Genomic DNA, 119166 nt, shown 5'->3' on the forward strand with positions numbered 1-119166 from the left:
AAATAGAACATTAAAAGGTACATTAAAAAAACGAATGTGAAATTATAAGGTTAGGAAAATGAACAAAACAGAAATGTGCACCCTTGACGGTATGCAAATAAGGAACTGATGACGTCTAACACTCACTATGTCTCTGCATCATTTGCAATATTTTTTTCCTAACTTGAATGTGAAATATATAGTGTGACGCTTCCCTAGCCATGTGCAATTGTGATTGTTGTTTAACCTTTTCCGATTCAATTTAGGAGTTTCCCTAAAGCAAAATCTGGAATTGGAATATAACTTTACAAATAAACTTTTTGTTCGGGTGAACATGAACAGTGTCACAAACAGCAGTATACTTTTGATAAGAGTCAGGAAATAACAAAAACTGTCAGAAGTGTTACATAGGTTTGGGCTTTTAAACTGACTTGCAGAATGTTGTGGTAGGGAAATAAGCTTAGACTGAAAAATAGACAATTCTTATATGTTTATTGTAGAATAATTTGAGTACAAAAATATACAATACAGACAATTAATGTCCTTAAATTACATCGTATAAAGTCCACTCTCAAATATAAATGTACATGGAAATACTTTAAAAATCATTATTAATTTAAAACATATATACAAACAAGAACGTGTTTGTGAATATGCTAGATACAACTGTATATACTTTATCAATTTACATAACACGATAGGATTATTTCATATCATTTTATTTATAAGATTTTGCAACATTTTTTCATAAACAAATTCTGACATGAAAATACATATCTAAAATTTGACATCAAGATAATGATCAAATAATTTTGTTTATAAATCATCAAACGTATCATACATAAATAAACGATTTAAGTTGTATTTTCTGTTTTACAATAAGTAAGATGGCTGCAAGGGTAGTTACAACAGCAAAGCACGAATTTAAGTGTAACAGCCCTCATGATTTAAATATTACTGTACCACATGAGAATCAAACTGAGGAAAGCATATTATAAATATAGTTATTATATCAAAACGGTACAAGATAATAAATCTGTTTATTTACGGAAAATCGAGTCAAACACCAAACTCTGTTTTTATCTCAATTATTTCATTATCAAATCTACGGGGGCTGTACATTCAAAATTGGCAAACCCATAACGGTTGGGGTTTGGATATCTTCAGCCCTGATTCAGAATCGTTTCCCAGTCTACGAATCAAATTACAAATCAATGCATGATTGTGCATTATCGTAATATGAACTTCAACAATTATATACTATTCACTTCATTTGAGAAAGGGATGTGATAACTTAATGGATCCATAATGGAGAATCCAACCCGAAGTGAAAGTTGTTTTTAGATAAATAAGGAAAATCAGATATTAAGTAGATAGATAAAAGTTTAACGATATCGGACAGACAATGAGACAGGTACGAATGTTAAAAAAATGGTAATAACAATCATGGCATGTATGGGGACTTCAAATTGGTGTCATTGGTGATTTCATAATGATTTGAGGTAAGGACGGCTCTTCCATTTACTTCAATATATAGGTTGGTTAAAATGTTAGTTTTTCTATAGTTTTACTTCTTAATTTTTTTTTAATCAAGAAGACATAAAACAATATGCTGCCAGTGTTATTATGATCACTACCCCAGGGTAGGAGAAAACCACAAAACCCTGATAATTAAGTAGGGGAAGGCGGGGTAAGTTGTGACACTTTTTGCATTTTGCATGTTAGAATTGATATGACTAGTAATATTGTAGAAATAAGTACCTTGCCTTTAAATTTGATTCTTTGGAAATCTTTTTCACCTATAGATAACTTTCTACCCCCACACTAAAAGTCATCATGACCTTGGAAAAAACCGATGTCAAATGGCTCAACTGGCCCCATCTGTGGGGTAAGTTGTGCCACCGTCTGGGGTAAGTTGAGCCACAAAAACTATATACAATATGTATGCAGGAAGAACCAGGATGTCAATTGTTCATTTAAAGTCTTTTCACTTGCTAATTCTCTATAAATACTATACATTTTCTAAAAGTAAAAGAACTTTAATGTGAATTTGCTCCTTTCTGCCTTCATATCAATGGCTTTTTACATTTTTAATATTTTTTTTTATTATACATCACCATAAGAATTACCATGGCTCAACTTGCCCCATGTTGATTTGGCTTAAATTACCCCAGTCCAAACTTATTGCGTTATTTTCACATCCACACATTTCTCATGCATTCATCATGTAAAAGACTATGACAAAAATGAGAATCCATACCTGGACTAACAATATTGTTCTTATTTCTATATAAAAATATATATATTTAAAGACGTGTGTGGGTAAAAAGCACTTATCTATTTTACACCCTTTTTTACTTTTTTGGCTGAAATTTGTATGTTTCCCTCTAAAAATGCACTTTTTGTTTCAAAGTTGGAAACAAAGTGGTGGGGTTAAGGGTTATGCTATGGGTCATCAATACATGGCACCACCATAATGTCTGACTCATTCATTATTGGCCTAGGGTGGTGGCTCAACTTCCCCCTATGTTCAACTTACCCCGCCTTCCCCTACATGACCTATGGAGAAAGTTGTCCCTACCGCTAGCATGACTAGTCATAATTCACTTACCCAGTTGCCAATTTGGAATTTATTAGTCTTAGGATTCTCAATTTTAAAACTGCCCAAACTTCCTGAATGCTTGTTCGATTTTTTTTTCAAGCTTTCACAATTCTGTTTTAATTATTCCCCCCCCCCCTCTCACACACAATATTTATGGCCAATGTTGAATTCCCCTTTAAATAATTAAATATTGATTAGGAATTAGATTAAAGGAATGAGAGGATTTTTACAACCAAATTGGGGTTTCCTTCGTAGAGAAAAACCCATACACTATGCAGTACAATGAATAAAGTAATTTCATTTCATTCGATACTTCTTACTTGGTGTATTAAGGAGGGGTTGAAGACATGGGGAAAAGTAATGATGTGCATAATTATATTAGGACGTACATTAAACACAAACAAAAGCCCACCATTTTGTAAAGTGTAAAAAAGTTTCTATAATAATGTAAGCAATAATGTGCAAGACTGAATTGTAGAAATCCTTATCAGCTCGCATAATTTGAGCTAATGTTTACATTTTTTGCTACTACCATATCACACTAAGAAATAGGGGTTCAAATTTGAACCCTAAGGGTTGATACAATAACAGCACCCAAAAGGTTGTTAATTAGTGCAGTTTTTCGCTCATTTGTACACTTTAAGGGTGCAATTTTTTTTTACAATTGATTGCATTGACACAATCAATCTTAAAATCAAGCTCACGATCAATCGTTATGCTTTGTGTTACGGAGCACTGGAGTACGTTTCTGCGACCTAGAGAGATACTGTATATATATATATATATATATATATATATATATATATATATATACATATATATGTATAATGTAGTACTGTAAATGTGTATCATCACCATTAGGGCTAAAATGAGATTGTAGATGTTGAATGGTTGGTTCATTTTAATCATGTAACCTCATTTTCTCAATGTGACGGAAGTAGTACCTGTTCGGTATCATCCGGGTCACTGCCCAATGTCTTGCTCCTTCGATCGATATTGACATCCGACATGTAATTCGATGGTTTGATTTCAAAACTGGAAGGAAATAAGTTAAGAGTTATGGCAAAGAAAAGCTAGAAATTTCAGGCCCGTATTGAGACAGTGGGGTTTTGGGGTTTTTTGAAACCGATAGGCAGACGTTTTCAAAAACGCAGATAATTTTTTTTCCAAGCCAATGACAAAACAGCCTTTGTCGAAAAACGGCGAATTAAAAAAAAGCAGTAGTGTCGTCCTGGAATCTGGACAAACGTCATACATCTTCGGACCATCTGCTATCCCGTTCCACCAACTTTGTGAATTGGCTTGCATTTTAAAAGCAATTGGTGCGTTGTGGAAAGTGTCTGCGTCGTATTTGCGAAAATTCGCTACAGTGTCAACTGATACCCCGTTCCTCATTGGGACCAAGTGAAATGGAAACACAGACAGAAAGATAACGGGAAGGGGGCATTGGCGGCGGAGCAGAGGATTATCTTTTGTGTTTGGGGTGCGTCCCCCAAACACAAAAGATAATCCTCTGCTCCGCCGCCAATGGAAGGGGATATAGAGAAAGAGTGTACTATAATGGAAATGTAGAAATATTGGTAACTAATATCTCTAATTAATTTGGGAATGTAAGGGGAGAAAGTGAGAAAGTGTGAGAGAGGGAGAGAGAGAGAGAGAAAGAGGTGGTTTCACACACACTGGCAACTCTCCCCAACACTTTTAGATGATCAGGGGCGGGACTAATGTATTCAATGGGGAGGGGAGGGGGGCGAACTAACGGAGACAAGTTAACGGGGCAACGTGATCAAAAACTTGCGTTTGGCACCCTTCTTTTGTCCCTGATATTCTTTGGTACTATTTGAAAATAATTATTTTATAAAAAAAAAACTTTTATCCATTATCAAGAGTATGAATAGGTTTGGGTGTGCGATGTGGGTGTGAGGGTTTGTTGAGGTGAATATGATCGGTAGGTGGAAGGTAAGTGAGTGATGGTTGTGATAGGGAAGGAGCTTGGAGTGTGTGTATGTGTGAGGGATGATTATGATCAGTGGTGTAACTACGGGGGGGCATGGGGGGCACGTGCCCTCCCCCAAATCGGCTGGCCAAAAAAAAACGGGAGAAAAAGAGGAAGAAACGTAGTGGGAAAGAAGAAATTATTGTAAAGTATAATGTTATATTATATTATGTTCTGTTATATTACATTTTTTTCATAAATCATTTGTGAAACATATTTGCTCAGGGCTTATTTGTATATTATGCTTGTACTCGCATTGTCCGTTTAACGAGATATATACTCAGTGGCGTACCGTGGGCACGGCATTGGGGGGCGCCATCAAAAATTTTGGGTCACCTAGCCAGGTGTACGGACTAAAAGAGACATTTTAAGGACATGCAGTGCCATTAAACGGATATATATCTCACTGATTAATAATGCGAGCGTAAAGCGCGAGCTGAAAATTTTTGATATTCAGACCTAAGAAGCGACATTATAAGCATGATACGTACCTTTCTAGCTAAACAAACAATTCGAGTGCGAAGCGCGAGCTGAAATTCGTCTATATATTGACCCCAAACAGGGACATTTTAAGGACTATATTTTAGAAATCAATCAAGAATATACATATCTCACCATATTCATCTAATGCGAGTGCCAAACGCTTGCTGATTTTGTTAGAATTATATCTAAACACAGGAAGGACTTGTTGTCATTGTAATCATGATTAACATAAGCATCTCACTAATCAAATATTGCGAGCGCGAAGCGCGAGCTGAAAATATAGAAAATTCAGACCTGAATTGGGCATTCTAAGGTTTGTTTGTAAGAATTCACCAAGACCATACGTATTTTACTAACCAAATGATGCGAGCTTGAAGCGCGAGCTAAAAATTTGTGATATTCAGATAAAAAAAGGGACATTTATGGACTGATTTTAGGAATTCATGAAGAGCAAACATATCTCACCAATCCTTTAATGCAAACGTAAGAACGGACAGGATATGTTTTATACATTATTAAGACCTTCAAATGGGGCGATCACTTTAAGTAGTCATGTAAAGAAGTATATGTCACTAAATAAAACAATAATAGCTCGAAGTGCATGGAAACATATTTGGTGCATATTGACTTGATTTGACAACGTCGCGTCTCTCAAATATACTTGAAAACTATAGTATTCCGAAAAAAAATATTTGATCTATTATATCTAGTCAAACAGACAATGGTAGCTCAAAGATTTATGAAGACATTAGGCCTGAGCAAGTTTCGTAAATTAATGACTAAAAAAGTTTATTTATGTAATATACAGTAATATAACATATTATTAATCTAAAATTGATAATCTCTTCCTTCCCACTACGTTTCTCTTCCTTTCTCCCTCTTTTTCTCCTTTTCCCCGTTTTTTTGGCCAGCCGATGGGGGGGGGGGGGAGGGCACGTGCCCCCATGCCCCCGTAGTTACGCCACTGTATATACTAGTAATCATTTTGCACTAAAACGTCCTGTTTTCAAGACAATATGCACCAAATACATGTATCTTTCATCGCACTTTGAGTTATTATTGTTTTATGTAGTGACATTATGACTGCTTAAAGTGATTGCCCCATTTTAAGGTCTGCATATAAAAAAGTCTTGACCGTGCTTACGTTCGAATTAGTGGATTGATGAGGTATGTCTGCCCTTCATGAATTCCTAAAATCAGTCCTTAAAAATGAATGTCTCTTTCTAATCTAAATATCAAAAATTTTCAGCTCGCGCTTCGCGCTCGCATCCTTTTGGTTAGTGAAATACGTATGGTCTTCGTAAATTCCTACAAACAAGCCTTAATTTAGGTATAAATTTCCTTAATTTTCAGCTCGCACTTCGCACTCGCAATATTTGATTACTGAGATGCGTATTTATATCATGATTACAGTGAATATAAAAAGTGTTTCACGTTTTCTAAAAAAAATCAGCAAGCGCTTGGCACTCAAGTTAGATGAGTATGGTGAGATATGTATTTTCTTATTTGATTCCTAAAAATATTCCTTGGACTGTCTCTGTTTGGGGTCAATAATAACTAATACGCATTTTTTAAATTGTTTATTATGTCCGTTGTTAGGTCTGAATATCAATAATTTCCAGCTCGCGCTTCGTGCTCGCATCATTTGATCAGTAAGATACATTACACATCCGTTTAATGGCACAGTCCTTAATATGTCTCTATAATTGCACGCTCACTGAGTGACTCAAAAATTTTGCTGTCCCCCCCCCCCACGGTACGCCATTGATTATGATAAAGAGCTGGCTAGGAGAGTATGTTTGCGTATGAGAGGGATGATTGCGATGGGGAGAGGGCGAGGAAATGTATGTGTAAAGGTGAGCGATAATTGTGATAGGGCTAGGGGGTGCGTGTGTATTGTGAGGGATGATTGTTATTGGGGCCGGAGTAGCGGAAGATGTGGTTCCATCAGCGGATACGATATCCGCCGGCAGATATCGTTCTTTACTCGGATCCATATATGCCGGGTTGACGCGGTTTGATTTCCTTAATTCCTGATTATTTGTTTTCCTATTAAAATAGATAAATAGAGATGGTAGGTCCTATATAATTTTGAAGGAAATTGGTACAGTGTGTATGCAAATCGAGAAACGATAGCAAGAATGGTATCTGCTTAAGAGGAATTGGTTATGAATCCGCCGGACCTCGAGCACGATCCGCCGGCAGATAGTGTTCCTAGAACCGTATCTGCCGCTACACCGGCTTCGGGGTACACAGGGTGTATGTGCGTGAGTGAGGGATGATTGCGATATGGATAGGACTAGGAAATGTGCGTATGTGTAAGGGTGACCGATGAGTGTGTTAAGGACAGGGCTATAGGAGATTATGTGAGTGTATGTATAATTAAGTGTGAGGGATGATTGTGATATACAAGGCTCGGATACAAGGGGGCCTGAAGGGTGTGTGTGTGTGGGAGAGGGGGGGGGGGGCTGATCGTGATAGGAAGGGGTTTAGAAGGTGTGTGGGAGATAATTATGATAGGGAAGGTGAATGGAGAGGGGCTTGTCGGGGGGGGATTGTGATACGGAAGGAGGATTCCTACATACCTGCTTAGACGAGGTCCTGGAGCACGATTTTTGCACTTCAGAGAACCCGGATTAACGTCTACTGACGTACCACTCCTCACTAACCTCTTCTCTACTGATTTTGCATCACTCGTCCTATCTACACCATCCCTGCCGAGAAACGTGACAAAGTCGGAAAAAATGTTTTCAGAAAATAAATTAACAAACATGTTGTAGAAATGTTTCTTTTGCTAGCAAAGTCTAAATTACACGCAATTAAGTCATTGCCAATTTGAAGAATGGTGTTGATTTTGAAAAACTTACTTCGTCGGGGTGTAGTCAAAGTCTGACCACAGTGTCTCAACTTTCTCTCCTCCGACATCACAGGGGAGTGAGTCTAAAATGCCTTCGGTGCTTTCATTCAACTTGTCGACACTGGACGCAATGCCCGAGTCTTTCTCCTCCTGTGTCTGTAACCGACTGGCCAGTTCCGCTTGCCTGTCGCTTGTCGTTGCATTGCTCGACCTCCGCCCTCGCAAGGCAACTGGGATCTCCGACACAGGCAGGGATCGATTGCGCTTTATTGGGCCGACTGGGTATTCGTAATCCGCCAAATCACTGTCGTAATCCACACTGTACTGTCTGTCGTTGACGGAAATTGAACGTTTACTCTCAAGATGCGCGGGAGATGAGCCTTCTGTCGCGGTTGTCGTGGTAGTTAGTTTGGCGGTATCGCTTGACGATGTCGCCGTGTTTCCATCCTCAATGGAACTGACTTCAGTAACACCCGAACTTCTCTTCGAGTCATTTGATCCGTCCTGAGTTAAAGGTTTATAATTAAAAAAAGTATATTGCTTATATTACACAAGTCAATGCCCTGTCATGCAAATGAAGCTCCACTTCATGAAAAGAGAGTAGACAGAGATGGTATGGTCATGTGGCTAGGATAGGAGAGACCCATTGGCACCAAACAATACTGAATTTCACAGTTGTTGGGAGATATCAATATGAAATACTTCGCAAACCATGGCAGACCATCAACATGATCAAAGGAGACCAAAAGTGTCCAAATAACCTCATTAGTGATAATGATAGGGTGGTCTGGAACAGAGCTATCAAGGAAACGAATTATCTGACACCACATAGTGGAAAGAAGAAGTTTCAACGTTAATGATGATTTGGCCAAAATTATATACCTTTATAATTTCAAGATGATTTAATTGTAACTCTTAGTACCAAACGGTACCCATTTAAGTCACCTGGGTAAGTCAGTATATAGTTATACAAGGAATTCTGTGAGGTTCTTAAAACAAACTTTGTTGTTCTTGATGGTGAGAAGAGCCCTACAACCAATGAGGTTTACAGGTTCTTCAAACCTTCAAGAACCTCATAAGTTTTATAAAAAAAACTGTAAAATGGTTCGTTATAGAACGTTGTAAACTAAGGAATGTTCTGAACCCGGGACAAAGCAAGTTTCTAATCCCCGCTTTTTTTTCTCCAAGAGTGTAGGATGTTTCCTTGAATGATCGGGAGACACGGATCAATTAACGCGATCTCCCAATATTGGAAAAAGCCCAAATTTTTTTTGATTGCTTCGAATGTTCATCTCTTTATCTAATTAAAGGCGACGAGGTTCAAGAAATAAATAATCATATTATTACGACATAATAAAATTACGCACCATGCTTCCAGAAGATATCAACGATGGCGAACGATCTTGGAGGAGCAACTGAAAAAAAAAGGATTAATAATCATTAATACTAAATAGCTACCACTTCGTTAGAAAAAATCCTCAAAGATGCTTTGCATGCTGTCTTCTAAGCCTTTTAGGAATTTATTGATTTTTATCAACTTCATTACGATATTGTATTTCAAATGTTAACCTGAATCAATCATGCAACACCTACATTACGAAGGCATGGCACTAAAACCATTTGTTATTTTTATCTTTTACCATTAAGTGAAATTAAAAACGGATGAAAAGTAACCACTAATACCATTCTGGTTGTCGATAAAGTTTACTTAAGTTCAATTTCTTTCATACATGTTTTGCTTTTCTTGGAAAGCCCCTCGGTTCTATTTCATTTACTTTTTATGTAGCCAAAATCAATGGAGTTCACCACAGTCCCTGTTTATCCTTTCTCCTTTCTAACATTTTTAAAATGTAATACAATTTAACTGTGTATTGTTGCTTTGGTTGTATTTTGCTGAACAGAAATGAATAAAATGTAAATGTGAATCGAAATCTCTTTACCTCATCAACCTTTCATGAAAAATAGAAATCATGAAAGAGTCGTAGGATGTCTGTTTTCTTACCCTTTTTTCTCTTTTAAGTCGCTGAACATAACTTTTGAGATCAAAAATTTTGCGTGTCTGATTGAGGTACGATTGCCTCTCGTTGTTCAGTTTCTTGACAAGATCATCACGTTCCAGCATGGACAAAGCTGTTTCTTCGAATGCCCTATTTCGCTCCGTAATTGCCTGTGGGTTCAATGTCAAAGATACCATAGTTACCCCAGAGCATCGAACTGTCAAATCTTCGATGTTGTTCCTATACAATTGGGGAACACTCTGGATAGTTCTGTAATGCAGATACCGATATGTGACACCAAATTCCATGAGTTATTGACGTTGTAAGTCCCAAATAGTTTGATTGAGTAATAGTGTGCCGAAGATATCGAATGATGATCATAACTGCACTAAGACATAGGCTATGTACAGTATCTGGTAATTGACATTAGTCCGAACTATTCCAGTAAGTATACATCTTTAGTTCGGAATAGTGAAAATTGCCAGATAGCATAACCCATGTCACAATGAAGTTCATAATCCCATATCATTCAACCAACGGACAGTTAAAAATGTCTTACCTCTAGACCAAGATCTAAAGACAACGCGATAATGAACAACAAAAGAGAACTACCACAATCCTAGTAAAAGTTGCAACAAAAATCATTTCTAGGGAAGTGATCGTTATTTGGTAGATTTGAGCGAGAACCCTAGGGATGAGGTTGCTGTTCCATCAAGTTGTTCGTAAAGTCATGCATAGCTTTACGAACGATTTGCGCTTGTCGTTAGGGGCTAAGTCAGCTAGCTACATAGCGATATATATATATATACGGAGCGTTGCAAGAAACTTGAAATTTTCGCCCCTAGATCAATTATAAGTCTTGAAATTAATTTGCGATTGATTGCTCATTTGCTTCTTGAAAAAAGCAGAGTAATCTGATTTCCTACAGTTAAAATAAGTGATCTATCAATTGTAAATTTGCAACAGAATATTTCCAATTGATTTCAAATATTTTCTTGCAACATCCCCTTAGATCTAGATAGAAATGGTCTCTGGTAGTTCTCAACTTACTAACAACTTTATGAGACACCCATCTTGTAATCTGACCAAATAGAGCTATACTGACTTCATAGTTTATGTTTACTAGTGACCAGTCTGAGTGACTTGTGTCATCTTGATTAAGTTAATAGTTTATGCTCATTCGTGATCACTTTGAACTGATTTGCGAAAGCTTGACTGACTGAATAGTTTATACATACTCGTGACCGCTCTGAGCTGACTTGAGTTAATTCTTCTTGCGCCATCTCAAGTCGATCCATGACCATATCGCGCTCCTCAGTCAGGAGGGTTGTTATGGTGTCCAACTCTTCATTCTCTGCCTGGAGCTGGAAATATATACAATCAAGGTATCCTACAGTTTACTTTACTAACGTTATGTTTAGTAAGATATCTGTTATGCCCTCGTCAACTCGAATCTGCACCTGGTTGACGTGTCCCAAATCATGCAAACCGCACGAAATTACTGTAAGAGCGACAAAATTCATAGTAAATGTTCTGGCAATCGGTTTAGTTTACCAGATATAGAGGGACAATTAGTGTGATCAGATACTTTGAAATATAAAAAACGAGCTTTTTTATTATAATGAATCATTTTACCCGACTGGGCCACGATTGGTATTCGGTGTGCATGTATCTGTACTTATTGTTCATTTAGTTGGTAAGCTATTTGAACAGCCGACTAAAGAAATGATCACAAGTTTGAGGTCGGGGAAACTAAACCTTGTCCCAGCTTCATGATATGAATAGTAAGTAACGCTGGAAAACTATAATAATCGCTGTGTAGATGTCTGCTCTCAATTGTGACCATGCAGTGACCACTCATAAATATAAAATACCATTTGTCTCACAAAATTACCGTTTGTCTTACAAAATATTCCTTCTGTTGTCATAACAATCAACAGATGAAATTCCTCCTCTTGTAATTTCTGAAACTAGGTGAAGTATTCAGTGATTTCATCAGTGATTAAGCGATGAAATTCGTAAGAGTAAGAAAATAAGTTACACCTTTTTTTCAGGGTTTTTTTCCCAACGCTCCATGAAATCTTGGTGAACAGACGACCCACTGCCATAATCCCTGTGCCTGTAAGCTAATTATGATAGGTTCGATGTTATGGTCCAGGTTCGTGACTTAAAGTTCAGATGGTGGACTGGACCTTTGGACAATCAGCACCACACTCTTAGTAAAGGAACCCTTTTGTCCCGTATTAGGAACCCTCGAGAAAAGGGTTTCCCAAAAAGGTAATTCACGTGCTCACGAATTCTAAATGGTTTGATGAAGGTCTTAAAACGGTTCCAAACTGGCTGTTTATGGTAATTTAGAACTCATTAGGGAACCTTTGAAAGTTCTGAAAACAGGATAAGCATAGAACTAAGAACCCCTTTTCATTTGGACGGAGCCATTAGGTAGTCGCCTTGTGAAACAAATTTTCTGGTTAATTATGGGTAGATTGCGGGTACTTCCAAAATGATTGAAAGTGCACCATGGGTATTCCGTACCTTATTTTTGGCCTCCTGGACCTCGTATAGTTGTTTGCGGACCTTGACTAGCTCATTGACGGCCTCTTCGCACTTCGTCACGGCCTCCTGTTTATCGGCCATTATTATTTCTAGTTTTGTCTGATCATGTAAGTCGTTCTCAATGGGCGGTACGTAAGAATCCTGGATACAAGAGAAGAAAATGCTAGTTTGGCTAATATAAGCAATGAAAAAAAATAGCATCATAGTAAAAAATGTTAAAGCACCTGGTGTCGTAACTTCAATGCATTTGCATCGAATTAGTACAGAGGGGTACAGATAAGTCAAATAGATGAAGTGAATAATCTTAATGTGATTAAATAGGATACATTTGTCATAAGCCCCAATAATCAAAATGAAATAATTTGGTAATTTGAGGCATCAATTTGAAACAACAAAAAAAGGTTAAGACCTACAGCCATAGCACTGATAAAAAATCAAGTTCATCCGATGGTTAGGTCATTACTAATGAGACATTGTAGTAATTATGCGCAGCACGCGTGTGCATGGTCTGTGTGTTTGCAGGTGAGGTTGTATGAGAGTTTTGAGAGGGAGGGTGTTTGTGTGCGTGCGTGTGTGTGAGTGATTGCGTATGTAACTATTGGTTGAAGTCCTGTAAGATTTGGGTCGATTGGAAGGATTTTGGACCAAGATACATATCGCATTTATAAATATTTATCATGATTTCATCTATCAATCATGACGATTCTATGACGGATTAATATAAACGAATTCCATGGCAAGTATCTGTTAGACATGTACCTCAATATAAAACCTTTACCTCTATCTTTTTACGACCGAGGCCAAGTTCCTGGAGATGTTCGACAAGCGCCCTCAATGTGTCGCCATCTTTCAGTCTGTCTGTCGATCTCTCCTGCTCCAACCTTGTGGACTTCTTGCGTTGAAGACGCAGCTTGGTGTTGGCCTCCCGAACTTTGTTCTCCAGTGCATTATTTTCCAGATTCACCTAACCCCAAATAAATAGATAAATTGAATATATATAGAAAGATAAATGAATAGATAGATAATAAACTAATGAATAATAATAACAGTTATAATAATAATAAGAAAATTAATAGTTATAATAATGATAATACTACTAATAATAAGAAAAATAATATTTATAATAATGATAATAATAATCAGCATTAAAATGAAAGTATTTTCTCATATAAAATAATGCAACATATCCTGGCTTTAGCAGAGCAGCTGTTACTCCCAGTGTGTTTCAACTTGAGGAATAAATTCCTGTGTCAGAGAGCAGCACATGATAGCAATATCTTGCTAAAGAAAATTACGTCATGGCTGGTATTCGAAATCACGACCCTCTCTTTAAAAGTCTGGAGACTTATCCACTGGGCCACAACGCTCCACGTATCCCTTAATAAAGTAGCTCCCTATTAGTCAATCTCGCACCCTTAGCTTATGACGAGTTTACACTCTTTGATGAGGGCATTTTTCACATGTATCCAACTACTTTTTGGTAGCCCCTATCATAAGAAATGTATACTTCACTCGAAAACTGAAATGTCTAGTCATTTTGAAAGGATTGAGTAGTGATAACCTTTTCCAAAATAATGTTCAAGTGCATTTTGAATTATTTGATTCACCTTAATGCAAGGTTGGATATAACACCTGGAAAAGGTTGTCACTCCGATAACCTTTCAATTGTTGATTTAAAATTTTCGTTTTTTAGATTGTCGGCATTCTTTGGTTGTCACTATCCATTATCATGATAATCAAAGTTGGAGAAAATGGGAGCAAGTTTGGTCAAAATTCCGAAAGTATAGTTATTTGTTGATTGAAAGACAACCACCTTATTTCACTGTAAGATTTACCCAGTTTATAGCTCCTACAATCAACTCAACTACTCCTTCAAGTACCCAGACTAAGACGCATGGCGAAAGATCCTTCTCCTACAGTGCCCCAACCCTTTGGAATTCCCTCCCCAGTACTCTCCGATCACAAAATAATCCTGGACTTTTCAAATCACAACTTAAAACATTTCTTTTTAATGAAGCATTCAACTAGGCCTTTCCAAATACTTATGCCATACATGTATGTAACTGATTAATGTTGATGTTGCCAATTGTTATTCTAAGTAATTCCTTATATTGTTTTTTTTTTGTAAAGTGCATTGAGAGTCCTGTCAGGTCTGAAATGCGCTATATAAGAAATACATTATTATTATATTATTATTACTTCCGATGTCACTACTCTGTTATCGTCTCGCTTGAATATCCGAAGCGAGATATATTCGCCGTTTTTCAGACAGTGGCGGCAGTTGCACTTACATAGCCAACATTTTAAACTGTGTTTTTTTTTCTTCAAACTACAGAGCAACTCTAAAATCATAAGATCATACATCATGAAAATCAGGATCAAGTAGCACTTTTTTGGCCTGAAAATCCGAGGAATGTTCAACCCTTGTTTGTTTTTGCCAGGACGTCATTCTCGTACTTTTTGTACCCGCAAGTTGCTTTTGATAAATCAAGCCATTGGTCATGATAAAAGTGCAGGTAATTAAAAAAAGGAGACACTGACATCGAATTCTTAGTGGACTGAATGACTTGCAACACTTTATTTGTAAAATAAAAAGAGAAATAATAATTGTATAGCACATCTTTTGGTGGCCCACTTATGATTCTAATACTAATATCTAAATGGAAGTATTTTTTTATCAAAAGCAAATTAAAAGTCTATCGTAAAACACAAGATGAAAGCAAACAATATTATCAGCTTTATTGCAGCTAGTGCAAAATCAGGTCGTTTGAGAATCGTGCGTCGATTATTATGCACGGTAGGGTGCCGAGGGATTAACGGCAAAACATTCACCTTTCTGAGCTTGTCATTGGCTGCCATCAACTGCGTCTGTGTTTCGTAAGCTTTGGCTTGAAGATCACAAATCTGAAGTCGCTTCCATTGAATGTCCTCCTCTAACTACATAAAATAGAGCATTGGTAAATTAGATGATGATTATCATATCAACAAAAGCGGTGATAGCATGGAGGGGGCAATTGTGATGACTTTGTGTTATAATAGGTAGTAATCTTCAACTTTTAAAAGTTCACTTTAAGCGAAACCTGCATGCGTATCACAATAACATCCTCCTATCTAAGATTCCGAGTGTCTTGCTAGAATGCATACGATTCCAATTTTTAAAGACTTTGGCATGACTCGACCAGAGATGGAACCTTAATCTTCGGAGCTGAACAAAACAAGCAAAACAAACTCACGGCAAAATTCGCGACACCATGAATTTCGATCTTAATAATTCGCGACGAAATTGGCAACGAAATTCACGATGTCGTGAATTTCGTCGTCAAATTCGTGAAGAAATTCATGACGGAATAGGAGACATCGTGAATTTCGTCGCATTTATTCGTGATTTGGTCTATTTGCGATGTCCCTTCAGGGCCACCATAAGAACGTCCTTAATTCTCAGAACCGAGAGGTCGGAAGTTCAAGCCCTGCTCAATACCGGTCGCGTCAGACCGAAAAGTTACTGCTTCCCTATTTGGCGTTCGACGATATATGGGATAGAGCAATGTCGATCTGGCGCTGCACAGTGGCTGCCAGGCTCACAATCGATTGGGCAAAATGAATTTTCGGAGGATTTCTATTTCGGAGAATAAAATACGGATTTTTTCACTTAATTTCACTGGAATATCTTACTTTGTGTCTGTCCCGTGTTTCTGACTGCAGGACGTCGAGTTTCTTCTTCATGGTTTCATTCTCATGCTTCAGCTTTAGTTTCTCCTCGCGGACCTTGTCGACGGACTTGGCCAGCTTCTCCAACTCCTTCTTCCGGGAAATATTCTGTTGCTTCTCTTTCTTGTAGGCATCCATCAGATCTAGTGAGATCTTATCCTCATGGCCTGGGAGAAAGGAAGGGAGATGAAGCAGTCAGACACATTGTGTACAATGCACTCTGTTAGTCCCTATCAATGTTAATTGCAGTCCAGATTGGACAGTGATTTATGGAAGCCCCCTGCTTGCCTACTAGCATTCATGCTTTCTTAGGTTAAGACCCCCCCCCCCCCTCAAAGTGTCAGATTATGTTGGTAATGCGATCACAACATTTTTACTTTGCTAAACTGTCTAGAAATGAACAACTAGTGATGTTCCTTATTCGATCATTATTGTAGAAGAGGGTTTACAACTGCTGTTACCTTTTCAAGTCTCAAAGGATTTGGAGATTCAATGGTCATATATATTGGAAGAATACAAAAAGCTGGACCTTGTCTTCCTGGTTGTCGAGGAGACTCGATGAAGATGGCATGCTTTTATTGCAAAAACGGTCAACAACCCCTGATTCCTACACTGATCGAAAAAACTATTCTTTCTTTTCTTCTTTTTTTTTTGGGGGGGGAACAAATCCCTGATTTGGGCCCAGCGAATTCTTCCTGGGCCCAAAAAGCATGAAAGTTGCTATTATGATAACATACTACCCAGGTGGGTAAACATCATGAAATAATGACATTAATCATGATGATATGATAATTATGATAATAATAATGATCATGATAATGATGGTAATAATATTGATAATAATAACAATAATTATAAAAGTAAAAATTATAACAATAATTATAATAATAATGATAAAAGTAATAATTATACCAATAATTGTAACGATAATAATATAGATTAATTTCTAATAATAAACTACTTGGATAATAATGACTTTCACAGGAGTCTTATCATAATCAACCTTTTTATTGGCCTACAATCGAATGTGGTGTATGGTCATTGACAAAAATGATTTTATGCCATAGACTGAAATAGAGTACCGAAGTGTTACGTCAGTTGCCATGTTGTCATGGCGGGCTGGTTCTAAACAGAGTCGTAGCTGACGATCGTCTGTACACATTTGTATGACTTTGGCTCGTCTGAGAAATAGGTTGCCAGCGATTAAATTCCGATAGCAGTCATTTTCTCCTAGGAGAAAGACATGCACGCCTTCATTCGGCAGGCTCATTTGTTTAGAAATAGGCCGCCATGACACCATGGCAACTGACGTCATCGTTTCTATAAGGAAGGAAACATCTCACATTCGCACGAGCAGGTTTTGCTGAGTCCGATTGTCCATGCTTTCGGTTCCGGTTCATTGCCGGTGATGCTCTTATATACTTCCGGGTGATCAGCTTCCAGGCATTCTAGGAGAAGTTTGTAGGCATCGGGACCTCGTAACCGCACAATATCCAGAAACTGACCTGGTGGAATATCAAAATTGAAAGTACAATCAGGAGGTTAATTGGTTGTTAAAAGGCTTCTCGGAAGAGTTTGTTGTATGTTCAACATAGGCCTATTAACAGTAAAAGCCGATTTTCAACTATGATGATTAAGGTCATCTGCACATCTGCGATGGATAGAGACATACAAACGCCACCGAAGGTATATAAAGAATTTGCATGTCGGATCAAATAAAAGTAGGGGTCAATTTATTAATGTAAAAACAATTATAATAATAATATAAAACAGTAAAACAAAATTAAATCCTATATTAGTGATTAGAAGACATAACAAAAGAAAAACCTGTAAATATCAGAAAAGCCTTATCAAGTACTACCATGGCCATACACAACGGAGGAGTGAGGGGACAGTCCCCCCCCCCCCAACCAACCTAGAAAATGCATAAGCACCCATTAAAAGCTCCCTCGCTTTCGGGTTTGCTCATTTTTTATTCGTCTTGTTTCAAATGCACTGGGAACTATATTTAACAGGGGGTGCTGGTTTAAATTCGACAAGCAAAAAAAGGTTTCACTAAAATGAAGGTCATTTTGGTCACCAGATTTTAACACAAAAAAATAGAAAGATTTCGCTACAAGTCGGAGGTGAGTTTGGTTACATCTCTGCTATTTAGCATACCGACCAGAATTCCAAGTGGCTTCCCATGGCCATGCTTGTCCCCTTAGGAAAAAAAATGCTTTCTACGGTCATGAACTAGGATAACAGTGGAAGCAGTGTAGTCAGGGGCGGACCCAAAGGGAGGCACAAATTCCCGAGGAAAATTTGACAAGCAAAAAATAAAAGAAAGGTCCTCACTTTCTAAAGGGAGGAGGGGCATACTGATGTTTTAATGGCATATTTACATTGCAAATTTTAATTGTGAGTCTCAACCCCCCCCCCCCCCGATCCACCAGTGAATATAGTAGAACTAGCAGCATTGCAGTAGCTTTATATATAGTAGTTGAAGTTGTCAAAGTTGTCAAGTAATAGTATCACGTTTCAAAGTCTTTATAAGTAGAAATAATAGTTAGTAATTGTGAATTGTAACGAAATCTTAATTCTTCATTTCGTTTGAGATCTGAAAGATCTTTCTCCATTTACCTATTATGTCAAATCAAAAGTGAGTCTACGTGTGAGTGAGGTGTGTGAGGGTGGGTGGTGGAGGATTGTGTACTTAATTGACTTCTAAAACTTGTAATTTCTCTTCCTCTCCTTTCTCTTTATTTCTTCTTTACCTTATCCTTTCCTTCTATCCCATATTTCCTGATCATTCTCACGGCTACTTGTTTATTTTGTGTGTATACTCAATACAATAAATTGGTCGTTACTTTATAGAAAATTTTTATGCACGCTTTAAATATGATAACAATTTCTTGTTTTAGGTGAGATGGGGGGGGTCTTATTTATCTGGAAAATCTTGTCTTTGTGTGTGTGTGTCTGTGTGCTCAGTTTATCAGTTCTACTATCATATGTAATTATTGAGAGTAACATATATCTACAAATAGAGAGACCTTATTTTAATACTAGCCTTACCTTTTCTGGTCACCTCGGGTTTTCTTTTTTATTTCCTTTTTTGCAAGGCCAAATATAATGCACGTGCAATGAAATTGGAAAAAATAGAAGTACAAATAAAAAGACATCTTTTGATGTGCTAACATCCAGTTGTTTCAATGATTTTTGTTTCAATTGTAATAATGATATCGATTATGGGAGATATACGATGCCATCTGGACGGAAGAGGGGTGGGGTGCAAGGTTGTCCCATAAAGAGGAAGTTGACTGAACGAAATTGGAAAGAAAGAAACTATCAACAGCATTGTACTGCTGAAGACATGAAGCAGTCAGGTGAGGCCACAGAAACAATATTTTTTTTGCCTTTTTTTGTAAAAGAGAGCCGAGCCGTGAGCAAAGTGGCAATGAGCAACAAAGAAAGCATTCTGTTGCTTTGTACACTCTAAAAACATATTGGGTAAAACTGCTGCATGAAGGTAATATATGTGTCCAACCAACATTGGGCATTTCTTTTGGGTAGTTTTATTAATCCAGTGTGATGAAAATTTCGCTCATTCTACATGTTCTAAAAGTAATTGCTGCTTATTCTTAAACCTTACTAGACAATATGCTTCTCGCATTGGGTAAAATACTGCCCCCAATTGATTGGACACATAATTATCCTCGTGACGGCGAATTCTGCCCAATTTTTTGCAGTGTGGTGGATTTAAAAAACTGCTAATATATTTGACGGTAGTTTCGGAGATAAGACCATGACTCATTTTAAATACTATTCTGAAAACAAATCGTCTCGAATTTGAACATGCTACGTGACATATCACAACAAGAACCCCTCCGTCATTTCTTTGCACAAGGTTTTTTTTCTCTTTTAAATTTTTCTTGTTCCTCCGTCCTCCTCCTCCTCCTCCTCCTCCTCTTCTTCTTCCTCTCCATTCTTCTTCTACTTCTTCTTCTAATCATCCCGGTGCCCGGTGTTAATAAGTCCTATATGCAACTCTGTTTTTTCCTTTACCTGTTTTATTTGAGATTAGGTTAATAGTGTATATTTTTGGTTGTTTAATTTTTTTCAATTGTAGTATATTGTAAGAACGGGGAGTATTATCAGTAGTGATATATATATATAGTAATAGTAGCAGAAGCAGCGGCTGAAGAAGTGTTCGCGATTATAGGACCAATATTGTCATCAATGCTATCATCATCATCACCATTACCATCGAAATCATCATCATCATCAAAATCCACAACAAACATTCGTCTTTTTTACATTTTATATCATTTTGATAGCAATCTGGTCTAATGTGAAAGTTCTAAACATGTTGCATGTAATAATTGTACAGATGGCAGATAAAGAAGTTCAAAATACTACTACAAGCCCTTTGTACTTTCCATCGTGTTTACACTGCAACACAATTAAAGACCCATTTATGTCTAAACTCAAGTATAATTCCACCGGAGCGAAAACGTTTATGCCTATATAAACACATTACTGTTTGGCATTGTAAGGGTGTTGTTTAAACATAGATAGCTGTCGTATATGAGCGCGAATGACTATTTTCCACAATATAGTTACCGAGGTCAAAAGTTTGATTATTCGTGAATCCGAATTTGACGTCATGATGAAAAGGACTCTTTTGACGTCATGATGAAAAGGACTCAACAGAAAGAATAAACACTTATCAAGGTCGTAAAAGTGTTTTCCATGTTGGTTAAGAAGGCATGTAATGACGTGATAGTTCAGATTTCTGACGTCACTATAAGCCCTTCGTGTGAAACCAACATCTAGATACAGTTTCTGATCAGAATATCTATTAATGCAATAATAATGTTAGCGAGACATAGCGTTGTGGCCCAGTGGATAAGTCTTCTGACTTTGAAACAGAGGGTCGTGGGTTCGAATCCTGGCCATGGCGTAATTTCCTTCAGCAAGAAATTTATCCACGTTGTGCTGCACTCGACCCAGGTGAGGTGAATGGGTACCCGGCAGGATTAATTTCTTGAATGCATGAGCGCTGACAGGCAGCTCGAGCTAAAGCCGGGGTAATAATAATAATAACAACGCGCCTCGGAATAGAATATTTCTAGATAGATGGCGCTATATAAATGCCTATTATTATTTATTATTATTAGACATATTCATGAGCAGGCCTATATAATTTTCTTCTTGTTTGGTTAGGATCAACTACGATTTTTTTCCCGTTTGCCTAGACCATTTGCATAATTTATATGAAATCGGATGAAATGTCAATCGGAAGAAAATGCGTAATTGGGGGGCGGTGACTTTAATGAAGTTGGTCATTCGATTGATGCGTGGAATTAAGGGCAGAGCAATTGTCGCCGGATCAAATGACATGGCACCATCTGTGAAGCTCATAAGCGATGCCACGGGAAGTGTGTACGTGTGTATGTGTGAGTGTGTGTGTGGGGGGAGGGGGTCTGTGATTTCTGTTTATTAGTATGTGTAGTTGATAACGACATTTAACGAGTTTTAAAAAAAGGATGGTAGATGTTGACTTTAAAAAGTGGAGGTCTGCGACGCGTCCATGAATGATTGTGTAAACTTTCTGATCGTCTTATCCGCCCCCCCCCTTGCTTTTCAACTTACAGTAGCACCCTAGATAAAGATACAGACGTATTCCTGTTCTCTCTACAAATGTTTATCTTTTACGCATGTGTGCATTTCCGAATCTCGTTTTCGGAACGCATATAGAGTATAGAATATTGTTAACAATAAAGTAAATAAAACCCAATGATAATGGGTTGATACAGGCGTTAGGGACTTTCCCGTCGTTTCACCTTGCTTTGAAATGGCACAGTTGCATCTGCAAATCAGGAAGCTCATGAACTTCATTTTCGATCGATGTGACTGTAAAAATAACATCTAAGCTTTTCTTTAAAATGGGGAACGTTGACCGATTGTTAATGCCTACTTTCTATTCGCAAAATAAAATAAAGTGCAACACGGCAGACCGTCATGACATAACAATTAGACATTGGACCGGGAATTGTTTGTTCCGTGGTTCGACTCATTCGAATTCTGAGTATGATTTTAAAGCGCAAGTTTATTCGTGGAGTGAACTCGCGGAAACAGGATCCAAATGATATCGAGAGTATGCGTAACAATATCCTCACTTTTATCAAGCTACCAATGTGAGATGAATTATCTTCATTTTAACTGAATAACGCATGTCTCACTTTTGTGCAATATATATATATATACATGTATATATATATATATATATGTATATATATATATATATATAATATATATATATATATATATATATATATATATATATATATATATATATATATATATATATATATATATATATATATATATACATATATATATATATATATATATATATATATATAAATGTGTAAAGTTATACATGTACAACAGCTTTTGGCAACTCCTCTAATTATTTAAATATTGTAAAGAAATGGATGAAGAGAACCATTGTTCTCTTCATCCATACCTTGATTTAAGCTACGCCTATACCATTGTTCTCTTCATCTATTTCTTTCACACAATATTTAAATAAAAGAGTTGCCAAAGCTGGTGTACATGTATAACTTCACACACATATACATGCATAAAATGTGTGAAATTATACATGTACAACAGCTTTGGCAACTTTTATTTCAAATATTGTGAAAGAAATGGATAAAGATACCTACCATTGTTCTCTTCACCCCTTTCTTTCAATATATGTAATAATAATAAGCAACATTTATATAGCGCTTAATACTAGAGAGGATGCTATAAATACAGCTAGAATAACCTATTGCCCTTTTTACACAGGATTTTCTTAACCCCGGACTATCGCTAACCCCGTACTATCCTTAACCCCGTACTATTTTTTTTCCTTTTCACACATGCCAAATGGTTATTGCTAACCCCGGATAAGGAATGCTTGCTTTTTACACACGAAACTCGCTAACCCCGGACTAGTGGTTTTTGTCGATCATTCGTAGTACAAGTGCTTCACTCGCAATTTCCTTAACCCCGTACTATTTAAGCTTAGCCCACTTTCGTTTTACACATGCGATCTTAACCCGTACTATTACTCTTAGCACCGTAATTGGTGGGATAACCCTGCTTTTTTGCAGGGCCAAATAATCCCGTACTATAGGTGGGGTTAGCCCACTTTGCAAAAACGCTGTGTAAAACGAAAGTGGGCTAAGCTTAACCCCGTACTATAGGTGGGGCTAAATTGCCATTTAGCCCCACCAATAGTACGGGGTTAAGGAAATTTTAGCCTGTCTAAAAAGGGTATATGAGACGTAGCCGGGGTTCATTTCATCATGGACCTAGTGGTAGGTCCATGATTTCATCAAGATTAATCACAAGCTTTCGGCCATATTAGGGCCTTCTTCAGGTATCTGAAGTGCACGAGAAACAAGTGGCCTAATTTGCGGGATAGGCCTATGTATACACATAAGAAGGTTACTACAACTTAATTAAGGCTAATATAAGCCGTTGAAGTCAATCAGGATTTGGCAGCCACCTATGAAAATCTATAAACAGACGTTTGAAAGAATATTGTGTACTGTGTATCATCATATATATGTGTAGGCAGATTCTACACTGCAAAAACCTCGGTGTTGATTTAACATCAGCCCGGAATCTATTTGTCCAAACCAGAGAAGTATTGAAATAACACCAGTTTGGAATCAAACCGATGCTGTTTTAATACTAATTGGTGTTTTATAAACACCCATCTGGCGTTAGACTAATACCAAAAACCGGTGTTGTTTAACACTTCTCTGGTGTGGACATAATATGATTCCGGGCTGGTGTTAAATCAACACCGAAGTTTTTGCAGTGTGTGTGAACAGTTATGGAAACATGTTATACAAAAATATGTTTATTTTTAAGGATATTGGTTTTAAATGTGTACAGTTAAATCAAAATTCACATAATTAAAGGAGAATGAAACCATTGGAACAAGATAGCCTGTGTGAAAACAGAAAAATCAAAGAAACAGATCAACAAAAGTTTGAGAAAACTCGGACAAATAATGAGAAAGTTATGAGCATTTGAATATTGCGATCACTATTGCTATGGAGATAGCAAATTGGCAATGCGACAAAGATGTGTGATGTCACTGATGAACAACTCTCCCCATTACTTTAGTATACAGTGCATCCCAGAAAAAAACGAAACCGAGAATTATCGATGATTTATCATTACATAATTATAAATAAAATAGACAAATGACCTACCAATGGAAAGCTTAGAATCTCCTCTCTCATCTGGTATTACTTAGATTATTCGTCATTAACGCATGAGTGAGTAAAAACAATTCGAAGAAAGGATACCAAAAACTTATTTGGCGGGGGTATTTGAATGTCAAAAAGAAATCACATGACTAAAAAGTTCAATATCTGCTCTTTTCTTTGATACCTTAATCACAGAAAATGGTCAAGAAATTAAAAAGTTATGATCCCTCGAAACAATGCTTGTATTTCCATAATTCCATTAAATAAACGTGTTTTCACCGGTTTCCCACAAAAGCTATCGCACGGTAACAAAAGACTTAATGCATGGCTGATCGTCAACAAAACGGAGTGTCGAGTGAGTTTGAACGCTAGCCTGTAAAACCTCTTCATTTTATGAAATTATTGAAATTCAAGCCTTATTTCAAATAACCAGAACTTTCTTATCTCTTGACCATTTTCTGTAATTGAGGTAACAAATTAAAGAGCAGATATTGAAATTTTTAAAAATAAGGTTTTCTGTTTAAAACCCAGATACGGCCCGCCAAGTGACATTTTGGTATCCCCTTTTCAAATTGTTTTTGCTCACTCATGCGTGAATGATAAATGATTTTAGTACTTGCAGATGAAAGAGGAGATTCTAAGCTTTCCATTGGTAGGTCATTTGTCTATTTCATTTATGACTAAGTTATGATAAATCATCGCTAAATCTCGGTTTCGTTTTTTCTGGGACGCACTGTATATTTCACCTGAATTGCCTCTTTTATCACATCTATCCATAGATCATGTGTTCTTTCTACATGAGGGCATGTAATACATATTTTTTAAGAATACATAATGGATAAAGAGTTTGTATCATCGTAAGAAAAAGCAAAAAGAGACATTTTGAGGGTATTTTATAGTCCACCAAAGGGAAAGTTGTTCATCAGTGACATCACACATCCTTGTCGCATTGCCAATGGCAGGATCTCCATAGCATTAGTGATTGCAATATTCAAATGCTCATAACTTTCTCATTATTTGTCCGATTTTTCTCAAATTTTCTTTATTCTTATTCTTTGATTTTTCTGTTTCTACACAAGCCTATTTGTTCCAAAGGTTTCATTCCCTTTAAGCACAAGTTGTAAGCACGTAGGAATTCTCGCGATCACCCACACCTATTAAACATTCTCGCGCATCCTTTCTCATACTTATTCATGCACAAGCGCTTAAGATACGTATCAAACTTGAAGCTATAGATGTACTTTGTAGAGCTAAGTATAATGCAAAGTATGTGCACAACGTGTAACAGTAATATATTGGGGTGTGGTAAATTGTGTGTGTGTTTATATATATATATATACTATACCATTTATGATTATTTTATTCCTTATGCCGAAGCAGACTATTTCTATATATATATATATATATATATATATATATATATATATATATATATATAATTTTAGAGTGAGTGCTTGACTGTTCAGTTGTTTGTATATACATGTAAGTGTGTATAGATGAATGTAAATTAATTTGGGCGGTGGTCGTGTGCAATGACCCTAGAAGTGGGGCATAGAGTAAAGTGGGTAGGAGGGAAGGGGTGAAAGTGCGTAAGAGGGACCGGGGATCTATTGTTTGGAATTAATTCTATTTGGTTGCAAAGTTTTGAGTTAGGATATCCAGAAGGATTTTCGGTGGAGTATGATGTCATGATTGACCTCAACGTCTTAAATTAGCCTTACTTAACATGTAGTAACCTTCTGTGTATACATATTCCGCAAATGTGTTTGTACATTATGGCCACTTGTTTCTCTTGCATTTCAGATACCTGAAGAAGGCCCAATTATGGGCCGAAATTGTCATTACTATCATCACAACCGTCGATATCGTCACATCATTTTCTTGTTGTTTCGTGAAGTAATGGAAATAATATAATTAAAAGGAAAAAAATGGGGACGGGCATGGCCACCCCCCCCCCCCATCCGTTAGCATGTGACACAGGAAAATGTTTCTTTCGGAACATGAGCTTGAAAAAATAAGATAAAAAAGAGGGGGAAAGAAAAAAAAGGAGCGGAAAAAACATGGAAAAGATATCAAGACGAAAAAAATACATAAATCAAACTCGACTTTTGGTCATCTGGCTACGCCCCTATTAAAAAAGCAATGCATGTTAAATAAAATTATCACTGTTAGGAATAGAATGTAATTAATTAATCTTTATATAAATTGTTGTCAAAAATCGAAACTATTCGATCACTTCTAATATGTCACTTTTATTTCTATTACTTTCAAAACTTCTATATATATCGAGTCTTAATTTTCAAGCCTGGCCTTCAAAATAATAATAACACAGTCACAAGTCCAGTTGCATACCCCCTCCCACACACACATACACTCTCTCACACATATGTATACTATGTATATGTAATACATAAAAGCCTTCTGTATAGTTGATATCTTATAATTGTGCCAGATCTTCAAAAGATTGATAGAAAATGTTTTTCCTTAAGACCGTGTGAACCATCGTTTGAAATGTAAAACTATACGAGGAAGGAACTACAAACTTCAAATGCCATTTACCAGATTTATCTCGCGGAAGTAAAATATTGTGAATTCATATTGTCGACTTCCCGAGGAAATTCTATGATTGAAACCTGGACAACCAGAAAATGGCACTATTATAAAGATAAATATCACATCATTGACATTATCCTGAATACATCATAATTAGCTCCTCAAACTAACGTTTATTCTAATGCTCATAATTCAAATTTTTCTGGAGAACCAACGATAATTTATCCTCCAAAAGTCGATGCTCTCTTAAGTATAAACACAATTCACCAAATAGGTTTGGATGAGTCTATAGTGCATCAATCCGTTTATTCCCAATCCGTCTAATAACCAGTTGGTCCAATTGCCATTTAGTCCATATACCATTTGGTCTCATTAAACTTAAGTGTTAATTGTGCAAAATGAAGGAAAGGAAATGGGTATTAGACGATCTGGTTATTAGACGAAATTATTATTGGACCAAATGGCTATTCGACCAAATGGTTGTTAGACGAAATGTTGATGGACGGAATGGCATTAGACTAAATGAAGGTAGACCATGTGGTGAGTGTACGAGTTGGCAGTGGACGAATTGGCAATTTACCCATCAGTCTTGTACTTTGTCAAAGGTCAGACCCGCGTCTTTTTGAGCGGAAATCCCGCAAGCGACATTTCATTCTTAAATCGTTGTTATAGAAAATACAGCTTTGTTCATTGTTTGGTTTTTAAAATATTTTCTTATGCACTATTTATATTCTTCGTAATTTTGTATAAAATTAAAAAGTTGCCGAAACAACAAATGAATTGAAAAGAAAATATGACAAATCCTCATTTTTCACCAGAAACAAAACCATTAGGAACGCGGGAAAGTCATTATAAAAAAGACGCACTATTTGCATGGCGAAATTCCATGCTAAAGGACTTGGGACAAAACGTTTGTTGCAATAAGAAAAAGAATGTGATCGAGGTGATAGAGTGAAGATAAAGGAGGAGCGAATTTATTATATTACACTGTGGCAACTAACCTGCTTTCTTGTCTCGGGTGGGATTCTTTGTCTCATTATTTATGATCTGTGTGTCGCTCTCGTCTAGGAGTCTCTCACTCCTGAACTTATCAAAGTAACGATCCGGTCGAAGAACCCGGGTCAACTCATATCGATGTTCCTCCAAATCGTCTTCCCATTTCGGATCCATGAGGGCTTTTATTTTGTCTTGTTTTGATCTGGGGGGAAACACAAAATCGAAATTGTACATGATTAACAAAACAAAAACATGCAGAATGAAACAACAAATAAGTGAAAATAGGAAATAAATTCCACCAACAAAAGTTAAAATCGACCACACGAAACGATCCCTCAAAGGCTCAAAATGGTGACATTATTCGCTACCAATATGTAGGCGACGCAGTCCAATGTCGAAAAGATGGCATTGTCCGCCACCATGAAGGCAGAGCACTCATTTGTCGAAAAAAACGACGCCTTCGCCACTATGTAGGCGAAACAGTCCAATGTCGGATAGACGACGTTGTCTGCCACCATATAGTTGACACAGCCCAATTTGGAAAGATGACGTTGTCTGTATTTAACGCACTCGTCGAAAAGACGATCGCTAATTATGTGGGCACAGCAATCACATCGTCCGTCACCTGTGTGCACAGGTCATTCGGAAAGCGATGACTATACACTGCAGTTCAGACAGAAACGTCAGTAGTGCCCTACAGACATGACAGACGTCTGTCGTGTCGTCCATCAGCACGTATGAGATGCAGTTCCTATTCAGCTGAATAACGCCGCCCTAAGGCGCAGATATCAAAATATAAGGGGAATCTCGCAACCACTACACAGACGTTTTCTCGAATGTAGAGAATCTCTTGTCAAAAGCCCTTCATAACAAAGCAGCCTTTGTCGAAAATTGGTGAATAATAACAGCAGTGTCGTCTTGGAATCTGAACAAAAAAAATCTTCAGCTCCGATATGCTGTCCCGGTTTACAATTTTTCCACAAATCTAAGCAGTTCATTGTGTTTTGGCGAGCATTCTCAATAGGTAGTGGTTATGGAATCTCGCTTTTTCATTTTGGGGGAATCTGGTTTACGAAACTTTCCATCCAACATGGGGTATAGGCAGACACAGGATATGCAACAAGTTTATGAGTCATGCAATGGCCACCGATATCCTGGGTTCGGAAGAAGTCTGGTGCGGTACCGGAAAAGGAAAGTAGCAATTGGCATGGGTGGAATGAAATTGTGATCGAACTGATTACGGACATCAATGTTGCCAATGGCTTCCTTCCTCATATTAGGTCGTGAATTATTTCTTTATTGTGGTCTGCTTTAGTACGTTCACCTGTAGTGGATACAAGGTCAGGTTTAGTATTGGAGGATATATGAAGTCTGGTGGTATTCACTTTTCCCTTTTTTCTTTTTTGGATACGACGAAATTCACATGAAAATATGCAGTAAAAAAAAATCATGCTGAAACTTCATCTATCTAAAATCCTTGTCTGTCATTGTAAGGATACATGCAAAATAAGCTTTAGACAAAGCGTGAGTTTAGTGCAAAGAGATCTTATAGGGTACCGACGTATGACGTCAGATGCAATGATATCATGGCTGGTTCTAAACGGAATCGCATCTGACGATTATCTATGTACATTTGTATGACTTTGGCTCGTATGAAAAATAGGTTGCAAGTGATCAAATTAATTTAATAAATGATAATAAATTACATTTTTATAGCGCATAATACACAATGTCTCTATGCGCTTCACATATACAAGAATTAAACATCTCAACTTATACAATGTGGGCATTGAAAAAAAATAATCAATTGTTAAACAGGTATGTTTTAAGTGCAGTCCTAAAGGTTTGGATAGTGGGTGCAGTCCGGATGACAAGCGGGAGAGAGTACCAGAGGGTTGAAGCATTGACGGTGATGGAGCTTGGCCGTAGTACTGTGTCTTAAAACGAGGAACCTGAAGGAGATGCTTATTCTGTGACCTGAGAGCGCGGGAAGGAGTATAGGCATTGATGAGTTCGGAAAGATATGAAGGGCTTGAACCAGAAAGAGACTTGCTCCTATGATAAACTTTCATTTGGCGAGTTGATTTGTTTAGAACCAGGCTGCCATGACACCATGAAAACTGACACTGACGTCATCGCTTAGGTACTTTGTATTGTAGAATTTCATGAATATAATAATAATTATATCTAGAGGCCTGGTGAACCTGGTGCTTTTTTCTATTTACTTTTTTTCACTTCGAACGTAGCTTCTAACTCATTTCAATTAGCCAGTTGGAAGTTCCACTCTGCGCATGATCAGAGGAAGTTTATTGGTACTAAAGTGACATGGTGGTTTAAATTTAATGAGATAAGTACCAACTTTGATGTCTTAATGATTCATATTTTGTTTTGAATTGTGTTGTTCATTTACATCCACAAGAACCAACAATGCATCCAATTGTTGATTATTTTATTGCTGATTTATTTACCTTGTTCACTCTAAAAGAATAAAAGGTTTACCCAATATTGGTGAAAAAATGGGAACATGTTGATTGTGTAAAAAGTGTTGCGTTGAATAGCCCAATATGCGGTTTAAAAAATACCCAGCAAATATGCATGTTCCCTTTCTACCAAATATTTGCTAACATTTTACTCAGTGTTTTAGAGTGCTGATTTTTTTTCTTTACAATAAGGAAAAATCAGAACGGAGAGCAATCACTCATTCAAAAGATAGATGATTATAGAAGATTATATAGTAGTGTCAATTACTGTTGCAGTTGCGAAAAAGATTTATTCCACAACTTTAACTTTAAAATAAGCTTTAAGTTACTGAGAAGGAGCAAAGAGTCAGAAGTGAAAAAAGGCGGACTTTACACGAACTGGTTGTATAATTATTGCAGCCGAAACGAACCAGTTCGTCAGGAAAGAAAGTCGGTTCGGCTACACGTGGTGTCAGAAGTGGGATTGTTGGTGTAGAAGTTAAGAAATGGATGTTCGAGGACAAAGAGGGTGTGCGGTCTCGAAGGCTGAGGTGATGGAGAAGTTGGAGAGCAGTATGGCGGAGATTGATCAGATGATGGCGGAGATACGGACCAGGATGGGGTTGAAGCCATGGGGGAATGATGATGCTTGCGGTAGGCATGGGCCGAGAGTTCAGTTCCGATCTTCACCAATTGACAACTTCAGAACAGCACGGATACCGAAACCAATCGGACTGGAAAATGAATTTTTCAGGACTGGGCTACAAGATACCCGACATAGACGAGCACCCGAGGTGAGAACCGAACCAGGAAATATACTGCTAAAAATCATCACGAAGTTAGATCAAAGGAACCAAATACTGTACAAGAGTAATTCGACGGCCGCACTCCGGTTGAAGACTATCTGGACCATTTTCGGGCGTGCATTCTGGTGAATCGCTGCGGAGAATCTGACGCCAGTCTGGCAGCCAGCCTGAGAGGTTCTGCGGTGAAACTGTTGACACAGAAAACAGGAAGGCGATTCATTTACTATGAACTAGTGAACAGAATGAGGAAACGATATGGTCGAGGTGGTAAGGCAGAGGACTATCTTGCCGAGTTGCGACAGCGACATAGGGGACAGAGGGAGACACTTCAGGAATTGAAACAAAGCATCAGAGATATGATGGCTCTCGCCTATCCTGAATTGGATGAAGTCGGACAAGAGCGGTTAGCGAGTGGGCACTTTCTAGATTCGATTGTAGATTGCAAAATGTTGTTGAAAGCGTTCTATTACCTGTCAACATATTCTTTCTTGGAATGTGTGGGCCAGTGGCGTACCACAGGGGGGGGGGGCAAATTCGTCCACCAAAATTTGACAAGCCAAAAAAAGGGGGGGGGGGTCTTCAACCGAAAGGAAGGGGCCACTTTTGGCTCGTCAGGGATCAGTTTTGACTCATGGGGGGGCAGAGATACGTCATTTGCATGGGTTGTGACTCATCAGGTCACCCCCCCCCCCTAGGTACGCTAGTGGCGTGGGCCGGTATGGATGAAGGGGCGTCTACGTGCTTTTATACTTCTCTTTGTTTGTTAGTAGGTCTACCCTTCGAGCTCATCAGCTTTGTCGCATTTTGTTGACTTAACATGTTCAAATCTGGTTTCATATTTACTTTGTCATGTTCAAGTGGTTGCTCGTTTGTTTGATCCTACATGGAATGGATACGCATGGTTAAATACTGGAAATATAACCGCAGTTTATGAGTGTTACGTTTGGAAAATGCAAGAATTCATCATTATTGATTTAATTTGTATATATATAAAAAACCCTAAAATGAGGTGTGTAGTTTGAAACATAAAAGGTATTAAGAGAGAAATAAATAGAGATATAAAGAATGATATAAAAGAAAGAAAGATAGAAAGAATGATAGAGAGAAAGAGAGGAGGGGAGAATGTGCCATTGATGGTTGAGTGATCAATCCAGATGCCTGGTGTTCAATAGAGTGCTAGTTTTATTGTGTGTAATGCCTTTTGCCTAGCAATGAAAAGGAAAGTGGTATGGCATTAACAATTGTTAATGAACCTTACACATGTTTTGCATGACTCTTTTATATTAGCCTATGTATGTAGATAGCCGTTGCTGCTGTATTAGGAGAGTAGTGAGAAGACACACCCTATGAATCTGTCTTGGTGTGCAGAGGTGCGCATTACCAGTTCTAGCCCAGAGATGGCTGGATTATTTTTCTGGTGATAATTTTTTTGAAAGCCAGAAGATGGCACTTTTCGTTGAAAGGTCTTCTTGACACTTTTAATTTCCAAGTTTGTCCCCTACACGACCATCGGTGAGTGATTATTGTGATATTGTTATTACTAAGAAATGTGACTTTGTAAAGTGATGTATTCTGTAAAAGTTTAATTGTGCATTGAAAATGGTGGAAGCCCGATAAAATAATAAGATAAATCAAAATTCTATCAAACAAAGGAGATTTTCTACAGAAAGATTATTTTCATCTAGTTTGAGTGCTGTAAAAGAAATGACTTTTAATTGTCGTTTACTTCGAAGAGAACACATAGTATATTTTTTTGTGCCTTTAATTGTTTTGTACTTTAGATGGCACATTACTCAGAGCTTGGGATTTTGAAAACGCCATTGTGTCCTTCTTCCAAATGTCCATGAAGATTGGTCAAGCAACATTCGAACATTCGAACCAAAGTACATGGCGTCGTAGAGTGGACACTGTCACTAGTTGAACTTTCATCACATCATGGTGAGCTGTATCGATTCAAATTAAACTGATGAACAATGACTCTATTTGCGAGATTAACTACTTCACACTTTTGAAATTGAGAACGAAGCCAGTGATAAGTTTTGTCAACAAGTTATATGTCCCAAATGCTATTATATTGGCAAGAGGTATTACATGGCCAGTGAAACCATTACAACTTGTGTTTAGTCGGATTGTACAGTGTAGTTTGGGAGTTTATTGACTCTCTGCATGGAACCTGTGGGTATTTCTGATTCACATCCATAGTTGAATTAAGAGGATTGTGAGTTTAGAGAGGATGGTCAGTGAGATATGTGGACAGTACAGGTCCACTACTCATATTTTCTGACAGATCAATAATTCTAAGAGAATTGTCACTTAGAAATTGGAGTGAGGACTTACAAATAGTCATGGTAGTGAGGACTTACAAATAGTAACTCAAGTGTTCAACATAATCTGAGAGGATTGTTTATGCCGAATTATCATTTAGAACTTGGAATGTAGTCACGGTAGTGAGGAATTACAATTAGTACTCATGTGTTCAATTTTATCTCGGGATTGTTAATACCTTGAATCCCACACTTATACTGATAGTTGTAAAAGTATTTGGAATTAACTATGATTAAATTTGACTTGTGGAGCTCGTAAATGGCATGTGTCTCATATCCTTATTTTGTATTATGCGTACCATGTGACAATGAGCATTAACTCATCCAGTGTTGAGAAATGGATGTCATAAAGATCAAGAAAGAATGGAAAAGGTGAGAAAGAAATAATGAGAGAATGGTGGGGGGGGGGTCGGCGAGGCATTCGGGGGAGAAAAGAGAGGAGTTATGATATATTCCTTTTATCATACAAACAAACATGTTTAGTGAGCCTTACTTATTATACTGCATGTTTGATGAGCGATATATTCGTCCAAAGTATTTTATTAAGAAGACGGAACTAAAGTTATCATATTTAAAGTTTCGTTTAATTTCACAGAATTTCCTAGAACTGTATCTGCTTGGCACCGTATCCGCCGCTACAACGGCAGCCTCCTATTCACGAATCAAAACGGAATAACCTGAATAATAGAAGATAGAAAACCCGAACATTACTTTGTTATCAGGGTGTTTTACTACAGTATTTTTACTTCTAGTACAGCTTTCTTTCAACATGCTCAAGGAAAGCCGAAATTTGTCACCTTCAGTCCTTTGAAATGTCCGAATAATACCCTGGTTCCTTCTTCCCTTGTTACCGGTATTGTTGCTATCGCAACTCCGTGTCTAATGATTCTCATTTGTTTTAAATTGGAAGTTCACCCTGAAAAAACAGTTTATTGTAAAACAAGTAGTAAAATAATAATAATTAAAACAAAATATTTTGCCAAAGGTTTGAGAAAAATCCGAAGAATAGAAAAGCTATTAGAATTTTAATTATTTGATTTGTGACGTCATATTATGCGATCAGCTTTCCTACATTTCGTATGGGGGTGTTAATAACTTGTCATTTTCTCAGAAAATTGAAAATTATTTTGCTGTACTTTCAGTATATCAATAGACAAATTATTTCACACTCGTTCCCACCGGGCAAAGAAAACAAAATATAAGTCATTACGTACCCCCCCAAAAAAAATATTTTATGCGTTTTATATTACATGACGTCACAAATCTGAAACCTAAAATTACATTTTCTTAATCTTAAACTTTCTTAATCTTTAATTGACTTTCCTCAAACCTCCGATGTTTTTTTTACTATTTTTTGTTGTTGCTATTTTTCTACGAACTTTTCTTCAGGGTGACCTTCCTCTTTGTTAATACAAAGACCAGTACTAGACTGCAAGGTAGATATTTCATTCTGTACTTTTTCATTTTCTTTTATTAGAAACCTCTGTTTTGTGTTAAAATGGAAGATATTAATTATCTGTAAAATTTATCAATGCATCTGTTATGCAGATGGGAATTAGAAGTTGAGCATTTCATTTTCGGGGGAGTTAAGGTTTCTTGGTAATAAGTTCAGTGACTTAAACTTAAACATCGTACACGGCGGAAAGTTCATCCGTTCTGAAAGTTTTGGGCAGCTCAAAACTTTTTGCGCGAATGAAATCACAGTGGACGGATGCTCGATGGATAGAGCGTATGAAGCACGTAGGTAATGAGTACACAACGGATGTATAGCGTTTTCCAACGGATGGCAAGAATTTCTTTTCCGTTTTACATCCTCTTTGCATCCGTAAGTGCAATGGGACCGGCCTTTAATGGGCATGAATCAGGGGAAAAAACTTTCGCATTCTTAACCGTTTGTAATGTTTTGCGTGCATGAGGTTATTCTGAACTTTGTTCGTTCTTGCTGCCTCCAGACATTTTGTATTAAATCTTCCTTTTCATCATAGGGTGATAATCAAACAATGATTAAGCGAATTACTCCAGACAATATGTCATATCTCAACTCGAAACAAACAACATTAACGAGAACCTTTGAAATCCAAACATCACAATATTTTCATGTTTTATGTTGACTTTTTCTCATTAATCGGTACTTATCAAGAAACAATAGCGTTGGAATATAATTATCAACATGCATGGTTAAGTATGCTTACTTACTATGAGGACATGATAGCGATTAAATCTAATGACTTTTGGAGTTTCGGTGCAGTGTTCTGACGTTTATTTCCTTATATTTCTTATATTCCTTCTATCAGCAGAAGTAAATGAATCCTTATCGCCACATTATCTTTGTCAGCTTTTTTAGGTGGGTTAGTGTGTAACTGCATGTGTAAAATTCAAACAATATGGTCTGTACATTATGTTAATGGCAATGATTGAAAAACCCCGAACCAAAAGTTACATGACTATATGCCTGTTTGGGTTCCACGTAGTGAGCTAAAACTAAAGATGGGACCAACTGGGCGAATTTCCTAAAAAGATGCGAGCGAACGATCCGAGTGAGAGTGAGCTAAACCTTTGACCTTTTTGGTATAAAATTATAATTTTGTTATAGATTTTGATATAATTGATAATGATATAACATAGAAACTCATTTTCTTTTACCTTTCTTTCATTTTATCTCTGTTTCTTCCTTTTTTTCTGAGGGGGAAGGAGCATAAAATTTGGGGGTCTATGATCCCCAAGCCCCTATCTACACGCCATTGTCCATTCGACATGGTATACACTTGTACAAAGTTGATACAGGCTGGAGTTATATAAATATTATCATGAACGTCAAGAATTGGTATTGCATAACTACGAATGCGCAGGAATACAAATCCATGTTGGTAAATAAATACACATCGTTGCAGAAAAAAGTTTCTACTTTGGTACCTCTACCATCCGCCGGTAATGCCATCCTCGATTTTGATTGGGTTTTTAGTATCGTTACCATGGTAGTTACCACTGATTGACAAAGACACCATATTAGTCAGTTTTAGTCAACATGGCCACGCACAAACATGCCAACATTACAAGTCTATAATCAGGGACAAAGGGTATACAAAACATAAAGGAACATTGCTAACATTCTACACAACCTCACAGATAACTTTAACCAAACATGGACACAGAGTCAATGTGAGTGAATTTTTTTTCTTTCCTCAAAATAGGGACGGTTGTCTAGTAGGCCTATGCACACACCATATTTTACAGTGTCCAATCATTTCACGTGAGCACCAACATAGAAACATAATGCATATTGATTCATAGGAGTGGAACTCCAGTTTCCCTGCATTACGTGATTCAATAAAGCAATTACTAAAAGGTTTCAGTGTAAATTATTAAGTTCATTTGACACTAAACGGCAATTTGCCTTGATCTCGAGACATGAAACACGACCGTGCAAAATGATCAGCGATACTTGATTGCCTAATGTCCAAGTTTCATAAACTAGAGTCATAAACGTTCAAAATTCTGAAGACATTTCTAAAAAGAAAATACCCCCAAATATGTCAAAGTTCATAGACCCTAAATTACCTTTTACCTTTATCATGTGACCTAAGCCTCCTGCAAGAAGATCTGTGATAATTGATCCCTCTTATGTCCAAATTTTATGCACTAGATTCATATACTTTTTAAGTTATGATGACATTTCAACAAGTGGAGCGCCTCTGGCACTCTCGCCTGCATTACGCGAGTTAATATAGCAGCAGTGCCAATTTTGAAAATGACTACAACACAATTATTAAAAAAAAACACCATTCATGTAAAGATATAACTCTAGGCTAATTGACCTTAAATGACTTATAGCCTTGATCCTTGTGTCCACATTTCATTGACAATATCATTAAACTTTAAAGTTATGATGGCAATTCAACAATTACCCCCAGCATGGCCAAAGTTCATTGACCTTAAATGACCTTTGAACTTAATCATGTAACCTGAAAATCGGGCGGGATGTTCAGTAATACTTGATTACCCTTATGTCAAAGTTTCATTAACTAGGTCCATGTACTTTCTTGGTTATGATGTCATTTCAAAAAGTTAAAGGTCAAGTCCACCTCAGAAAAATGTTGATTTGAATCAATTGAGAAAAAAAACAGACAAGCACAATGCTGAAAATTTCATCAAAATCGGATGTAAAATAAGAAAGTTATGACATTTCAAAGTTTCGCTTATTTTTAACAAAATAGTTATATGAACGAGCCAGTTACATCCAAATGAGAGTCGATGATGCCAATCACTCACTATTTCTTTTGTTTTTTATTGTTTTCATAATGAAATATTTCAATTTTCACGAATTCGATGATAAGGACCTCCTTGCCTGAAGCACAAAATGTTAAAATAATGTAATTCCACGTGTTCAGGGAGGAATGAAACTTCATTTCACATGACAATGACGAGAAAATCAAAATATTTCATATTTCATATAATAAAATACAAAAGAAATAGTGAGTGATATCATCAGTTCCTCATTTGCATACCTGACCGAGATGTGGATATAACTGTTTTGCGAAATGAAGCGAAACTTTAAAATGCCATAACTTTCTTATTTTACATCCGATTTTGATGAAATTTTCAGTGTTATGCTTGTTGAATTTGTCTCTTTTTCATTGAAATCAATGTTAGAGAAGCCGCAGTCGTAAAGCAACGCGTATAGTGTCGCTCTGCTATGCAGGCAAGATAATTAAAACTTTGTTAATTATGCCTTGAAATTTGTTTTTCATTGCCATTCTCATCTAACTAGTGATAGGATAGGGCTAGCCTTTCGCTCCAGTAAATTGTCTTCCCATACTTTTTTTAGGGATTCACTTCAGAAGTTCGGGATGACTCGATTCTCGACTGGGATAAATGCCGCGTCAGCAGATATTGACAGCAAGCTAGGATTAATATCTAAATTAAACTTATCAAAATAAAACCAAAGAACTTCCCACAAGACAAGGTGGAAATATTCTAGATACAGTGGTAACTAACAATTCAATTTTTCAATTCAATTTCAATTTTATTTATTTCACTTCCATCAAACAAAAACATATTGTATACACATATAAACATAAGTATTTGTATCCGTTACACTAACGAGAGTAATCACAATATTTTTTCATTGAGATATCCAAATGAAGAGGAGTCCATTTGCGGTCGAAAACGACTGGTTCACATCGTGCTAGTAAATGTAATAAGTACCACCATTGTATCAGTATCATCATTATCTAAAACGATACTGATATTCCCACAAAGGTTTTGAATTACTGTAGTTTTAGTTGACTCCGTGGAAGTTAATTGACAGAGGGGCAGTTTACCCTAACGATAAGTTGTTTTAAAAACAGAAAAATTGGAGAAAACACTTGTGAAATTTGCATAAGATTACATTTGATGGGAGGGGGTGGGAAACGACTTGAATGTGACTTCATATCAGTTAAAAACTCAATTGAATCGGGGTTATTTCACAGTTAGATGGCCTAGACTAGATCTCCCCTCTCTACACTCTTAAACCAGCGCACCCCCTTTAATTACATGGCCTAGATCTCCCCTCTCTACACTCTTAAACCAGCACCCCCCCCCCTCTTTTCTTACATGGCCTATATCTCACCTCTGTACTCTCTTTACCCCCCCCCCCCTTCTTATATGGTCTTGATCTCCCCTCTGAACAGTCTCTTTAACCAGCGCCCTCTCTTTAATTAATGATATTAGTTAATTCAATTAGCGAAATCATATTTGATAGGAGAGGGTGGGGATGGGAGACGACTTGAATGTGATTTCATATCAGTTAAACTCACAAAAGAATCAAGGTTATTTTTTAAGTTACATGGCCTAGATCTCCCCTTGGTACACTCTTTCACAATTTTTTCCCCTCCCCATTTTTAAAATTTTTCTTCACACTTTTTGTATTATCATGGGAGGGGGAAACCGCCCCTAATTCCTTTTTTTTATTCCGTTTGGACCTTTGTTATGCCAATAGAACTGGTCAATTATGTTTGGTCTGAATTGCCAAGGCATTTTTTTTACCAACGTAAATTGTAATAAAGGAATTAACCTCGTTTAGTATCTAATCAGTTATTCTATTCTTTCATAGCGTAAGATATACCCCACTGTCTTTCGTAAACAAATTGACCCTGTGTAAATCATATACTGGGATCACAGTATTGAGCAGCCAACGTTTACCTTCATCACAAGTGCAGACATGCATGAATCAGTTATATAGCTTTCAAAGAATGACGGTGACCCACTAAACCACCACACACCATTAATACAATTACAGCATTTGCAAACATACTTTAGTTTATCCATTATGATGTCAAACAAAATGATTTTTTTCTAGACTTACCTGTTTTGTTCAACCTTCTTGAAGCCTGGACAGATGCGAGGAAGTAATTCAAGTAAAGGCTATTAACACAGCACACGCAACACCGATCTATTAAACTGACTCAACTTATAACTGATCAGAATGTCAATATTGCTGCCATATCAATAGAATTTAATACCGGATGCAGTGCTGCATGGAGAACTGAACTTCGGACTCGGTTACAATGAATTCCTTTTGTCAAAATGGAAAAAATGCGACTGTCTTCCTCATAGACCAATGTCACACTGTCTGTTTTCATACCGTCCGCGCATACCGTCCATATGGATGAGAGGATTACTATACATGTAGAAGGGGCTAGTACAATAAATTCTATTAATGCAAAGAGGTAATATTGGTACCTTTTCTCTTAAATTCCTTAGTTTGAAATATCTTGCGATCAGGGAAAAATACAAAGTTGGATTTAAATGTTCAATCCGATGGATTTAGAATTCAGTCTTATTTGATTGAAACCTATCCAACTTTTTTATTCCTGACCACAATCTATTAGATTAACTTTCAGTCTACTGAATTTAGAGAGTATTTACACTTGCAGTCTAAGAGTGAGACAAGGGGTAAGTCCCTTTGGAACGAATTGTATACCTCTGAAAATTGAATCTTAGCTCATTTTTTGGAGCGAATTGTGCGTCTTCTTCGGAATTAAGAGCTCAAATTCACTAACCGCCCTTTCATACTGTTAAAAAATCGTAATGATGATTCCCGTGAAAAATAAAGCTAATGACGAATTTTAGCACGTGTGAATTAATTAAACTAAAACATGATCACAGTCATGAATTCAAATTCTACTCATGGGGTGAATTCCAGAAACATTCCATTCAAATCACAGCTTTCGAGTGAGCGTGTGAAAGGTCCGATGATTCTAAAGACGATTTGCAATCGTGATTACAATGATGATTCAAGAATCAAATGTGAAAAGGTCCTATACCCACGCAAATCTCACTCTGAAAGGACCGGTAGCTAGTTTAGAGATGCCTGAGGAGGGACCGGGGTCCCATTTCATGAAGAACTGTTAATACAATTAATGATCAACTTCTATAACAAATTCACTATCAGCCACTTAAGTCGAATGATTTAAGTAGCTAACAAGTTTTATGAAATGGGCCCGCAATGAACTCTTTGATTTTGAGTTTCATTGCTAACAAACCAATTTGCCATTCTGAGGCGATATGAGCATTTGCTCGAAATAATCACCCCCCCCCCCGCCCCTCCTCTTCTGCTTATTAGTGCTTATGGCCAACTCTTGGAACTTGCTGCTCTTCGTGGGGCAGTTTATAAACACTTGCGTTCGCGTCGCGTTCATAATCACTCGCGTTTTGGATAAGCCCTTCGTGGTGGTGATTTTTTTCCCTGATTGCTAAGAAAGCATTCATGCTTGTAAGCAAGCGACAAGAGGACCGACGGCCTAACGTCGTCTCCGAAGGACCTGGTAATGAGGAATAAATAATGCCTTACCAAAGGGCACTGGCACACCAAGTTGGAATCGAACCCCGAATCGAACCCGGATCACCGGAGTCCGAAATTCCCGCTCTATATACCGACTGAGCTATCGAGCCTCTTTGGTAAAATCAACCTTTCAACTCAACCAGATGTAGCAGCTAGTTCGCTAAGCTACACACTGTTTAGAGAGTATAAGGAATATACTTCAGTTAAAATCAGCGAAACTGTTATTTTTTAACATTAGCTCATTGCCCAAAATAAACATAACAATGTCCTTGATCTGGATAATGTGCCGAGCTGACTTTTAAGTTCACGAGCCTTGCGTAGACTCCCCACCCATATCGTATTTGGTGATACACTCCCCCTTCCTTTGAAAACTGTTCTGAAGTCTACTAGATAATGAATGTAATACATTGGAACTAAAATATTTTAGCTGAATTTGGAACTTTATTCATGGCAGAGATGAGGCCTGAGCAGCTCTAGCAGCAGCGGTCTTATTATTTAACAAAAAGAACTAAAATGGCACCTAATCTGAACTGAATTAGATTACTCATCAAAAAAATTATTCTTAATTCTTCCTGATTGTTGATCAAATAGACAGTAGTGTTGGTTATTTTTAAGTGAATATACTAGGTGAATAGTTTGTATTTAGTGTAAATACATTCGTGTTACAGAGTTTATTTCTATATATAAATTTATATAATTTTGCTGATTATTTTGCTCGGTTTTAGACATATATTACCAGGTGCTAATTGGGTACCAGTAGGAAATAACCGTAATTGTGGTTGGATTAGCAGGTGTGCGCCTAACAGGCTGCTATGAATAATTGTGAAGCGCTTTGAACAGTCGTAAATTGATAACGCGCTATATATAAATCCCAATTATTTATCATTCATTATATAAAATCTGTTTATTTAATGCAGGTGTATTTTTCAAATGAAATTATTTATTTAGAATTATACAACTCATTAGTCCAAATCGGATCACATGATATTCAACGAATTGCACTATAGCATCCGAAATGCACCATCCTGCACCAAGACGTGGAGGAGGTTGTATAAAACAAACAACTACACGCATTCTTGTGCATAGAGGACCTAAATAATGAACTCGCCAAAAGGATATACTGCACTCGGTCCTGCGGACCTCGGTGCGGTATATCCAATGGCTCTTCTCGCACATCGTTCATTATTTGGCCCTGCATGCATGCGCTCATATACGTGGAGAATTTGTATAATGTACTTAAGCGATTTATGGAATATGTATATATGAATAAATAAACAAATACATAACTATCAAATAAATAGATAAATCAATAAATGAGGCGACCTAATAAGGTCATACAATAAACAAATCTAACATTGGCTACAAGTAGATGAAAAACACCGGACACGGGGTGTGGATAGAGGGACAAGGGCCGGTCGCAAAAAAAAAAAACGTGGTACGCATTTTTTTTTTACCTATGCTTTAAAAAAATAGGGGTGAGGAAGGGGATGAAGATGATGATGAAGGAGAAGAAGAGGAAGAGGAAAAAAACAAAAGAGAGTAAAAAAGACGAAGAAATAAACATTTTGTTTCTCTCCAGAGATGGCAACTGAAACAAACAATTGCGTTTCATTTTTCCTTTTGGATAATTCAAATTCACAACAAATAAACGATAACGGCGTTGTTGCGACATTTATACGCTTTCTTTTCCCATGATCAAAGAAGAACCCAATTATTTTCCCATATACATGTCAAATGCTTATAATAATAATAATAAATTAGTACTTATATAGCGCTTAATTAATTAAAATTGCTCTATGCGCTTTATATAAATTGCTCTCCAATATTTCAAAATGCTCTGTTAATGAGTTAGAGATCAAGAATGATAACATACACAATGTTATAGTCATAATATTGGTAAAATCAAACTTCATCATAATAATATATTTCGTGACAAGCAGAATAAGAAGCGGTACCACATAGAACAATTAAAATCTTAGATTGTATCATGAAACATTTATTATACATAACACAGATGGTACGATAACATACATACCAAATTTCATACTATTATTATTTTCTCACTTTTTTGTATCATAATTATGACATAATATGAAATGAGGTAATGATAAGTATCAATAACGATGTGTAGAATATTAATAGTAAGAACATATTGTGGCTAATTTCGAAATAATCATTTTAAAGGGGAATTTACCCCGACAGTTCATTTTGAAAATTGCAGAAAAAATGAAGGAAAAAAACACATTGGTAGAGAATGTTCTGAATTCATGATTTTTTTCTGACGCCATTATGCTACCATAATCACTAAATGAGTGAATACTAAACTTTTAATATATTTCAACGTTCTTTTTCTGAATCAACTTTGATAAAAATGTACACTATTATCCTTGACTCTTCTCATTCCGTCATTTCAAGTGAAGTGTTGACCCTTAGGTCTTGGTATCGGTCATTTTGTTTACATTAGCAACAGCAATACACCACTTTATGGTCCTGAAATGTTACTTACTCACTAGGGGTTGAAATTCTGATCTAGGGAACTACTAGGGGGTCCATCACAAAGATTTAAGTATGACTTAAAGTCGCACTTAAATGCCTGGTAGGTGTTTCATAAAGCTGTTCGTAAGTTAAGAGCGACTCTAAGAACGACTGGTGATCCTTTCCTGTGGTAAATGGTATATTCATTGGAGATGGTTTAGCGCGTAAGAAAGGATCACCAGTCGTTCTTAAAGTCGCTCTTAACTTACGAACATCTTTATGAAACGGTTGCGTTCGGTAAGGCATGACCGCATTGACCAATAAGATTACGCGATGTAAACCATGTACACGTCGGCATTTAAGCATGTTAAGTGCGACTCTAAGTCATACTTAAATCTTTATGAAACACCCCCTGGATCATTTTGTGTAACCTCAGAATAGGTTTTGGAGGTAGGAAAGGAAACACAAATCCAAATTGTGCTTCTATAACACCGAAACCAACGCCAAAAGAGGACTTGAAAATGAATATCCATTCTGTTAATTCAAACCTCTATGAATAAGGTTGGACTTAACCATTACCGTACTTGTTTGAGAGAGTACAAGCTATAATCTGCATTTCGATGGCGGTTATCATAAATTTCTATGTACATAGACATACATAGACATAATTTCATGAAAAAGCATTGCCCGTCATTGGAATTAGGTTTATCCAGACAATTATTCACGAACATTCTCCATCCTTGCGGAGTATTCGAAACTCCGAGAGGGGGAGTGCTGCATCAACACTTTTGCCCGACACGGTAACTTTCCTTCATTTATTGAACAGGTGGTTAACAACAAATATATATTCATATACAATATTCTCTTGTTGTATATGTACACGTACAGAAAATGGTGATTGCTTTTCTTGATTTGTTTTCAAATATAAGGCAAATATACAATATTGTGTCAATAACAATCTCATTATAGGTTTTGAAATAGACGGTTAAGATTTCACTCTTCCAGTTGCCTCTGTGACGGTTAAGATTTCACTCTTCCAGTTGCCTCTGTACTGTTTCCAGAAGAAGAAATAATAGTCCGGAATAATTGAGTAGTCTATCATTAATTTAGCCCAAGAAAGACAAAAAATGGTATTTATTTGAAAAATGTCTCCTATTCGTCCCTACTGTCTTGCGAGATATTATAAACGCCAAGATTCGCATAAAAAATTGAACCTTTCAAAAAAAAAAATGCAATCCTACGATGTCCACTACTGACCTGATATGATACAAGATGACAAAGATTTGCAATTATCTCACTTGTCCAGACTCCAGAGTCTAGGGCCAAACTGTTGTTTTGATTCACAGATTTTCGACAAAGACAGCTTTGTCATGAATACATTTTCTATGTTTTTGAATTCGTCATGCATCGTAGGGGAAAAACTCCATAATTAGTATAAGTATTAGTATGATTGCACCTATTTTCGGATCCTTAAAGAGGCTTCAGTTGCAAACGATCGGAATTTAATTTATTTCTATTATTAATATATATCTATCTATATATATATATATATATATATATATATATATATATATATATATATATATATATATATATATATATATATTACATTGCGTTATTTTATTGTTATATTTGTTTAACATTATCATCATGATATCCTTTCTTAATGTTATCAATCGTATAGCCGTTTCAAAAAATGAGGTACTCAATGGCGGTAATTTATGCCATTCGAGCATCCTTCATTCCACTGGAGAGTGAATAAAGTAATTCAAAACCATAACAACAACTCATGCAAAAATATTCATTAAATTCGCCAAGCGTATAGTTGTCAATTTATATAGTATCCTATCAATCGACAAGTAGCTTTACAGCATCGCATGGAGAATATAGGCTCGGGTTCTTTTTATATTTTGGAAGACTAGCATTAATCGCATTACAGGGGGCATGCCATTTTCGTTTATCTATAGGCTGATATAACTCCAATGTGAAAATGCAAGAAGTAGAATCCTCAATTGATGAAGCAGTTTCAGAAGTGTTTTGCACAGCGCCCCCATATCTGCGCCGATCCGAGTCGATGGTGGTTTGACTAACGTGCACTACAGCGCTGAGCGTTCTTCGTCGTAAGGTGCACCATCAGCCTCTGGAGGGGGTGGTGGCGGCGTCTCTTCTGGGGGTGGTGGTACACTACTAGTATCAGCTGGTGGTGGGTGGGGGAAGGCATTGTCCGTATTCTCCTTTGGCGGAGGGGTGACGTCGGCAGCGACGATGATGGTCTGGTATCCGGCGTTATCTCCTTCCTTGTCGTCCAGTGCACCTTCGTTCGATTCGACAACGGCAGCGTCAAAAGCAGCCACGGCGGCGGCTGCCTCTTCGGCCAGACCCTCGTCATTAGTGAATCCCTTGTTGACGACGCCTCCGTCGTCATTGACGTTGCTGTTGACATCCCCATTTGCTTTCTCTTGGGCAACGTGTCCGGTCTCGGCTATGATAGCAGCCTTGTTAGCTTGGGTTCCATGGCTACCTTTTGAGTTTGGGATACTGTTAGTCTTGTGGTTGTCAGTGATCCGTGTGTAATGGCTCTCAGTTTCCTCTACATCTTCGATTTTGTGGTACCCAGGCTTTGTTTCCTCTGTGAAAAATAACAAGATACATTTTCCAATTCCATTTGTTACAATTCTAGTATTACTTAGATTGAATGCAATATTTAACTATACCTTTAACTACAATCTAACTAGATTCATGGCATCCAATTGCAGTCTCGCCTGCATTACGCGATTCAATATAGCAGCAGTGCTGTCTTTGAAAACGATTATAGAATAATCATTCACAAAATACACCATTCATATCATGATGAAAAAATACTATGTTCACTGAACCTAAATGACATTTGACCTTGATCATATGACCAAAGACTTATGCAAGACGATCAGTTATACTTGATTACCCTCACATCCACATTTCATGAACTAGATCCATAAACTTTCAATGTTATGATGGCAATTCAACAAATACCTCAAACACGGCCAAAGTTCAATGACCTTGGTCATCTGACCTGAAACTCAGACGGAATGTTCAGTAACACTTGACTACTCTTATGTCCAAGTTTCATGAATCAGATCCATGAAATTTCAAAGTTATCATGGAAATTAACAAATACCTTTAACATAGCTAAAGTTCATTGACCTGAAACTCAGAAAGATTATTAAATAGTACTTGATTACACTTTCATGAACCAAGCCTATATACTTTTAAGTAATGATGACATTTCAAAAACTTAAACTTCGGTTAAGATTTTTTTTATTGACTCCCCCAACATGGTCTAAGTTCATTGACCATAAATGGCCTTTGACCTTGCTAATGTGACATCAAACTTTTGCAGGATGTTAAGTAAAACCATTATGACAAAGTTTCATGAACTAAGTTTTCTAAGCTATGATGACTTTTCTAAAATTTAATCTTCATTTAAGATTTGATGTTGACGACGCGGCCGCCGCCGTCGGCGCCTATAGTCTCGCGCCTATGCAGGCAATACAAAAAAAAATGGAATGAAGTTATCCTTAAATCCTTTTATCTCTACAAACTCATAAACAAGTACTTTTTAGTACGGTCGTACGCTATTGGTCGGCGGTTTCTGTCTGAATTTACAAATGGTTCTGGAACGATGCTATCATTAATCCTGCTTTTGAATTTTGATTACTATCATTTTTTTTTAAATGCACATCCGACCCGAACTCGATATCTGACAGGTAAATAATTAATATATTGATTTATATAGCGCAAAAAATTACGTGCACAATTACTATACACTTAGAGTCTTCTGCGCTGTAAGGGATTCGGAAATACTTTTAAAAAATTTTAAAATAGGTAGGAAAAGATGTTGGGGGAAAAATGGTCTTTAGTCTTAGTTTGAACATTTTCCCTGATGGAAAAGATCTAAATAAACATGGCAAACCATTCCATAATTTGGGAGCTGCGTAGGCAAATACACACAACCTCCCGAAGTAATCTTTTTTTCGCAAGTGGGGAGTGAACTGGAAGCCAGTGCAGATCAGGCGTGTATCCAGCATCACATCCTACAAAGCATTTCATGGGCCCAATCGTCTGGGGACAATAGTGACTCAACTATGCTTGTACATGGGCCCATACATTTCTTTGTCATAGTTGATACTGGATACGCTGGTGCAGATGTTAACAGGGTTGATCCTGTAAAATCTAGATAGAACTTACCCGCGGCTGCTTGGAGCTCTTCCACTCGGGCAGCGTTCATGGCGTCACGCTTGTTGACTGTGTAGAGTGATGCCGATATCACCATCACAAGAAGGGCGCCCAAAATACAGGCTGCTGCCATTCCAAACTTGTACCCGGACAGTTCGCTTTCAAGGGAGTTGATGACGGCAATGTTAGGGTCCGCTGTGGGTTCGCGTGCTATGAAGAAAAAAAAAAATAATGAAATGGATAGGTGTAATTTTTTTTATAATTCATCAAGATGGAAACGTTAGGTCACCTAAAATTGTGGGTTCATTTTATTTATGTTCTCATGAATGATAATGCACATTCATGAAACAGCCATGTTGGTGTAATCGGCAATCGTGTTTTAAAATTTATGGATGACATTTCCTTAGACCCATTGGATATGGGTTCGTTTTTTAATTGGTTGTAAATTTGTGGAGGAGTTTTTTAAACGCTAAGAGTCGGAAATAAAACCGAAGGATCTGTCTTTCATTTCGAAGAATCCTGTTGGTATTCCTCCGGAACATAATTGCGCTCACTCCATTTTCAGTGACAAATCAACAAATCCTGCAAATCAAGTGTGTAGAATGCAAATTGTAAGTGTAATACTGATAAACTAATCCAAGTGAAATAATTGTAGGGCCCTGGGAACGATTTTTGACTGGGGGTACTGATGTGAGTTTGACAAGCAAAAAAACCCCAAAAGGTTTCACTACAAATTGAAGGTCCAGAAAATTTTGAAAAGGAAAAAAAGGTTTCTCTACAAAATGTAGGACATTTTTGTTACATTTACCCATTTTTTCACACTTTCCACAATTCAAGGGGGCGCTTCCTAAGCACCAAGGAAAATACTTTCTAGGGCCATGAATAATTGCGGACAACATCGTCCTTAAACCTACCTTCTCTAACTAGCCAGTCCTACGAAAATGTACTACTTACCGATATCAAAATCGAAAATGGCTTTAAATCCTGTGAGCGTCACGGACCCGTCCGAAGAGAACTTGATAAACATGTCCTGGCCTGTAGACTGGAATTTCGTCGTCGGGACCTTACTTCCGCAGTAGTAGCCTACGAGAGGTGCATTCTCGTCTGGCCCATCGTAGAGTGCCACGTAGTCGTATATACAAGAAGGATGGGCTTCCACGTTCATCTCATCAAAGCTAAAGTACACCACCTCACCTTCTGGTGCCTAAAATAGGGGCACGTTTCATAAAACTTGTTAAGATAGCATATTTGCATAATTGTTAAAAGCTACTGAAATCCTTCACTCTGATTGGCTGAGAGTTAAATTTGTTATAGAGAGTGTACATTTATTATGATAACAAGTCCTTATGAACAATGGGACCCATACAGGCCGGATTCTCTGATATCAGGAATTCATCAAACGGTAACGCTTTCTAGTTTGATATTTGTTTCCGTTGTACGTATAAGAAGACCGGATTTGGTTACTTATATATAAATAATAGGCAGAGTTGAAATTAAATGCATTTGAGGTGTTCAAAAGGGATTGCAAGGGTTTATATTTCAGATTTATTTTATCTTGAATTTTTATAAGTTAAGGGTGGTGATCATTTCCTTTACATAACAATTCATTAATAACATGGATGTTAGATAATTCATATCTAAAGTCAGGATACATTCTGGAGCTTTTGGAATTCCTTTCGATAACTTTGTCATGCACCCATGCTTGTAGATATATCTACTTACCATGAGATGTGTTGTGCAGGATACACTGTTAGGATATTCCTCGGGGTACATTGGTGACGTCACTACACCCGGTGCAACTGTATAAACTTTGTCGCAATCATAGACTGAAACAGAGTGAGATCGATAGAAAAGCATTTGTGAAGACATCTTACAGAACCGAGCAATTTTACTTATTTTACTCAATGACGGTTTTTTACTCTCTAACTCTCCTCGTTTTTTGTACCAATTTAATGTGATATTACATTGAGAAGTAAATATAACTTAAGAATATTATATGAGTTTGTTTAACCTCTGGTTGTCCCCCCCCCCCCCGCTCTCCTTTAGTCTTTTGTCTATTATTAGCCATCTTATTTTCACTTCATAGCTTTACGTGTAGAATCCCAAACGTTTCTTTTATCTAAACAAAATCGGAGATTTATTTTGAAAGTGTTTGCTGTATTCTGATCTAGTTTCAGTTCGTTATATGGCCCAAAATAGAACCATATCTGCCCTATGTACTTTGACCAGCACTTTTTATAACAATTTACCCCCCCCCCCCCCCCACCACCTTCCGCACCCTTCCCTTTCGCAGTACAGACGCAAACACTCCCTCCAGAACTCTACTTACATGCTTCGTACTCAAGGAGAAATCCGAAAGCAGCCGAGTCTGACGTCATCATCTCGACGATTGCATCGGTGCCCTTGATCATGAATTCGGCTCCCATTGTATTTTCATTGAGACAGAAGGATGTTTTCTCGACGCCACTGCCGCCAGCGATGGACAAAAGTGCGAAATTGCTATCAACGTCCTTGCAAGTTGCGTTGCCTTGTACGTGAAGGATAGTGAACTTTATCGTGTCAGTGCCGGTAAAAGGCACGGAGATGGTCCACGTGTATCTTTGACTGCAAAGAGAAGAAATGACGTTTTGTACAATGTAGTTGTTATGAAAGTGACTGTTCTTTGATTGGGAGTTTTGGGATATCTTAATTTTGATTAGCTTTACAAGTACCTTTTGAATAAATCATGCTCTCACTCGTGGATTATGTGAAGGGGGGGGGGTGTAAAAGAAGCTCTCGAAATACAAAATGTACACCATCTGAAGGTGATGATGATGCCATACATCTTGATTTTAAGAGCTACTGGTAACGATTAAAAGGCAAGGAGGCAGACGAATGATTCAAGCCTACACTGACACCGACAATGGCATCAATTTTTTTTCATCATGGAGTATATATTATCTATTTAAGGTCGCCTATCCCGGGCTGCACATTAAATTACGACATAACTTTACCCGCCATACTTGTGCATGGCTTGCAATGGATGAACAACTTAGATGCAGTTTAAGTTCCAGTTCAGCCTTATTTATTTCAAAGCAAAACATCACAATCTAAAATTAATTTACAGTGTACAAAATTAGTACATAAATACATATCAATAAGATTTAAAGCATAGACGAAAGGATTTGGGACCTCTTTGTCTGGTAATTGCTCATGAATCTTGGACAATTTACTTTAATACGGACAGGTGACATATTCATTCTAAAATAAATACTTCACTTTCTAAAGGTAATGTACCAAAGTGAAATTCGGAGCCATGAATATATATTCTCAATGCGAAATGGCCTAGTTCCACACCTGTGAACCTATCAGTCGAGTGAATGTATGACAAGAACACACCTCAACTAGTAAGAATTCATAGGGCCTATGAGTGGGTTTGTAATGACCTGCTTCTGAGGACATTTTCTTACATTTTACCCATCAACCGTGGGCGTACACTGTCCCTAAAACCATGCCAACCGTTTCATATCGTAAATGCATGATTTGTATAAAAAGGCTTCCGTTCGACAAATTTAACTTAAGTTGTATGGATAGGGGATAGGGATCGTCCCCGGTTAGTGAACTTTCCTCACGTTATGTCCGAAAATGATCCCGGTGACTGAATTAAATTCAAACTTATGATTAATGTGAGCGCAAACGCACGTCCCCATTTTGGCAATAAATGATAAGGAAGTCCCCGACGCAAGGCAGTGTGTGTGAGGGTGTGTGTGGATAGAGTATGGGGTGCGTGTGTGTGTCAGTTCGCCCACAATTCATCAAATCTTGTCGGCAGGTTCCACCAATTCTGCTGAAAAGAAAACAATGTGTTCATATAGTGGTCTACGTGAAAAAAAAAACATTATTCACACTGTTAAAATGCTTAAATTCAGCACTGTGAAGATGTTTTCACACTGTGGACACCTCCACAGTGTGACTGTTCACAGCGTGTTTACAATCACGGTCGACTATGTGAATCACACTGTTGAAATGTATTTAACAGCATGAAGGTGATATCGTATTGTGTTCCACACTGTGAACACACAGTGGCATACACTATGGGACACTGAGTTCTTTCTCACTACTGCCCCAAGCCTACATTACAGATTTGTCACCAATGTTCAAAGGGGCTAAAAGTGAGACATGGTCATCCAAATTATTGCAGCGCGAAAGAGTCGTGATTTTGTGTAACACAACATCATGATACAAACCTGATAAAAAAATTAGGGCTTGTTCTTGTTTGATTAATGTTGGCTACGTTACAGAGGTGTGCGCTTAGCTGGCGACTCTCTGTTGCTCTGTCTTTGCATTAAGATTAATTGTGTTATTTGTTTATGTTACCTTATCTTTTGTATATATATGAGTCTTTGTATGTCATAGAAGCTGCTAGACAAGTTTTGAGTGATTTCGATATATTGTATTGTCAGTGATTGACTTTGATTTATATTTAGCATATACCTATGCTGTACATGTTATGTGAGTTTGTACATGCTGCCATACTGTGTTTCTTTCAATGTACTTGACTATCTTAATAATACCATCAAATTATACACACCCTCTCGTAATCTTCGTTCAATTACTGACACATGCAGACTTTTCATTCCCTTGTCAAAACTCTCCTCTGCCGAAAAACGGTTTGCTGTAGCAGCTGCCAAGACTTGGAATGCTATCCCTCTTTCAATAAGAAATGTTTCCAGTGTTCTTGGCTTCAAATCATCCCTTATGACATACCTTTTTCCTCAATTAATATTTTCCTTTCTATCTTGAATATTGTCGTAATCATGGCAAATATTAAATTGTTTCCTACTTTTGTACGCGCTATGGTACTTTTTGTTTTTAGCGCATCTAAATACCCATTATTATTAACAAAATAAGAACTAGCGGTACAGCATACAAGCTTTTGAAACTGCACTTATCATTGGTCAAGAGAAATCCGCAATTAAGTTTCTTTTTAGCGTTTACTATGCGTAAAACTTTATTAAATGAAACAAGGTTATGATGTACACTCACTTGCCAGGCGCAGGAGAAGTGTCGAAATAAGATGGTGATCCAATGACACCCGCCGCCTGGTTAAACTCAGAGTCAGGTTCTGAAATATCAAAATAATAATTCGTAAAATCAATTCAACTGATAAACTAATTAGAAAAGAAATCGTTGTGTATTACATAATTATGTAATCACATGGAGAGTTGGCCCAGTGGATTAGTCTTTTGACTTTGAAACCCAGCCATGTCGTAATTTCCTTCAGCAAAAAAAAATCATCCATATTGTGCTGCACTCAACCCAGGTGAGATGAATGGGTACCTGACAGGAACGTATTTCTTGACACGCCACCGCACTGTAAAAGGCTGCGGGGCTAAAGCCAGGGTAATAATATCCAAGTTCTTTGGAAGCGCATATTGACGTTATGACATAATGTGATATGCGCTAAACAAGAATTGCGTTATTATTATTATTGGCAATAAAAACGAAAGGGCCTGAGGAAAGAGAGAGGGAAAGACTCGGGAATTCACCTATCATTGTAAAATTCGCTGTTGTAATTCGTGATACATCGTGATTATCACCATAAGCATGATAAGGGGAGATTGGCCAACCATGCTAAATTTGGGTAAACTAATGACAAAGTATGCTATGTCGGGTAAATACAGAAAAGGTTTATTCGTTATTTTGGGATCGACCTGACCAAGCTTCTCACTATCCTGTTTGTAGTCAGTGTATCGCATACGTATCGTTAGTAGCATCAGACTTGTAAAAACAAAAACAGCCCCCGTCTAGATCGTAGGCTCGGCAAGACTTGATGAGACATCTTTTCTTCAGAATCTGTGTACTTACCTTGGGACTGGAAAACAAAGTGATTGAATGTTCTGTTGACATCGTTCGGTTCTGCGATGGTGACGAAGCCGTCCATGGCAAACTCGCATTTATAAGACCCACCCTCTTCCACACTGACGTCAAAGGCCCCGCATCCGATGCCAATGCATGTGTTGGCGCAGTGTTCCTTCGTTGTCTGGTTGAGGTCTGTTCGGCTAATATTTGATGGGTCGATGCGCTCGTAGTAGAAGACATCGAACATCTTTAGGAGTCCATCTGCAATAGATCAATTAAATGGGGATCGTGCATTTTTCAAGTCGTGCTATGTTACCATGATTTGATGTGTTGTGAACAGGAAAATAAGACGCATGTTTCTATTCTTAAGTTATATTTATCTAAAAGAACAATATATCATTTTTGTTAAATGAATTCGAAAGTAAAGATTAGCATGATAAACGAAAAACATTATAAAAATATCAATGATAATAATTATTCATAACAATAATGATAATAACATGAGAATCAAGGGCGGAAATCTCTCCCCAATGGTAGGGGGGACAGGGGCAAAAAACTTGACAAGCTAGAAGAAAAAAAAAGGTTATCACCCCAAATGTCAGGTCATTTTGACTCAAATAAACGTGACAAGCAAAAAGAAAAGATTATCACCAAAAAAAATAAGGTCATCTCGTCCAAAATACATGTTTATTTCGATTTGAATGATTTCTTTCCATCGTTAAATATCAAAAATAATAGAGGGACATTTTATATTGTGTCCCCCCCCCACTACTATTTTGGGTAGGGGGACGCGTCCCCCTGTCCCCCTGTGATTTCCGCCCATGAGAGTAATAACGATAAAGATAACAGTGATCATATCAAAGATTATCAAGCACTTCAAACATAGTTATGTTATGATGTCATCATCATCATTAATTAGTTATCATTACCTCATGTAGGTCCTACCATTACTGCTGTCTTTTTTCACTATTACCTTTACTGTTAAAATTATCATTAGGCACTATCTATAACTGTCGTTATTATTATCACTATCTTTCTTAATAAATCTAACGAGAAGTGAAGGAAATAGAGATACCCTTACCACAAAATTCTTCATCAGTATCATGATAACATTGTCCTCGTCCAGAACACCGATAAACATCAGGTATACACTCTCCTCCTCGACATAAAAACTCCTCCTCTTCACACGTACCATCCTCTGTAACAATTGAATAGATATATTTCGTAGGCCTATGCACTTTTGGGACTATATATTTTTTTCTTAGCCAAAGAAAGATTTAGTTCTTCCTCCTTCTTTCACTATGTTAATGGAAGAAGGAAACATAATTTAAATACTTTATTTATATTCATTATTTTATATTATTGTATTATTGATTTGTATATTTTATATGTAAATGGATGAAATGTCAAGCAAAAAAATATATGTTTAATTGTATTGAATTGAATAGTTAATTTTGGCCGCTATAACTCAACCATTTTTGGTTTATAGTAGACGTACTCTTGCGCTTCGTACAATAGTGTATTCATTTCTAGATTTTGTTATTTCTCCTCTGTTATGAAATTGTCACATGGTAATATACTTCATTATGTCATACTACTATTATTTCTTCACAAATTTTACAAATTTGTACATTTTTTTTCTCAGCCATAGAAAGATTAGATCATTTTGCTACAACTCAAGCATATATGCTAACAGTACGTTGGCATCTTCATTTCTTCATTACTTTACCTTATGCTTGTATTATGTCAAAATTTGGTGATCATTCCTCTGTTATAAAATTGTCACATATTATGTGGACTTTTTTCAGAGCGTATTATGATTACCTCGATGTATTTTAATTTTATTTTGAATACACAATAAATGCAGAAACTCCTTCAAAAATATATTTTTCCATAATTGAGAGAATAGAAGCAACCAGCTGACGGAGTATACGTTCAAACAAAGACAATCACATTTTGTGTAAGCCCTTATCATACTTACTAGTAGTCGGTTTTCCATCATTGAATATGGGACTGATCCAATCTTCAAATTCGGTTACCCGGGTATACACGCCCGGATAATCCGGCTGAGCACATCCGAATCCCCAACTCACAATACCAATCAAATAGTATTGGTCTGATGTTCCATTCTTGTAGGCTACCATTGGTCCTCCACTGTCACCCTGAATGGCGGGAAAGAGAGGAAATTGATACCTCTGATTCAAATAAAAGAGTTCATCTTCATTTTGTCATCAAGACCGCGTTTGTGAACATGAACATGGGAATATATATATATATATATATATATTCATTATTTTTAAACAAGTTCATACCTTGTTACCAATAATGCATATAGCATTTCCATTTATTTGAAAGCAGGATAAAAGAGCATTGTACAGTGCGTATCAAAAAAAAGTTTACACTTTGAAAAAGCACTGGGAATTAAAAAATACACAACATGTGGGTAAGTTTTACATATATATTCTTGGGTTTGGGTCTAATCTATCGAATGAAAGTAAAAGTTTTGACAGAATGTTACACTTGAGTGAGCACTGCCGATTTTTGTAAAGCTCGCAGAAATCTGTTTGCGCAGAAATGCTCGTTTTCACTCAGTGTCAAGGGGAAAGGGCGAAATCAAGCTTGCCCTGCGAAACAATTCTCATTCATTTCCCTTGCACTTTTAGTCAATTGAAATAAAACGGATACATTCAAGCATTTTGTAACAATTTTGCCACCCAAATTTAAATTTCAACACTTAGTAAGCACAACCTTTATCCTTTTGTGCCAGCTGGATCGGAGGACATAACTGTATCTGAACAAAAGTTTATATCAGACATCTCCAGCATTTTTATCATTTAAGTTTGTATCATTTAAAGTGGGTTCATATTTCATTTTTCATTTATTACTTGTTTCTCCACACTTTTCCCAAGCTTGACAATGATTAACAAATTGAAAATCAAGACTAAGCCAGTTCATGTAAATCACAGCTCAGTGTAAAGTAAATATCGTAACGATGGCCTCGGATTTTGGGAGAGTGGGGTGGGGCACTCTTCTAAGTATTTTGGGCAAAGAAACAAGTTTAAAAAGGTAAGAGATATCTTCGAATCAATTTTACTAGCTAAATTAACGTGTTCTTCATGATTAAGGTCTACTTATATTCGCATAACTATTTCAAAGTTCTGTGCAAATCATTTTCACTAACTTTTTAAAAGAAAGTGATGCTCACTCAAGCGGAAATATTTTTCGACAGTTATATCGTCATTTGCTAAAATGGATCTGTACCAATGTTAAAATGCGGAAAAATCTTCAGGATTTTACAAATGTATAATTTTACAGGATTTTTTCTAAGTGTAAACTTTTTTTTGATACGCACTGTAGATTAAATGCCTTGCTCGCGGGCATAGCTGCCGCGGCCGGGGATCGAACCCCGGACTTTTTCATGTATAGCCAGGCGCCTTAGACCACTCGGCCACGGCACCTCCACTTACATAGTCTGATTTTTTTTGTATTGAGTAGTTTTTATTGACAACTTCAATTCATATACAAAATAAAATATATATAACAAATAGAACTTTGAAACATAATATTTTCATGAATGTTACAATAAAACACAATGTTAGACATATTCCAATACATAATTATAAATAACATTGATGATAATTATATGCATCAAGAAGAAACTTCTACAGACAATTCCAACATATTGATTTTTTTTCCAGTGTCAAATAAAAAACATAAGAGAAATTTTCCAAATACAAAAGTGAATAAATAAATCATTAATAAAACCTAAACGAATTGAAGCCATCAGCATATTTATTTTTGACCCATCACCTCGGCCTCTTCACCCAAATAAATTCAAATACAAACTCAGCCCTTTACATTACCCCCTGAATCGTTGTATCAATCGATAATTAAATTAACGGAAAAGACATTAATTTCGAATGGAACTTGGTTACGTCAACTTTCAACTCTTCTAGAAATGTGTTTTTTTTTCTTCAAGTAATAACAAAACTAGAACCATGCCTAAATTACGACGAGAAAACGTGAAATCGAAAGAGATTGCACGAAAAGGCATAAGAGGTAAATAATTTGTAAGAGAGTCTATGAAAATGAAATCGATTACGAAAACGGAAATAGTGAAAATACAGCTTTTTATTTTAAAAATGAAGCGAATTCACTAAACTAATGATTCGAATATCTAAATTCTAGTTTTTGAAGAAAGAAAATATTCACATGCATGATGAACTAGAGGGTCGATTAGTTTTTTTTAAGAAGCGACATCGCCAGTAAGTGCCCCATGTCCCAGAGTAATAGACTAATAAATATTTTCTAAAAGAGAAATTTAGATTGTCTGTATACTAATTGTTTGGAGTTTAAAGAGCATTTCTGAAACCATATCATACTTATAGGTTAAAGCTGCAGGAAATATAAATTCATCTACAATTAGGATATGCAGAAGAATGATAAGTCCATTTTAGAGTATTTCAATAAATATGTAATTACGAACGACTATGCAACAAGTCAAAGAAAACCAAAATAGATTTAAAATGCTTCCAAATCAAAAGTTCCAGGTCTCCATTATAATTTTATCATGATTATGAACAAATAAAATGTAAATCTGAATTTTAACCAGAGTCTGAATTAATATTTCAAGCCTCATGAGCTTGATGTATTTTGCAGTGAATAAACATTTATGTATCATACAGCCATTAAAATACAATTTACATGATATATATAGAGAATTTTCATTTAGATATATTGATACTTTGGGCTAGTATTTATGCACTCCATAATCCCGTCGTTGGGAAATTTACGAAAATAACTCTAAATGAACTTTGTGTTAATTTGGTTTGAAGTAATATTATTTTGGCTATATAATCTGGAAGTGTTGGTCTAAAGCTGAGTTTGATAGTTTTGTTGCATTTTTTTTTCTTTTCAGAAAAAGAGAAGAAATATTTTCGGTACTTTACTAAAATGTGTCGTACACATGCCATCATAATATATATTACTTCTCTTACCAATTCATCCCAGTACAAAGCAAATATGATACCCTCGTCATGTACAATTTTTCCAATCCTCATAAATATACTATAAATCTATAATTTTCCCCTTCTTAAATAAATCATTGGAAATAAGCATGGCCAGAGTATTATTTTATTTCAAAGTGATGCAAAGGTACATAGTGATAGAACATCCACGTGGTTGCGACACTTGAAAAACTAAATGGACTAATCTGCTGATGTAGGAAAGAAAATTGTCGCTATGATACAAACCGTGAACGAGTCATTCTCCTTTGGTGACAACTAATAGACATGATCATAAAAGATTAGGTAAAAACCACAGATAAGAATCAAACTAAATTACATTTCATTTATAAAACGAATTATAAGGAGCATTTTTTTAAATATTATATTAGATTAACATTTTTCTTTTATTTCACAATAGGTTATCATTCATAACCTCCATAATCATCAAGTCAACATTGTTGATTGCGTATGTTACATTACCAAAAAACAGTAAATTTCTCACTGTACTTTTTTTTCAAGTGAGCTCTGCCAATTTTATAAGTGTCTAGGTGACTCTCTATCACTCCTTGAAGAAAGAATCAGAAAAACATAAATCTTGCAGATGTTGATAGTATAGGACCAGTGGTAAAGCCAATGCTTATGTATTAGAGTAGTCAAATATTATGTGAACGTGTGGGTGTGGGGTGTGGGAGGGGGAGTACATACTTATGAGCGAAAATACAGAGGCAAGGTGCGTACGCCCTACAATCTAGCTCTGTAATTCAACTGTGATTTTTTTCTTTAAGGTCGTCTTAATCTATTGACAACCTTGTTTGTATATATTTCTTTTCTCAATGGTGGTCTCACAATGTCACGTTAAACCAACAACAACAACAAAATCAGAAGAAAAAAGAACAATCGAATACCTGGCAAGAATCTATTCCTCCCTCTGCTACTCCGGCGCATATCATGTTGTCGGTGATGTCTCCTGAATACGAGACGTTGCACTCGTGTTGGTCGTAGATGGGGACGGTTACTTCATATAACTCGGTCGGGCTTGGACCTGGTAAGAAAATAAAATAATTCGCCCAGTGTAATGCAATAAAATTTGGAAGGATTTTTAAAAGAATAATGTTAGTTTCATGTGTATATTAACACGTATAAGATGAAGATGTTGGACTGCAAGTAGAAAAGCCTTAGTCCAAGGAATAATCATTGGTAATTCATAGGATACATGAGAGAATAAGAGACAGACATTTGTTGAAAATTTAGATTATAACAGTTCCTGTTAGAATAAAAAGACCACTGAATATCACATGACCTTTGCGCCACCAAGGTTTTGAATAAGAAATCGAAATCGGAAGGGTTTGGAAGGCGTGCGACGACCGATGATACCGTCTCAATTATCTCATTTCCTTTTATTTCAAATCCCAACTATTACAATAAATCGTTTCAAGTCATTTTATTTCTTACATCTGATATATATAAACAAAAACATCTTTGGAAACTTTAAGCACATTCACAACATAGGTCTACAAGATATCCCTGCGAAAGTCCGGTAGTCTATTGTGGCGGAAGCTGCTAAATGCTGAATGTTTTGAGTGCAGCCTCGTATGAAAACAAATTATTTTATAAGTGTAGACCACATGAGACTAGAGGGGTGGTTAATTACCTCCTTGTTGCAGAGCACCCCATCCCGTCACGACAGAATCTTGACCGGCCATGAACCTCGACTCATCACTCTTCTTTGGCAAACACACCGTGTTCACCTCGTAATCGGCCCAGATGTTGAAAGTTTTCGCCATCTTGAAAAGAGCGATGTCACTGTCATAAGTTGAGGGGTTGTAGTCAGGATGGACGTAGACTTCCATAGCCTGTCGCATCTGGGTTGCCTGTGTGCTGTTGACGAGACTCTTAGAACCCACCCGGAACTCGAAGATCTCAGGCTCGAAGATGATATCCCTAATAGTGATACGATGAAATTGAGATGTTAGGCCGCTAATCGATGATATTCCTTATATGAGATTTGAGAACCACTTTATTGATTTTCTTTGGAATCTGCAAACAGTCTCGGACACTGTTTTTTTTTCAGTGCACACCTAGTTACCAAGAATGCATATAGTATTTCCATTTATTTGAATGCACTTTATAAAAAATAGTAATGTCGATGGCATGCTTTGCTCACGGGCATAATTTGCCTTGGACGGGGATCGAACCCTGCACTTTCTAATGTCTAGTCAGGGGCCCGGACCACACAGCCACGGTACCTCCACTATTGCAAATGTTCACTGTAATGGTACACTGCACATCTATACATTTGGTAGTATCGCTGAACACTGTAAAAAATGATGTGCTAATTTAGCACTTGCAGTGCTTGTATAGTGACTGCACTACGAGTGCTGATTTTCTAATTCAAATTTAAACTAGAAAATCAGCAAACGTACAGTGCAGTCACTATACAAGCACTGTAAGTGCTAAATTAGCACATCATTTTTTACAGTGCTCAGCGATACTACCAAATGTATAGATGTGGGTGTACCATTATTACATGAATGTAGATGGTGTTGTAAAGGAGCCAAACTGAAGTGTTTGTTTCTTCACTCCCAAATTTAGATGGATAAGAAGTTTTCGCAACCACTACGCAGACGCTCCCTTGAACGTTAGGAATCCTTGACGAAAATCGTTAAATCAAAGCAGCAGTGTCGCCCGTGATTCCGTTTCTGGTAACTCCTCGCAGGACAACATTTTGCTGATAAACGCCAAGCTGGTATATAAGCAATTACCTCGGAAACAATTTACGTCTACAGGTTAATCAGTCAGAGTGGCTGACCTTATAAACGACAGATTTTACTCTTGTGCCTTTTTATCAGAGTGGAGACAATGGCAAAGTGGGGATTCGAACTCACAACCTTCCGATTATGAGCCTAATGCTGTAACCACTGGATTAACGACCCATATGCTATTTTCCGTCAGCCAAGAATCTTACGACGATCAGCAGTCCTGGTTCACCAACTTTCGACAAATACCTCTCAACGTGTTACTGTGATTGGACGGGCACTTTTGAATAGATTCAATATGTTGTGGAATCCGGCCCCATTGCAATTGCTAGCTTAGGATACTGGTCAAGATCACATTCCGTTTTTCATGATCTCAATATATCAACATATAGATTTATCACTTGAAGTTATGAAACATTCTAGCAATATAAATATTTTGTTTAATTACAATTTGTACTGCACTAGTCTTCTATTTCAGAGGATTTTCTTCAAACAAATCGAGACGTATTTAGTAAAACTGTACATATCAATCCTCGTTCAGTTTTTCTGATTATTGCATAGTAAATATAGCACAATATCACGAGTAAATGTTGAGAGCAAACAACATTATTGCTTTCTGAATGAAATGCTGCTGATATTTAAATTTCCATGTTGCCTAATTTGTATAATATTTCATTTTATATATTTAGGCTATTTATATCACTGATTTTTTTTCAAGAAGTAGATGAACATACGCCCCCAATCATGACTGGACCTTTGATCTTGTCAAACATTAATCGTCGGCGGTCATCCGAACCATCGCACCGGGACCATCGTATCACACGGTGCAAACCAATTTCAGAGAAAAATCGACTTCAAAGTAATTTTCACACTTAGTTCACTAGCCTTACAATAATATTCATTGCTATAAAAATACATGGTTGGAAAGACCAAAACAATTGCTTGACATTGGTATCTTTATGTTTTCACAAAACTAAGAATCCGAGTTAAAAAATCGCAAAAGAGCTATACATGCTTGTAATTTCGGTTTGAGCGGTTTAGATTTTCCCTGTACAAAAACGTCATAAGAAATACAACCCTGACCGTGATTTCAGTGCGTCGTCAAAACGTCGCTTTTCACGTGCAAAGTCAATGCAGTTCCCAGTGCCGATACGACGGTTTGGCTGACTGCGCGCATTGAAATTGCGGTCAGTCAAAACGTCGTATCGCTCTGTTACAGTACACGTTTCCAAAGGGATTTGCACATTTAATCAAAAAAAAAATTATGGCATCGACGTGAAAATCCTCTCATATCTCAGAAAATAAAATAAAATAAATTGCTGCGTAGGATTTAGTTATGAATAGAGTAGGACTTGTACTTTCATTTATGAAAAAAATTTCAAAATCGATTTTTCTTGACCAAATTGACTGATAAATATCAATCATTGATTTGAGGATAGACAAAATGTTGGGCAACATGAAAATACCGTCCACTGTGTTGAGTAGTATATGTTGGTAAAAAATATGTATATATATATATTCTGGGCAATTATTATCCAATTGAGCAAATTTAAATTTATTACCAAATTAATCATTTTTATTAACCAATTTGGGCATGTTCTAACCAATAGTTGTGTATGTGGACAGTACGATGCCCAGGGTTGGTAAAAATTTGGGCATGTTTTGCCCTGTTTTAAGAGTGTAAATATAAAATAAAGCCCCATTGTAACCCCAACCCTTCACTGTTAGAAAATCTATCCTTAAAATAAAAGACGTTCCTGCAGCAGTCTCGAGAACACCTGTAATCTTACCAGATTGCGTAACCTTACATTATATTATGTAAAATTACAGGAAATTGGTATTTGGTGAATGGAGTCTTACAAATTTCCTTAAATAAAACACCCTTTTCCCCTTTTTTTAAACAGACCTGTTCTGTTGAATCGCAGAAAATTTCCTGTTTTATGAATTTACAGTGTGATTCTGTTATTGCTTTCTGCAAAATCTTCTTTTTTATGTTAAATCAGGTTTTTTTTAACAGTGTATAGATAACACGAAAGGAAGCCCGGAGCAATTGTCGCCGGAGCAAATGTCGTGTTACCGACAAAATTACGAATGACTTACACGCAGTGAGCTGCAGTTATGATCCATTCTGGGTGGATGACCGAAGCACCGCAGATTCGGCGACCACCTCGGTAGAAAGCCGCTTGCCATGGATATTCAAATTCATCGGCCATCTGCCCCCCGACGATCATAGTACTCGACCCCTCATACTGTCGACCGCATGTATCACTGTCCACTAGGAATTAACATCGGATTAATTAGTGATTTAAAGTATTAGAATAGTTCAAATTTAAACTAGAAATTATTGTTCTCTTCATCCATTTCTTTCACATAACATTTAAATAAAAGAGTCTCTGTCGAGAATCGAACCCGGGCCCCCAGCTTTGCACGTCGGTGCCTTAACCACTAGACCACAGAGACGGGTTAGTGGCTAGGGCGACCCTGATCCAATTGACCGTCAGATAGACCCGTCTCTGTAGTCTAGTGGTTAAGGCACCGGCGTTCAAAGCTAGGGGCCCGGGTTCGATTCCCGGCAGAGACATTCTTTCGGCATCACCAATTTTTCCAAAGGGTAGATAGCTCTGGGGAACTTTGATTTAAGCTACGCCTACCATTGTTCTCTTCATCCATTTCTTTACACAATATTTGAAATAAAAGAGTTGCCAAAGCTGTTGTACATGTATAGCTTCACACACATTTGTATACTTTCTCCAATACGTGTACTGTATCAAGGCACTAGCTTTGTATCAAAGAAATAGCTTTGATCCAGCTGAGGCATGGCGGCTTGTCATTGTTCAAATCCCAACTTCACCCAATAAAGGAAATTATAATTGGTATGGTGTCGAAAATCTGTCTATCTGACGGTCAATTGGATCAGGGTCGCCCTAGCCACTAACCCGTCTCTGTGGTCTAGTGGTTAAAGCACCGGCGTTCAAAGCTGGGGGCCCGGGTTCGATTCCCGGCAGAGACATTTTTTCGGCATCACTAATTTTTCCAAAGGGTAGATAGCTCTGGGGAACCTTGATTTAAGCTACGCCTACTATTGTTTTCTTCTTCCATTTCTTCACACAATATTTAAAATAAAAGAGTTGCCAAAGCTGTTGTTCATGTATAGCTTCACACACATTTGTATACTTTCTCCCATACGTGTACTGTATTAAAGCATTAGCTTAGTATCAAAGCAATAGCTTTGATCCAGCTGAGGCATGGCGGCTTGTCATTGTCCAAATCCCAACTTCACCCAATAAAGGAAATTACAATTGGTATGGTGTCAAAAATCTGTCTATCTGACGGTCAATTGGATCAGGGTCGCCCAAGCCACTAACCCGTCTCTGTGGTCTAGTGGTTAAAGCACCGGCGTTCAAAGCTGGGGCCCAGGTTCGATTCCCGGCAGAGACATTTTTTCGGCATCACCAATTTTTCCAAAGGGTATATAGCTCTGGGGAACCTTAGTTTAAGCTACGCCTACCATTGTTCTCTTCATCCATTTCTTTACACAATATTTAAAACAAAAGAGTTGCCAAAGCTGTTGTTCATGTATAGCTTCACACACAATATATATATATATATATATTTATATATATATATTAATATGTATATATATATATATTTTTATATGTATGCATGTATTAATCTATTTATTTACCTTGCCAGTTTTGTGCTAGAATTGGAGCTACCAAGGCTACCACCATCAAATGACGTATCCTAATAATCATATTGGTTCTGAAAATAAAAAATATATCAAAATAATTTAAACAATGCAGAAATTAACAGCACTAAATATGTTCCTAATCTTACACATCACACACGAAAATACATTGAATGGATTTTAGGAGATTTTAGATACAGAAGAAAATGTAACTATGAGTTATTAAATGCTTTAAAGAGACCTAAAGTCATGCATGGACTCAAATCAGGCAGCCTTTATTGGAAAAGTTGAAGCATATCTTGTATTCTGAAATGTTCAAATCCAACGATTTCAATACAGTTTTCTTCTTATCAGCAATTGTTTCAAGGCAATAACATGGATGTAAACTAGTAAACCAGTTATACATAAAATACCAGACCAGATATTTTTACTACGGTGTTGACTTTACAGTGGGTGTTATTTTAACACCTTCATACTTTAACACTCTTTGGCGTTATGTTCAAACTAAATGAACTATGTAGGGTGTACTTTTAACATCACAGTGCGTGGTTCTCTATAGGGACACCAGTCGGTGTTGGTTTTAACACCCACATCCACACTGGTAATTTGTACAAATATGTAACACTTTGGGCAGTCATTTGTTGAATTGCATAATTGCACAGTTGAGATCGGTCAGATTAGCCTAAGCTCATATCCTGATATTTATTTTTTTTCATATCTCACAATAATAAGAAAACCCAACACTAGTTTTTTATTTATTCATTTTACTGAGAGAGAAAGTAAAATCACACCAGGATTAAAAGATTTGACCAAGATGAAAACCCCTCCCCCAAAATGTATATATATATATATACAGTGCGTATCAAAAAAAGTTTACACTTTGAAAAAGCCCTGTGAATTATAAAATATTCAACATGTGGGTATTTTTCGCATATTATCTTGGGTTTGGGTCTCATCTATCCAACGAAAGTAAAAGTTTTGACAGAATGTTACACTTGAGTGAGCACTATCCATTTTTGTAAAGCTCGCAGAAATGCTCGTTTTCACGCTGTGTCAAAGGGAAAGGGCGAAATCAAACTTTCCCTGGGAAACATTTCTCATACATTTCCCTTGCAATTTTTAGTCAATTGAATAAAAACGAATACAATCAAACATTTTGTAACAATTTTTCCACCCAAATTGAAATTTCAACACTTAGTAAGCACAACCTTTATCATTTTAATGCCAGCTGGATCTGAAGACAACTGAATCTGAACAAAAGTTTATATCAGACATCTCCAGCATTTTTTTACTAAGGTTTTATCATTTAAAGTGGGTTTACATTTCATTTTTCATTCAATACTTGTTTCTCCATACTTTTCCCAAGCTTGACAATCTTATGATTAACAAAATGAAAATCAAGCCTAAGCCATTCCATGTAAATCACAGCTCAGTGTAAGCAAATATCGTCACAATGGCCTTGGTGTGTGGGGGAGTGGGGTGGGGCGCAATGCACTCTTCAAAGTGTTATGGGCAAGGAAACAAGTTAAAACGGTAAAAGATATCTTCTAATCAAATTTACTAGCTAAATTCCATGTGTTCTTTATGATTAAGGTCTACTTTTATTCGCATAACTATTTCAAAGTTCTGCGCAAATCATTTTTCACTAACTTTTCAAAAGTAAGTGGTGCTCACTGAAGCGGAAATATTTTTTCGACAGTTATATCGTCATTTGCTTAAATGGATCTGTGCCAATGTTAAAATGTGGAAAAATCTTCAGGATATTACAAATGTATAATTTTACAGGACTTTTTTAAGTGTAAACTTTTTTTTGATACTCATATATATATACAGATAAATGATGAAATGATAAAATACGAAATGATATAAATTCAGATAAATGATGAAATGAAAAAAAATAGAAATAAAGAAAAATAACAATATCAAACAAGAAGAAATAATAATAATTTCTCACAAGTCATGATACTGACTCTGTATTTGCATCTCTATTTACACATGATCTTTACGTCACCACTGAAATGTTCTATCTAAAGCAAATAAGTCAAGTGAACAAATATTCGTCAAGTAGAAAAGTTTGCATTTTATACGAAGTGACCTTTGTACATTATTTGATTAGCTTTGATAATGGTAGTTAAATCTTTAAAGAGCTTCCATTATATATATTTTTCATTATATACCAATGATATATCTGTCAGATTGACAAATTAAAGTAAGTTTATTATACCGATTTAGATTCATTTTATGAAAGAATAAGATAAAAAAAATAGATATTGACAATGGATATTGTGTTAAAAAACAATGCTCTCTACAAAATCCACCCTCTTTTTCCTCCCTTCCTCCCCTTCCCCTTACTATGATATTCTTTATATTTCTTTCTTCTCCTATTATTTCACTTTTTCGGAATATATCCCTTTCCTGCTCAAATATTCCTTTATGTAATAAAACCTCTTAAAGGAATTAAATCTGCCTGTCCCTAAAAGTTTTCTCTGAACTTAAATATCTTTAACGTAATAGAACGTATAATTTCACCCTGGTTTCGGTCTGTTTTATTGATGAATAAAATGTAAAATAAAGAGAATACAACATTACGACTTATCAAATGAACTTTTGGAAAAATTATATAGTCTTAGGAGATTTCAAACTCAATAGTTGATTCCACTACCTTAACAACTTTCAAAACGTTTAGAAAAATTGCAAGTCATGCAGTAAATATATTCACTGTTGAGTCTAAATACGAAATGACAAGAATGAAAAAAAATCATGAAGAAAAAAAATGCTTCCTTGCAAATATGAAATCGAATTAAAATTATATATATTTTACTCAAGGAGGAAAACAATACGCCCACCAAGTACAGAGATAAGCTACTACGTCATGATCAATCAAACCCTATATTACACTCAAAATTCCAAGCATTTAAAATAAATCTAAATCGGCCGTGGATAGTGACCACCCGAATGTTGGATTTATTTTAAATCTTTAGGATTATATTTCCATATCTCAAAAGATTTAAATTCAAATATTTTAGATTTATATTTAAATCTGCAAGGTTTAAAACTGAATCTTATATTCGGCTGGTCACTATTCACAGCCGATCTAGATTCATTTTAAATCCTTGGAATTTAGAGTGTACAGCTAAGTATACAAAATTTAAAATGACGACTGTACATGGATTACCTTTAATTACTTTGCTATGTGTATCCGAACCAAGAGAGTGCGAAAATTAATAAATATATCATAAGAATATTTTATACATATTTGAAATATATCATATATGCATACATGATATTATAAATATATCGGAAAATTATATTATATACTAAAATCACTTCATATGGATTGCTCTTCATCTTCAAAACTTCGTGTCCAAATCCAGATTTTTGCTCAATAATGATATTTATTACAGTTTTTTTATTCTTTGATTGTTCATATATGAATAGAGAGGGGGACATTTTTTTCGGCATCACTAATTTTTTCAAAGGGTAGATAGCTCTGGGGAACTTTGATTTAAGCTACGCCTACCATTATTCTCTTCATCCATTTCTTTCACAAAATATTTAAATATGTATAACTTCACATATTTATATACAGACTGTATCCATTTTCACAGTTACACAAACCTCTTAGAATAGTGTTGTAATGATGTGATGTGCAGTCTTAATCTTGGGATTTCTGTTATATTGGCTAGATATGACGGGGAAATTACATTATTGCATTGCTATACCAGTAAGAAGGTTGACTCTTCAGTTTTAGAAGATTGGAAAAACAAAAAAATCCCGGTCTATACCACTGATATTACTAGGCCTATATTTTTATACTTACTAAATCCCATTATATTATTCAGATCTTTTATTTTGCACAACACGTATATACAGTGCGTCCCAGAAAAAACGAAACCGAGATTTAGCGATGATTTATCATTACTTAATCATTAATGAAATAGACAAATGACTCAGACCTACCAATGTAAAGTTTGGAATTTCCTCTTTCATGTGATTTTACTTAGATTATTCCTCTTTCACGCATGAGTGAGCAAAAACAATTTGAAGAAAGGATACCAGAAACCAATTTGGCGAGGGGTATCTGAATTTCAAAAAGAACACCACATGCCTAAAAGTTCAATATCTGCTTTTTCATTTGATACCTGAATCACAAAAAATGGTCAAGAAGTAAAAAAAATTGTGCTCCCTCAAAACAATGCTTGTAGTTCCATAATTTAATCAAATAAACGTGTTTTCACCGATTTTCCACAAAAGCTATCGCACGGTTGACAAAAGACTTAATGCATGGTTGATCGTCAACAAAACGGAGTGTCGAGTGAGTTTGATGGCTAGCCTGTAAAACCTCTTCATTTTATGAAATTATTGAAATTCAAGTCTTATTTGAAATAGCCAGAACTTTGTTATTTTTCGATCATTTTCTGTAATTGAGGTATCAAATTAAAGAGCAGATATTGAACTTTTTAGAAATGTGGCTTTCTTTTTGAAACCCAGATACAGACCGCCAAGTGACTTTTTGGTATCCCCTTTTCAAATTGTTTTTGCTCACTCATGCGTGAATGAAAAACGATCTAAGTAATATCAGATGAAAGAAGAGATTCTAAGCTTTACATTGGTAGGTCATTTGTCTATTTCATTAATGATTAAGTTATGATAAATCATCGCTAGATCTCGGTTTCGTTTTTTCTGGGACGCACTGTACATAATATCGTATATATTTGAGCATGTCCCTATGCACTTAGAACAAAACAGACTTAAGTACAAATTAAGAAATGAAAAGAGTAAAGTAAGTGATGTCATGACAGCTTAAGCAAATACTATTTTGACAAGTTTATCTATGTTCATGTTGCCTACACTAAAAACACTGAGTCAATTTTTACCAAACATTGGGTTGAAAGGGAACATGCATGTTTGCTGGGCAAATTTCAACCCAACATTGCGTAAAATTTACAAAATATTTGGTATCTTTTTACCCATGCTTCCACCACCCAGTATTGGGTCAATTCTTATTTTAGAGTGTATATATTTCGGACAAGGAAGTGCAATGCACAGTATGGAATGAGCGTGTAAAAAGCGCCCACCAAATGTTTTTTGGAAACAGTCATGAGAATAGGAACAGCAATCAACCTCCATTTCACCAAATTCCAATCTCTATGATGTATTTTTCATCACCTCCTCATCCCCTCCTAAACATCTCAGCCCTTCTAGCACTCGCTTGAACTTGCTCGTCTCTTGTGACTTATCTTCCAGAATATTCCTTTTCTTGGTTTTCGATACACACGTGTACATGATGTACATAATATATAATTTTGTTTGAGAATACAGTTTTTAACGAGTGCAGTGGGTATTGTCTAACGAATAGTGAAGTTGTGTTATCCATGCGATGTCAAAGGTTACATAGTGACCCAGCCCCGGTTGTTGGTAAAACCTACCATTATACTAAGATTCCAGAACACAATTCCTTCCCTTCTCTGTCTCTTCTACAGTCTAATTTCATACCATTCTATCTTGATCTAATCTTAAACATATCTTCGAATCGTTTAACTTATAGCCTAAGAGCATTTTACCTAATTAAGATGTTAAATCATCAATCGAAAGGTTGGAGGAGCTAGTGACTCCTGTTTCAAGTTGTTATGTCAAACTTCGCAATAAACTGAATCCAACAATTTATGTGTTGGGTCGAACATGTGGTACATGTAAATTCAACGTCTAGAAAAGATTGTCGACCCTTTAACCTATCAATAGTGTTGATATAACAATTCAGTTTTTATAGTGAGCTCCTTTCAAAGATAATGCATACACAGATAAATGTATTAAACATGAATCGTACAATCTGAGGACACACACACACAGGACGATTAGGGGCGACCGGCTATAACACTGTAAAAAGGATAGGCGCCCGGGCCCGTGATTATAAATTTTAAAGAGGACTTTAATTGCAGTGGACAGACGTATATAAGTTTATATACAGAATACTATTGACTCTATACCATTACAAACTCCAAAAACAAAAGTAGTGCACATCCACTGTAGTAGGCATTTTGAATGCGGTTCATATATGTATTCTTTTTAGATGGACAATTGATAGAGAGCGAAAAATATAGTCAGTCTGTCCCTATGTCAGGCCTAATATAAATTATGGTGTGTACATAATATATTCAGCTAAGATCTGAGAAGGATCTTAAGTTGATTATTTCAATGGTTTTAGAGCGGAAACATGCCTAGGGCATATCATGGGAGTACTACATGTATACAAAATTGGTATGAAAATCTAAACCCAGTTTTTAGATTACATGTATACACGATCAACTGCTTTAAGTATGTACCGTTTCACAAATGATACATGCACTTGAACCTGAATACATTCTGCACTACACGCGGTGAAATTACAAAGACTTGAAAGAGCATCACACGGACAATTATGAAGCTTGAAGCAAAAAAAAAACATATCCTCGTCATGGCCAGTATCAACATTACTAAATGATTGAACTTCCATTAACAACAATATACAATCGCGATATCATGCATATCAATCGCCTCAATCAAATATTTCGAAGGAATATTGGAGAACTTACCTGTTGTAGCTGTCTGTCGCGCGAATAATCTTTATCTCAATGACGGCCTCCCTCGCTGTAACATTACACCGATTGTGATATTTCCCAGGCGGCTGGGGCAGGGGTAGACTTTACCCCCGTTACCGTCAGTTACCGTTTCTAGACTACCCCAAAGGTAAATAAAACGGTTAATAATTGATTGAGAACGGCGATAAAACTATTATCGACGGGTTAAAATCTTTCATTGCAGGCGTGCAAAGGCAATTTACAAACAATGGAATTAATCTAGTATTAAAACAATGAACCGTGGATATGAGACACTTAAGTTCGCACCAGGAATGGTGTGTAAATGCACGAGGAATATCGCATTTTTCTTGGACAAAATGTTTAAATATTTTGGCATAAATAATCAGATTTATCAAATATATATATATATTACTTTTATATCCATCCCGATCTCCATGATCTCCTTCCTCTGTTTTCATTAGCCATCAGCATACAGTTTATATGGTATGGTGCCCATTTCCGTTTTTTTTATGTTAACTCACCTAAAATTTGAACTTTCAAATCTTAAGTAAACATCATTGCCACGATGTTATATTTATACATTATATCATACATGTAGGCCTACTATAACAGCGTGTGTTCAAGAGCGTGTCTCAATATTTGTTTCTCTTGGACAAACTATATTCAAAGATTTTACAACTGATAAGGATTGATGTATTTTCAATCATTGTTATTTTCTGATATTATTAATAACGAGACATTATAACGATTACTATTACCATATTTAATAGGTTTTTTTTGCCAGTATCTTTATTTAGGATGGTTCGTCAAGTAATGCATTATTTACCAATTTCTTCTTCTCTCTTGCATACGCCTTGCAGATGAATCGTAATTTTCTCAATTTCAGTCACACTCCCTTTTACCAGTTTGAGTAGCACAATCTTCAAAGGGGAAGTTCGCCCCGAATTACGTAAAAAATATATAAAAATATCGTTTAAATTTTTACGAAAATCCGCCCAAAGGATGTAGTTCTTTTCTCAAGTATATAATCATCAGCATTATCATTTCATATTCACTATACAAATATTTTTATTCATCATGCTCTATTTACAAATTGAATTGATTGAATTTACATCAGGTCGTTACGAAATATGGGGGAACTGCTCCAATATGACGTCACAAATTAAAAAATTTACAAATTTACCGGGCAACTTTATAACGGGACTTATTCTTTGTTGGGTTTTTATCAAGTTTAACCAATATTTTCTCTAATTTTCTGCTTTCAAGTTTGAAAATAGCCTTATCATTAGGGTAAATTTCCCCTTCAGTTGAGTAAAAACAGACAGGATATCGATCAGAATGTTTAAATAACGGAATAATCAGCACAGACGTTATAAAACAGAGCCATTGGGACTAGAAAAAAGAATGATTGTTGAAGCTAGTATAAACCCAAGTTCAGTCCCTCACAAATCTTCATTGTATAGTTATTCGTGATGACATTATGATGGTGAAAAAAACCTTAATACTATATGACATTCAGGGGTTATCATGGTAACTCTATGTTATTAGTTATCCTGTTTACTCAATATCATTTTATAGTAAATTAAGAGGCTTTTATAGGAGGAAATTATAATTTGTTAACAAATTTTCGGCATTACTCCTATTTGTTTAAGATCAGTATGCTCAATCTGTAATGAAAATCATAAGATCATAAGTCAGAAAAAAATGGAACCAGTGTGATTCGAACCTGCTATCTACTCCATCTACTGCTTTCCTGGCAGCGACTCAACCACCAGGCTATTCTGGTTCACGGCTAAAGCCAGGCTGACACTTGCACGACTTTTGGCCACGATTTTGTCGTCGCAAGTCGTGCCATTTTGGGGCACGAACTGGGAGGCTCCCGCACTGTTTACGACTTGTTCACGCATAGTTCACGACAAGTTCACGAAGTTCACGAATAGTTCACGAATGCGTGCCCGTCAGTGTACACACTGACACGAACTGGCACGACGAGTTCACGCATAGTTTACGCACTTCCCGCATTGGCACGACGAGTTTGTGCAATTCGGACGGTGTCGTGCTGAACTATTCGTGAACTCGACGTGAGCTGTTCGTGAACTATTCGTGACAATCGTGGCATGGCGTGCACTGGCACGCATCCTCCCGCATTGTCCCGACGAGTTCACGAACAGTTTGCGCATAGTTCACGACCCGGTCGCTAAATTTTGTCGTGACCAAAATTTTGAACATTTCAAAATTCTCGTCCCGACATGGCACGCATTCACGACGTGTCACGACGTGTTTACGCACACTTCACGCCAGGTCACGACTAGTTTGCGCACTGGCACGTCTTGAGTCGTGCCAATGCGTGACACAAAATCGTGGAAGTGTCAGGCTGGCTTAAGCCACGATGAACTGGAATTCAAATACCCTCGATACTCTTCTTTCTGACTCATTAATGTTCAAATGCAGTCCACCTTGGATAATAGATAGTAAATTAAGAGGCTTTTATCGGAGGAAATTATAATTTGTTAACAAATTTTCGGCATTACTCCTATTTTTCCAAGATCAGTATGCTCGATCTGTAATGAAAATCATAAGATCAGTAAGCTCGATCTGTAGATGTCAGGTTCAAATCCCACTGGTTCCAATTTTTTCTGACTTATGATCTTATGATTTTCATTACAGATCGAAGCAGACTATTTGTATAGATATATATACATATATATATCGATATAAATAGTCTGCTTCGGCATAATGCAATAGAATAATTACAAATGGTTTAGTATATTCCCGGCGTAGTAACAGTGAAATTACGTGGACGGAGCTGAAAGAGGGGGGCTGACCATGCAAAAATCACAATCACTTGATATTATTCTACGTTTTTGTACACGGTCTTGGAAAAGTGTTCACTAACTTCTATGGGAGTTCAATGGTTATTTTTTCTTAAGTGCCAAAAATAGAGATAATTTTTTCATTGTTTATGGAACGAGTTCATGATCCAACAGCACGGTCTTATCATAAGTTTTATCAATAACAAGGCGTATTAGCCAGCTGTAGTATTCACATGATAACTAATGGTAATTATTTACATTACTGATTTAAACTTACACGCCCATGTAATGATACACACTGTGTAGTGTCATGTAAAATGTGTTGCAAAAATAATTTAAAATCCTCGCCCTCTTTTTTTTCTCGTTCTTAATTGTAACACATTTGTGATATTACATAACTTAATTGATTATTCGTTTGTAGTTATTATTGTTGATTTTGTAATTTTTCCTATTTACCTATCTATCTCATTTTCTATCTATCCATTTACCGATGCGTATAATCATCATACGATACAAGAAAATCCTTGAAAGTTGAAGCTTGACCACTACACACAGGGCCGTCGCCAGGGGGGTGCGGAGGGTGCGAACGCACCCCCCTTCGGAACCAAAAAAAAAAAAAAAATCCGGAGGGGGGGGGTAGGGATACTTGAGGGCTCTTTTGAAAAAGATCTGGCCGGCGGGCTATATAACTGCATGAAATTGAGTTAATACGTTGTTTTTTGTGTTTTTGTGGTTTTTTTTCATAAAAAGCACCCCCCCCCCCTAGAAAAAAGCTGGTGACGGCCCTGACACATACATTAGGAAATGTGTGTATATTGACCTAAGATTCTGCAGGCAATGACCTTTTGTTTTCGCAATTCGGGAAGGCCGGGATGATAGGTAAATTCTTTGTATTTTACTCGGTTTCTACATGTGTACTGACTTTGCATGCAGAGACGACACAAGCACGCAAGATATACCTTTGTATTTTCCTTGGTCTCACATCCGGGTCTTCGATGCGTATGAAGAGATAATGATCCGCGCACAAGGCAACGCTGGATCTGGGCGCTTGAAGTACATCATAATGTAAAGTGCAGAGCCTAGACCCATCATATTAACATGACATAGTAGAACTCTATTCTTAAAAGAAATATCACCATTATCATGATTTTTTGCCCTAGATATCTGATTTGGATAATAATAATAAGAATATCGACTGGCTCTTCTTTCGAGGAACATCAAATATATTGCGCTTTAAATTAAGACCCATATGCCCTCGTCTAAAGACTCGGGCCAATGTGATTCTTTTGCTGGTAATATATCTGATATTTTCCTCAAGGCCAGTTGATATTAAATAATTCTTGACCAGCTTGAACATGTTGAGCTTTCTATAAAATAATGCGGCGCTTTGAAAGACACATTTTGTTCATCATTATCATAATTATCCGTATTATAACTACTATTATTATCATAATCTATATCATCATCATCCTCATTATTATCATGATTGTTGTTACGGTTATTCCAGTGTTATTTTTTTATCATCGTTATTATTAACAATACTTTTCTTGGTGCTGTTGGTATTGTTCCTCTTGTTTTGTTGTTTTTATTACCTTAATGATTATTGTTGTTATTGTTCTTATCATTTTTGTATAGAGATAATCATGCATTGCATCACGATTACAGTATATTTTAAAAATTAAAATCTGATTGGTAAACGCATCTATGAAAAACGAAAATGTCTTGAGCCTTAAAAAAACCCCACAGAATCCCCCCCCACTAAAAAAAGTTCCCTTTTTTCGTTTATTGCAAATGTTTGTTTTTTTGATGGGGTTTTAAATGTGCTTTATTTTCTGAAAAATAACAATTCTCTATAATGTTTTTTCATGCTTAGTATCAAGCTAAACTAAAATCAAGTATAGCACTGATGAATATATATACATTTTTTTGGGGGGGTCGGGGGCTGGGGTTGCAATTTCGATTATTTTTTTCAGTTATCCTAATTTCTCTCTGAACACTGAATAAACAGATTAATAACATTTTCGCGCTAATCATTCCTATACAAATAGTGAATATTGTTAAGTAAATGATTACTGCTGCCTGGTTATTTCACAAGAAAATATAAGCATGTATTAAAGAAGTGCTGTAGTTGTTGATATTCCCTTCTTGTACTTCAAGGAACATTAAAAAATGTTACAAAAGAAGACAGACACAATTTATTCCGTTATGATATTGATGACGAAAACTGTTTGGCTTGATATTGATATTCTGTATCAATAAAACAAAACTTCCTTCTCACCTTATATCTAAATCAGCCAAGGCAAGGAGATAAGAAAACAATGTGTTTCGTAATTAGTAGCGGAATATTCCATAACACGAGTGTTACGGTTCATAAGGTCATAATTTCATGTTCACCTTTGGACCTGTACCACGCAGCCACTTATAAATGATTGTCTTGCTACAAGAAAGCAGTAAGTCCATTCTAATAACATAAGGGTGGTTTTATTATGATTATTTAAGCTGAAGGATGGCCTGTGGTGAAGTTCATTTAAATCGCAATGTCGTTTTCAAGTCGAGCTTTTTAGGCCTGTAAATATATAGGTATTTTGATTCCACCATTCTGCAAACCAACAGGATAAAATGCACTGTACATAAAATGTTAAACTTTGGGGTAGAAATTATGCTTTAAATTATGATAAAGAAATCGTAACGTTGAAGGAAAAATACTGTGGAGTGTCTACCACAATCGGTTGGACTGAAAATCGTTTTCTCTCAATGTTTGAGCTAATGATGACCGTGAATGGAATGAAAGAAAGGCGGCACAACATTATTTATTTATTTATTTATTTATTAGTACATACTTAATGAGGTACAAAAGATCAGTGTAAATTTCACCAATTACATTATGAAATCATAAAGAACAACATTAAATCATCAAATCATAAATGAAAATAAAGTCAAAATCTAAATCAAAGATAACAATACTTAGTAACATAAATAAACAAATATTGTTACTTAAATGATAATATGAATCAAACTAAAATATTATGAATTATTAAAAGGGAGCAGTAACTAATTTAAAAACTACTAATTGTATAATTTATTCGCTGATAAAAACAATGAACAATGAAATAATTCTGGCACAATAGAAAATCGAGTGAAAAAATGGCTATCAGTTATAAATGTATGTCTAACTATAAGATATCAAAGGGTTAAGATCATTACAAATAAAAGCAATGTAACATCAATGTTAAAGAGGATTAGGGGAGTTTTATATTACAACAAATGAAATATAAGTAAGGGTTATTATGGACAAATTCATTGGATTACTAACACTATATTATGAATTCAGAAATTCCACTTGAATACACTTCTCGTTGCATTGGACGTGAAACTGTACCCTCCGTTTCAATCAGTAAGTCCAGATGATCATATTTATTTCTATTTCTTATTTGTCTTTCTTCCTGGATGAATAAAAATATACATCAGTTTATCGTCCAAGTGTATACATTTATTATATTTAATTGTTTGTCGATTTCGTACAAGGACTTTGAACGACTTATGTCAATGTATGACTGATAGAATACTGTGTAAGCTCACAGAGTCTGACTGAAGTTCGTTCCAATCAGTATGATCATAATAAACCAAATTTATTTATTAACTGCATTTTATTTAAGGACTAATAGGGCAGTGAATGATCTTACGCCCATTTACTAGTCAAATACGTAATTAAGCGTACTGATAGTTCAATTAGTACCATGTAAATGGTTTGTTAGCCGTAATATCTATACGCAAACAAACGCGACACGAGAAATAATGATTTTCAAGTGTCTTATTAAATGTTTTGGTTCAAAAGGGTATGCCATTTATTTTTTTAACATGATTAAGCGTAGATAACTCTATTGTTATAGAAATGTGACATTTCTTCCCAGGTTCAAACTCGAGTATTTTATTTATTGTATTCCTAACTATATAAATAGAACGATGGTTTTTAATATTAAAATAAAATAATAAAATGAGTTGTAAACATAGCATAACAAGAAATGTATAGTGGAAGCGCCGTGGTGTAGCGGTTCTGACTCTCGTATTGTAATCAGAGGGTCGTGTGTTCGAATCCCACCATGGCCTAGCGCCCTTTGGCAAGGCGTCAATCCACACATTGCCAATCTCACCCAGGTGCTAATTGGTTACCGGTAGGAAACAACCGTCAATTGTGGTTGCTTTAGCAAGTTTGCTCCGAATAGGCTGCTTGAAATGCTATGAATTCAGTGTCCGGGAAATGATAATTGTGAAGCGCTTTGAACAGTCGTAGATTGATAAAGCGCTATTTAAATGGCAATTATTAATATTATTAAATAACTGTTAAGCAGTTTCGTAAATCTTAGTACATTTGGGGTAATAAAGATAACATTATGGAAGTAATAATCATGCCCGATTGTAATAAAACGCAAGCCTAACTAATCCGACAAATGAATCGATGAGGATCCGCTATTCAAAATCAACGAGCAGTGTCGTCATTCACGATTTAAAACTCACTAGACATACCAGATTTGCTACCATCATCTCCCATTATGAATAGCGAATATTTTGTCCCATTACAGTATGAATATATTGCTATTGTGATCCTCATTCCATATGATTAGTGGTACTTATGATCAATGAACCTCCAGTACTGACCTTTTTTCATTTTTTTTAATAACGATCTATTTTTTATAATGAATATTGGTCCTTCTGATAACAGACCCTCGTTTACATTATGAATAGCGACACCCATCGCATATGATAAAATAACGGACCCTATTAATAATGGTCGTTAGAAGTTAATGAATAGTGATCCCATTTCCTTTTTTATGACCAGCAGACCTCCAGGTGTATAACCTCAATTTTACATAATTATATTCAGGTTCAGGTTTTGTTTTATTTTCTACTATCTAAATGAAGAGGAGTTGATGTGGTCCACCACAACTCCTCTCAGTGTGAGATGAGGGACCACTCCTGATGGAATGAGATTTCAATCTTTCAAGAGTGATTTTTTACCTTTTTGTAGTGAAAGTGGAAAAATGCACACTCACTAAAAAAGGGTAAAAATCACTCTTGAAAGATTGAAATCTCATTCCATCAGGATTGACAACTTATTTCACTCCGTCAGGAGTGTGATGATGGACCAGATTATCTCCTTTGCATTCATAAAGTACACTACCCTATACTGTATACTTAAAATCAAATCACTGGACAAAAGTCAGATATGTCTTTACGATACAAGCATTTGATTTCATTTTTAATCAAAACAAAAATATCTTGAATAAAGATAGAAAGCCTGGGAACGCAGATGGGTGCTGTATTGGGGAAAAATGACAAGTCAAAAAAGGGTTTTTATTCAAATATGAAGGTGATTCAGTCAGGTAAAAAATGAATAGCACAAAAACAAGTTTTCGCTCCAAAATGAAGGTGATTTTGGATTAAATTCTACATTTGAGAATACAAACCTGATTTGCAAGGGGTGCTCCCTATATAGAATACGCAGCTGGGGCGCTTCAGCACCCCGTGCACCCCACTTTCCAGGGGTGCATTATTTCAACCATCATCTTTCCCTTCTCACTGTGAAATATATAATCTTCAAGGTTCATTGTAAATACACATAGTAATAGCAAAATTTCCATTTATACCCTAGTTAGTCCACAAAATATGTTGGCCTGTTTCGATTTCATAAATTCGTTCTTAGAATTGTTAATGAAATTATAACATTATCTTTATATCTCTATCTACATTATTACAACATTATTTCTCGAAACTATGAGGCAGACAAGGATAACCCTTTGGTTTATAGGAAAAACAAGCAGGCTATGTTTAAAAAAGTTTCAATGTGTTATTGAAAGCAAATGCTGTGCTCAGTATGCATTTAGGCCTTTTTGCCTTGTCGCCATAGACATAGTCCTAGACCAACACTAGTGCCTACGAAAATAGCGAGCAGGATTGATAATACTGAAATGACCGCTGTGATTGAAGACGACAATTCCTCTCCATCTCCTTCATCTTCTTCGTAACAAATGCATGGTATATCTGAAATTGAACGTAAAATAAGAATAATGAATAAAAAACATTTTGTTTATTCATGCAAAAGAAACAAGGACATAGATGCATTAGAATGCAAATGAGATCAAGGTGATCAAGGGGGTAGGCTTAAAAGCTACAAGGGTTTATTCCGTAGACATTAGGAGAATCGAAGGGGGGATAAACTTCTTAAAAACACTAAAGAAATGTCTATAGAGTTTGATATTAAATTAACATAAAATTAAAAATAGTAGTAGTAATAGTAGAAGTAGCAGTAAGAGTAGCAGTAGAATTAGTAGTAGTAGTAGTAGTAGTAGTAGTAGTAGGAGCAGCAGCAGCAGCAGTATAATAGTAGTAGTAGTAGTAGTAGTAGTAGTAGTAGTAATAGTAATAGTAGTAGTAGTAGTTGTAATAGTAGGGGTATTATTCTTGTTATTATTATCAATTAGTATTAGTGGTAATACTGCTTATAAAACTGTATATAAGACGAGCATTATTTAAGTTATTGACGGTTTTGTTGAACTATAATTATGATAAAGGTATTACCATTAATGTTTCAACACTATCGCCAAAATTATTTCCTCACTGTCATCACCAATATCATATTTTATCATTAAAATCTTAAACATTTTATAATTTATGTAATATGATTATTGGATGATTGCAGTTTGTATCGAAACACACAGAACTTATTATCCAGAAATTTCTGAAATTCTGTTGGATGGCAGCTCCTTACTTTATTTCTTTTATTTCTTCGTTTCTTTCTATGTTTTTGTCACGTTTCTGTGTTGTGTTGTTTTAGTCGATGTAAGTTGATTTATAAAATGTTGTCACGTGTATTATTATTAAGTAGTTATATCAAAAGTAATGTATAAAAAAGGGAACTTTATCTACAAGCATTCTGCTTCTAAGGTTTCCTCCACTTTTCCGTTTTATGTACTTAAACATGTATTAATATGTATTGATTAAGAATGCTTGTTATTTATACTTATATAGTCTACGTGTCTAATGGTTGCTCAGCTTAGTTATGTAAGTTAAGTTATCAAAGTTTTGTAACATAATGGATTTGTGGAAATAAAACCTAAATGAAAAAAATGAAATAATTCTTCAAAATGTCATGTCATGTCATCTCACGTTTGTTCATTTTTATGTGTTATGTTGCGATGTTGTAAATAAATCCTCTAACTGGAGGCCAAAAAAATATGTATATATTTCATAATCACTATCATCATCATTAGCCCACACATCCACACACACCTCACACCCACACAAACACACACACACCCACACATACCCACATGTTCAGTTCCCCAAGAATGGAATGAACCTTTATCGCTTATAGTATCTCCATGTCGGTATTTCCATGGTCAGATATTTCAAGGATTTAAAAAATAAACCCAGATCGGTTATGAAAAGTGAACAACCGCGAACTTTGGAGTTAGACTTAAACCTTGTAGACATCAATTAAAAACTAATAGAGTTGAATCCAAATCTTTTTTTAGATTTAGAGGTTAATCCTTAGTACTGTATATAAATCAAATTTTCGGCTTATCGCTATTCACATTCACGGCCGATTTAAGGAAATATTTGAGATCCTTCGAATTGAGAGAAAATAAACTTACATGATTCTTGAGTTGTGGCGTTTAAGAACGATTGAATCCAGTCAGCATAACGTGTAACCCTGGTGTAGACTCCAGGTGGACTTGGAGTGCCACCCCCAATGCCCCAACTCACAACACCTATCTGATAATATTGTTCGGTATTATTTAAAGGATACGACACCATTGGACCTCCACTGTCGCCCTGAAACAAAAATGAAAAATAATCATGATTCGATATTTTAATAAGCTGCATACAAATCAGCAACCAAATCCATAATGACGGGTGTTTTGTTTCATTTTCGTTCTGACTTCCAGCAAAATGCCGATTTTTGTCTTATATCCAATCGGGCTGGTTCGACTCTCCCAATAAATGAACTTGTTGAATACAGAAAGCAAATAATCCTGAAAATATATGGATCAAAAATCCCGTAGACATAACCAGATAAACAATAAGTTTTAGGGGAAAATAGGATGAATTTTCATCAAGCAAAATGATTAACCAAATTGGATATAGCTCCACTGCCATTTGGTTACAAAGCAATGCACACACCATACTCTAATATTTTGGCAACTAAGAAAAAAATTCACACAGAATGATCAGCCTAGTCTATGCCATACACTGTCCTCTAAGCAAAGATGGGATTTAATGACTTTCTTGAACTGGTCAACTGAGGAGACCGTCGAGCGATAATTAAGCCTAAATGGTCGCTAAAAAATAAATAGTAAATCGACATACCAAATTAAAGATATTTTAAATCTATTTTGGAGTAACTCAACAAACTAAATAAGTTTCCACGTGCATACGATGACTTCTAATCGAAAGATACTAATATCCGCAAAAACTCAGCAGGAATGTCATTGATCGTCTGTTGATCCGCATTGAGGGCGCTTTCGAACTTCAACATGTTTCAGAAAAACGTAGGGTAATTTTCAGTATTCCGATAATAGCATGACATCATTAGATGTTTTTGTGTGAGTGAAAAGCAACCTCTCGATTGTTTGAGAATATGGGGAGCTTTTCATGAAAAGCACTTGTCAGACGAATAATCCGACAAGTCACAGTTACCATAGTAGCATTGGTTCTCAGCCAATCAGATTCAAGGAAAGAATTCAGTTCTGACAACCTGTCGGACAAACAGTTAATGAAACAAACCCCTGACAAACTGTTGTTTTAAGCCAAATAGAGTATAAACCAAATAATGAACAGGATATAACGTGACTTACGTTGGACGCATCGACACCGCCCTCTTTCAGTCCTGCGCATATCATATTGTCAGTGACTATTCCACCACGGGCATCGAGGAGAACTTCACACTCAGATTGATTGAAGATGGGAACGGTCATCTCTTGTAACTCGTCAGGATATAAACCTTTTGAAAAAAAAAATAATAAAACGAAAACTAGGGTTACTAATTAGATGGTAATATGAGTGGCTAAATCATTAACTAGTTTAACTAACTGAATACTAAAAGCTAATTGCAATACAGATCATAACTTTTTTGTCCTGGGCAGGATGATAGCACACGGGTATGTACCGTATAGTGGTAACGGGCGTGTCGCTTTAACCCTTTTCACGGTTACACTTCTTACTTCCAAAGGTTCTTTACTCCAAAGGTTCGTAATTCTGAAACACGCAAATTGCCTATACCTCGATGTTCGTTAATCCGAAAAAGTAAAAGGGTTCGTTAATCCGAACATTTGTGGCGTTATTCCGAAGGGTCGTTAATCCAAAAACGAAATAAAGTTCGTTGTTTCGAAGGTTCGTTAGTCCGAAAACGAAATAAGGTTAGTTAATCATTTAGTTTTCGGACTAACGAACCTTCAAAATTACGAACCTTCGGAAATACGAACCTTCGGAATAACGAACCTACGGAATAACGAAGCTTCGGAATTACGAATGTATGCGCTTTTCACAAACCCTGATTTCATATCCCTAAAGGGTTTTGAATAACACCGTTCGTTAACAAATTGCCCAAAACCGAAACAAAAGTGCAATCCTGTATTTCCACGTTATCACCTTCATTTCGTTTCATGGTGCCCCATCCAGTAACGAATGCATCCTGTCCAACAACAAACTGATCATCCATATCACTGGTTGGTAGACAAACTGTATTGACTTGGTAATCTTCGTTGAGCGTGAATGGTTCTTTCATTTTAAAAAGAGCAATATCGTTGTCACAGTAATACTCATTCCAGTAGGCCTCGAAGTCGAATTCGGGATGGACGATGATTTTCGAGACCGGAAGTTGCTGCGTGAAGTCGGTATCTTGAGTAATGCTGGTTGATCCTGCTCTGAATTCGTAGGCCTCCGATGGGTTACAGAGGTAGCACCTATCACTGCAAAAGGAACCATGAGAAAGTTAAGAATGTCATTGAGTGGTAAAAGAGAAGAGTACAAATATTTCCATCATTCCATTCTACTACAAAGATGATCCCCAAGCTGCACTAGTCGGGAGGTCTAATGATTTTGTGTCATTGATTTGAAATATTCTTGGCACTTGAATGTGAAGCGTTTGTTGTTATAAAGGATAAAATCAGAAGGACGATAGTCGTCCATTATAACATGGATAGGGCTAGAAAGGTGACTGGTTGCTCTATAATTGATAAACTCAAAGTCTCTAGAGGGAACTCTTTTGGATGCCCTAAGTACAACCATATTGTTATGCAATAATGAGACCACGCCATCGCGATCTGCATTATCCAATGAAGATAGAACCCCATTTGACAACTGCGTACTATATTGTGCATAACTACCATTACTAGACCTTAATAGCGTTTCATGAAAGGACTTGTCAGACATATCCGACAAGTCTTTGATACCATGGTAACAGTGCAAGCCAATTAGACTGGAGGAAAGATGTAAGATCTGACAACTTGATGAATCCATGGACTTATTGAAGTCCATGATAAAACGTTCCCCTTATCTGCCTCAAATTATGCGATAGAGAACAGTTTCGTGTTGGTTAAAATCCTCAATGGTGCAGTGTAGACTGATTCGGTACCGACTCCCGACCGGTCTGTCGTAAAGGTTTGATAAAAATGGTCGAATTTGAATCGGTTTTGTGACTTTTGTCGACGTTACCGCGGAAATAGCTAGCAAGAATGATGGAAATTTCAGTAAGAATACTTACACGCAATGTGCCGCTGTCATGACCCACCATGGGTCAATAAGGGAAGCACCACAATAGACGAAATTACCATTCTTGAACAAAGCTAGTTGCCATGGCCACGCGTATTCCTCAGCCGGTTCACCCCCAATGATCATGGTATTCATTCCTCCGTAAGTCTTCCCACATTCAGTGGGATTAGCTTAGACAGAAAGAAATAAATGTCAGTTTCAGAAAATCAATAGTTATTTTGGTAATTATTTCCTTCGACCGTTTGCCGATCAACTGAGCAGGAGTCCCACAAGGATCCCTCTTCACACCATTGCTTCTCATATTGCAATCACTTTTTACATCATCCAAGGTCGCTGATATTTTTCTCTTTTTGTCCATTTCTCGATATAATGTTTTAGTGCTTATGGTAGCTCCATACTTTTAATCATAATTGGAACTAATTAAAATCAAACAAGCTTTCTCCCAAACTTAATGAAGCATGAAAGGCGAAGCTAACGTACATGTCTATTTTTCTACATTTATATTTGAATGCTGTCATACTTCTATCCATAGTCATTCAGATCAAGACTTATCCACCAACATGACAGAAAATTAAAGAAATAAGCCATAAATTATATAGGAAATACACTCTGGTATATGAATTGCCATTCTTAGTAAGTTTCATTGTCAGCAAAGTAATTTTTGGACTTTTCAATAACTTTGACTCACCTTGCCAATCAGCAGCCATCGATGTTGCCAGCAGCACAGATACGGCTAATAGAGAAAATAGCCAAGTCATTCTGTCCAAATTATCTATTTTTTTCGAATGAAGAATGAACAACCTATCACCAAAGTCGCAGTAGGTTCGGTAACTCAAAGAGTGAGATCACTTAAAAGGAGGGAACGCGTTTTTGTCCCTTCTTATTACGAAATTGGAAAATTTCAACTGTTTTTTTTACATTACATAATGACCATACTTCTATTAAATAATGGACAGGGTATCTTTATTGGATGATTGCATTAGATAGTCTAGCTGCAATTAGGATATTTGCTTTACCTTGAAGTTTGTACATGCTGATGATATAACCGCATGGGGGTCTCTGAATTGTACCCAGGGTGTTCTTTAGGGCAGGGGTGGAGGTATGCCATCATTTTGGATTGCTGTATGTTTATCAGCTACATATTATGTCTAAACTAATGGAATTTTTCAGAAAGGTCATCGCAACATGCGCGCCACTTTTCGAACTGGAATATGACAAGAGAAATATTTATCTTGACCATGTTGATTACATGTTGGTTGTCATTATTTTTCTAGCAATCTGCTTATAATGATGAGCCTTCATCCAAAATGTAGATCCTCATATTTGATATGTAATGAAACTGTATTATCGGTGAATGTTGTGAATGCTGAAAAAAAACAATAAATAAAAACAAAATAATAATTTGGAAAAAAAGTTAAATATGACTATTATACAATAAAAATGTATTTTAGGTCACAAAATATTCTTGCATTGCTTTAGAAGAGTCGCTGGTAATGATAAAAAAGGTGCTTAGAACCTCCAGTTATCATCTTACGTTACTAACAAATTTAGCTCCCGCTTCGCGCTCGCATTACTTATTTGGTGAAATATCATCTTCACGAGTCACTGTCTTAAACAGGTCCCATTTCACGTCATAAGGGTAAACATTAAAAAAGGGTCAGGATTTGGTCTTGATTTTGTGAAACAGGCAACAAATCCGTGTCCGCCCCCCCAAAAAAAATATATATATTTTGCCCTAAGTTTGCCCCTTCCCCCTAATTTAAAAATCCTGGTGTCACCACTGCACACGATATTATAAAGTATGAACGCAAAATGATTGCCACGGAAAACATCTCGTTACGGTAATCATAGCCTCGTGGGTTCCTAGTCTGAGTAATCTTTGTCGAAAGAAGGTCGGAGGTCCAGACGGTCACTACATCCACCTTTCCTCTGACAAAAATAGCCTATGTCTTGGTTGTGATAAGATAAATGTCATTGGAATTTTGATTCATTGATAATAATAAAAAAAATTACTCCGACCTAGGAACCCATGTCTAAACGAGGCCAAAAAGGATTTATTTAATCAAATTAAAAACAAAGTAAGTGTTACAACATAAAGTACTCACAATTGTGAAATGTAATATAATAAGTCGAATCTTATTCAACGTTGAAAACTATTTTGATTAGAGTAATTTCATTTTCCCATTTGTTCTTAAAGGGCAAGTTCACCCTGACGATAAGTTTGTTGTAAAAATTGTAAAAAAAAGATTGGTGAAGATTTGAGGAAAATCCATCAAGTTATCATATAGGTCCGTATTCTGAAGTCCAGTTTAACTTAGACCATGGTCTAACTCTGCGCTAAAATTATGGGAAGCCAAAAAGCGTCAAAATTTTTATTAAGTTATATGTTTCTTATGTTTACTCTGCTCTTTCGTGATTCATCGATGTTGAGAGAATCATCTATTTATTCTTCCTACACAACTATGAATGATTTGAGAGTCATTAATGATCGAAATATGATATCTCTGCTGTTATTGGTTTATGTAACAATTGGCTATCCATACTTAAACCACAACTTTAAACCTGATTTTAAGTTAAACCTGACTTCAGAATACGGGCCACAGAGTTTTACCATTTCGATTTTTGATGTCACATACGAGCAGCTGCCCCATTATTTAATAATAATAATAATAATCCGCTTTTATATAGCGCTTAATCCATCGGAACGACGTTTCTAAGCGCTTTACAGATATATTATTACCCCGGTCATCGGATTCAATCAGTCATTCCCGCACACAATGTGTGCACATCCTCCACTCCCTGGGGAGTATTCCAGTCAGTCGCCTGTGAGGCGCGCACAATACTGGACAAGCTACAATGACTTTCACATCCTACCGGGTACCCATTTAGCACCTGGGTCGAGAGTGGCAAAGTGTGGATTAACGCCTTGCCAAAGGACGCCAGACCGAGGTGGGATTCGAACACACGACCCTCTGTTTACAAGGCGAGAGTCAGAACCACTACACCACGGCTCCTCCACATAACATAACATAACATAACATTTAACATAAAATGCATACACTTCATTTTTTATGGTTCGTGATGACTATTTCTTTTCCTTTTCTTTTCTTTCGACAGGCGGGTGTGAAGTGATGTACATACTGAAGTTACAGAAAAAAGGTTTCTATGTGTTTTTAAAATGAAATTGACGATTTTGTGAAGTAAATAAAATGAAACTGATTTTTTTCTATGAGGGAAAGCTGATCGCATATTAACTTTATAAAAATAAAATTTTTAATGAATTTTCCTCGAAACTTTTCTAAAAGTAGTTTTTTCTGTTTGCTATTTTTACAATAAACTTTTTGTCAAGGTGAACTTCCCCTTTAATGGCATTGTCGAGTGTATCAGGCTCATCATCGGGGAAAATGATTGTTTCTATATCATTTCATCTAGCTGGATGGGTTTCTTTGAAGACTTTAATTTCTTTGAAGTTACCACGGATTGAGAGTCAATATCTCGACAAAAAATCAACCTGAAGAAATACAAATAACCCTGTCTGAAATTGCGATTGGTGGCAGCATAGATGACGCAGTTGATACTACTGTTAGTGTGGGCCAGTAGAGCGGAGAATATGTACATATTTCTGTGTGCCACTGTGTGGCGATCAATGATCACAGTTAAAGCATACGGTGCACACATTGAGACGAAGACGACGATGATGATGAGAACCGATCTAACGAGCTTCATGTCGTTTGAATGTCTGAGAGATAATCCATCTTTTTCAGCGACCTGGGATGTAGAATATAAAATGACAATTATAGCAGCAACAACAATTATAATTATGATAATAATAATAACAATTATAGGCATCTATACATGTATATAAATAAACTATTCCTAAATGCATTTTCCCCCTAGTTTTAGCTCGAGCTGCCTTCCAGCGCTAAGTGTATTTCAAGGAATTTTTTCTGTTGGGTACCCATTCACCTCGCATGGGTTGAGTGCAGCACAATGTGGGAGGAGAACACGCCATTGCTGGGACTCGAACTCGTGTCCCTCTGATTGAGAGAAGAGAGTCGTAACCACTAGACCAAGACGCCCCAAAGTCCGGGGGTGCATAAACTTGGTCCTTACAGCAGAAGCCTAAAAGCCCATAATCATTTTTTTTTCACTTCTCAGAAAATAGGATGTAAAGATGCACCTTTAATAGCCCTCCCCTTAAAAAAATTGCAAAATGTTAACTTTAATGGTTCTCTCCTGGATTTGCGCATTACAAATCCCATATATTATTATTATCATTCTGAACAATAAAGTTGTTCACGTTTAAGTCCGCGATCGAAAAGGCAGGGCGTGATTAAAGATTTTCCAGCTCAAATCGATGCCCCTCTGTTAAAGGATTTTTTCTCGAAGCGATCCATTAGAGTGATACTTCCCTGTACATGCTATACGTCATATGCTGCGGGTACCCCCCCCCCCCTTCCCTGACGCCAGACAATTATTCTATCTTGCTTGCTCGAGGGCATGTTGGAGGCATGATTTCCTTTTGCTACGTTTTATCTTTTAGTTAATTATCAATGGATCATATATAACGGTATATATAATCAACTTGTTTTTCTCATTCTTGTTGCATAACTAGAGGATTACATCTTTCATAAGATGGAATGATTCATCTAAAAACAATTCTAAACAGGCTTTTCACATTAAAAATGATTTAGTTTAAGCACAATCCTCTCTCTTATAGTAATGGAAGCAGTACATGAAAAAATATCGCATTAAATTCCCTTTCATTAACAACGTCAATCACTGATGTGCAGAAAGTAAAACGTGTTTGTCATTATTATTTTTTTTTTATATCGTGATCCTGAATCTTACTGATTGCCTTTGAAAGTGCCGCTAAATGTGATGGGAAGTAGGGAGAGTTTTCGCACATTTTCCCCGAGAGTATTCTAGAACGCCGCAAATGTATTGAAAATGCAAGTCAAATTACAATAAAGTCTTTGTCGATGGCCGTTTCGTCCAACGTATAGTGGAGATGACGAAGAATCGCGAGATTGTTGTTTTGATTCGCCGGCCATGGGAAAGCTCCCTATTACTTCTGTTCACGTTAAAAGGGTACTCCAGTCTAAAAATAATTATGTCTGAATAAAAAGAGTATAAGATTCACCAAGCAAAATGTAGGAATATCGTCAAAATCTGATAACAAAAATCGAAGTTATTCAATTTTAAACTTTAGCAATATATTGTGCAAGCAGTTATATGCACATCGTCATGAATGTTCATTAGGTGGGCTGATGATGTCACATCCCCACTTTTCTTTTTCTTATGTTGTTCCAGGAAATTGTTTCATTTTTTCATACATGTGTGAATGATATGTCTCCATTATAGTCAAATAAGTTGCCGCAATTAATATCTAATGCACTAAACCAGTTGTCAATCCAATTGTTTTTAGTACTTGGAGGATAAGATTTGAATAAACTGAATTTCATATAATAAAATACAAAAGAACACGTGGAGATATGACATCATCCCATTGCTCATTGAATAAGGACATGTCTAGAACTGTTTCACCGGAATAATGCAAATATTTAAAATGCCATAACTTTGTTTTTACAACCCACACCACAGGAAAGGTTTGATACCATAGGGGTAGTATGGACCCTCTGGATCACTGCTAGGTAGGTAGTAGTCTCAAATTGTGGTATCACTTTTTTTTAACTACCGTTTAATTTAAAGAGCATTGTAAAATAGTAAAAAATAAAAAGAATAAATATTTTTAAGGGAAAGGTGAAACGTAAGTTGCTATATCTCCGCTTGAATATGTCAAAAATACGTCATTCATGTATCAAAATGCTGCTGGGTGACAAGCTCTAACGTGCAGCAACATTTTTAGATATGTTCTAACTAGCCTGCGGGCTATTATTTACAATTAAAACATTCATTTAAAAGTGATATTGAGATATCGAACCTTCAAAATTGGAATACACTGATGGCCAGTGACCATTTCCATCTCAATTAGACATGAAAAATTTGAGATTAATTAGATTGATTGTTGTGTTTAAATATGTGGTGATCTATAAAACTTTACTTGGATTAAATATGCGTTATTCATAAAAAAGGAAGCTTTTTAAACATTTTCAGATATGTTCTAACTAGCCTGCGGGCTATTATTTACAATCTTGTAGTGCCGTTACCGTGTGATCCAACGCTGCTTAAATTAATTAGAATTCTGATTCGAACCAAATTCATTACAACTGGCGTAGGACCCCGCCCTCAAAAATAAACATGATGGAGCCAGACATGTGGTTTGGAAAATGTCTGAGGAACGGTGCGCGGCGACCAAAGCGATAGTGCAAAAAAATACGTTTTTAATACACCAATCTGTTTTTTCTTTTTTGGGGGGGACAGATTATGACATATTATTATCCAGAAAATATATTTTCTCCTTTTCCTTTCGTTTTCTTTCTTCTAACTTCATTTTTTTTATCGTGAAATTTGTTTATGGGACAACAACCCCAAGCGTCCCATTTTTAAAGGAGTATTCATTATTGAAAATCATAAAATGCAAATATTTCAAGGTCGTTGTTTCCCCTCATGGTCTTTGTTTATATCAACCCCCCCCCTCCCAAGAAGTATGATGATCTCCGCCACCTAAATAACAAGTATCAAAATGATGCTGGATGATAGACCCAGTTATACACGACAAACATTTCATGGTGAAAATCTCTATCTCGTGATAATTTTCAAAAGAAATTTACATTAAAATATCTGATGATCAAGTTCAATCCTCAGATGAATCTTACTATACTCAGTATCCCCATTCATTTGAAATGAATAAAGTAATTGAAGGAATGTCGCAGGGTTTTTTTTTTGTTTTATCTAAGTTCATTTCAATTCAATTAAACATATATTTTATTCCAATTGACATTTAATCAATCTTCATGTATAATATACGAAGCAATAATATCATTAATATAGCAGAGAAAACAATGAATGTAAAATACAGTATGTAAATTGTACATGGAAGGGTGCGTAAAACCCAGAAAGCAGGTGCCTTTGTCGGAAATCGGGATACCTTTAAAACCATGAGTTTACAACAATTAAAAAAGAAAGGGCTGTTCACACAGAGCAGAGTTGGGTGTACGAGTTTGTGCGAGTTGTGGCGAGTCGATTTTTGGGGGCTACTCGCGGTAACTCTTCATTCAACTCTTGATAACTCTCCGTTACTCGTAGCAACTCGGCACAGCTCTTTACAACTCTTGGCAGCTCGACGCAACTCGAGTGATGTCGCAGTAAGCTCGTGCAATTTTTAAAACTTTCAAAATTCTGTCAAGCTCTCGAAAACTCCTGAAAGACTCGATCAAACTCGGAACAACTCGAAGTAGACTCGCTAAACTCGTGAGAAACTCTTTGTAAACTCTTGGCAACTCGTGAAAAATCGAAGAAATTTGCATAAATTACCATACATTTCCATACACGAGTTCCGCGATTCTAATACGACCAGCTGCGAGTTCTGCACGAGGTTGCCGAGTCACTTGGGAGATAACCACGAGGTTTGCAAGAGTATAGCGAGTTATGAAGAGTGTGGATAATTTTGGTTTCTATCAAGTGGTCCCTGAACATCTTATGTGGGGTCAAATGTCATTTAGGGTCAACGAACTTTGATAATGTTGGGTATATTTGTAGAATTTTCATCATAACTTTAAAAGTTTATGAATCTAATTCATGAAGCGTGGACACAAGATCAACAATGTATCCCTCAATTTACTGTGCCCGTTTCAAGTCACATGACCAAGATCAAATGTCATTTAAGGTCAAAGAACTAATGTATTAATTAAGTGCAAATGGCAGGCACTTACTTATTTGCCGTCCTGTATTGGTCCTTCAATTCCTCCGGAGAACTGTCGTAGAATGACCTGCACGTCCGGCACTTGAACTCCAACTGATTGACCTTGACACTGACTCTTAATTGGTCATTGGGGTACATATTTGGGGGGTATTGTGGGCACGCCGTGCGTAATGTTCATTCATGCACGGAGGTGAGTGAAGGGCTATTAATCGTCTATATGGCCGGTTAAACCCAGGCGACATTGTTTAACGACCCTTTATGCAACAGAACTGTGCCAGTGTTGGGGTGATTTCTTTAATAGGCATCATAACTTAGAAAGATTATGGATCTAGTTCATGAAACATCTAGACTTAAGAGTATTCAAGTATGAATGACTGTTTTGCACACGTCTTAGGTCACATGATCGTGGTCATTTTGGGTCAATGAATATAGTATTTTTATCATGATTCTTTTTTGTGAATATTTATTCAATAATTAGAGTGCTTTCAAAGTCAACACTGTTGCTATATCGAATCGCCTAATGCAGGCAAGACTGCTAGAGGCGTATATGTTGTTGTTTTTTTAGCTGAAGAAAGTTTGAAATTATTTCCAAACTTATTCAAATGGCTGTACTTCCTCATAATTGATTTATCGTTTGAATATTGCTCTTATCAAAATCTTTCCCATAGTGCTTTATAACAATAAAAAATTGAAAGGAAAATTATTTATATAAATATGCGTATTGTTTGAAAGGAATCCATATATTATTCGAGAAGGAATTTCCATGATTTTTTAACAGAGTGTATCATTTGTTATGTCATATATATGATGAATGATGTATTTTTGATATTCAAAATGGCCGCAAAAAAATAAAATAAAATAAAAACGCCCGAACAGGGGATAACAACAAAAAATCACAAGAGTTATCACTAAAATGCATATTATTAAGTTAAATAAGTGGAATACTGACTAAAGTATAATTGTTAACAAAATATACTGTTTAATATGCCATGTACGTGATAAATGGCCGCCACAGGTCCTATGTGTATTATGTACAATGCGAATGAAGAAACTATTCTTTACAAGAGTATGAACCATAAAATATGTGTAATTGTGATCTACGAGTAAAATTTTGTATGAAAACACGTCATGCATGAGATAAGTGCTGAACTGGGAAATTCAAAACGGCCACTTTAGGCCCTAACAGAATTATCTACGATGTAACTTGGGACAGATAATTTTGTAAAAAATTTTGATTTTCAAAATGGCCGCTACAAACCCTAACTGAATTATGTAACATGCTGTAGGGAAACTTATTTTCACAAGAATAAGCGGAACCATGATATGCATATAACTGTGATGTATAAGTAAAATATCATCTTAAACACGATTTATAACTAAATACATCGCATATGGGCAAAGGGCGACCATTTTAAAATTTGAACTATAGCATTTATCACCTAGAGGATATATTTCATTAGAAATCATGTTTTCAGACAATATTTACTCATATGCAACACCATTTACTCAAGAAAAGGCAATATTGGAATTGTTTGTCCCCATTCAATACCGTTAGGGCCTGTGGCGGCCATTTGACTTTCAAAATACAGTACTTTCATTTCATTTATTTGTCCGCTAAAACGGATAATTGTATAACTTGACAATTCTTGCAACAAACACAAAATTCACATAATAACATAACAATGAACATACCAGAATAACATGAACATGAACATAATCATCGTGATTGTACTGAGTTATAAAATACATGTAATGTATACATGAATTAAAATAGATGACTTTGCTGGCATAGCTATTGAGCATTTATTTATTTATTCAGCTATCTATCACCAACCTAGCAGAAGAAGGGCAATCTTGTGATTTTCATGGGTAATTTGCATATTTTTGTGGCCATATTGGATTTTGCCAATTTGCAGAAAATGCTCAAGGTTACACGAGTGGCATCATTCAGATTCCTAATCAGCACCCTCAAATTGATAAGAAACCATAAAAAAATATTGTATGTATGAAAAGGGGTTATGCCTCTTCTAGCATGGACTAGGAGGTCCATCTGGTCATCCATCTTGAAAAAAGGGCAGAATGCACGAAAATTCATACCTATCAAAGGCTGAATTACTCGTATATGAAGATCTTGGAAGACTCTCAGTAAACTCTGCCAAACTCGAGAAAAGATCGCAAATAAGTACACATTTGTCGTCGTATAGTTCCAAGAAGATTAATGTGGCTTGCTTCACAGCAGAAACAGCTGTTTGTCTGAATGGGGGCTCCAAAATGGCAGATTTTTCCATAAATAGGCAAAATACGGAAAGGGGTGTGTAACTTCGGCGGCCCCTCTGTGTGGTAGAGGCTTCGATGTCCTAGCACTTCTGTATATGTAACTGATAGAGAAAAACCTACTATTTTGTCCCCAAGTGATTTCATGACAATACAAGCGGCTTTACTACATAGCAGAAATGTTCTTTTTTGCCTAAATATATAGGGCCACAAAATGGCAGATTTTTACATAAATAGACAAAATACTGAAAATGGCTGGGTGACTTTGGCAGCCCCCCTGAGCGAGAAGGTTGCCAGCACCTCTCTGTTTACAATAGATAGATAAAAGGTTACTCCTTTGTAATAAAGTGGTTTCAAATGAATAAAAGAGGGTTTACCTCATAGTAGAAATTCTATCTGCCTAAATAGGGCCTCCAAATGTCAAATTTTCCAGGAAATAGAAAAACTGCGAAAAAAGGATGGGGTGTCTTTAGCAGCCCCCCCCCTTCGGGAAATGAACCCTATTAAAGAATATACAATTTAAAGAAATAAGAATAAAAAAATCAGTTTGAAGAAAGCAAATGGGCAATTCCACAGGTTGGTGCAAATCATGTAACGTGAGTAACCGACACATTTCAAAGATTTGCCAGGAGCACAATAGAATTTCCCAAGTTTTGTTTTTATACAAAGGATAGTCAGACTGTGTACTTTGTTGTGATAAGGAGATGTTTAGTTCCTATCAATAATAATGGAGTTACAGCTCCAAGTATGAGTCAAGGTGTCTCCAAATGTAACGTGAGTAACCGTGGAATAGCCCATATGTAATATGGTTGGGATCAGATTATCTCCCGAGTCAACAAGAAATGCTAATTGATTTATGCAGCGTTGGAACTCGAACTAACGGCACTACAAGATTGTGAAAAGTAGCCAATATATGGTAAATGTTTAAACATATTGCGAAAATTCTCATTTTGTTAAGAATAAAGCATATTTAGTGCCACTACAGTAATTATACAGCGCCTCATTTTTAACACCAAAAAATCACTTTGTCGTATCAAATTATTTCATATCTACTTGAGATGGAAGTGGATATTGGCCATGAGTGTATTCCTATTTTGAAGGTTCGATATCTAAATTTCATTTTTAAATGTTACTGTAACGTTAGAGCTGTCACCCAGCAACATTTTGATACATGAATGAAGCATTTATTTCATATACCAGCGGAGATATAGCAACTTACATTTCACCTTACCCTTAAAGTTTCTTGATTTTTCCATTTTTTTTTTTGCTATTTTACATCGCTCTTTAAATTCGACTGTAGAAAAGAAGTGATACCACATTTTGAGACTACTACCTACCTAGCAGTAATCTAGAGGGTCCATACTACAACCCTATGGTGTCAATCCTTTTCTGTGGTGTGGGTCGTACGAACTCCTTAAATATGACCCCTATGACATTTTGCTCCCGGACTATATCTGTTCGATTCATATCCTATTTTCAGCATGGAGTAACCCTTTAAAATTTTGAAGAAATCTTACCCTCTTAAGCCTGGACGAGGATTTCCAGGCGTGATAGTAGATGCGGACATAGCTGTATATAATAACACATAGAGGAATCCCAAACGCCATGCCCGAGAAGTAGATTGTGTATGAGTAGTCGATGGCCATATCTGCAGTGCAAACCATGGTTTTCCAATCGAAACGATGCCCACCCCAGTTGACAATGTTTGGTAGATCAATGAGGAAAGATATGGTCCATATCGCTACGAGCATCAGAGAAACGGTCTTACGATTGTAATTATTGCTATGCTTGGCCCAGTGACATATTATCACGTAACGGTTCACACCAATAGCAGCAATACTCCACATAGAGCACGCACAGCTAAATGAAAAAAAAACACAAAATGTAGATCGTATTAGCATGAGTAGGGTGAAAACTGGATTGAACATGATTATAGAAAACGACAATTTGTTAAAAGAAATTTTGACGTCTTCAACGGAGCCTTGGAAAAGATTTTTGTTATAGGGGAGGAAGGCCCTGATGTAAATGACAAGCAAAAAAAGTGGGATCACTCTAAAAAGGGGATCATTTTTTTGTCCAGAGAAATTTGAAAAGCATTGAAAAAAAGTTTCACTTGCAAATGTAGATTATTTTGGTTACATTTCTTCATTTTGCCACACCTACTAGAATTCTAGGGGGTGCTGCCTATGAAAAAAACACACACGCAGCACCCGCCGGAAATCACTTGGTACATTTATTTTCATCTAGTTTTGGCACTTCTTGTGGTTCCATCTCAAGCATGTCAAGTATATTATCTATGCAATTTGATTACAGGCGGAGCTAAGCAAGTAAAAAAATAGTCAAGAATTTGTATGCACCCCTAATGTCTCCGGTAACCAGTGGATTGTAATAATATACACAAAAGCCCCCAAATTAATAATTATATATGGGAGCGTGTGTCCCCACTTACACTTGCTATTCAAAATGTGTTATTTTACCGTCTCAGTCAGTTTGGCAGCAATTGGAAGCATGTGTGTGTGTGGGAGTTTAGGATGGCTGGGAAGGTGGGTGTGTATGTAGGTGTTGTTAAGTTAACACTGATTGACTTTGACTTGAACATGAAGAACACTAGGAGGATTAAAAGTTTTTTTTACGTATTTGAATAAATAAATATTTATTAATATATATACAGCGCGTATCGAAAAAAAGTTTACACTTTGAAAAAGCCCTGGGTATAAAAAAAATATACAACATGTGCGTAATTTTTTCACACATAATCTTGGTTTGCGTCTCATCTATCCCAAGAGTGTAAAATTCTTGACAGAATGTTACACTTGTTTGAGCATTGTCCATATTTGTAAAGCTCGCAGAAATCTGTTTGCGAAGAAATGCTCGTTTTTACGCTGTGTCAAGGGGAAAGGGCGAAATCAAACTTACCCTGCGAAACATTTCTCATACATTTCCCTTGCACTTTTAGTCAATTGAAATAAAACGGATACATTCAAGCATTTTGTAACAATTTTGCCACCCGAATTGAAATTTCAACACTTAAACACAATCTTTACCCTTTCGTGCCAGCTGGATCTGAGGACATCACTGAATCTGAACAAAATTTTATAGAAGACATCTCCAGTATTTTTTTCACTTTTTTATCATTTAACGTGGGTTTACATGTTAATTTTCATTTATTACTTGTTTCTGCACACTTTTCCCAAGCTTGACAATGATTAACAAAATGAAAATCAATCCTAAGCCATTTAATGTAAATCACAGCTCAGTGTAAAGCAAATATCGTCACGATGGCCTCGGTGTGTGGGGGAGAGGGGTGGGTGCAATGAAGTGTTCGAAGTGTTTTGGGCAAAGAAACAAGTTAAAAAAGGTAAAAATATCTTCAAATCTATTTAACTATCTAAATTCCACGTGTTCTTCATGATTAAGGTCTACTTTTATTCTCATAACTATTTCAAAATTCTGCGCAAATCATTTTTCACAATTTTTTCAAAAGTTAGTGGTGCTCATTCAAGCGGAAATATTTTTCGACAGTTATATCGTCATTTGCTTAAATGGATCCGTACCAATGTTAAAATGTAAAAAAATCTTCAGGATATTACAAATGTATAATCTTACAGGATTTTTTACTTTTTTATACGCACTGTATATCAGATAGCCAAGCGCGATCAATTTAAAACGCGTCACGCGATATAATCGAAATAGGTGCATTTTCCAAGCCGGTCCACCTTCGATCAAAATATTGGTTTCACAGGCCTAATTCATTCCCCATAGACTCATGTGTTAAATTGGCACTTTAAAAAATTCATAAAAAATAAGGATGAAATTCGGGGGTCGAATGTTTACTACCAGTGGATAGGATATATATCTGGCAGTCCATATCTGACCAGAAAAGGGTCCCTCGACCGGCTCATTTTAAAAATAAATTGGCGTGTTTGAAGACACCTTCGGGGGAGCAGATTCATCACCTCAAATAGCAAAATAGCCCTAATCCTTCCGCCAGTCAAAATATAGTCCAAAATTGGTGATATTTCTTCCCAATTTGGGAAAAGGAAGTTCAGTAATTACCAAAAATAGAATCAGTGCTAGATGGACAATCATATGCATACACTTTAACAATCAGCCATATAAAAAAACCAATGGTTTGGCTCGAATGAATATTTATGGCCTGCCACTAGTGATTAGGCCCGTGAAACGTATTGACCAGCAGCCTGTCCATGAATATATTTTTCTACGTGTATGGCTCCCTATTGTAGATAAGATGTTACCAATTACACGGAAATAACATATGTCGGACTGCAACCGATCAACACTCGACCGAACCGCGAAATTTAAGTAAGTCCGACGACGACGAGTTAGGTTTGACGTTAGTTCTAATGTTAAGCCTTCTTCACTTACTAATGGTGCCTAGATTTGTGTAGACAGGAATAACCGCCATTTCTGAAATTCTGGGGAATTATTACTGTCTCTGGATTAGTATTGGTGAGTGGCGCCAACGTAACGTTAATTTTTAGCAGACAGAGCCTGAGGCTTACCTTAGTTTTACAACTTTTTTTATTTAGATCTACTATGGCCTAGTTACTAGGTCCTGTTACAACGGGTATGATGTGTTTTAGATCATGTACAGGTCCCCTTTGTTAAATACAGATAATATAAAATCATTGAATGTAGTTTTTTCCTGAATCAAGTTTTTGTACTTATGAGCTTGCTTCATTTCCCTTTTCCCCTTTATTTTCTAAATTATTTCTAACCAACAATAACAATATCATTCAATGAATTTCTATCCATTGTGTTGAAAGAAAATTTATATTTATGTGTCATTTGGGATTATGAATGTGTGCAAGATTTTTTTTCTTCAAAACTTTATTTGATCCCATTACGTTTTCACTATTATTTTATCGTTGTTATTGTTTAGCATCTCGAAATGTTGTTTGTATGGTTTGTACATGTTTATAATAAGAAATGAAAATAAATTTAGATTAATTAAACTGATAGATAAAGAAATATAGGACCTTACTTAATTTTAGTCCTTAATGATAAGGCATTAATAGTTTTAGGGTTAAAAGTCCTTCAGTAGTGACTTGATAAAAGCTGTCACACATGGTTAGGACACCCATCTGATCACTTTTGGTTTTTAACATACTGTAACAATTCCATGGGCTGATCCATGGGACAAGCCCCCCCCCCCCCCTCGACAACGCAAAAAAGAGAATAAGGGAAGAAAACTGGAAAATTGGGGAAAGGAGAGGAGACAAAAAAAATAAGAAAAGTAAGAGGAGGTAGACGAGTAAATAGAATAAGGTGGAGGAGATAACTAAAAAAAATCTTTCACTATATGAAATTTTCACTCGCGCTTCGCACTCGCATCGCCTTTCCGATGAGATACTTATCTTGCTCAACAGGATGAAATGGGTCTTAAAATATAAAGTTAAAAAAAAGTTGAATTCAATATAGATGACATTATTATTTCAGCTTGGACATCGAGCTTTCATCATTTTGTTTGATTTACAAATTTATTTCTAAAAAATTGTTCTGTAAAATGTCTGCTTTTATGGTCTGAATATCAATTTTTCAGCTCGCGCTGCTCGCTTGCATTAATAGAGAACATTTTCTTTTCGTGTATTCCTTAATTTTAGCAAAACATCAATTTTTAGGTCTGAATGTCAAAACTCATCAGCTGTCATTTTGATTAGTGAGATATGTGTACTTCTTTATGAATTCCTTTTATTGGTTTATTTTGAGGAAATGAAATAATCCCGACCCTCCCATTAAAGATCTAACAGTTGAATTCTATTCAAACTTTTTTTGAGCATTTAGCTTTTAATAATTACGTGCCCATAGGCGGATTCAGGGGGCCGCCCCTCCCCCCCCCCCCCCCTATTGGCGGAGCAAAAAAATTAAAAGGGTAAAGAAAGAAAAAAAAAGAGGGGGAACGAAAGGAGGAAAAAAGAAGAGGAAAAAATAAGAGGTAGACGAGTAAATAAAATACGGTAAGGGGAAGTCTTTGAAAATGATTTGTAAAAAATTTTCATTTCAATATATTAAATTTTCGCTCGCGCTTCGCGCTCGCATTGCCTGTTCGATGAGATACACATCACTTTTTTTAAGTGCTGTAAAATGTCCGTTTTATGTTGTGAATATCATGCGCTCGTATCATTTGATTTGCCAAGTAGGCCTATATATTGTTTTTGTTTATTCCATAAGATTCTTTATACATTAATTATGAAACTAGTTAAAATCCCATTTTTATGACAGTTTATCAAAAAATTTCGTCTCACGATTTGCGCTCGCATTATTTTTTTGTACAAATATATCAACTCATGAGTCCTATTCATGATTACACAAGTGCTTAAATATCCAGTTTTCAAGTCTCAATGTCAACAAATTTCACTCACTCATTAGGCTTGGTACATTAATAAATATGACAATAAAATTTTCATGAATTGTCCCTTTTTCAGAAAGGAATATCGACAAGTTTCATATTGCGCTTAGGAAGAGGAATAGGAAGAAAGTCATCATTTTCATATGATAACAAAATATCCTTACGCCTATAAGAATGTCCAGGTCCTAGGTCAATATAATAATAAGAATATCAGCTTTTCAAACGTGCTAAAATTATCCAGTTTCAGATCAAAATATCAAAAATGTTCTGCTCGCGCTTTGCGATCGCATCATAAATGTAGGAAGATATTAAATTACCCATCCTTTTCATAATTTACAAAACATGAATAGGGTGTCTAATTTTTAGGTCTGAAATCTCATTTTTTCCGCTTGCATAAATTGTTCGCTTATTTACCTATACCGTTAATGATTAAAATATGCATCGTCTTAATGGCTCACTGCAAAAAGTCCTTAACATGTCCATTTTTTATCAAGCCAGAACCCATATTAAAACTTTCTGCTTGCACTTCGCGCTTGCAGTAATTATCTAGTTACATACGCATCTTGCTCAGGTTTACAAACATTGCCCAGAATGTTCAATATTCAGGACAAAATACATGAAACTCCCAAAATGTTTAGCACGCGCTTCGCGCTCGCACTTTCTAAATAGGGCATATGAGATTATTACACTTTTACGTTGTTTTATGAGAATAAAGCTAAGAAATGACTGATAGGACATGGGCGTTTTGCCCCCCCCCCATTTTTCACGACCAAGAAAAAAAGAGAAAAGGAAAGGGGAAAAAAGACATATAGGCATATTTTTTCCAAGTGTTATGTACAAATTTATCACAAACTTAAGATTTTGTAATAAAAATGACATATTTTTTGGCTCATTACGCAACTGGGACAACCCCTTCAAAGAAACAAACAAAAATCAACTTTGGCCGATTGGAAAACATATAGATGAGAAAAAAAATCGGTTACCCCCCCCCCTCCCTCCCCCCCCATTGGCTGGATCTACCCCTTAGGGTAAAAAAGGATTTCATTTCACAAACCTTGTCATGCAGATAGCTCCGATGGTTTCACACAACCACTCTCTGTCCACGTAGAAATCACCCTTTGTGACGATACCAATGATGGAGAAAGTATTGACGAGGAGGGATACCACCATATCAGCCACGGCCAAATTCACTATAAAAGCGTTTTCTTTACATACAATTGGAAAGAAAATAGAAAAATGGTAAGGGCCGTATCGTGAAGAAAAACTACCCATACCATTTTTTAAATAGTTGGGGATGAGAAAAATGACACCAACGTAAGGTTGTCTTGTTACCTTTCAAAATAGTCTGGCGTCGTCCCTGATATAATATAAAATAACATATACTTCCACCATCAAAGACAACGAAAAGCTTTGGTCATAAAATTGAAGGGAGGAAAAACAAGGTTATTTAAAAGGATTGGGGAAATGTTGGGTCATGATATACCTGTAAGTAAGACGCTGTTCGTGTGTATTTCTCTATTTTTTCATCAACATTTCTTTTCAGATATGTTGTCAGAACTGACAATTTTCCTAGAATTTGATTGGCTGAGGAGTTCCGTTTCTATGGTAACTGTCCTATAACACATCCGACAGGGCCTTTCATGAAACGCTCCCCTTAATACGGGCAGATAAGTTTCGCAAGTGGCGACCTGTATATACATCAATATTTAAAAAAAATTAAACAGTTGTTTAAAGAGTTTAAACAGTTGTTTAAAAAGTTTAAACAATACACTGTAAAAAAAATATTGGGTAAATTTTTAACCAGCATGAGGGTAATTATGTGTCCAACCAATTTTGGACAGTATTTTACCCAATGCGGGAAGCACATTGTCGAGTAAGGTTGAAAATAAGCAGGAATTACTTTAGAATTGCCCAATAAATGCCCAATAATGGTTGGAAACAATAATTACCCTCATTGAGCATTTTCACCCATTTTTTTAGAGTGAAGTTGTTAGAGTGATGGGCTTAAAGAACGCGCTTAAAATTTAAACAACGTTTTTAAGTGTTGCATTTGCTCCGGCGACAATTGCTCCTCTGCACTGTTAAAAAAACCCTGATTTTACAGAAAATAAAAGAAGATTTTGCAGAAAGCAATACCAGAATCATTCTTTAAATTCATGAAACAGGAATTTTTCTGCAATTTAACAGAACAGGTCTGTTAGAAAAAGGGGAAAAGAGTGTTTTATTCAAGGAAATTTGTAAGATTACACACACCAAATACCAATTTCCTGTAAGATTACGCAATCTGGTGTTCTCGAGACTCTGCTGCAGGAACTTCTTTTAGTTTAAGGATAAATTTTCTAACAGTGTGTGAATTCCACTCACTAATGGAATCGCCAACTTTAACCCTGGATTTAACACTATACCCTATCCTTTCTGTATCATCCAGTTAGCAAAATACCAAGATTGGCACTTCATGTTAACTAAACCTAATCCGAAACCCAAAAGGAAACCCTATCGCAACCCTAACACCATATCTTAGATGAAATAAAACCCGAAGCAATTGTCGCAGGAGCAAGTGTGTCACCTTAAAAAAATATATTCTTTAGTAATAACTGAGACATGCAGACGAGGGTCTGTTACGGCACATTTTGGTAAATTGCACTTTTTTACGGCACATGCATTTTGGTAAAATAAATTATTTACAAATATGTGCCGATAGTGCATCTATGTCTAACAGGATTTTTTGTTAATTATAATGATGTGCCTGCATTGGACATTATGCACATTTTGGTAACAACTGGAAACAGATTTGACGGTAATAATGGAGTAAAGACAAAGTCAGGGGTAGTATATGTCGGGGTGTGAGTGTGTGTGTGGGTGGATGGCTGATTTACATCAACGTACAATGTCATTTAGTCCAACGACAATATCGTCTAATGCCATTTCAGTCCAATATCATTTCATTCTATAGTCATTTTGTCCGATGGCCAGTTAGTCCACGAGCCACTTCATCTAGAAGCCACTTTGTCTAAGAGCCATTTCGTCCAATGACCATTTCGTGTAAGAGCCACTTCATGCAAAGCCATTTCGTCTAAGAACAATTTCATCCAATAGTCACTTCCTATATATGAGTCATTTTTTCTAAATGCCACTTCTTTTAATAAATACTTCTTTCAATAGCCATTTCGTCCAAAAGCCACTTCATCTAACTCCATTACCAGTTGGTCCAATACCCACTTGGCCAAATTGACAGTTCGTCTAATACCCACTTGGTCCAATTCCCACTTGGTTACTGTGGGCAGGCGCGGACACAGGGAGTGAAATAGACCACAATATAGCACGAACAACTATTTTTTAGACACAAATAGCGATTTATTAGCCTGATTTTTTATAACCATCTCTGCGACGTATTCAGCTTGTGCTCGGTTTTCTCAAATTTAAGCACTATTGGTGAGGCAATTTATTCTCCTCGTATTAAATTGTGGGAAATTCGTCCATCAAGTAATGTGAAACCAAACCCCATGCCTTTGCTAACTTGACACTCTGAGACACTTTGAGTTATGTCTGCATACCCGAGGCTTAACTCTTGTATTTGTAAGAACAACAACCAAACAAATATGTATATCTTTGATTTCTCCCCATTCTTTTTTCGTTTCATTTGTTTTTAGTCAAAGTTATCCGATGAATTAAATCATTTTTCTCATTTTCATTTCTTTTACTAGGGGGTGTGTTTTATGAGTCTGATACTGTTTTAACTAAAACCGAACGAAATTGTGAAGATTATTGTTCATTGTTTTGGGTGTTTTAAGTTTTTGGTCTCAGGGTTTTTTTTTAGCATTTGTTTATTGCTCTCTCCCTTTCTTTCAATTTCTCTTTTTTGCGCAAGGCATCAGATATTTTGGACATTGAATTATTAGGATCTATGCATTTTTAATCCATGAAATTTTTACCTTTATTGATCTTGATTAGTTTTTTTTTGTTATTTATGAAAACGAATGAATTTTGAGATCTGAAGAGAAAATTATAGACATCGTTTATCTGAGATTGGAAAAGTCAATAGTTTTCACAAAAGGGAAGAATGTGTGCATGTGTGTGGGTGCGTAAAAGGCAAAAGCCGGGGGCGTTCAACATCTGTTATTACCACGTGATTGCGTAGACTTATACAAATTAGACAAAATGGGCATTTGGCCCGATGGACATTGGACCAATTGTCAGTTAGATCGAGTGGGTATTGGACCAACTGTCAATTAGACCAAATGGGTGTTTGGACTGACTTGGACCAAATGATATTAGACCACATGACTATTGAACCAAGTGACTTTTGGCCAAATTGGCTATTGGACAAAATTTTAATGATGAATTGGTATTTAGATTAAGTAGATCTTACACGAAATGGCTATTTGACAAAACGGCTCTTAGACAAAGTGGCTTCTGGACGAAGTGGCTCTTAGACTAACTGGCAATACTACATAATTTTTATTGAGTGACATTTAAATCCAAATAACTCTTAGACGAAGTGGCTAATCGACGAAATTGCTCTAAGACGAAGTGGCTTTTGATCGAAGTGACTCTTAAATGAAGTGGCTATTGGACGAAATGGCTCTTCGACGAAGTTGCTTTTTGGGTAAAGTGACTCTTAGACTAACTGGCTATTGGGCTAAATGATATTGGATAACACAGCATTAGATGACATGTTCTTGGAAAGTCATTGGACATAGTAGGTATGTATAAAGATCTCAGACCAAATAGAGATTTGACAAAACTAATGATAAAACCAAATGGGTTTATCCGATGTAGTTTTAGAGAAAAAATCAACTGAAATGCCCTCCTTCAGTTACAGCGTATTTTGTAATGAGTACAGACAACTGGGTGAATAATTCCAAAATTTACCACCAAAGTGTGTCGTCAATGTCCTGCACATTTTGGTAAATTTACCAAAATGTGCCCTTATATAGTTACGGCACATTTTGGTAAATGGTACATTCTGGTAATTTGCCAAATATGTAATTTACCTGTATGTGCCGTAACAAGGTCTCTATAAGAATGTGATTATACATGTAGGCCTTTGCAGAGGCATCGATCCTGGGGGAGGGGCCCATCAATGAAAATATTGGGGGGGGGCAAACATATCGTTTTACCCCCCCCCCCCCCAATTATTCCGGATATGCAAAGATAAAATGATTATAACGTTACACAGAAATCAGCGAGCAAGATTGAGATACACAACTCGTTCTTTATTTAAAATCGTGCTCAAAAAATCTTCTTTTCAGATTGAAATGTGAAGAATTTCAGCACGCGCTTCGCGCTCGCATTATTTCTTTAGCAAAAATCATACTTTCATGATTAAATAGGCGAATAGAATGTTCGGTGTTAAAGGGCAAGTCCACCTCCAACAAGACGTTGGTTTGAATGAAAAGAGAAAAATCCAACAAGTATAACACTGAAAATTTCGAAAAGATCGGATGTAAAATAAGAAAGTTATGACAGTTATGACAGTTATGACATTTAAGTTTCGCTTAATTTCACAAAACAGTTATATTCACATATATATATGTGTGTATGTGTGTGAGGGTGTGCCTATGTGCGTGTGTGGATGAGTTTGTTTGTTTTGTGTGATTGAGCGCCTTTGGAACGTCGATTCATGATTTTGCCCTCCCCCCCCCCCCCTTCCATCTGAAAAAATGGATGGACGCCCCTAGGCCATGTAGTCCTCTGTTCTCACCTATTTTACGCAAGTCTCGATGCAACAAGACTGCCGACACAACGAGAATGTTACCAAGGCAGCCCGTAATCATAATGGAGATCGTCCACGCCAAAGTAACCTTGTAAATAATTTCATCATGCTCCGTATCGTCCGATGTTTCATTACTAGTTTGCCAACTAGATATGTCAACTTCGTAGTCGACATCATCTGAAGGTTGCCGTGGGAACGATGAGGAAAGTGTCCATGCTTGTCCCGGGCTCAAGGCTCGTCCGTGGGCTGAGGCATTATCCATAACCTGTGGTGAAGTAAATATATACAACCAGTGGCGTAACTACGGGGGGGGGGGGCAAATAAAAAACGGGGAAAAGGAAAAAAAGAGGGAGGAAGAAAAGAAGTAAATATTGTTCATTATAATGTTATATTATAGTTATGTTATATTAAATTTAAAAAATCATTACTTTATGAAACATAATTTGCTCAGGGCCTATGTCTTCATTGTTCCTGGTGCTCGCATTGTCTGTTTAACGCGATATATAATCTTGTTGAGATTGTATTTCCTTTTCTATGATTTTGGGGATGTGAATAACGACTGAGATTGGTCGGTAATTAGATTTTTCATCGTTTGAACCCTTACCTTTGAAAACTGGTGTCGTACGTGCAATTTTCCAGTCAGCAGGTACAATTCCCGTATCTAAACTAGTGTTAAAGATGTCACATAAGGATTGGGCAATAAAAGGGGCAACTAATTTGAATAATTTTCTATCAAAGTTACTATTTGAGTCCAAATTGTCCAATTGCCGTAGAATCTTTGAACAGTCGATTGGTTGAAAATTGAATTCATAGATACATGGTGGATGATTCCACGTTAATTTTTCTTTGCAAAATTATTTAGAGATACTACTACCAGTATCAATAAAAATCATTCATTTCATTACATTCAATATTACAATTAGGGTCCACAGATTTCGACACCCCATGGATCTTATTCAGTTCTGACCATAACTTTTTAGTTATGTTTATGTTTCTTGTGTACATCATGGAAATGTTCTTGTTTCCGCTTCCGGATAAGACAAGTAAGATAGTTTTTTGTCTTCTTATATTTTTCATAATATTCAGTGCGTATTTCATATTCATCAGAAGTCACTGACTTTCTTTTGAGAAAATCTCTAGTGAAGATGAGTTTTATAATGTCAGGGGTCATCCAAGGCCATATTCTTTTACTCTTGCTGTTTTGATAGGTGCGTGTTCATTACATATTGTCAGATAAGATTCCTTCCAGGTGTTCCATGTTTCTTCAACTGGACCGTTATTGACTCCTTTGAATATTTCAGCATTTTCCACAGAAACAATGAACCTATTTACATCGAATGATTTATAGTCATGAAAACGACGACATTTGTTTTGTTTCTTTTCGGTGGAGAAATTAATGCATGTATATCATATAATGGTCGCTCATAGAAATTTCTGCCGCATCACATATAACATGTTTCAAGTCAATTTACACAAAATATATTTCCTCGCACTTCGAATTATTATTGTTTTATGTAGTTACATATCCTTCTTTTTCATGACTACGTAGAGTGGTTGCCCCATTAGGGTCTTAATATAAAACATTTCCTTCCGTGCTTACGTTTGCAATAGTGGATTGCTGAGATATGTCTGCTCTTCATGAATTCCAAAAATCAATACTTAGAGTGTCACTTTTTCTGATCCGAATAACAAAAAATTTCAGCTTGTGCTTCGCGCTCGCATCATTTCGTTTTTGCGAAATACGCATGATCTTCGTGAATTCTTACAAACAATCCTTAGAATTCCCATCTTCAGGTCTTAATTTTCCAAATTTTCAGCTCGCGCTTCGCGCTCACAATATTTGATTAGTGAGATGCGTATGATAATCATGATTACGATGACTACAGAAAGGGCTTCATGTGTTTAGATGTAATTCTAATAAAATCAGCATGCACTTGACACTCGATTGTATGACTATGGTGAGATATGTGTACAAAAAAATAGTCCTTAAAATATCCCTGTTTGGAGTCAATATATACAAATATTTCAGCGCGCATTTCGCGCTCGCATTGTTTAGCGAGACGTATCATGACTACTAATATTTGCTTATAATGCCCCTTTTTAGGTCTGAATATAAACAAATTTCAGCTCGCGCTCCGCGCTAGCATTATATGATCAGTGAGATACATATCCGTTTAATGGCACTGTCTTTGAAATGTCTCTATCAGGTCATTGTACCTGGCAACTAAGCGCGCAAAGCGCGCTCACTAAGTGACTCAAAAATTTTGCTGGTGCCCCCCCCCCATTGCCGTGACCCACGGTACGCCACTGTAAACAACTAAACTCAAATTCATTTTCATCTTTTTTACTCTCCTAAATTCCCACTTCAAATTCCTAATATTAAACAAAAAATAATATATCTAATCGGGCGTGGATATGGCACAGAAAACCATTCTGCGTTCGGTACACCGAAAATTTTTTTTAAGAAAATGTATTTGTCACATATGAGCGCTCGATAGACTTCAGGAGCCGCGGAACCTAGGGGTGCACGAAAAGCGCGGTTTTAGGGGGTGGGGGCTTTGAAGATTCAAGCCTCCCCCCCCCCCCCTTAAAAATGCCACTACAAAAAATAATAATATGTAGGCCCTTTACAACGTATAAATACAGTATTCTATTCATGTCGTCAAGTGTTCGAAAATTCAAGCTTTTACAATTCAAATGCAAAAATTTCTCGCTCGGTCGCTACACGCTGTCGAAAGGGCATTTAAATGCAGTAATCTTCTCTTACATTACGAATATAGCAAGTCATTGATTCCCTACAATACTTTGCAATGTTTTTTATTATAAATCTCCATACTCACTCACTAAGAGCATAATAGTACTGATATTTTTGTCAAAAGAACACTGAATTTTTGTAATTCTTTAGGATATGTCTTTTTTTCTTCTGGTTATAATAGCTCTGTCGCTATGCATGTATTCTCACTGACCAAGGCTGAAGGTATATAATAGTTTAGGATCAGAAGCACCAATCCATGTTTCAGATAGAGAGAGAGTGAAACAAATTATAATACAGAATTTTGAGTGTCAAGCACGTCGAAAAATTGACATTATTCTATGGTTGATAGTATTCCTATGTCAAGTTAAATCGTTTAATAATGCTTTCCGATGCTTTTGGAACATTATTATTGTATTGCATACTACAAATTCTTCAGGTATATCTGTTTGCCCCGGCTTATGCCGAAAGGGTGGGTGCTGTCGCGTTAGGGGGTGTTGACACTAACGCGAAGATTCGTCCAAAGCCCCCCCCCCCCCCCCGATTTGGCCGAAAGGGTATGTTGGGAGCGTTAGGGCGCGTCAGTGTCGACAACGCCCCCAAATGGCACAACCGGGGGGGGGCTTTTCCCGAACCTTCGCGTTCAGTACACTCAGCGGCTAATTGTGAAGGCGTGCGGCCTAGTACAGTACGGCCGGACGGCTAGCCAGGGCGGCAGGGCGACGGCACGATCCGCTCATCGCTGCAGAAGCATATCTGAACAGTGGCGACAGAAATGATCCGAGTTTAAAGAAGCTTAACTTACCTAGAATCAAAATGAATCGTTGAAATGTCTTAAGAATATCTTCAAGCAAGTACCTGCATCACTCTTTCTTGAAAAATGCATGATTCTGCGGAAAAAGAACTCAATTTCGTCGTATCACCGTTTCGACATTATCGTCACCAGAGACAATGTAGCGCGGCGTGCGTTCGGGCATTGCGCAATACCAGGGGATATACATAGAGAAGAAAAGACCACGACATGGCTGCAATGCACGAATAGCTCAATTGGTGGAGAGCGGCGCCTCGAAACCGGTAGTTGCAGGTTCAAACCCTCTCACTTCGATCAATGATTTTGTTTCTTATTTTTATCTATTATTATAATTCATTAATATTGTCATTATTTTATATTATGTTGATGATGAAGATTATGATGATGATAATCATCTGTGATATTTTATTATTATGATGATCATTATTATCATCGTTCTTATCTTTATTATTATTATCATTATTATTATCACTATCATTATTATCACTATTATTATTATTTTTATTAATATTATTATCATTATTATTCTTATCATTATTGTTATTATTATCATCATCATTAAGTATTATTTTCATCATTATTATTATAATTATCATTATTATTTTTTATCATTATAATTATGATCCATAGGAGTAGTAGCATGCCATTATTTGGATTAATTATTATAATTATTGTAATTAAAATAATTTCTTCGTTTTTTTTCTTTTCTTCTTCTTCTTCTTCCTCTTCTTATTCCTCCTCTTCTTATTATCATTGTTATTATCATTATTATTATTATTATTATTATTATTATCATTAAGCATTTTTTATCATTATTATTATCATTATAATTATTATTAGTTTCATTTTCATTTTAATGATCCATAGGAGAAGGAGCATGATATTATTTAGATTATTATTATTATTATTGTAATTAAAATAATTCCTTCGTTTTTTATTTTCTTCTTCTTCTTCCTCCTCCTCTTCTTCTTCCTCGAACTTCTTCATCTTTTTCTTCTTCTTTTTCTCCTTCTTCTTCTTCTTCTCCTCCTCTTCTTATTCCTCCTATTATTATTCTTATTCTTCCGCTTCTACTTTTTCCTCCTCCTCCTCTTCTTCTTCTTCTGCTTCTTCTTCCTCTGCATCCCTCTTCCTCTCCTTCATATTATTATTATTAGTAGTAGTAATATCATTTTTATTATTATCATTATTATTATTGTTATTATCATTATCATTATTGTAATTATTATCGTTATTATCATTATCATTAAGTATTATTTTCATCAATTTTATTGTAATTATCATTATCATTATTATTTTTTCATTATTATAATTATGATCCATAGGAGTAGTAGCATGCCATTATTTGGATTAATTGATATTATTATTGTAATTAAAATAATTCCTTCGGTTTTTCTTCTTCTTCTTCTTCCTCTGCATCCCTCTTCCTCTCCTTCATATTATTATAATTACTATCATATAATTATTACTAAATTTGTATTTTTATAATTATCGTGTCTGTGATATTTTTTTTGTAATTGTTGTTCTTCATCATTATTGTATACTCCTTCTTTTTCTTCTACATCATTTTCTTCTTCTACTACTACTACTACTACTACTACTACTACTACTTCTACTTCTTCTTTTTCTTCTTCTTCTTTCCTCTTCGTCTCCTTCTAATTATTTTTTTACTATCATTATTAATCATTGTTGTTGGTGATATTATTTTTCTCGTTATTGTTGTTGTTCTTCATCATCATCATCTTAATCTCCTTCTCCTCCTCCTCCTTCTTGTTCTCCTTCTGCTTCTTTTTCTTCTTATTGTTATTGTAATTATTATTATAATTATTATTAATATTACCATTATTATTATTATTATCATTATTGTAATTATTATTATTATTATTGTTAGTATTATTATTATTATTAAAAAACAAATAAAGCGCACCCTTTCGGCACTTCCGGGGGGGGGGCTTTGGACGAATGGATGCGTTCAAGTGAACGCGACGTGACGTAACGCTCCAAGCGCACCCTTTCGGCCAAGCCAGGGGGGGGGGCTTTGGACGAATCTTCGCATTAATGTCAAGACACCCTAACGCGACATCACCCACCCTTTCGGCATAAGCCGTTTGCCCCCCCCCCCCATATTTTATTTTCATACGGCCAGTCGTCTTTACCCCCAGGATCGTCACCTAATTTGACTCTATTCCTATCAATAATCCATTGTGTAGACGAATTGTTATACAGGTCAGCGATTCCGGGGTACTGTCCTCTTTGCAGTCCATCTGCATGTTGAGTGTCCCATTCAGGAATTTAAAGTTATAGATGTACATTTAAAGAGCTCCAATATAGGTTTTACTTTGAGAGTTTTATCTTCGGTCACCACACTCCTCGTAATCAAGGGGGTGTCATTGACATTAAAATCCGCATATCTTTAATATATTCTATTAGGTTTAACATGCTCAACGGTCTCTAAAATTTGGAGACGGTAAGAATTTTTCGTTGCTTCCCATAGCGTACTCGCGTATAAATTAATGAAACGTCTGCATGTGCATGATGTGAGAGCATCAACACAGCCGACAGTCCAAATGCTGTCTTGCCCACCTTATCGTGAAGTGAAATCACATGCCCTCCGAGGGCCGTCAGGTGGGAATATTTTTTTTGCTGGGGGTGCTGAAGTAAATTTGACCAACCAAAAACTTTTTTAAGGTTTCACTAAGAAATTGAGGTCATTTTTGTTCCAAGTAATTATTATGACAAGCAAAAAAAAGGGGGTTTCATTAAGAAATTGAGGTCGTTTTTGTGTAAAAAAAAATTGACGAGCAAAAAATTTGACGCACCTACCCGAATTCTAAGGGGTGCTGCCTATGGATAATAATACAAACAGCACATTTTGGGATAATCTTGGGGGTTCACTATGCTGCCCACGATAGGCCATTGTGTTGCATAACCAACCTCAAAATTTTTCCGAGCCCCCAAAAGTCCCTGAATCGAATCTAGCAGGACCGCGCCTGCCCATACCATTGAACACACGTTTTGCAAGAAAAATTAATTCTAACTTCATGGATGAAAGGCTTCCAAGACGATTTCATGGTTTTCTATATTTTTCATCTACAATTAAACTCTGAAAATACAAATTCCTATGGGATTATCCCTCCCCCTTCCCGTACACATACACACCCTTACTCGTACGAATAATGGGGAGTGACTTGAATATCAAATGATTACAACTCGAGTTGATGAAAAATGATGAATATAAAAATATATACCTACCAGATTTATGATGAAAACAAATATCGACGTTGAATTTGGTGATCTCCAGTTGGAAGGAATAGCTTCCTGTTAGATAACCATGGCCCCCAAAATAGGTTGAAAATAAAGATTTAAAAAAGAATCCACAGGCTATTGTTGTTCACGATTGATAGTGCAACTCAAATCACCATTCAGATCACGTGTATAGATAAAAACATGTTTCAGAGACGGAGTTTACGCAATCACTACCCCGACGCTTTCTACAACGCACCAATTCCTTTGAAAATACAAGTCATATCACAATGAACAGCTGAGAGGTTTTTGTCGAAAGTTGATGGACCGGGACAGCAGCTCGTCCTTTGATTCAGACTGGAAAAACAAAATCGCAAATAAATATCGTTTGTCCGGTGTCGGGGACGACAATGCTGGTTTGATTTTCCGATTTAACAAAGGCTTTATTATGATTGCTTTAGACAAAAGATACCCCTGCGCTGTAGAAAGCGTCTTCGCTGTGTTGCGACACTTCCCTATTCTATAATGCTTGACACGCGGTCCAATCAACTTACAGGTGAATGATCGCAAATGTACAATTCTCACCTGTTATTTTTAGACATTCCGTCGTTAGCACTTGCTAAATACCGTGGTCACATTTGTTCTACGGCGGCCGTACGGCGAGTCAAAAACAGCCGTTTTATCAATTTTGATTCAAACCACCTATATGTAGTTGGACAAAAAATGTTAAAACGGCTGTTTTCAACTCGCCGTACGGCCGCCGTAGAACAAATGTGACCATGGCATAAATAATGTGGTTTTAATATGATAGCGTGAAAAGAAAATCTTTGTTATAACACAAACCCCTGCACTGCCCCCCCCCGTTAGAGCGTTCGACAATCAGGCAATTTTGAAATGAAAAAGTCCCCCTAAAAAAAATACCGAGAGCCCCCATCTATTCGATTAGATTTTTGTGGGGGAGCAGCAATACAAAGGTTCTATATAGTTCTGAATTTGAGGTAGTTCCTTTTTACAAATTAAAAAACAGATAATGAAAAAGAACGCAAAATAAAACAGAAATACTTCATAAAAACATTTTAGCCAGATTTGAATAGACCGTAAATTTTTATTATTCCTCACAATGTAAATAGTGTAAAAAGGAAAATAAAGACTGAATAATAATGAAGTGTTTTGATTAAGATGTAATTATATTGACATAATATTGCGGTTACTATACACACAACGCATCCATCATAATGATGCCCCTTGATCATGTTGACACAATGATGGGGGTAACTACGCAACGCATCGAGATCGCGTATGTGGCGTGCGCCAGAGGGCAATTTTGGTTTGAATTTGTTTGTTCATCACATTTCACTTTCTGAAGAAAAAATCGAAACTAGTTAAACTGAAATGAGTCAAATTTCAAACTCTAAAATGGGTTCAAATGTTGTATTTATGCAACAATCTTGGATTTATACAAATAAGAAAACTTTCCCCCATATATATATATTCCCGGCAGAGACATTTTTTCGGCATCACCAATTTTTCCAAAGGGTAGATAGCTCTGGGGAACCTTGATTTAAGCTACGCCTACCATTGTTCTCTTTATCCATTTCTTTACAATATTTAAATAAAAAAGAGTTGCCAAAAGCTGTTGTACATGTTAAGCTTTACACATTTATATATATATATATATATATATATATATATATATGTGTGTGTGTGTGTGTGTGTGTGTATGTATATATATTTATATGTATATATATATATATATATGTTACGCCTGGATTCTTTTCGCCTATATATATTAATTGTAAACAAATTTTCGGCATTACTCCTGAGTTTAAGATCGCATGCTCGATCTGTAATGAAAATCGTAAGCGGGAAAAGAATGGAACCAGTGAGATTCGAACCTGCCATCTACTGCTTGCCAGGCAGCGACTTAACCACCAGGCTATTCTGGTTCACGGCCATGTCACAATGAACTGGGATTCAAATATCCTCTTAATTCTTTCTGACTCATTAATATGCAAATGCATGCAAGAAACGGGAGTGCTCAGTTATGTGAATTTTGATTGGACGGAACACAATTCGGCTATTCGTCAGGATCAACTATATTCAAGTCGTATGTAGAACACTCTAAAAAATCAAGGATTTGAAATAAATCCAGATCCCCTGTGTATACTGACCAGCCGAATGTTGGATTCATTTTAAATCTTTAGGATAAGCTTTCAAATCTCAAAAGATTTAAATTCAAATCTTTTAGATTTATATTTAAATCTACATTAAGGTTTAAAACTAAACCAAATATTCGGCTGGTCACTATTCACAGCCGATCTAGATTTATTTTAAATCCTTGATTTTTAGAGGGAACTTAAGCAGAAAGAAACTTTTTGGGAAAGGCACAACAGTAGTGTAATGAGCCAACAATTTTGAGGGGCCCCAGACAAAGCAAATGAGGTAAGATTTCTCTTTGAAAAACTTTTTTGACCTATTTAGTTCAAAAATAAATTATGATTTTGGGGATAGATTTTGACATATTTTTAGTAAATGGTATTATATTTAATCCTTTAACTCTTCGGACTACAGCATTGTGTTATTTTTTTTTACATTTTATAAACCGAAATTGAATTGAATTCTCCATTCGATTTTTCCCTACTTTTTTTTTTTTTTGATCCGCCAGTGATGCGTTATATATGCCCTGCTCAGCTGGGAAGATTACATTATTGTAATTACTGTAATACTGACTAAATTCAGAAGGAGAAGGCTAATTAGTCAATGTTAAAGTATGGCCGGGTCAATATATGGCTTGACCCGAAACAAATTTAGAAAAATGATATTTTTCAACTGTTTCTGGGTGTCACACTTGTAAAACATTCCCCATAGATTTGTGTGTTAAAATTGCACTTTTGAAAAATTTATAAAAAATAAACGTGAAATTAGAGGGTCGAATGTTTACTACTATTGGATATGATATATATTTGACATTCCATATTTGACCAGAGAAGGGTATCGTAGCTAGCTCATTTTAAAAAATAAATCGCCATTTATGAAGATAACTATGATGGGATCAAATTCATCAAGTGAAAGAGTAAATTAGCCCTAATTCTTCCCCCAGTCAGAAAATAGTTCCAAAGTCATTTCATATTTTTCCGATTTGGGCAAAGGAAGTTCAGTAGCTACCATTTCTAAAATCAGTGTTAGATTTTCAATTATATTCATACACTTTTGTAAATCAGCAATATCAAGTTGAAAAAAAAAATGAAATGGGTTGAGTCGAACGAATATTTTTAGCCCTCCTGTTGTAATTAGTCTCATGGAACCTCGGGGAATAACATGCTAAAAATCTACCAAAATCCGCATTCGGGAAAGTAGTTATTTTCATTATCCACCCTCGAATCCTATTTCGATTCATTTTCCTTGGTCTAGGGGGTAAGGAAATGTTGATACAGGCTAGAGTGAATTATATAAAGCCCTCCAGTGTACCTGGCAAACCCAAGATGGCGCCCAAAATAGCTGTCGTAGGTTGAAAATCCAAAATTCATCAAAGTGGCTTTAATTTGGTTTTTATTCATTAGGTTTAAAGGTGAAGTAGTACATTGGGACAAGTTGACAAGGACAGCCAGTGGTCCAGTGTGTCCAAAAATCCAAGATGGCTTCCAAAAACGAGTTTAAAATGGACATAGTTAATTCATTTCATATCCACCTGAGTGGGACAAAATGATTTTGGTGTCTAGACAATGTTTTCGATGGTAAAAAAATACATTGGGACATGTGACAAGGACAGCCAGTGGTCCAGTATGATTAAAAATCAAAGATAGCTTCAAAAAATTGAGTCAAAATTTGTTGTTGCTACTTAAAAAAAACCGACATAGTTTGCTCAATATCCAGAAATATGATTTATGTGTATATACCATTCATTCATTCGTTTATTTCCATTTTCAACAATTACAGTTTCTTCTGTACATGTTGACATAAATAACAAAACATATTTCAAATATTCCTGAACAGAAAATTATATTCAAGATTATTACAAATCAGGTTGGAAATGGAGGAGGCTGCTAAAAAGCGGAGCTTGTAGAGTGCAGCCTCCTAATATGAATATATGGGGAAAATAATACACTGGGGAAAGCCACAAGGAAAGTCATTGGTCTGGTATGTGCAGAAATCCGCGATGGATTCCAAAAATAATTGATTCTGAAATGACTGCTAATACTTAAAGCGGATATAGCTCATTTTGTAGACATGAAAACATAAAATCTGTTGAGTTATTTAGGACATAATAGTGCATTAAATAATACAAAGATAATAAAAAAAACGGAAGCAAATAAATGAAGGTGGCTTTAAATCATTACAGGCAAGATTATCGTAGCAAAAAAAAATACAATCAATCAGGGAATGAAACTCATATGTTGTAGTAATAATAACAATAATAATAGTCTTATATAGCGCTTAATATGACGTGTCTAATACCCTTTTTACACAGGCTAAAATTTCCTTAACCCACTTTCGTTTTACATAGCATTTTTGCAAAGTGGGCTAACCCCACCTTATACGGGATTATTTGGCCCTGCAAAAAAGCAGGGTTATCCCAGCAATTGCGGTGCTAAGAGCGATAGTATGGGGTTAAGATCGCTAGTGTAAAACGAAAG

General features: G+C 36.3%; 4 protein-coding genes across 5 annotated transcripts; all 4 read right to left on the reverse strand.

Moving 5' to 3' along the window:
• Positions 1-2459: 2459 nt before the first annotated feature.
• On the reverse strand, positions 2460-40188 carry LOC121422870 (caspase recruitment domain-containing protein 9-like). 2 transcript variants are annotated; one of them, XM_041618095.1, is made up of 13 exons: positions 39921-40188; positions 27991-28187; positions 17522-17683; positions 16143-16345; positions 15303-15407; positions 13249-13434; positions 12450-12611; positions 11153-11278; positions 9920-10084; positions 9285-9332; positions 7928-8421; positions 7646-7774; positions 2460-3616 (listed from the first exon to the last, which is right to left on the reverse strand). In XM_041618095.1, exons 2-13 carry the CDS (start codon positions 28157-28159, stop codon positions 3505-3507), a joined length of 2061 nt encoding a protein of 686 aa, XP_041474029.1. In that variant the 5' UTR covers positions 28160-28187; positions 39921-40188; the 3' UTR covers positions 2460-3504. The 2 variants fall into 2 exon arrangements, with proteins under 2 accessions (XP_041474029.1, XP_041474030.1); XM_041618096.1 differs by lacking the exon at positions 39921-40188 and adding an exon at positions 28354-28807.
• Positions 40189-45797: 5609 nt separating this feature from the next.
• On the reverse strand, positions 45798-72058 carry LOC121422901. Its single transcript, XM_041618140.1, has 14 exons — positions 71953-72058; positions 65378-65454; positions 63793-63967; positions 60588-60877; positions 59842-59978; positions 55912-56092; positions 55012-55128; positions 53937-54191; positions 53115-53193; positions 50419-50693; positions 49812-49915; positions 49044-49293; positions 48102-48299; positions 45798-46503 (listed from the first exon to the last, which is right to left on the reverse strand). The coding sequence occupies exons 2-14, from the start codon at positions 65445-65447 to the stop codon at positions 45971-45973; spliced, it is 2664 nt and encodes an 887-aa protein (XP_041474074.1). The 5' UTR covers positions 65448-65454; positions 71953-72058; the 3' UTR covers positions 45798-45970.
• A 7939-nt stretch (positions 72059-79997) lies between these two features.
• LOC121423304 (trypsin-2-like) lies at positions 79998-86466 on the reverse strand. Its single transcript, XM_041618647.1, has 6 exons — positions 86230-86466; positions 85534-85711; positions 84420-84739; positions 83627-83772; positions 82424-82604; positions 79998-80810 (listed from the first exon to the last, which is right to left on the reverse strand). The coding sequence occupies exons 1-6, from the start codon at positions 86297-86299 to the stop codon at positions 80650-80652; spliced, it is 1056 nt and encodes a 351-aa protein (XP_041474581.1). The 5' UTR covers positions 86300-86466; the 3' UTR covers positions 79998-80649.
• Positions 86467-88853: 2387 nt separating this feature from the next.
• Positions 88854-108020, reverse strand: LOC121423234 (melatonin receptor type 1B-B-like). The gene is made up of 4 exons (XM_041618554.1): positions 107715-108020; positions 103065-103215; positions 97158-97500; positions 88854-89309 (listed from the first exon to the last, which is right to left on the reverse strand). Exons 1-4 carry the CDS (start codon positions 107986-107988, stop codon positions 88956-88958), a joined length of 1122 nt encoding a protein of 373 aa, XP_041474488.1. The 5' UTR covers positions 107989-108020; the 3' UTR covers positions 88854-88955.
• Positions 108021-119166: the final 11146 nt, after the last annotated feature.

Source organism: Lytechinus variegatus, chromosome 10 (genome assembly GCF_018143015.1).
Source record: "Lytechinus variegatus isolate NC3 chromosome 10, Lvar_3.0, whole genome shotgun sequence".
Classification (NCBI taxonomy): domain Eukaryota; kingdom Metazoa; phylum Echinodermata; class Echinoidea; order Temnopleuroida; family Toxopneustidae; genus Lytechinus; species Lytechinus variegatus.

What these genes read in the sequence shown, in the direction of transcription:
- LOC121422870 (XM_041618095.1), bottom strand. Translation starts at nt 28,159, where the DNA reads ATGGATCCGAAATGGGAAGACGATTTGGAGGAACATCGATATGAGTTG. An exon ending in CAAAACCTGCTCGTGCGAAT is followed by an intron (nt 16,346 to 17,521) that starts GTGAGATGTTTC and finishes CCTTTCTCCCAG; the next exon opens with GCCATGAGGATAAGATCTCA. An exon ending in CCAGGACCTCGTCTAAGCAG is followed by an intron (nt 3,617 to 7,645) that starts GTATGTAGGAAT and finishes ATTTCCTTCCAG; the next exon opens with TTTTGAAATCAAACCATCGA.
- LOC121422901 (XM_041618140.1), bottom strand. Translation starts at nt 65,447, where the DNA reads ATGATTATTAGGATACGTCATTTGATGGTGGTAGCCTTGGTAGCTCCA. An exon ending in GAGGAATAGATTCTTGCCAG is followed by an intron (nt 56,093 to 59,841) that starts GTATTCGATTGT and finishes CCCGCCATTCAG; the next exon opens with GGTGACAGTGGAGGACCAAT. An exon ending in CTTTGTTTTCCAGTCCCAAG is followed by an intron (nt 53,194 to 53,936) that starts GTAAGTACACAG and finishes TTGATATTTCAG; the next exon opens with AACCTGACTCTGAGTTTAAC.
- LOC121423304 (XM_041618647.1), bottom strand. Translation starts at nt 86,299, where the DNA reads ATGACTTGGCTATTTTCTCTATTAGCCGTATCTGTGCTGCTGGCAACA. An exon ending in GATGGCTGCTGATTGGCAAG is followed by an intron (nt 85,712 to 86,229) that starts GTGAGTCAAAGT and finishes TTTCTGTCTAAG; the next exon opens with CTAATCCCACTGAATGTGGG. An exon ending in CGCCACAACTCAAGAATCAT is followed by an intron (nt 80,811 to 82,423) that starts GTAAGTTTATTT and finishes GTTCAATTTCAG; the next exon opens with ATATACCATGCATTTGTTAC.
- LOC121423234 (XM_041618554.1), bottom strand. Translation starts at nt 107,988, where the DNA reads ATGGATAATGCCTCAGCCCACGGACGAGCCTTGAGCCCGGGACAAGCA. An exon ending in TCGAGACTTGCGTAAAATAG is followed by an intron (nt 103,216 to 107,714) that starts GTGAGAACAGAG and finishes TTGTATGTAAAG; the next exon opens with AAAACGCTTTTATAGTGAAT. An exon ending in CCTCGTCCAGGCTTAAGAGG is followed by an intron (nt 89,310 to 97,157) that starts GTAAGATTTCTT and finishes TCTACATCCCAG; the next exon opens with GTCGCTGAAAAAGATGGATT.